The 140804-nt window shown below is 44.5% G+C and overlaps 2 protein-coding genes across 4 annotated transcripts; one reads left to right on the top strand and one right to left on the bottom strand.

Annotated features, from left to right (window-relative positions):
- Positions 1-38125: 38125 nt before the first annotated feature.
- On the bottom strand, positions 38126-102895 carry LOC133933742 (rho GTPase-activating protein 6-like). Of its 2 annotated transcripts, none has more exons than XM_062380939.1 (14): positions 102140-102895; positions 53473-53632; positions 50432-50503; positions 47658-47806; positions 47423-47551; positions 47137-47332; positions 46965-47020; positions 45190-45340; positions 44953-45101; positions 42772-42951; positions 41543-41634; positions 41200-41453; positions 41015-41098; positions 38126-40430 (listed from the first exon to the last, which is right to left on the bottom strand). In XM_062380939.1, the coding sequence occupies exons 1-14, from the start codon at positions 102620-102622 to the stop codon at positions 39937-39939; spliced, it is 2649 nt and encodes an 882-aa protein (XP_062236923.1). In that variant the 5' UTR covers positions 102623-102895; the 3' UTR covers positions 38126-39936. The 2 variants fall into 2 exon arrangements, with proteins under 2 accessions (XP_062236923.1, XP_062236924.1); XM_062380940.1 differs by lacking the exon at positions 102140-102895 and adding an exon at positions 75348-75688.
- Positions 102896-105890: 2995 nt separating this feature from the next.
- On the top strand, positions 105891-115441 carry LOC133933690 (male-specific lethal 3 homolog). 2 transcript variants are annotated; one of them, XM_062380868.1, is made up of 14 exons: positions 105891-106105; positions 107232-107314; positions 107469-107564; positions 107822-107916; positions 108001-108098; positions 108272-108400; positions 108491-108651; positions 108792-108950; positions 109060-109295; positions 110110-110199; positions 110665-110774; positions 111078-111177; positions 111293-111377; positions 113946-115441. In XM_062380868.1, the coding sequence occupies exons 1-14, from the start codon at positions 106007-106009 to the stop codon at positions 114043-114045; spliced, it is 1641 nt and encodes a 546-aa protein (XP_062236852.1). In that variant the 5' UTR covers positions 105891-106006; the 3' UTR covers positions 114046-115441. The 2 variants fall into 2 exon arrangements, with proteins under 2 accessions (XP_062236852.1, XP_062236853.1); XM_062380869.1 differs by having other exon boundaries at positions 105982-106249.
- The last annotated feature ends 25363 nt before the right edge of the window (positions 115442-140804 follow it).

Below are 140804 nucleotides of genomic sequence, written 5' to 3'. Positions count from 1 at the left end.
TTGCGGGGGCTGAGCGTTAGAGGCACAACACAAATGAGTAACGTCCACTGATGCGAGTGGGCACGCTGTAAAATCTCACATGGATTGTTCATTAAAATGCACAGTTCTACATGACTTATTTGATCAAGGCTACAACAACGTCATGTTGCGCTCCCCACTCTCAGGTTCTCCTTTGGAAGACTTTCAATGCAGGGAAGGATCCTTTTAGCTGCTAGAAAGATTCTGATTTGAAACAGAAGCTTGTTATGGGTTCACGTCATATCATCGCTATTGTCATAATTCATTTGCGGCTACTTCCAGCTCATAATTGTTAATAGTTAAAGGTTCAGTGTGTAAGATTCAGGTGAAAGGGATCTAATGGCAGAAATTGAATATAAAATCATGTTAGTGATGTGATCACCAAAACTGTATAAATTGTTGTTTTCTCTACCATAGAACGGCTCCTTTATATTTAAATACTTTATATTTAGAATAAGGAGCAGGTCCTCTCTACGGAGGCCACCATGTTTTTTTACAGTAGCCCACACTGGACAAACTAAAGACCTTTTGAGTTTTTATGACAACTGAAGGCTACCCCAGGTTCTCTTTTACTGTTTGGAAGGGAAGGATATTCAGCTGCAACATGCACCTTCACCACTAGATGTCACTTAGCCCTACACACTGAACCTTTAACTCAAAATTGACACTCAATAGTTTGAAAATGAAAACCGAACAACCATGATGTGTATGATGTTACAATGCCATTGTGCATTTGTGTACTTAAGTATGATATAACATGAAACCTGCCATTAAAGATACAGACGGGAACATTCAGGAAAAATATTCTTTTAGCCATATTTGTTTAAAACTGTCACTAGAGTCGAAATAAATAATTCTGTGGCTGCTAATGTGTTTGGGATAGTATAACAGGGCTTTGTCGCTGTGTGGAGGTCAGCAGAAGGTAGCGGAGGGTCTGGAAGTCGCATTCGTTTAATATCCCTCTAAATCCTTTTGAAAGCATCATTAACATGAACTAAAAAAATAAATAAAAGTTGAACGCAATTAACTCGTGAAAGATGAGAGAGACAATCCACCTCTTTCCACTTTGGCACCCGCGATACATCGTCGGTGGCCGCCAACCGTCTGCTGTCTCCCCCCCCCCCCCTCTCCTTCCACCTTAAAACTTCCATTTGTTTTGGCCACTACCCATAAAAACAACCCTCCCCCCTCCCCCCCCCCTTTTTTTTTGTTTAACGGCAGCCCACAAGCAAAGCAGCTTAAATTAATCTCCAAGATGCAAGTCAGTCATTCACCCTCCCGCTGGAGACACGCCGCTCTGCAGACACACAATCTTTGATCAACACGCCTGAATTCATCAGCCGATATCAGACATTACGGGAAACAACACCTTCCCGCCCGCTCTAGAGCCACAAATGGGAAATCTTATCCTCCCAAACCTTGAGTTAAATCTTAACAGTCCATGTGATGAGGACGCTTTGAAAGCCAGCTGCCATTGGTAGCTTGATTCCAAATAATCCCTAACATTTGCCCTCTGGGGGAGTGAGTCATGCAGTGTCGAAAAAGGATTCTTACTCGGCAACCCTGGACGGCAGGGCTGTGCAGTCAGGACTTTCTTTTGTTCTGCTTTATGCATCGATTGACAGTGTTGATAAATTCCAGAAAGCTTGAAATGCCAAGAACTGAGGGATTTATATTAAAGTGATTGTTAACTCCCACACGGTCACTAAAAATAAGCTTTTACAGTCGGGGCCCAAAAGATCTTTATGAGTATTCTGTGAAAAGTTTCAACACAAGTTTCAGCTTATGAGAAAACATGCTGCTTGTTTATTAGCGGGGATGGAACAGCGATGGCCTTTTTCATTAAACAGCTTGTGCCTTCAATATGTTTGTGTATAATATTTAGACATGTGTGTATTTGTGTGCTGGCCCTGAGTTTCCAGGAACTGGAGGGGGATCGTTTGAGGTGAAGTGGCTGCCGAAGAATGTTTTTCTGGAAAAGGACGACGAGGGAAGAGTTTCCATCTTGGGTCAGTTCTCAGCCACGAGCGAGACGGCTAACTTTTTAAATCCTCCCTACAGGTCCATCAGAAAGTTAAATATCATAAAGGCACACACACACACAGTTTGTAGTAAAAAGAAAATACACGTGCAATCAGAATGAATGACTTAGCAAGTAGCACAATCTGAAAGGAGACTGGAGGTCAAAGGTCGGTCCCTTTCTTTCAAAGTGATCATTTCAGAATCAGCCAGACCATTTTCAAAAATTGCTTGGTATTGCTAGAAGGATGGTTTTATTGGGGTTATGGTGCTATAGGTTGTGTATTGATGCCTTTTTCTATTTTAGTCTCAGTTATTAGACTTATTAGATTTTGAGTATACCTGTTTTTGTTTGGAGAGCTGTTGCTTCTGTTTGGTTCAGTTACATAGCTTCTAATGCCTGTCAGTGGTCAGAATGGTTTTCCATTCATATCTCAATTGTCAATCTAATACTGTCACGCAGCTCCAGCCAAGAGTAGGTTAGGTCGTGTGCAGCCCCAACCTATACTCAAACAGTAAGTACAGTTAAACTCTTATTGATTTTCCATAAGCTTCCAGCATTTTGCAGTCTGCTACTTAACATTTCAGGAGGATATTTAGGCAAAGAGCTAGTAATGTCAGCTCCACTTGAAACAGTATAACACAAGACATCCAGATCCTATATGTTCTCTTGCACATATACTTATATACCTCCAGGGTGCAGACTTAATATAATAATAACACTTAATCCAACCTAATCCTTATTGCTCGACTTTTACCATATCGCCTCGTGCACAAATAGCTGCTCTATTGTTGCTGCCTTACCACTTTGTAATGTTATCCCATTATCCTATTATCCTTTGAGCTGTCGGTGTCTACTTCTGTCTCACTCTTGTCTGTCCTATCGTTTAACCCGCACAAAAGAATCGGAAGGAAAAGTATGTAAATAATTTTGCTCTTTTTAAATGTGGGCAAATGTACAGTAACGCACGCGCTGCAGAGTCAGGATTAATAACACAATGAATAAACGTGCAACAAGAACCAGACAGCACAACTGCATGAGAATGCTGTGAACAATGGTTTAGCCGACCACAGTCTGACTGCAGCTTTTTTCCCAGGCGTCCTCTGCCACCATGCCGCAAAGTCGTGTGGCAGTTTTTCACCTTGAACTATATGTTCCCATCTTGCCCTGGGTGATATTCCGATGAGCTAATGACATTGTGCAAATACAGACAGACGATTATTGAGTTCAGAATGATAATGACTTCATTTTCCCAGGCAGAATGGACACATCGGATGTGTGATGTGACTCGCAGTTAGTAAAATCACAATGTATCTCGATTCCAGGCCAGAAGCTTCATTTCCCTTAGTGCTGTTATTACATTTAAAAACATTTTTGAGCATTTTTTTTCTAATCTTCATGGCTTTTTAAGAAACTCCCATTTATTTGAATTATGCAATTCATCCAGCTTTCGTGAGACCAAATCGCCATTTAAACTTTTTTTTTTTGCTGCCGCATTTCCTGTAGAATAAGGAAGACAGAAAGCAAGACTCCATTTACAACTCTCCCATGACCGCCCTGTAAATTTAGGAACGCCGGCCTCTACTTTTCACTTTAGAGAGGTCTTATTTTTAACAACCAAGAATGAGCGGAATGCGCTGAAGTCTGCCTCGGCTCTCATGGTGAGACCATTACGGGGATAAAGCACGACAGGGTTATGGCCGAGACCTTTCCCAGAGGGCACGGGCGCCGTGGGTAGCCGTGGGATTCGTACCACACGTGTGCACTTGAGACACGTGACCGCCACCACTTTGATATCTCGAGCGGCTCTCAGTCAACCTCCCAGGTGAAATAAACCCAAAAAGAACATGCTCTGTAGGCTGTCCAGCAAAGCACGGTCAGCATTCTCCCACCCACACATTAAGATATACACACATGAGCTTCATCAGCGTATTATCTCCCAGAGGCATCTTTATGACTGAGATATATAGCACCTTAAAACCGCCCCGGTCACTGATCACTGTCTTGGACAGTACATTAGATATGCATTCATATTGCATGACTCATGGGAGACTGGGAGATATCCTGCAGAGCCGTGCGTACATTTACTAAGTGCGATCAAGCCTCGCTGACCCCGGGAAGATTTGTGTTTGACCTTTTTTAAAGCACCTTCATGGCCAGACCCAAGAGTTTGCTTTCTTTCTTTTTGGGGAAATGTCAAACACATTTCCCCTCCGGCTGACCTCTGGCCTTCAAAAGCGACTTCACATGCGGGCTTTAAAGGTCTGCTTCCAATTAGCGCCGAGGAGATGTACAGCCGGTACCGGCCCGGGCGGAGACACGTCGGCTGCTTTGAAGCCCAGTTTGTCGGGATTAGGTATCGGTATCTCCGAGTGTGTCGTGCGAGTGTATTCCGCCGTGGTGTCTGTGAGTTATCTGTCTCCGTCAGGTGACCCCGGTGAGTGAGCTGATCTAATCAGGGAGAAACTAATACCCGGAGATGGCCTGAAAACAGATTTTTTTCTTTTTTTTTTGAGAGAGAGAGAGGATGAGAGGGAGGAAGACAGACGGACAGATTAAGAGATTTGGAGGAGGGAGGAGTCGGGAGCGGGGGAGATAAAGAAGTCTAAGTGATGAGCGTTAAAATGTGGCTGGACTCTTTCTGGTATCCAGAGTCGTCGTAAATCGAGAGAGAAAGAGAGAGAGAGAGAGAGAGAGAGAGAGAGAGGGGGGAAAAGTGAAGTAATCTGGATAGCTATAGATGCTACAGGAGTACTTTTTTCGTGTACTGATCAAGAGCGTGGTCTTTCATATCGAGAGCATTATAACTTAATAAAATGTTTTAATTCCCTAAAATCTTTGCTCTCCCGTTAAACTGTTGCCAAAAAACCATGTGCTTTATTTTGACCCCTCTCAGATTTTCCTGATCTCATATTGACGGCCTTTACTGTGGGCAGGTTCACTTTACCTCTTTCAGCGGCCGTGGGTTAAGTTCCTGCACTGTCCTTCATTGCTAAGCTTCCCCCTTTTCCCCTCCCCCGTTCACACTTGAAAACGTCCATGTCACCAAAGGTGAAACAGGAAAACAATATAAAAAAATAAAAAAAAGGATGGTTTTTCTAGCAGTGTTCTTACTTTCTTCAGATTGAATTTATAGCTTAGTTATGTGAACTCCGTTACAAAATAACACAATGGATGTTGACGTGCTTCTGTCATGTCTGAGTTCTCAACTTGGCCATTCCAGAAGCAAATGAAGAGAACATAGAATTGATATAAACTAAAAAACATGTCCCCACTTCCTCCCATTGCTCAATAAAGAAGCCATCTTGTGCTTTTAAAGTAACATGGAGCCACAGACTGCTCAGTGGTGAGTGTGGTGCTGAGGCACATAGGACGTTTGGGCAGCCACATTATAATCTGAGTGTCAACACAACACAACGGGAACAGAGTGGGTTTGTGGTTTACCAGGGGCTATTTGAGAGCCGGGGCAAAGGTCGTGATGGACAGCGTATGTAAAATCCATGCAAAGAGAAGAAGTAATGCTCTCTCACACCTTGTCGCTGCATGAAGGAGGCAGCCGAGGTCACAGCGAGTTCTGACAAACTCCAAATACCTGCAGTGGTGAGCGTCTTCACCCTGTCGCCTTCTTTCAAGCACGGCATCAAAGTGGATGTGACAAAAACACCATCATCCAAAACAATGACTGTGCCCCTGTTTGTCAGATTCCAGGATTTGCATGAAGATAAGTGCAACCAGTAGTGCATTAGTAAATTATGCATGCACACCCCCCCAAACAGACACACACACACACACACACACACACACACACACACACAAACGCATCTAGATCCATTGCCTGAATCTGACACATCCACCAGCAGCAACAGCTCAAGGTCATCCTCTGTCGCGCTGAAGACATTCTCAGCAACATTGTCCAGGCTAATGCAAATATGCCCCGTGCAAACTCACAAAATCCTCCAGCACCTACACACACACGCACACACACACGCACACATATACTCGCATGCACAACTAATCACACGAGTACAGTATACACGGGTGTCAGTCGGCATCATCATTTGCTGCCACCAGGCCCAGTGTGTCCCCAAACTGTCACACAGGGAGTCACCTCCCAGCGTCCACGCCTCAACCCCGAACCATCAGCAGCTGTCACAGCATGACCGCAACACAATCGCACTGTCATCACACCCGCAATCACACAGTCAGTCACAAACAGTCCAATCAGGGACAGTTATCAAGAGAGAGCTTTACTGAAATGAATCTGAAGAGAAGAGCCATTTATTTATTGACTTGTGTACTTTATTATTCCAACAACATGATCCCAAGCTGTTTCATGACAGCATTAAAATAGGTCTTTAGTTTCCTTTCTATGAGACGCATATGTTGTTCATAAGTTTATTTTCTTCAGAATAAGGTATTATGAAAACTCCCTTGGGGGGAAGGTGCCAAAAATAAAGCATTGCTGCTAAATTTTAAGTTTGCATTTCTTTCTTTTTTATCCTCGCCAGTGTCAAATATCATTATGAAGACCAACATGGGTTGTAGTAACTATAGCATACTAGACTCTAATAGGTCACAGAATGTCATGCACCACTTGGTAATTATCCCCTCGCTCTCTGGAGATTACTGTCACACAGTTGTTCTTTAAGCAAATATGCTACTCCAGGCGTCACTGCATTATCTATTAAAGTCCCCCCACAGAGAAGGAGCCGAGTGGATGTGCAGTGCTTCTGCTGTTGGGTGGAATAAGGGTTTGATGAGGCGTGAAAAAAATTCTCCTCACTCCTCTTCCTTTGAGCCCAGGGTGTGCGAGCAAATCCAATTTAAAATATATTCTGCGCTCGTGGACGAGAGGGAGGATCAGTACCTTGTCCTCATGTGAAGTGCGGCCATGAGACAGCGAAATGAGATCCCTAATTACGTCCAGTGTATAACCCTCCAGTTAGTGCCTCAACAGACAGCGCCTCCCGCCCCATTGTTGGCCGGTTGGAGGTCTGCAACGAGAGCTAAAATGGCCGAGGGCAAACGTCAGCCTCACGGTTCTAATATAGGTCAAATGTGAATAGATTTGATGGAGAGAATAAAAACTGATCATGTGAACAGGAAATAAGACCGAGAGCGACGTCCTGTTTCATTCCCTTCGTGACCTTTTCAGGATGGATGTCTCCGAACCCCCGCACCAGTCATTCAATCAGCCCAAACCTGAAGCTCCTCCAGCCGGCTGCACTTTGGGTCCAACTCTCTCATTGGCAGGGCCCCGGAGGAGGTAACGGGACATTGCGTGGGAGGATGTTTGAGGAGCAAGTCGTTATTTTAAAGTCGTACGCCGCTGCTTTAGATGAGCCGTCCCACTGTGAGACCAAAATTGACTTTTTCCCAGGTGTGCTGAATGACGGCGTGAAGCATGAATAAGTTATAAGTGAAAGTCAGGCTCTCTCCGACCCCCCCTGCTCCGGTCCCCGCGGTGTAGCGCACCTCGGTGTGTGCATGCGTGTGTGTGTGTGTGTGTGTGTGTGTGTGAGTGGTGGGTAATGTAATGCAATGCTTTATGGACTATAGTGCACCTGGCAGTGAGAAAATGTTCTGATTTATGGTCCTGCCATCAGCTGTGACAGCGAGTGCACACGCTTAATACACACACACACACACACACACACACACATACAGCAACACGCACACGCACACGCACACACACACATAAAGTAGGAGCATCTCACTTAGTTCAGAGTGAATATAAAAGTTTATGTATCTTCTATGGCCACAGAGAGAATGAGGGATGCAGATAAGGATGGAGTGCAGGTACACAGTCAGTGGAAACCGGGACATTAATCAAAGGTGATGCATTTTGAATGAAGGGGAGGGCGGGGGGCTCGGTACACTGTGGTGGCAGCAATGAATTATGAATGGAATAAACGATGGTCTCGGGTGGATCATTAGCGGTTTGAATTATTTACAAATTTTATCGGGCTCAGGTTTGATTTGAATAATCGTAAATCGTCAGGTTAAGTTTGTGTACGGCTGTTCAAGGTGCAAACCGTGATTCAAACTGTAAACATCAGGATTTGACTCACTTTTAAAAGTCCAGAGGAAACTTACCCGTAACTTTTACTCCTCAAGTTGTGTATGGTTGTGAATCTATTGGCCCACAAGGAGTACATATCTAAAGCGGACACTTTTAAAAATGGTTTCTTCTAAGCTTCTGAATGACGGAAGAAGGACATATAGCGGTTGTTATCATCATAATAATCAATATGTGTCTTTACAGTATACCAGTTATATTTTGAGGTGAAACGTATATGCACCTGGGATAATGTCCCTTTTGCTTATTTGTTGTACCGTGTAACATTAATTTATCATGCAAAGTGTAAAGCTTGGATGCACATGCCATGTCCTGCAGGTAGTTAAATACTTTGTATTTTAGAAGGAATGTCATGTTCCAATATCAAACCAACTGCTGAGGAGTCGCGCAACATTTTACAGAAATATATTTTACAGAAATATGAAGATGTTTTATCTTATTAGAACATGGTACTACACATATTTGGATTCGCAAGTTAGTCCAGGAGGTTGAGCGGGTCGTCCACGAAACAGACGTTCAGCAGTTTGATCTCCGTCTCCTCTAGTCTGGGTTCCGAACCCCAAATTATTCCCCGAAAGCTGTTCTGACCGTTTCAAAGGTGTGCGACAGAAAGAACAATGTGTATACGTGTTGTATGAATGTGTGTGTGAATGGGGGACTGCAAATTGTCCTTTGAAACATTTTGAGAGGTAAATAAGCGCCATATAAATAGAGTCCATTTACTACATAGATTCAAACATTTGTCTTTTTTATGTGTTTTTTATGTGAACAATACAACCACTATATTCCAAATTTTAAAAACTCCTGCCCGCTAGCATGGATTTGTCAATGAACAGAAGATTCCATCCATCCATTGTCTAGTTCCGCCCCCACCTGTGCTGGGTCATTGGAGGCCGGGGTTTATCCTGCTCAGACTGGATTTGAGGCATTATGCGCCCACAACAGGTCGCCATGACTGCCTATGTGCACATTTTGGGACAGTGGGATGGAACCAGCGCTCTGAAAAGAGATGATGCAGATCCAAGTCGAATATATGAAGTGGTACTCTGGAGCCTCTTTGCTTCAAAGCAACAGAGCTAACCGCTGATCCACACTGGATTCTTAACAGTTCATAAATGCCTCTTCCCAGTCCGTGGCGAATCCGGCTTCTTGAGAGAATCAGGTGCTTGCAAATGGAATAAAACGAGGGAGGAGGTTCAAGGGGCAGAACAAATGTCTAAGTCTCTTCTGATGCAGTATTTAGACAGACAGATGGGAAGAAAGGCAGATAGACGGACAACTATGCCGGCACACAGAGGTGCATCCCAGGGGACGGAGCTTCTTAACGCCAATGACATTTGCTTCCAACATGGTGACTTTCCCTCCCCACGTGTCTTCTCTCTCTATCGAGCTCGAGCTGTCCCCTCAGGCCGAGCCAACACCTCGTCTCTTGTCTTCTGAGATCAGGACGGATAAATACTGCCAGCCGCTGACACACGGGGCCACACACGCACACACACACACACACACACACACACACACACACACACACACACACACAGACACACACACAGTGACCTCAGAAGTTTAATCAATAAACCACCCACAGCACTCTTTCCAAAGTGTGGAGACATTGACTGTTTCTCTCCCCCTGGCTCTGTTTGTGCTTGCGTGTGTGTCTATGTGTGTGTGTTGTGTTACCGCTCTAAAAAACAAACAAAACAATCCATAAGAACCGTCAGGGTTATTGGAATGCACAGCTTTGTACGTCTCAGTACGTATTATCCGTTTGAGCCCATTCTCGGAGAAGAGTCGAGTATTTGCTTATTCCTTGGAAAGTACACCACCTCTTGTGTAAAAACTAATCAGTCACATTTTATTTCCCGTTTCCCACACCCATCTTTGAACTTGTAACATCTTTCATATCTGTATCTTGCACAGTTGACAGTTGACGGCGGCCCATGAGGTACAGAGGGTCGTCCATTAACCAGACGGTCGCTGGTTCGATGTCAGGATCTTGTCGGCGATTTAAAAATACTATTATTTTATTTCATTTTACTATTACTATTTGTGATGCTGTAGAAGTGACAAAATCTGCTCAGAGACATAGTAACACCTGGAAAAGTAATTGATGACTCACACACAAAGACTCACAAGGCGAAAAAAACAACACAACAACAAATAAACGATATTTCATTCCAGTTTTTATGGAACAATCCATTTGTGCTCGTCAACAACTCTTCTATCACAGTATATGACAAATTAACTATGAAGAAAAACATCAAGCTCGGTAATGTACAAAATGCCACAAGCTTTCATAACCTCGGCTGTAAATGCTTTTGCCGTCGTGACATACGTATTAATCAAATGTGCTGGTTTGGCCGACTCAGCTTCAGGTCTAAATCATCCTTTCAGATATATAGAAATGAACTTTCCCTCTTTCCCCTGCACAGCTTTCCAAGATCCGAATGAGTTCCCCAGACACATTCCTTCTGTGGTTTCTCTCTCAAGACGAACGTGAACCGAAAGTTTGAGTAAACATCCAACAGACAGTTCTCCTTTGTTCAAGCAACATGCAAATCCAGTCGTTTGGCACAGATCATCACTTCTGACTTTTGACGAATGTCCTCACCTTCCTATTGGCTGTTGTAGTAACAGGATTACATAGGACTATGTGTTCTGACTATAAAAGGCAAGGTGCCAAACACTGTTTGGACTTTTGGGGGATTTATCTGTGAGATGTGGCATCAAACATTTGCTGGCACTTCGTCAGATCAGCCCTTTTCTTTTCTCTGTTTGAACCCAACATGTTGGAGCAAAGCTGGGATCTGTGTTCTTATCCCGCAAAATACAGTTTCAACAGTGCAATGCTTTGAGGTGCTGCCTACTAATCACAACACAGCACCTGGAACAAACCTGCTCCCCGTAATTAGTTAGCATAGTTTCCTGGAAGGCTGATGGAAAAATCAGGATTGCACATTCACAGCCACCTTCGACAAACGGGACTTCCCACTCTGGGACCAGCATTGCTTTCCCACTTTATGAATTCCCCACAAGGACACAATGATTCAATCAATGTGCTCACAGGCCAGACATCGACTCCGAGCTTCAGTCAATCAAAGAGCTAATTAATGCAGGCAGCAGTGTGCAGTGTTCATCAATGTCATACAAACAAGCCCAAAGACTTTGTACCGTGTCAACTGTTAGCCTGTTGAGAATGATCCGGCTTCTGGGAGGGTTTAGTTTCCTGTTGATAATCACAGATCAGGGTTTCGTGATTCTAACCTCGACCAGAATGTCAGATCAGTGGCAGTTTTCCAGACTCCACTGACTGGAAGGGCAGCGGAGTTGCATGGCCAAGAAATTAGCATTTGCAAAGGAGGAGAGTTTTTCAAACTGAAATGTACAAGAGCCCCATTTGCACACATCTTTGACGATAATACGTTTCAATCTCTCGTTTCCAGTTTGGGCATAGAGAACTGATTATTCAAATAAGTGCGTTTGAGAAGACGAGTCGTAAGTTTACTCAGCGTGAAGGTTTGCTATCAGGATAAGGGATACAAACTCATCTTGAGTTCAACTGCTGCCTTAAAAACAAGAGTTAACATTACTTCAAAAGCCAATTGTTAGGAATGTAGTTGGTTCTCATTATTGTGAGAAGAAAAAAGCCAATTGACTCCCTTTCGATTACAGAAGGGGATAGCCTTCCGTTTTTTTGTTGGGGGGGGAGGGAAATTCCTGCATTAAAATAATGTATCATGACAGTTTGGATGATTTTAAATGGTCATTTATTATCACACTAGCATTTGATTATCACGGCAAACAGTTAAGCCGCTCTGGACTGTAAGTAAAGTACAAAAAAGTTCAAATAACGAAACCTGTAATTATTACTTGTTAACGAATATCATTCACGCCTTACTAAACCTAGTCACGCGAAAGTGAACGAGGTAAACAAATCCTTTCAGTTTCCTCTTCTGAGCAGGTCACGTGAAAAATGATCCAAAGACTCGCACCCTGCCGATGAACAAATCGTTCACCTCCCAACGTCTTTCGGATCAGTGATTCGTTCATCTGCCGGATACGAGTCTTTGGATCGTTTTTCACATGATCTGCATCAGCCTATGCAACAGTCCCGATTCGCGGCAAAGAGAAAATGAACGAATCTCTCTTTGAGAGGACTCGTTACTCCTGAGTCCTTGTAAGGATTTGTTCAAAATGAACGAATCGTTCACGAATGACACATGACTAATGTATAGATATAACATTGAAGCATCTGACACTCTCAAGGTGGCATCGTATCCACTGTGAGTCTGCGCACTTGAGGATCAATCTGAATTAATTCCTGTGGCTCTTCAGTCGAGATAATTGTCCCTCTGAGTTAGAGTTCTCACAGAGGTTTCCCTGTCTGGACAACATTCCCAGCACATTGAATCCCAGCAGGACACAAATACATGGTGTATTGAAAAAACGTCAGGGTCAAATGGGCAGCTGTGCCAGAAGCTGTGTGTTCCGCCGGAGACTGAACAGAAGGGGACACTCAACTATAGTTCACAGTCCATCGCATCACCGAGTGTCTCACCAGCTTTGCCATTATGCAGATAAACATTGGAGTGCCATGTTTGGTCACCCGAAGAACAAACCAGCTCATTCACACAGTCAAATACCCCCAGGGTGGCTGGAAGGGGGCCATTGCAAATAAAATACCTCTACCTCCATTTACACCCACACCCTCTTGTGTCCGAACTTACCCCCCCCCCCCCGCCCCCCGCCTTGTCTTCTCTCTCAATTCAAACTCATTTTCTTGAGCTGGGGTATAAACAAGGAGGTGGCGAGGAGCGAAGCCAGATTTCTGCTGTCGGGAGAGCTCCGATTTTTCAATGCCAAGCTCATGAGTCCTCTGCAGAGAGATGGGATTTTATAGAAAGTGTGTGGGTGTGTATGTGGGTGTGTATGTGTGAGTGCTGTGTGTGTGCTACTTGGCTATGCATGAAAAGGATTGGACACACTGGCAGCCGCTGATGCCAAGGCCTCCAAGCTTGAGATATTGCAAAGAGGGTGTTGAGACTGAAAATGATTCGAGCATAATGCAGAGACAGCAGTGGAGCGAGATTTTTGAACCACATTGAAATAATATTACGACGCACGAGTTAACAAATGTCCCTTTTCAGGATAGAAAGCAAAAGAGGAATGTTACCTTCAGAAACTTGAATATCTCCACTTTTAATTCACAAACTTTCAGCCTTTGCTTTCTCCACACGGGGATGCGGTGTAGTGTTGTGTATTTCCTCCGCACACGGCTTCACTTCATTTTAAGCTCAGCGCCAGTAACTCCAGGTATGCAGCTGTCACACCCTGACGCATTCACTGACACCTTCCTCTCCACATGTCAGTTGCTGATAAGGGAATCGAGTGTGTGGAATTCATAGCGGAGAACGGAGGGACCTGGGAAGTTAGAAATTGCAGTAATATCAACTTAAAGGCTTCCTATCGGGAGTGACTGATGAAACGTTTCATTCCAAATCAAGGAAAAGGTCAATGCACCAATGAGATTCCTAGAAAACCTAATCAACAGAAGATAAGCATCATTAAAAGGATCTTGGGCCTTAAGCAAAAAGTTAATAATCCCTTTACAAAGCCAGTGTTGCTGCTGTCGTTGGGAAAACTCCCTACTACTTTTAATAAACAGTCAGCTCAAAAGTCATTTCAGATTTGTACAAACTGAAAATTAGTTTATGAGTTCAGGGAGAACTCACATGCACTTACAGTTGTTTCATTTATTTTTGCACTTGTAAGCTGTGGAGTCATAGACATGTTTCCCACTGCTTAAGCAGGTAAATGCTTTTAACAACCTTATTCAATATTTACAGCTACGCTTGTGTATTGTGGCCTTTAATTAACCAAACACTTTGCGATGGCGTTATTAGTCGCCCAAGGAGTCTACGTTGACATATGCAGCCAATCACAAATATCACCAGCTAAAGATGAGAGGAGGTAAACACGTGTTCGGCGTAGATGTCCATGTTCCGCATTCAGCTTTGCAAAGTTGTGTATAATTGATAACTTGGTATATACACAAGTTGTATTATTCATCTGTTATGTCAGTACGGATTCTCTTCAGACATATTGCGTTGCAGTGGAGCATGGGAGGATGTTTAATGCCGGAACCTCACAGAATTCCATTTGACATTTGAAGCACTCATCATGTGACGTGGAGCTGATATATTGTGTGTGCATATTGGCCATATTTGCATTCATCAAAACCAAAGGTGTAATGGAGAGTCTGGTCTGGAGGCGCAAATTTAAGTATACCAAAAAAGGTTGCATTAGCAGGATGTTGATAGCGAATAGAAGAAGCTAGAGACGCATTTGGTTTGTATCTAAAGTGGCAAAATCAAGTGTATGCACATGTTTTGACTGAAACAGGAGATGAATCCTGAAAAAATTCATATTCACTTTACAAACCAGCTCATTATTCCACTGACTATCACAAGATTTAGCTCTGTGATATATCAGTTCAAATGTGGAACATTTCTTTTACATAATAATGACGAAAAGTCGAAATAAGCCATTTGTCCACTGGTTCGTGTGCATTTGGAGAACACAAATAAATCGGATTATATTTTGGTATAAATACACAAAGGCCTTCCGGGTACTTGCAGCGTACCGCTTACAAGCATGCAATAAAAAAATTAAAAAATAACAACACAGTGTTTAGGGTGAGGTATATTTCATACAGGTATAAAATGGTCAAGCACTTAGGACTGACAAAGCATCACTTAAATTGGTACAAATATAAAAGCCTTATAAATAATGGAATAGATACATTGAAAAGATTTCCATTAAAATATTTATAAATTTTTACTTAACATTGTTTTAACCACCAATGAGTTATAGTAAGAAGCCACTAAAGTCCCCAAATTAAAGCTTTTTTTGTCTTATCTAAACAACAATTATGCTTCTTGTGTTAACACATGAAAAATATTACTTCTGGGTTTTACTCCTGCTATTCGTGTCATGAATTTAGTGCCCCGAGGATCTTATTGACCTATAATCAAGCATTTGGACTTGCGAACCCCCGCAAATCCAACCTAAAGTCAACAAACAACACATGCAGAAACTCCAGTAGGACACACGTGCATGCAGCTCCCATGCTGGGACCACATGGAGCAATCAAGCCCCCAAAACAACCCCCCCAACTACAGCCGAGCCCAGCCCACTACAACCCCGCGATGTCTGACATCTCATTGTCCATGTGCTGTAAGAAGGGGGGGAAAAAAAAGCAAAAACCCACCGGCTCACAGGGAATGGTCCCAATGAAAGTGAATTAAACAACAAAGGAGGCACTTACATTCAAAGAGCATCACATGGTCCTCCGACAGAGGAGAAGAGGAGCGTGCAATGATTCCAGCGTGGATAAACAATAGTGAGTAACCTTGAAGAGTGGAGAGAGAGAGAGGGAGAGAGAGAGAGAGGGAGTTGGAGAGATGGAGAAGAAAGGTGAGAGAGTGAGAGAGAGAGAGAGAGAGAGAGAGAGAGAGGACGCAGATGCATCCACACACCCAGCTTACTAGCAAATCAAAACACTTAGGTTATTTTTCGTGCATCTCCTCCCCCTCCCCCTCCCCCTCCTCCTGTGCAGCCCCCCCCCCCCCCCACACCCACCCATGGTGCCTTCGGGTTCTACTTGTCATGTGTTCAGGCTCAGGCGAGCGTGAAGCTGACTGAGGAAGCCAGCACTCCGAGTGCTTTGTCCAGCGGTTGGGAAACGCATGCTTCCATTACGGGGAACATTGAGCTCCTTGGCCCCTCGTCCGTGCGTCTGATCCAGAGCAGATGGATGAAGAGGCAGAGGACGATATCCAGCCCCTTGGCTCATCCATCCCACCTTGGCTCATAAATCATACCTTCTTTTGGATATCATGCTGATATTAAAAAAAAAAGAAATTTGATTGTATCCAGTGGAAAATGCAGTGTCTGGCTTCCAACTGCATTTCTCAGCGGAGTCGGATAATCCCACAACTTCCTCTCAGTGCAGACACAAACTCACATTACCTCGATTCAATTAAATGGAAAGCTCTTGCTGTGCAGCCATTTGCTGATTACACAAGATACTGTGCCGCATATGTTTTTTCAAAGTCATTCTCCAAGAGCTGATGCAAACTGTTTCAGTTTTGAGTAATGTTTGCCCATTTTTTGTCTCCTCCCAGCTTCGAGTTGCTTTTAACTTTTAGTGGTTGTCACCCCAGGGAACAGAAGCACAGAGCAGCCGATATTTTTACATTCAAGCTCGTACTCCACAGTTTAAGTTTGAGCGCTCTGGGCTGAAACTTTTTAAAAGACTAACAGGGTATGTGTTTGATTTTTGAATAGCTGGCATTTAGACTGTATTCTTGTGCTGGAAAATACAACGTTGTTATTTTATGATATTAAATATTTTCTTGGTGGGAAGAGAAACCTACAATTAGCATGTAGACTTGTGCAACGCTGATTGCTTTTAATGCAACTTCTGCTTATGCTCCTGATCTAGTATTTTTACTTCTAACCACGATTAGTCTTTTCAATTTTTTATGATATACCACCTGTTTCTTAATTAAACTGGGTTTAATAATGATTCATTTATCTTTAAATACTCTCAGTGAATTAGTTTCATTTTCCAGACCTAGAGTCTAAGTACATGTTTTAAATATCTACAAATTGCAACACACAACAGATGGGAATCCCACTTGGTGGCATACATTGAACCAGGGTTGATGGGCAGTACATGTAGTGAGCTAGTAATCGTTGATATATTTAAGTTTTGGCAAACGGTGTCAACCATCAGACTTACCAACATTGATGTCCATCACCATGCCTCTAGCATGAGAAAGAACGATGGGAAGATGAGTTCATATAGAAGATGCTCTACAGCTTGCTGCGTCTTAATCGGGCGCATTTGGGATTCCTGACTTTGACCCAATCGTTGTTGTTAATGGTTTCGGTGTCACAGTGTCTGTTTGTGGTAATTATTAGGGATGGGGGGGGGGGAAATCGATTCAGTTATGAATCGCTATTCTTTTTATTCAACATATTTATGGTTTTATATGGGGGGGAGGAGTAACCTCACCCCAGAGCATGTTGACCAGCTCTTGTTTTTGCACAAGAATCTAAACATACCCAAGCACTAGCTTTGCATAGCCTACATGCAAACAGCAGTGCAGCATAGCCTACTTTATGTTTATTTCAAAGTCTATATTTTAAGAAATTTTCTAATTAATTTACTATTAATTGTTTAAAAGTAGCCTAAGTGGCATACATTTCTTAATCTGTCAGTTTGTGTGCAGTTGACTGGGACTGTACAATAATAGGGCACATTTTTATTTATATTCTCTATTGGCTGCCCGGCAGTCATTAAGTTAATGCTAATATTTGAAATAAAACTTGTAAAGCTCTAAGTGAATTTGACTATGTTGTATTTGAAGGTATGATTCAACTGTTTTCCATGGTACAGTATTAAAAGAAAAAATAACAAAAAGAAATCTCAACAAATCGTAATATCGAATCGCAATTCTTACAGAATCGCAATACATATCGTATCGCCACCTAAGTATCGTGATAGTATCGTATCGGGAGGTCCCTGCCCATTCCCGTCCCTAGTAATTATCCTAGCTCCTTTCTATAGTCTGTAACGTTTTAACCCCAGTAGTGTTGCTTCACAATAGTTGCACACCATGGCACCCACCAGTCCAGTCCACCTTAAGATCCTGTGTTGATCTTAATGTGATAACAACCATGGCTGAATGTCAAGCCACTGCAAATGTGTTAAATCATGCATCTAATCATAATGCTGAAATTACTAACTCCAAAAAATGAAAGGACTAGTGCCTAATCACTTCTTGTGACATGGTAATAGAACATTAATCGTTAGGAAAAGGTCTGCAGGCATGTTGGTGTGATTGACAGGTGTCTCACACTATCACCCTCAGCCAGGCGTTTGGATTATTTCTGTAACATTTCTCAGCAGTCGCACTTCCACACGTTCTGCCCTCCCCCGTATGTGTCTGATGCCCACAACTGCACTTCAGATTCACGCACACAATCCAGGTCGGTGGCATAAAATACAACACTAATGCAAGAAGGATAATGCTAGCATCATGGTTAGCATCATTTCACGGTCATTTTACAGCCAGCACAAAGATATCCGGAGAGGAATGCACAGGACTAAATCATACTGATTAACCCATTTGGGCGAATTCCCCTTCAAGCACTTTGTACCCCCCGCTGACCGGGGTTTGGATTTGAATGGCCTAAGCTTTTCAAACACATCTAACAACGTGATCAGGAGCTAAGTCGGGGCTCCACTGGGGAGCATCAGACCTGCTGATGAGGCCAGACATGCCCGATCATCTGCCTCACTGCGGGAGAAAACAGATTAAAGGGAATATTGGATATGCCGTGCTTTTGAGTGATGACTATTACTCCATAAAGATTACAGAAGATGTGGAGCTTAGTCTCCTGTCGGTATCTTCTCTCGCTTATGCCGACACACAAATAGGGAGATCATCTTGAGATGTGTTGGCCTGCCAGGGAAGTGGTATAATCTTACAAGCCACTCAGGACAAGGCTGTCCGTTTTTTGCACTTCAACTGAATGGTAACCTAAGGAAAGGTTCTCTTGCTGCACATTGCTTCGGTAAGGGGCTGCCGCTGTGTGCTAACAATGGTACAAGTCCGTGCGTGATCGTTGGTTGGGGGGGGGGGGGTAGACGGCCTCGCTCCCGTGACAGATTCAAAGACATTTCAAAGCGGCGGTGCTTATGTGTTTGTGCAGGTTGCAGCTGTTCCAATATCTCCCCAAAGGCTCAAAGATCAGAGCTAATATGTTCCACGCCAAACCTCTGGCACTTTTTAATGCTTTCATCCTTTCTCTGCTGCAGTGGAACATATCATGAAGGACCTGCTGGCTCTTAAATTACTTCAACAACGAGGCGAGTGGGACTTTGCAGTGTATTACCTGTTTTCCAGCTGGGGCATGCTGTTGCAGTTTTTAACGTTTGTTACAAATCCAGACCTAAGTAAAGTCAAAACTTATTTTAAGTCCATCAATTAATAGAAATCCCCACTGTATAAACCACTTGATTGCAAAATGCCTAGTAAGGTTAAGTAAAGGGTTATATTGTGAAGAGAAGGTGGTAAACAAATCTGGAGGTGTAAGATGCAAGGTGAAGAATTTGATTAAAGAGTGATACTTTTAATCACATCATTGCTTTCTGTACCATAGGGTCAGATCCATTCATGTACCTGTATCTGTAATATGTTCTACCTATGTATATGTGATTTATGGATGTATATCGGTTAAGTGTATAAGTGTATAAACTTCTGGATGACCTAAATTTCCCACGGGATTAATAAAGTATCCATCTATCTATCTATCTATCTACATCTGTATCCTCTATACTGAGTTCATGTCCTTTAGTCGATTACATCAGACAAATAATATATAGTGTGTATTTTATGGTCTGATTCCAATTTTTAGGCGTATATATGGAGCTGAATGAAACTTGTATTCTTTGCCTTGAGAGCAGGATTGAAGTTATTGCAAATCATCTAAGGACCAAGCTCAAATCTCATCAGATATTTCAGTACAAATGGAAATTAGAATTCCAAAAAGCGGAATTTGAATTTGCCAAAAGAGGAATGAAATCGGCTTTTTCTGATAAAATACCCAGCGATGAACTTTGACCACATTAATTGCCATGGGCCATAAATGTAAAACTTGAAAGGAGAATACAGTGAAACACGTGTGATCCTAAGTGACTTCTGGGTAGTGAAGTTCCACGGTTTATTACCTCGCTCCCCCGTAAAGCAGGGGGTCTGGTTTAAAACCACCAAAGTGCTTCGAAGGGGGATAATTAATGGGGTCAATATGTTCCAAAGTGGGATGTCGGCTTATTTCTGCAGTACGGTGCACGCAGCGCCCGGCTGTGTACTGTACACAGTTTGAAAGTGAAACAAACAGGTCAAGGCTGGTTTGAGTGTGCATCAGCAGCTTTTCCTCTGCTGCATCACCACAGGCAGGAGGTCGACTCTGCACCAGGGAGGGAATCACTGTATCCCATCCACCGTCTGTCGACCCATTTCACTGTACGACACTGGTACAGTATTGGGAGGGAATGCAGACAGTGCCCCACAGGTTACAGTTAACACCACAACACATGTCCCAGTTCCCTACTTCCTCTGCGGAGTGAAACTGGCTTTTCGGACATCATGGAAATCAATACGCCAATCTAGAATAGGTGCTAAAATGTAGATCACATTTTGGCAGCCTTGGCTTGTCATTACAAAATCTGGATTTTGAGGAAATTCTAATTATCATTGTTTATACTATTTTACAGCAGAAAGATAGAAATGTAACAATACTGTATTACATACGAGTAAACAGAAAATATGTTCCTCCCCCTTTCTTCAAAGAATGAAGAAAATAAATACCAGGCCTCTTATTGTCTCAAACATTAACAGTGAAAATATGCCAGGGATACAATATGAGTTATTACATACATGTTTCACATAATGTATCAGTTGAGCCAATCACAACAAATACAACAAGGCTGAAAGTCAGCGAAGCATCACGACCTGGGGGGGGGGGGGGGCTGCTGCAGCTCAACAACAAAGAGAGTCACACTGGAAATTGAATGTTTGCTAGTGCATTTTTCTGTAGAACAATAGATGGGTATTTTTAATGCAATAGTTGTAGGAAATTAGACTTGAACAACCCCTCCCCCCTCTTTTCCGTCATGGCTTCTCCCTGCAAGTCAAAGGAATCAGCCGGAGTCGCTCGAGGATGACGCAGAGCTAAGAAGTCATAATGTCCTCAGGGATTTGTCTTCGTACATGTATTGTTGTAGACAAATGAGTCAAATTCGAGGGTTTTAAATTGGCTCTGTTGCCTTTTGAAAGCGATGACACAATATTCTGCAACAAAACAACAGCCCAGATGTTTTCCAGAAGAACCTTTCGACACGTTTGACCTATGATTTAACTTCTCTACCTTAAACAAAAGGGGCAGCATCACAAAACAGTTGTCGAGCGGTGGGAAATACACAAGTGGTGAGGTTTAAAATAAACTCTCAGGTGAGCACGCCGGAGAACAGTGGCCTCTCCTGGTCGCTGAGCCTCACCTGGTGCAGGGAGGCCTGTTTGTTCGGATGCATAAAATCGGACATTCTAAACACAAAGTTATGCCTGAGGCTCATAACACACATGATTGTACAGCCCCGACACCACAAAATGGAAATAAATGACTCTTCTTTTATTATTGTGGTCGGTAATGGATGATTCATTTTGAACCTTGAAATGTAACTTGAAACAATTGGTATATTTGAATATGTTCCAACCTCCTGAACAACTTCTTTGAATCCTCTCTCCTCCATATTTGTTTACTAAAATGTCAAAATACAGGTCAAATTTTTCTTAGAGATGGATGCTCTCATTTGAGTTAGTTCAAGGTTTGTTTTTTAAGTTTGATTAGTTGTTTAATGCTGTAAGACGTGGTCATGATTGAGAGCTTAGACTGAGCCTCCTTCTCCTGGTGGCTTCCATGGACATTTTGCTTGATTTCTGAATAGTGGGAGGAAGTAGAGACGTGTTCTTCTTCTTTGGTTTGAACCTTAGTGGCTGCGCGGCATGAGTCTTCCAAGATGCCATCACAGAGCAGGCTGTGTGCACCGTTGGTCAAACGGGCACCGTGTCGTGTCTTGACCTCGCTTCAGTTTCCTTGCCTACACCACAGCAGGAGCCGGCATTTGCACGCCACCTCTCCATGCCCAGTCTTGCCTGGCTTTTTCAAACTTGCCATATTCCTCATTATGCCTCTGCCTCTCCGCGCACAGCCTTGATCACCTCCGGGCAGGGTCTCCGGGCTTTGGGACATATGTAGGGGGAAGGGCACGCATGTCATGACCGCTTACTCTCCCGCACAACTCCCTCGACCCGCTGTCCGCCTTTTAATTATACGATATGTGCCAGCAGTCGGCAGCGAGACTCAGCTGTGAGGAGCAAAAATGCGAGCTGACCTGGAAAAAAGAACTCCTATACTCCGAAGGGCCCGCAGGGTTTTAAGGGCACTGTGCAGGAGAGCGGCTGGCAGGGATTTAAAGTATCGGCGATATCGCTGCCATCGACGCCGGCTGCGTTTGCTCAACATCAGCTGCTGTTGCTGTTTTAAAAAGACTTTACTCTTTCATAATCCAGATATTATATCATGAGGGACTCGGGGGACACTTAAAGACCTTGGAGCATCCCCGTGGCTCTCGCGCTCATTAGAGGAGGGATTGAGCGTTCGCCGGCCTCTGTTTTTACATTCTTATTTCCTGCTGTTTTCTCCTCTGTGCGTGCGTGGTAATTTAATTAAGCCTGCTGACTTTCCTTAAAGGGCAACCGCTAGAACCAACACAATTAATAAAATGGGTGACTCTTCTGCTCTTTGGTCCCCTCTCCTCCTTTGAGTGGCCCAGCACAATCGCCCCACGGCCCCTGACTTGATTTCAATTTTTAAAAGTCAAATCTGGCCTCTCCCCTGTAATTATTCATCAACTTAGGTACAGAGTAAATAGCAAATTTGGACCAAAGAATACTTTTTTATGTGCTATCTCCTGTAATCGCCTGGCTCTGCCGCACAATTTGAAATGGCCTGGCTCAGCAACAAGTGCTGGTGCAAATGCTGGTGTGTCCGAAGCATGGTCCCCAGGAGGTCTCTCAAATGGGATGGCATTTACAAAATGATTGCAGTTCAAAGTGGGATGAGGTCAATAGGCAAAAATCACAACTTAGAGAAATGTCCTATCTTATACAAAGTTGTGGGGCACTTCTATATCATTCGATCTTTGGGTTTGGGTCAAACAGGCTCTTTTCCTTAAACTATACCATGTAAAATCATTAAATCAAACCCAGATCTGATCCAAATAACCAATCACAAGCTGTTGTCAGTCCCAAATGTGTAGTTTTGATTATTTTTCAAACAAATATGCAATTCATTTCTACGTTGTCCATCCCCTTCTTCATACTGGAATGAAATGTGAAGGCACATTTGGGATTAATCCGCGGCGCACAAGGAGAAAATCAAACTGTGACGTTCAAGGCCACACCTCACACTGGACACACATGACATTAGTAAAACTCTCTGCCGACGTGTCTCTCACATCCAAGGACATCATTCATATCATGAAAAGTTAAATTTAGAGCATGATCTGCAAAAAGGGTAAAAATAGATTTTTTCTTTTTTTGTGTGTGTGGGCTCAGAACTATAATCTGGTGTTTGGAAATCGGTGGAAATAACAGTCAAAGAGCTCAGAAGAAAAAAATCCTGCCGACAGTCAGACAGATAATTCTGCTGCTAGTTTATTCAGCATAATCCAGCCAGAAATCCATGCCTGTTTGGCACACACACACAAACACACACACACACACACACGCACACACACAACCCCACTGGGCTGAGTTTGCAAGGGTGGTTTGAGGATACATTGGTCATGCAGCCACAAGCTGAAGGTCAGCATCTAGAGGACTATTCCCCGCGGCGGTAAAGAGAGAGGTTTTAAGGTCAAACAGAAAACAAGAACCCACACAGAGCGGTGTAATGTGTGTGTGTGTGTGTGTGTGTGTGTGTGTGTGTGTATATGTAGTTTATGTACCTATAAGTGTCATCAGTTATTAGCAAAAAGTCAAATGATTTCATTTGTGGTCTTGCGGCTTTCCCAGCGCACTTCTGCCCCCGAGTTTTTCCAGCCGCCGCTCTTCTCTTCTGCGGATCTGTTGACACATGCGAGCCATGTCCGGGATCATCGGTCTCTCAACCTCATCCATTCCATCGCAAGTCATGAATTATGGAGCTCCTCACCTGCTCTTAGCACACAGTCCGACGCACAGCTTTGCAAACATGCAGCACACATGGGGCTCGTGTGTGTGTGTGTGTGTGTGCTCCTGTAGAGTACACATGTGTTTTGCTAATGTTGCAGTGCACGGGGAGGTCACTCGTGTAGACCTCATTTGCATTTCAATGAATTATTTACAAATGCAGCACTCATCAACCAGCCGTTAAGAGGTTAAATGAGTGTGCATATAGTTCTATATCTGTAAGATAACTTTCCTTCCTCGTACGTCATTCGTCTCCAGAAGCCCTGACATTTTCATTGAGAATTATTACATATATCCTTTAATTGTAATTGACAGCTCTTCTACATCTTCTGAATTCAGCTGCACTGAAAAGTCCAGACCATTTGCTCCCGTGGAGTAAAATAGCATTTCTATATTTGCTTTATCATCCTATATTCCCCATTGAGATCATGTTGAAAGCTTTTCAAATGAAAGGCCAAACCACAGCATCCACTTCCCCGCATGTATATTTCATGCTCTCTGATTCTTGCACTGTATTTCTACATCTGTGTAAGTCTGTTTTTTTTTTTCTTTCTCCTTCCTACCGAGCGCGTCCTCTGAACACAATGCAGCCTTTGGCTCTTTGGAAGCATTAAGGTCTGTCAGATGAATCGGAAAAGTCCCGCCCGGAGAGGGAATGAAATGCTCTCAAAAGCCACATGAAAACTTAAACACTTTTTTATTTCTATTTTTTTTTTTTTCATTTGGTGCTGGCGCCGAGCAAAACGGGTTCACTCAGTGCTGTGTTTGACTCGCTGTGTGATCGGGTGAGAAATGTCGACTGTCGACAAGGAGAGAAACCCCCCAGAGTGTGAACAGAGTAAAGAAAGTGTTTTTCTCCTTCTTTTCTTTTTGAGAGTGAATGGAGCGCCGTGTTGTTTTTTGTCTCGGGGAAGGTGTGAGAGCAGTAAACGTGCATGAATAAATCAAAGGCTGCTGCACACACAATTATTTGTTTGCTGTGAAAACACATTTAAAATATTGAGTTGCATAATTTTCTACCTAGAATTTCTGCGTAACTTGAAAAATCTAAATTAATGTTGGATATTGTCCTATCCCAGTTGACTAAGGTCACATTTTAGAGGTTGTTCATTTTCTTCAGCTCTGCACCTTTAACACACTTTTATTTTGGATGGATCTAAACTCCAAAGTCAAAAGGTCCAGACCAAACATGTGGGTGTGAAAGCCCCCGGATAAAATGCTGACATGTGCAGCTTTAAAGCTGGCTTGATGTTTTCTTTACCGACCCAGTTAACTGCTTCCACAGGAATATCTTTCTTTTCAGTCACAACATAAACTGAACATAAGAGCTGTACAATGACACTGCTTTAACTCCATATTCCCACCGTCAGCTCTAAAATCGCTGGATCCTAAAACCCTCTGGAACACCCTAAAAATATCTGTAAAACATGGCCGACGGGTCGTTCAAAGGGCAATGCATGCAAACCTGCCCTAAAATTAGCACCACTGCCAAGTTAGCAGAAAATCCTCCTGCGAGTGTTGATTTAATGAGGTTACATCTTGAGCTGGTGCCCAGGATAGGAAAACATCTAAACACTGTGCACTTTCTCCAGGCATGAAGATTTGCCTGTTATTGTATACAACACACACACACATACAAAATTCACAAGCACATGTTTGTGTTTGGACTTGCCACAGGACAAAGGCGAACAGACACGCAGCCTGTGGAAAGTTAATGCACGACCACAGGAAGAGGAAAACCATATTTTTGTAACACTAACTCAAAAAATATCATTGTCCTCTGCTCCTCTGAAGATGTTTCTAACACACTGTTGTGGAAATCAATATCTGGAAAATGAGATCTTTCCATAAAGCCTTTTTCTGAGCGATCAGATCCAATTTTTATGCTTGCAAAGACTTAATCCTATTTCTGGGACTGATCCTAATATGGGATCTTTGGTTTCTTTGGGGGAAAGACTCGAACACACACACACAAATTTAGTCATTTTTTCCACTGTATTTCCAGGAGCCTTTTGGCGTTTTAAGCTGTGTTTTTCTGGCAAGCCTAATGCCAAACCATCTTCATGTGCCCCAACTTTCCAGCAGTCATCCTCCGTCAGACGAAATCAAATTCTTAAACGTGAATATCACAAAGTTTCAGATGCAACTTTTTTGGCAAAAGTCATGTTTTCTTACTGTATCTCTCACTGCTCAGGAGTCCAAATGAGACATTTTGAAGATGTGACATGAAAGTGAACAGCGTTGCATCATCGGCAGAGGAGTGAAATGGAAAACATTATTTCTGTAATCCTGTTTAGCATCGGCACATTGGCTTTGCCAGTGTTGGCGTGCATATGTTCGTATTTAGCTCACAGCCGTGCTGGGCGAGCAGCCTCTCAGAGGCAATCTGTTAATTGCAAAATTGTTACAATGTATTCAGCACTGCCGCTTAATGATGGTCTGATGCTTTGAATCAGAGCTCAGCAAACTACGCTCTGTAGACTGTGTCTGCAAGAAGGACCGTTAAAGGGGAAAAGCTTGTTTTAATTCAATCAGAGGAGAGTTTCAGCATGTATAATTTTGAAACACAGATAAATAGGCCTTTGCATCAAAGTGCACACTCTGTGGGAGTCCACAAAGACAGTTACTCATTTATTTTGGTGCTTTTAAACAGATACAGAATGACACAGCAAACTGAGGTCTTGGGGGGAAAAAGCACATGGGGCTCAAATCGATGGCAGATGGGACTCGTGTTCAGTGGGTTTGCTCTCCAGAACTCCGGCTGTAATGATCCCTTTGGTTTTCCATCGGCGATCGACAGACTGAAGGTTTGAGTGATTGAAAGCTACAGCATCATGGGATCGTGGTCATGGTGAAAACAATAACACAGTGGCTCTCTGTTGGGGCAGTGGAACAGGGCTGGATGCTGATGCAGGCCTTGCTGACTCGGCGACCACAGATGTGGGCCGGCACACCCTGTTCAAACCACACACTGGTATTTCCACTCACTGAGGACATGAAGAGTTTTAGCTGCGATAAAAAAAGTAGGGGAGTATGATTCTAGTGAACACTGATCTTTCAAAGATGGCCTTAATGGGAGTAAATAATGAAGATGTGTTCTGGTGATTCTCTCAAGGTGTTACAAGCTAAAAGCAGCCGGGTGCCAAGAGATGTCAAACATCGCTGCTGCCCTGAGCAAATAGCTTTTCTCCAGCTGGACAACATATTTAAATCTTTCCTGTCATTCATAGTCCAAGGATCACCTGTGTAGCTGTAAACAGTGTCATCCTCCATCCGCCTTGAACACACCTCCTCATGGCTGTGTGGGTCTAAAATGCAGGTATGACTGATGTCAACACTTCGTCAGACTAACCCTTTCATCCAAAATGACAATAGTTAAGTCCTTTTGGAATTTTAATGGTGCTGCTGGTTTATTTTTTAATATCAAGACATTTATTCTGAGACATTTTCGGAGCTGTCAGTCTTTTCGAAGAACATTTTTGGGGTTCTCCTTTTGCTCAAAGGAGGATTTTACAGTCAAGGTGAAAAGCAGCTTGATTTCAGTTGCAAAGTTAGTTTCATTGACTCTACAGCAGAAGAGGTCGTAAATCCCTCCTCCGTGTTAGTGAATGGGACATGGACCAAACTTAGAGGTAAAAGAACCTATCAAATATTTAGCTTTTTAAAAAATGAATGTTCATGGACAAAGTTTTCCAGTCAATTTGGTGATTTGATGCTATACACATTATTAAATCATCATGATTGAGGACTGAAACTGACTTGTGATTGGTCATGCACATGTATCAGACTCTAGCTCCAAATGTGCAGGATGGCAGCCTTTGTGATAAAGATGAAGTGCAAGGGGTTTGACCAGATGGCGGCATCAGAGAAAAGTGCCTCACCCAACTCAGAGGGGTGGATTTTCTTTAGAGTTGCAAATTCAAGACATTTCTACTCAGACTTCACTCACCTTTGTTATTGTCAGATGTCTTATTGTGACAGGATTTCTATTTCGGGCTGCCATAACGTGCACGGCTGTGAAAGTTCCATTCCATCCAGTAAAGGGACAGATATCATCCCGATACGTGTGACATGCATGGCACTGCACCTAGGAGCAGTATATATATGTTATTTCAGCATGGACCAAACAGTTAGACCGACCGACTTGGCCATCTCTCTCACACCCCTAGCATGGCTAAAAATAACAAGGGATCATATAAGAGATCATATCCCAGAGGGGAAAACCCTGTAGGAAGTTAGACGTTCTATAACCGAAAAAAGCTCGACGGTAGAACACAAGCCTCCGCGGCTCACGAGCCCAACGTTTGAGTAATTCATGAGGGATCCTTTTCCTCTTCCCAGTGAAAAAGTGAACAGGGACGCTTGGAGAAAAAGGACAAATTAAAAGGAAAAGATGGAGAAAACACAGCTCAGTTATGAAACATTGATACACACCACTGCTTATGACACACGGGCTTCTCTGCACCCTCCTGTCACACTAATCTCCTGAAACCCAGCATATGTACGAATGAGTTGAATACATTCTCAACAACCCCAGCTTCTTTTTATTGCAGGCCTGTACATTTTTCGATGATTTCCTCAGGCTTCATAAACACCGGGCCGCGGCCGACTGTGGGACAATGAAAATGTCAGTAGGTTTCCCCCTCCAAAGAAAAGCAAAAGCCCCCCCCCCCCCAGTGAATACAGCAGTCATGAGCTGGAATGTTAAATGTTTTGTTGGCGCTTGATTTCTCTGATATGCCGGATACAGAGAGTGGGAGGAAGTTGGCAGAAGTGGATGAGGACGGTACTCAGAGAAGCAATAGAAGTCATACAGCGGAGATAAAGCCATGTGGTTATTTGATGGCTACAGCTTACTTGGCTTTTTGTTATAATTGTCTCTTTATGCTTGTTAGCATTATGAAAGAGAGGAAGAAGAGGAGAAGGAGAAGAACCTTTCCCTCATCAAACCCAACTGACTCCTATATGGGTCTGTAGGGAGCCGGAAGAGACGACTGGAGGAGGAGTGGGGAGGTGCAGAGCTGAGTAGTGCCCTGCTAAAAGAGGAGCAGAAGTGACAGCCAGGTTCTCATAGCCTATAATTATAGCTGTGCCATCACTTCTCCTCTCTTCACCTCCTGTTCTATCATCCCTCCTTTTTAACCCCCAACCCCCCCTCTCTTGCCCTGTCATCTGTCATTTCCATACCAGTCTTCCCTTCGCACTGCCCCGCTCCTCCAGGCGAGATCTGGGCCACTTGATGTTTGCACTCACGCACAGGAGCGACTCCTCCGTTAGCTCTCCCAGCAGGGCGAGTCCATCTTCAGGCGGGAGGCGCGCCACTGCTTTGTCACACACAACTGCTCTGGCAAGGCAGATATCTAAATAAATGCACGATGAGAGGGCAGCTAACTCAGGGATGGTCTGGGTGTTCAGTTCTGTAGTTTAAAAGGGCTACATTTTAGTACAAAAGTCATATTTCCTTATGTTTTCATTGCTTTATAATAATAATAATATACCACGGGCTGTATATAAAGATAGACCACACGTCCTCACTTCAGTAGCAATCTTGGTGTGGAGCCACAAAATCGGTGCGGCTCATTTCTGCAGGGAAAAATGTACACTTGGAAATACATCAGTGTTAAAGGAACTACCTACAATAAGTGTGTTTTGTATATGTCCCATCCCCTAACGTGGAGGAAAGGGGGTTTATAACCTACACCGCAGCCAGCCTTAAGGGGGCTTCAATTTTGGAACTCTATCATGTAGCCATGTAGACTGTTATATACAGTCAGATAAATACAAATAAAACTGTATTCTCTGTTGTCGTGTAATAATAAGTTACACTGAGCTCAAACCAATAAAGGAATCATTCTAATTACTGTAAAAGTGGTATTCCCTAGGTCAAGATGAACCTTCAGATTCAATATTCCAACCAAATGACTCAAATATTCACCCCATGTTGTGTAGAAGTGTGTTCTTGAATCCTGCCCTGCATCCAGTGCCCGCTAATGCGCAGCTTTTCTGCCAAGTCCTGAAAACCGGTCTTGAAATAACACACCTCTTTGACTTGGCTGCTTCTGGACCATTATATCCAGTCTGAAGCAGCAGTCTGGGTTTCCTCCTTAGAGTCCTCAAGTATGTGCAACGTGAGACCAAAACCAAACTGATCACACTTGAATAAAGTCCTGACGCTGTAATTTAAACGCGTTGGATACGTCCATGTAATGAATATGAAATATGGTGAGCAGAAACTGACTACACTTCATTTTTGTTTCTCAGTCACAGTTATTTCACCATATACTCACCTGAATTAGGTTTCTGTAAAAGTGTTCAACATTATAAAACACTATTAAATTAGTAGCTGTTCTGGAATTTTATTTCATGAACGCAGCATTGGCTCTATTAAGATATTTATCAACCGTTACCACTACCTTACAGGCTTTTGTGTCATGAAGCAATTCCCCCCTACCAGGCCAAGTTTAAATGCAGCACAGACCCGATAGAAGCTGAGCATTAAAGGGATAGTTCCCAGAAACAAAATGCACTCATTATCTACTCACTACTATGGCAATGGAGGGGTGGGTGAAGTGTTTGAGTCCACACAACACTTCTGGAGTATCAGGGGGTAAACAGGCTTTCAGACAAAGTGACCCCTTCTTCTGTCTGAAGAAGGGTTCCCATTTCCTTCAATTGCATTGGATTTGGCTGCAACACTGTTTACCCTCTGAGACTCCAAAAAAGTGTTAACCCTTCACCCACCCCTCCATTGGCATCATGGTGAGTAGATGAGTTTGATTTTCATTTTTGGGTGAACTGTCCTTTTAAGTATCCCTCGTGTTTCATCTGTAACATTTAACATAACAAACGTCTCAGTGCGTTATGTCTTGTTTTGAAGCGTCGAGCGAACAGAGGCTCATTGTGGCTAAAGTCCGAGTCACATGTTCTTGGGGGGGGGGGGGGTCCTCGGTTCTTCCAGAAATAGGAAATCGACGAAAGTCTCCGTTCACATCCTGGAAGTCGGGGCATCATCCGCACAACAACTTTTAAAGTGGTGAATCAATATTTCACAAAGTCTCCCGTGCTGCACCCTGAGCTGCAGAGGGCCCTCACCAAACAAAAGGATCCTGACCTGCATTATTCATCCCTCACTCATTCACTCCTCTCTGACTCTGAGCGCACAGGGGACTCAACTTTCCCAAAAACTTAACTTCTTTCAAAAGCCTTCCAAAACATCCCCCTCTCCATCCTCAAACCTCTGTGGTATTCGGAGTCACCCCGTGCCATCCCTAATAATGCAAACCTCATTGAATAATTCATCGTGGATTTACATCTCTCAGTCGCCAACCTTACCGGAAGCCCTCCAGTTTCACCGAGTGAGTAAACGTGAACTCACGGACGTCACACATGTGTCAAGCCGTTTTCAGACATGATATAAAGATTCTTGGGGGGCTCTCAACACCAAAAGCTTGTTTTCTTTCCATCTTCTACGAGTAAGTCTCTTCTTTTTCATCCTGAGATATTTGTATCTTGCGATCGCTTGCTCATCATCAACCTGATAAATTCGCACAATGACTGACTCTGACAATCGTGGGAGTTTTTACAAGAGGGCTGGCAGGAAAAAGTGCGGAAAAAAAGGTCTGGAGGAATTGACCCGGACACTTGCACTCCCCTCCGGATCATTTTATGAGAATATCTGTAGTTCAGTGTCTGAAAGTAGCTTATTGGTATCAGGAATGAGAAGAAACCATCCATCTGACATAACAGATAGAGATCTAAATTTAGAAGAACTCCAATCACCATTAAATCCAACTCCCAATAAGCGTAACTCTGTGATTACAAACCGGTTCAAACACTGGCAGCAGATTTCAAATGAACTTGACATTCACTGCTTCATGGCTTTTAGAAGGGTTCCCCTGTCTCCTCCTAACGTGTAATTAGGCTCACACATTGATGTGTGTGTGTGTGTGCAGGGGCTCTTAACAACGGAGACAAGGATCACTCAGCCTCAATCAGTGTATTATCTCTGCACCCAGCCGCCACTGAACCTGGCTGCTTTAATAGTCCCTGAATTCGACGTGGATCTGATTGCACATTGATTATGAGTGAACGAGGCCAGCGGAGGTCAATCACGACATTCAAAGTGACTTTAAAGAGCACGGAGAGAGTCGCCGAGAGGATTTTGTGACTGTGCCGATGTGGCAGGTAGAACTTTTCTATCCCTCAAGCCTGTCGATATAAACCTGATCTTACAGCTTGTAAAAGTGAGGCCCGGCCAGAGTTGCAGTCACTCACCTCTCCCTGTGAAGGTCTCAAACTCAAGTTGATGCACTCACACAGCATGAAATACACGTTCACACCTCCTGACTGCTGAAACAGTTCCCTAAATGTGTCACGTTTATCCATAGTGGAAATCCTACAGTCATGGAGTTTAAAATATATGTGAAAGCCGAACAATGAGATCATGAGTCAGGCCCAGCGTTATCTCGTGAGCTAACGCTGTTAGTTAGCGTTAGCTCGCGAACTAACCGGGCCGTGGAGCCCGGCTAGCTGTAGCTGGCGAGCTAATGCTAGCGTTAGCTTGCTGCTGCTACCCGTCAGACATTTAAGTGGCCGCATAAACAAGGGACCCCCGGGACACCTCTAAACGTTGACTCAACAGTGTGGAAGGATGCTGCTGCTGCGCCAGCTCAAGCTCCCACTGCTCCCATTGCGGGGCTGCGCTGGGGCTCTCGCAGCCCAGCTCACCGGGGTGAGGGGGGCGGTGCACTCAAAACAGGTCAATCTGAGGAGGGCTGTTTTAGACAGGGTAAAAAGGTGCTGTTTTAAATGATTCTTGTGGTATTTTGACCAAAATATGTTACATACATTTCATTAAGACCCCAAGGAACCATATCAACTGTGGTAAAATGGGCATAATATGTCCCCTTTAAAGAGAGATAGAAAGCCGGGAACATGAAGGAACCATGTAACGGGCAAAGTGAAACCAAGAAGAAGTCACAATATCAACATGCAAGCAATCCCTGCATCCTCCTTGACTTTAACCGAACAGATTTCCAGAGCCAGCAGGTTAAAGAGCGGTGACCTCCGCCGAGCTCTCTTTGGATGGGCCGTATCGAACAGAAGCCAAATGGTCACCTGTGATGACGGGCCAGAGTTTAACCAAAGACAGGCTCTTCTCCCTATCGCAGCTCCGCACACACCCTGGCTCTGAGGAGGATTCACCTGAAAACCACGCGTCCGCAGCTCATCCCTTAAAAGCACACTTGAGAGAATATCCAGAGTACCTTGTGAAGACTGTATAATCACAAAATAAGTGTGAAATTAAACCGTTTTTTTCCCCGACCCCGAAAAGACACATGCACACACCTCCCAGCATTTATTCAGTCACACTATAAATAGTATCACTGCAAGGAGTGTCACTTCTGCAAACATCAACGGACAGCCGCATAATTTTGCATCTGGCTGCCTTCGAGGGCCGTGGGAACTTTTAGCGACAGCACCCGTGATTAGCCCAAACAAACTGAACTGCAGTCCAGCTGACTGATTTAACAGCCCCTCAAGTGAACTGCCCCCATCTGCCATTTATAATTGAGGTGTTTTGTTCGGCCGCAGTAATTTATTCAGGTGAATTTCTGAAACGGCCAACAGAGATCTCTCGTTTCAGTCTCCCGCACACACATGCCTGCCGCGTGAGTCACTCGGATTTACAGGATGTGGGGTGAAATTACAAGGACAGCAGAGTCTCAGTATGATGTCCTTCACATCTGGCCTGACGCATTCCCTGCAGATGTTCTTACAGTCTGACCGCCGAGAAGTGCTGCAGTTTGCACTAGGTTCCAAATTCAAATCTATCTATAGTAATCTATTTATCTATCCATCTATCCATCTATCCATCTATCCATCTATCCATCTATCCATCTATCCATCTGTATATCCATCTATCCATCTGTCCATCCATATATCTATCCACCTATCTATCTATCCATCTATCTGTCTATCTATCTATCTATCTATCCATCTATCCATCTATCCATCTATCCATCTACCTATCTATCCATCTACCTATCTACCTATCTACCTATCTACCTATCTATCCATCTATCTATCTATCCATCCATCTATCCATCTACCTATCTACCTATCTACCTGCCTACCTACCTATCTATCCATCTATCATCTATCCATCTATCATCTATCCATCTATCATCTATCCATCTACCCATCTACCCATCCATCCATCCATGAACAACTTTTAAAATGCTTGTTGTGATCTATACATTTTCACGATCATAATAATCAAATATGTTATTTCTATTCTATGATTCACTCGTGCACACACTCTGACTCAATGGGCCTATAAAGCGGCGCAAGATTGTTGTACAGTCAGACGCAGATTCTAACCAGGATATTATTAGATGCATTTTGCTGTGTGACATGCACTGAACCTGCCATATTACGGCCACTGCACAGTGCGTCAGGGCCTTAATCTGATGTCAAGATGTGTCATTTAAATACAATTATTTTGGATTCATTCCAATAAATCTCTGTCCACAATCTGTCACCTTTTCACCTCGAGCCTTTAACCGTCCTTTCAGTTGAACGCAGCGCTATACTGACATGCAGCGTTTTTTTCTCATGCCGCCATTTGCTCAGCGAGCGAGGCGCTTGCTTGCCGGCTCAGAAAAAAATACAATGAAGCGTGAATCTAAATAACAAAGTGACTGCGGCGGTGTGTCTGTCAGGGTTCACTCACGGAACTGGGCCAATGGACAAGCCCACGACTTTCTATGAGTGTAAGCTGTTGAGAGCGGCTGCGTGTTGGTTTGTGTGTGAGAACATGTGTACAGCGTGCCTGTGTGTGTCTCCGCTCCTGGGGGCAGATCAGAGTATGACACGGTTGGTTGGACAGTGCCCTCCAGTCACTGTGCTGCACTCATGAATGAAGATGGGCCGGTGGGAAAACAGCATCATCTGGCTCCAAACAGTCGCCTTTCTACAGAGATCTGTGGTCAAACAACAGTAACACAATGCACGTTGTGTTAACCGTAGTTGCACTAGTTTGAAGACTGTGTTTTTATTTTTCAAGTTGTGAGAATCAAGTTATTTGGTTTTAGGAGAAACTGGCATTCAGAGGTTGTCATCTTTAAACCATAATTATGCTGTGAGATGAACCAGGAAAAGATAATTTTTTACATTTCGGGACAGTTAGTAAAAATTCCTCTGTCGTCCTTCACACAAACAAAGACGAGGAATGTGTGAAATCATTCTGTGAGTAAATTAGCGTCACCTGTCTGTGCAGATCTGAGAAATCAAATGGTTTTCACTCTTGGGCACTTGGCACCATTTGCTTTTTTCTGGTGAAACGCCCCAAACCAACATGTTGTAACTGGAATTTCCCTCAGAGCTTCTTCCTAGTTGTTCAAAAGCTTTATAACATCAATGAGTGACACTGCTGCTGTGGATGTTCTTTCATGATCACAGGTACAATGTGCTGCGAAGTAAAAAGTCTGAATTGAAAATGTCCTCAACAAATGAAGTTTTTACTTCTGTTTGAGTAACATTTGCTAAAAACTACAGATATTTCAAAAATGAACAAGCCTTTAAAACCTAAACTACTTTTATTACACTTGTAAAGTATTAAGAAGTTATTTTTTACAAATGTTTAGAGATAGAAAGCATTTCAATATACACAAATGAAAAATAAACATACATTATTGGTTTGGGTACTTGTTGCCATTGAAGGTGCATTTACACTGTTAGATACAGAAATACAGGATATGGATAAAACAGAGAAGTACCACCTTTACTCTGTAGGGGCAGTGTAGCCAATAAGAAAAGGGAGACGACGATAGGACCTGAGAAAGAAATGGCAACAATGTAAATTACATCAATCATCATTTTGACATGGGTGAAAAAAGACTGCGTCATCTACGTGTAGTGATGTATTCAATTCTTTTAAATGACCTCATAGACCAACGTGGCAGCTTTCACCTCTGCATCATCACAGAAACTCCTGGCTCCCTGCTGTCCTCTAGTGGATGTATTGCTTCACAACCATGCCAACGTTAAATATATAATATAGTCTAAGCAGTCTTATCATTCTTAGAACCAGATGGAAAAGCTCTCTAACCCTAACCCTAACCCTAACCCTTTTTCTAGTGGACTCAAGGTCTTTGATAAAAAAAATGTTCTCTATCACTAAAAGCATTTTGGTGTTTTATTATACATGTTAATCTGCGGGACAGTGCAGCTTTGGTGAAGAGATTTAAACTCTTAAGGTGAAATGCTATTGAAAATGGACTCATGTTTTAGTTTCTCTCATTATTCAACAATGATTCACAGATGGTTTCACTTTGAACCTTTTTCAGACATCTATGTCTTCGGGCCAGTTTTTTGGGCCTTAAGAAGCAACACATAAGAATGAACCGGCTGACTAATGAGGACCTTGTGGGGATGCATTCCTTTCAGGATGTGTGTTCGCGTGCATGTTTGTGCGGGGGTAAAAAAGTATTGTGCATGCACTGCTTCATTCGCTGTGCTCAGAGAACATGCACTCCCTCACATGGCCCCCTGAAATGTGCTTTAAAAGACTGTCATCCACAGTTTGTTTACTGCCATGCATGCATTCTTCACCTCCATCTGGGATTGGGGGGGCTGAACCCTTGCTCTGGCAATTACAAGTGTCTCTGTGTGGATGAGTTCATGCATACCTATTTGGGCCTGCGTATTTTCTGGCAAATTGTCCTTTAGCTGGGCCGACTGGATAATGTTAGTCTGGGCCAAGTCATTAGCCGCTGAAATAAAGCAGCTTTGTTTTGTTGTCATGGTCCACAAAATTTTATTTAGAATCAGGCTCCCGTCCAGACGCCGACAAAAAAGAGGAAAAGGAAAGAGAAGAGAGCGCCGGAGTACAGTAACTGAAACAAACTGCCTCTGTGCTCTACACTGATCCCAATTAACCAGAACCCCTTTTGGGCAGAACATGACATACGCATTTCAAACATGCCATGCAGAGGCCATTGGAAACAAGACGAAAAAGGTGAGAAATGCGACTTCCCAGAAGTCAGAACTCTAGTAAAAGGACAAAGTGACCTTAATTCTCATTGTTCCCTCCGGAGTCCATTATGAGGAATGAGAGGAAGCAAGTATTCACACTGTAAATGGTCTCTATTTCAATTATTACCTCATTTCCATTGTCAGACACACATTCTCAGGTTCTGTCCCCTCACACAGCGGGTGACCCCCCCGAACGCTAGTCCATTGCCTCCTCCAATATGCGTAATGGTCCGCCAGCAGGTAATTTCATTTCTCCGTAAGGTGATTTAAATAGCCGTCAGGTAGAGGTGACGACAATTCAAACCAAAATCATTAAATCTTTTTTATTTTCACCCTACTCTCCTGTTTCCAGACCATTAAATATCTATTCTAAAGGCTTTTCCATTTCTTTAGCTTAGACATGACTCTCTTTGTCATTTTTAACAGCAAATTTGACTCAGCATCTATTGCAGTTTTTTGTTTTTGCAGATATACAGTAAAGAAGAATCCCCCGACTTGAACAAACTATTCGAGGCTCTTGGCTGACACCTAGTGGCGTAGTGAGGGCTTTACCATACATACAACAATTGGTTTGTGCTACTTTTACAGCTTTTAATCTAATAACAACTTAAGAAGAGACTGCTCACTAAAACACAAGACTGTGTTTTTTTAAATACTTAAATCATTTAGCATTTTTCTTTTTAGGTGGCGCAATAGATAATCATCAAACTAATCGGAAACATATGCCTTCAAACCAATAAATAATAGGTGAAAGTAAACAAATGTTAATATAATGTAACGGTCATTGTAAGGATTGCATTAGATTTTGAAATGGTGTAGTTGTTTTTCGATCTTTAATTAAACCACCAATAATGAATTAGTAATGAATAGTTTGCCAATGTAATGCAAAACTATTATTAATATTGTAAATACAAAACACAACCACACACAGTAAAGAGGTCTTAACAAAGCTTGAACTATAGAAATTAATTAAAACAGTTGGAAAACTAATTTAAACTGTACTGGAATCAAACAAATGTATTACATCAGTTTATTTTTGTGTTAAATATATCCGGAGGCTCTCACCTGAAACCAGGTTTGAATCACTGACACCAACAGCAGGTGTAAACTTTACCATATTTAATTCCATAGTAGCATATTGATGAGGACACACAGTACAAAAGCAATTACCAGATATTCCATTACAACTTGGACCCAGTAAACCCCACCAAAAATATCAAAAAGAAAAAACATCATAACACTAAGTTTGGTGTCAGACATGGTCTGGTTTTGGGGAAAGACAGAGATAGGACCTTAAGGATTATTGGTTCTTTTTTATTTCTTTTTCCTTCTTGATATAAAAGCGTTATATTGTATTTATTTATAACAACACTCAACAGAAACAAGGTAATACAAATTCACAAAAGGAACCTGGAGGGATGCACGAGGGAAACGCGTAAGAGGGAGACTTATGGCACATTTATTTCCCTCAAGCAGATTTTTTTTTTTACATTTTCACAAAGGTGCTTATAATCACAAGCTTTGACTCTAAATCGAGTGCGGACGGACGCCGGGGGAAACGCTGAGCTGTGGGACGCACGCTGTCTCAAGTGGCAGGACAACAGATGGCGCCACCACCCCCTTCCACAATAATCTTTCCACTTGGTGTGACTCCTTTCTTCCACTGTCTCCTTGAGATGGAGAGAACGAATGCGGGAAAAAAACACAAGAGAAGGTGAAATTAAATACAGCGTCTCCAGGTTGAAGGCTGAAGTTGCTTCACGTGAAGCAAGTATGACATTAAAGCTTGAAAACATGTGAAATATTCGCCAGCAAATACCCACTGAACTGTGACCTCTGAGAGGATTTAGACCGATTGATGGGGCTGGATTTGGATATTTTGTTATAACCAGCCGGATAAGATATTTTTACGATTTTTAAGGATGTTATTCTGGTGACACGTCCACACCCAGTTGAAATATTCAGTCGAACATTAGAGGTATAACAAGACGGATCAGTCAGTGTCAGTCACATATTACTGTTGTGTCGTGTTTGAGCATCTTGAAATGAGTGTGTGCATTGTTCCTCCCGGGCAGCAGGTGGCAGAAGCACATAAGCAAACTTACAGCCGAGTGCTTTTATAATTAGGTCCTAGGCGGTTTGACACGAGTGAAGCATTTTTTACATTCAGTGTTAATTAAAGACAGAAACAGCAGTCTGAGTAAAACACCGACATTTAGACTGACTGTTAAAGGGCCCACTTACTTCAAGGTAGATTTACAAATTATATACTTTACATGACAATTTACACAGCTGTCGTACAAGTGTCCGTCGGCAGTTTGGATATACACGAACAATCTGCGACACGGGAAAACGTCAATCAACATTTGATCTCTTTAGACACTGATGTGGCTGAACTACAAACGTCTACATTTAGCAGCAATCGTCCATACGTCTTTGATCTTATTGTGAAAATCATGAAATCAGAAAACGTCTTTGATCTTATTGTGAAAATCATGAAATCAGAAAGCCCCTCCTATTGTTCTGAATCGAGATATGAAGACTGAACGTTGTCAGAGAAGCAGTTGTGGACGGACGGGACATTCTGAAAGGGGTGTGAAGAAGAAGTTGTTTTTTCGTTGAGGTATTTCTGATGGGCACGTTACAACGCTCCCATGTCGTTAGTCATTAGGGACGAAAGAGACACGTGGGCAACAGGGGCGACATTTCAACATCCACACGAGGCAGGAAATACAAGTGGCTCTCGGATGTACAAGTCTGTATAAGGCAGCAGCTGCACACGTAAACAACAACGCCGTGGCGCCAAGATGCAGGAGAAGCACAAGACGGTTCGTGGGAAGGACGGAACCCATGTGTGGAGGGATGAAGTGAGGGGGTGGGATGAGGCCACCGGCTGGCGACCCCACGGCCTGCGATCACACGAGCGTTTCGGGCAGTGTGTCGGCATTGTCTGAGGACAGCAGTTGCCAGATCTGCCAGCGGTCCCTCTGCCAGTCCTGCCACTCCGGGCTCTGTGGCACCATCTGGGCCTCGGCCGGCGACGCCGCGCTGCTCGGCGCCGCGATCGACCTCCCGTGCAGAAGGGGGGGGCGCCGAGCGGCTGCGAGCAGAGGCGAGCTCTGGGAACCAGTGGGGTTGATTCTGTGTCCACCCGCCCGCTGGAGGCCCGGCGTGCTGTTGAGGTGCGACGGCGCCGGGGGGCTGATGCTGAGCTGCAGGCGCGGTCGCCCCGTCTCGTTGTGAGGGCTGCTACACACCCTGGTGACCGGGGGGTGGGGTCGGCACTCCGTGACGCCGGGCGCCATCAGCGTCCGCTGTACCGAGGCCTGATGCCGGCCATCGCCATGGAGTCCGTCGAGACCTTCCTGGGAGCTGCGGGAGCTTCCCTCGGACATGTTGCCGTGGGAACCTCCAAAACAGAGCGATGGGAGAACTCATTAGAGACATTTGATGCTGCACATGAAGAAGAAGATACTCCAACAAAACTTGGAACTCATCTTCCAATGCTATATTTATTCAGAAATAAATAAGATCATCAGATTTCAATTCAATATATTCATTTCAAAATTAGCTCCATGTTTGGCAGAAGGCGTTTCTCTCACCAAAGTCAAATCTTGTCTTTTCTTTCCCTATCTTACCTTATCTTCTTTTTTTATATGTTCTTCTCTTTTCTTTTCTCATTTCATCTTATTTTACCTTAACTCATTTTGTCTTTTATTTTGATTTTCTTATCTTGTCTTTTCTTGATTTATTTTTTCTTTCCTTTCTCTTTTCTCCGGGGGAACTTGGCAGCAAGTAAGATATCTCATATAATGAATAAAAACCAGCAGCACTCTGGTTTCAGGTGAGCAGAAATGCAAACCACACAGTCCAAAGGCTTGGGTGCTTCATTTTGTATTCCTGCCTGATGCTCAATAACCAGCACCAGCTGCCAGACACACACTTCTCTGGCTCTTTACCCACCGGGCCCTGAGACAAGTGACACGTGTTTACCTGTGAACGTCTGGTCCTTGAGTGTTGGCTTCAGAGTGCTGTGCCACGTCCCCCAAATGTTAACATGCTCCTCCGATATAGTGTCTGGAGGAAGAAATTAGAGATCACACTCGAGTACAAACTGACTTATACATAAGACCCAGGAGAAAAGTCTGACCACGGGGGGAAATGTATGTCCCGAGTACCTTTGGTGGCCCAGGGGTCATGTGCTCCCGGCTCCTTGCTCCATCCAGCCACCTGCCCCACCACAGTGTACTGCTCCGGGACACGGAAGTGCTTGTCGCTGCCGGGGCTCCCCGGTTCTCCCCTCCGCTCGCTCAGGACCGGGGAGTTGTTGTCGTAAGGGGACACCTCCCCGCTGTACGCCTTGTTGGAGTCGCTGGAGGAGCGGCGCTCGCTCAGGGCGAAGGGCTCCTCCGACGGCAGCAGATCGGGGCTCCTGTTGGGGAGGAGAAATGCAGTTGGAAAGAGAGACACATAGTGAAGTGTGTGTGTGTGTGTGTGTGTGTGTGTGTGTGTGCAACTCACTGTGACGCTTTTCTTCTCAAAAGGTAGTCCACCACGTCTGGATCTGTCTCCAATAGGCTCATCAGTACCTCGTTTTGCAGATCTGGAGGCACCTATGATATAACAGAGAAGTTAATGAAGAACTAATTATACTATTAGTTTACGTAAAGTTTATGAAGGTCAATGAAACTTCACTTGCTCCATCTAGTGACAGAAGAATCCAGCTTGGACTAACATGGATCTCTTTGAGCCTTTATCCTTATTATCTCTTACCTGTCCCGTCTCTCTGATCTCGGGCTAATTAGCTGAAATGAATGCTTATCAAACATGAGGATTTACGCCGCCCAAACACATGAAAGAATGATTCTCATCCCAACCGCGCAAGTTGCCAGATCTTTAAACCAATTCAGACATAAGCAGGTTACGAAACAACTTTCAGATGTCATTCACAGAACCCGAGCCGCCTCGCAAATCTTTTTTTCACTCGCCCGAGACCGAGCAGCTCAGTCCCACTTCACTTACATGCGATTAATAGCTCTTCATTGGCTTACGGCAGAAATGTAAGCCTCGGTGGGGGGGTGGGGGTGGGGGGGTTGGGGGGGGACGGCGGTGGCAGAGTACAAAACATTACGGTTTAAGGTTTCGGAACCTGAAGTGACCTTAACGGGCCCCCCCCCCGTCTGCGCTGTTTTGAGAATCGCAAGAGCAGAGAAAGAACAAAAAGCAACTGATGGGGCGGTAGTCCATGCAAAAACCCTGACCTCTGCTGACCCCTCATGGAGGATTTCATGCCTGGATTTTTCTGCGTTTTATTTTGGACAAAACAAGCTCACGTATCTGGATGAAAGGTGTTTGACGTCACCGGCGGCTTACGGGAAAGATTTCAATTTCTTGTCAAGTCTTTATAAGATGCTTCACGCACGATTTTGACCCAAAACACTCCTTATCCACCTGTTATCTTTCACTCTTTGTTTCCTTTGTTCCTCATCTCTTTCTTCTGTTTGCCTCCGTCTCGTCTTTCTCTCCCGTCCGCTAAACCTGGGCCGAACTCTGTTTTTATTAACTGAGACGAAAACCATTGTGTGCTAACCCAGGCGGGATTGTCTTACTCTTAAGTCTCCGCAGGAATGCAAGAGGGAGAAGAGTGCAGGAGAAGGCGAGGCTGTGTGTACGCGTGTGTGTTTTCCTTGAGCGGTAGAAGAATGGAGGGATGAGGCGGGAGGCGGGAGGTGTGGAGCTGAATGACTGACCATGAAGAGGGTGTGGTAGCTGGCGATCATCCTCTGCAGCACGGCGATGACGGCCGTGCTCTCCTCCGCTCGGGCCGAGCTCTGGACGCTGAACTCCTTGTCCGAGCTCTTCTGCTTGTGGAGCAGGTTGGGGCCAAAGATGGTGGCCAGGTTCAGAGACGTCATCTTGTTGCCTGTGACCTGCCGTCGGAGAAACAAAAGAGTTTGGATTCAGGGACTAGTTACTTGCTGCTATATATTTGCAGGTTGGGATTCAGCTTCACAAAAGTACAGCCCTGTTGACGAGGACTTCAAAATGTATATCTGTGTTTAAGTGTTTTTTAAGCCAAAAGAATACATTTTCATAATAAAAGCATTTTTCATGCAAATAAAAGTGCACTTGATGTTGTTTCCCATTCAAAATAACCCCCAATAGAAAAGAAATATGGAAATTAGAGTGAACCACTCTTTGAATGAGTCTCAGGGAAAGGGTCCACACCCTCAGCAAAATATTCAAACCCTACCTATTGTTTGTGCTGAGTTTAAAAGCAGTTTGCATGTGATACATCCATTAGTCTCATGAAGAAGGTATTTATCAAAACTGTTTCAACTGGGAGACTGTTACTCGTGCGTCTTTTATACATTTACCCTTTTCACACAGTGTCTGTATTGTCGTGGAGGCGAGGAACTGTTTTCTCTCCAGTATCAGGAAAACACATTTTAAATCTCAAAGTGTTGCAGGACTGACCTCACTGCATTTTGCTGTGATTACAGTCTTAGGAGGCGCTTCATCGTGTCCCTCGTCTTTTCTCCCCCTTTCTTCCCACTCACATCTCCAACCTCCATCCAGTCTTGTTTTCTCACATCACCCCTCCACCGTCTGAATCTCTGTGTCCTGTTCTTGTCACTCTGAGCAATAGAGTGGCATCGTGGGATTTGTTAACTCTCCGATGTGTCGGAGTGTGTGACCGCTTCCCAGCTTTCCACCGAGGCTGCTTGATGATGCGCATCGTGTGACGCATTTGCAATCCGCAGCCCTTCACAGCTCGAACAACTCATTTTTTGGATGAATTATTATTTTTGTGCTTCTTTCCCACTTTCCTCCCTTTCCACTCCCAGTCCCAAAGGAAAGATGGGAGCAGCGAGGAGCCAAAAGTATTGATGTGTTGTTCCAGGCGGAGTGTGAAGCCCCGCAACTTCCTGTCACGATCTCAGCAACAGATACTGGAGCCGTGGAGTCGTGGAGGGGGGGAAATACACATGCGCACACACACACACACACACACACACACACACACACACACACACTCACATCGGTGTTTGAGGTCATTCATTCTCATGTGTATTCACACACAGAGAAAACTCAAAAACACTCTTCCATCTGCGCCCACACTCAATGCTTCTCTGTCACACATACAGTACACAATTGGAACAACGAACTCACAAACCCACGCACATAGGAAACACACAAACACATGCTCAGGGTTCCAGGGATCAGAACTAAAGAAGGCTAAAGGGCTTATTGGACTGGGAAGGACCAGATCATTTAAATCACGCTTTGGATGGAGATCTGGATCTTGCACATCTTCGGCCCGAGTCTCTGCAGAAAAGCATCGAGGGGTGGAGCCGAAACCAAACATAATATTTTGAAGTTACATAACGTGCCCTTGTACAAGCTTCCCCTGTTGCTTTTTGAAGCCAAAGAAACGTTTTTTTTCCAGTTTCCCCCGGAATTAAGATTCGCAATATTGTTCCCAGGGCTCGATGTTTACTTGTGCACTTCACAGCCAGTAGCAGTAGAAAAGCCAAATGTTGACTCCAGTCCTCCGGAGGGCAGATTAGGAGTAAATGCAGCCATTCACATCGTGACGGATGTGATAATCAACACCAGGCTGTTTGGTAATCTTACGTCAACGCCCGTGCTGTTTCAGGCCTGAAAGCCAGAGAGAAATGTATGCACGTACCAACCACACAAACTGATTCCTATCGCTTCTTTGGTCATTTCCTCCCAATGAGGTGGAAACAGAAGGCAAACTGAATTTTCGGAGAGTGCCCCAAAAAACTGTTAGCATGTGTTGCACACAGCTAGAAGCGGCATGATTTCCCCTCGTGTTTGTACTTCTCTAACTGCTTAATTGCTGGATTTGAAGAGGGACTTTTTTTTTAAAGCTTAATTTCATGTTGATAAACTTCGATGCTCACCTCCTGACTATCTTTGTCCTGCCGGTCGTGGGCGTGAGCCGCCACAGTCGACAGAAAGTCCATCAGGCGATGGAACGTGTCACTGTTGCATGCTGGGAGCAGGTAGACCAGTAGCTGAGCGACATGCTGCTGCTCATCTGGGTCCAACACTGCAACACAGATGAGGATGAGATGGAGGAGATAAAAGGAAGAGAGCATCGTGAACAGACAGAGAAAAAGACGGATGGTTAAGCTCACACGTGGTGTTGATAAAGGCCGTGTAGAGCTCCTTGGTGAGGAGAGGGTCGGGCATGTCCCTGAGGAACTCCTTCAGCAGAGCGGCCACATCGTGAACGCTGTGCTCCTCATCCAGCTGGACGTCGATACCACGGTCAAACTCCTCCCGCAGCTGAAGGAGAGCCAAACGCCAGAGAGAGAACAAAGGAGAAAGAGAGGAAGAAGAGGGATTTAGAAACATCCTAACACAACAATGGACACTCTATTGTCGAAGGCGCGCACACCCACACACACTCACTCCCTGCCGGCCCTCCAAGTGGCCTACTAAACTTTCAGGTTCAAACTCGTTTTACCAGTAAGGATCCTAATCTCTGTTATCTGACCTTTGGATGACTTCCAGGATTATACTAAGTCTATTGTCGGACATGATGACAGGTATACAGGAGTCAGCATATACCAGTTTTCATGCTGGCTGGCAAATGTAAACATTGGATTGTATTAAACTCAACCGGCAGAGAATTCTTGTGGCACATAATGTCCAGATTTGGAAATTTCGTTTAATGAGTTTATAATAAAGTAGAAGAATTATACACAGAGGTAAAGTCTAAGCACAGTGGCAACAGTATATTACAAACAGTACACTAGATAACAGTGGAAGGCAAAAGTTAATATTAAAGAAGCAGTTTGGTCTTTGGGAATTTGCCATCTGTTCAACGATCAGTTTAATAAAAAACAAAGAATAACCTTTCAAGAAGGCTGCGGCTTCTCAGCGAGTGACAGCTGGGTGGAAGCTCAAATGTGAAAAACTTGGGAAAAGTGTGTTACTACAAGACTCTCTGCATCAGGCTGTATAAACACTAAGATATCCAAACATCCCCCTGATTTTATCTCACAACAGTTTTTTGAACCGTGACACCAGCTGCGATTTCGGAAAACGAGTGCATCACTTTCTTTTTCTGGACATCTAGCAGAAGGTCAAACACAAGTTCTTCTGTCCGCTGGTGAATGAATAACCTCCCATCCCTCGATAAGGGTCTCTGGTCATCCATCTACACAAGGGGTTCTCAAACTTTTGCAAGCTGGGCCCCCCCCCCCAAAGCTGGTTAGGGGCTAGTTGGGGTTTACGAATCAGAAACTTGTCCATAGTTGTGTTTGTTTGCTGATACAGCGTGTGTGATGTTACAACACGGTGGATGATTGAAGATGTAAAGGTAGGTGTTACAGAGAAAAGGGCTAGCTGCAGTTGGAAGAAGTTAGCTAGCTAGAAGGCTAGCTCTTGGGGCTATGAGCTTTCTAAAAAACACTGCGGAGCTAATTATTCCTTAGATTAGGCTACAAATAGGCCTACTGCAAGTGCAGGACGGTATTACTAAGGAAGGAGTGAGTCTTTTAAAAAGACTGTTTATAAAGCTATGAATATCTGAATTATAGAGGAAATAAGAGCAATCGCACAAACTCAGCAGGGTGTTGTCTCAGTGAGGGTGAGCGCTGACCATGCCTGCAGTTACTTTTATACTCGGAAGCGTACGTGCAACTCGCGTTTAAATGATAACACTCCTCTTTTGATTGGTGGATCAGGAACAAAACAGTATTTGATTTGTTTGTGTCAGTCCCGCCCCTACCATTTCACCACTGAGGGAGCTTTCACTAACCAGTGACAGGTTGTCTGTCTTTTTTTGACTTTTTTTTTTGTCTGTGACATTGCGCAATCCGCGCTCCCCACTTTGAGAACCACCGATCTACACAAAATGGGCTTTGATGAGCATGCAAATTATGGAATATCCCAGAAAACTCACCTGTCGAACTCTTTTCTTGGAGCTGCCCACTCTAAAGATCCCCACCGTCTGCAAACCTGTGGAGAGACAGGGACACATCTATCTCTGGCAGCTGTCATTGGAGTAACAGATGGTGGCCAAAGGGCGGGATGCACCTATGTATGAGGGCTCTTGAGGTAAAGTAGCCGCTCACCATATTTCTCAATGTGCTGACAGCAGCTGTCGACCACCCGGGGCACCTGGCGGTAGATGGGATTAAGGCTCAGCCTCTTGTCCCGGTGCTTCTCCTTCTTACTCTGCATTTCTGCCGGCAGAGAGAGCTGCAGCGCTTCGAGCAGGCGAGACTGGTTGTCGTCCAGGTCGGTGATGGAGTCCACTGACATGGCTCCCTGGAAGACAATGTGTGCGTTTGACCGAATGGAAACACAAAAAAACCCGGTCTTTGCCGATTCAGCTCAACGTTATTATCCTTATCTCACCCTCCTGCGTGCTCGCGGTGCAACTTCGGGGGTGTTGGGTGACGTGGACTCATTGGCTGTCTCTGATGTAGAGCTCAGGGAGGAGTTACTGCTGGATAACTCCCTATTGGATGGCCGCTTGGTGGCAAACTGCAGGACAAATGATCCAACAGGTCATATTTGGCTTTTTGTGATAATTTCCCTTATACCTAAATCATGGAGACTTATCAGTGAAATAAAAGATAAATTGAAAGACCTGTAAAATGGACGAGACAAGGTCGGAGGAGTCCTTGTGCTCCTCGCGCTGTGGAGGGTCCTGGCGATAACCATCCTGACGCTGCCTGTGCGTTCTGTCATTGGCGATGACCTGAGAGAGCGGTATGCTGAAGGCCTGGGGTATGCTCTCTGTAAAACATTGGGAGAGAGTGAAATGAAGGAGGCAGGAAACAAGGGGATGAGAAAGTCAAATAAAACATTATTTGAACTAACCAACAAAAGCACAGATGTAGCTGCGAGAAGAGAACTAAAAGAAAATGAAAGCTCTGTGAGAAGCATCCAAAAATAACGACGGGACCTTGAAACAACAACATCAAACATATCTCGAGTCGGACCCTCTATTACTTCTGTTTGAGCTGCATTGTACATGTGATTAAGGCATCACAACACATGTTTACTGTGTCACTTTAAAACTCTTTTAGCGCTACTGCAGTGCCACAGCTGTTTTCCAAAATAAGACCACGGAGAGATGGAAGGAAAATAAATCTGGCTTTGACAAAACCACTAATTCTAGTGCCTTTTGACCGAAATAACCCAACTAGGAAAGCAAAGTCATGTTCTCCGCATAGGTCGTTTTTTAGAAACACAAATGCTAATAGCAGACAGTTTATGTAACAACGAGGTGAAGCAAAAACTCGAGACTTGTTCCTGGTGCAAATCTGACGCTGGGGAGAAATTGTGTCATACTGGGCCATCACAGGCTATATGTTCCGTTATCCGGAATCTCAAAGGTTGAGCCATCAGCAGGAGAAAAACAGTCCAGCTTCTGTGTGTGTGTGTGTGTGTGTGTGTGTGTGTGTGTGTGTGTGTGTGTGCGTGTGTATGTGTGTATGTGTGTGGAGGCAACTTGCAACACATGCAGAGAGAGAAAGCAAAATGCATTCCACAACCACAAGCGGAGAGCTGTGGTTCATGAGCAGCACGACCACTAACACTAGTGACACGACAAATTTGGTCTGCAGCCTCACAGCGTCCACAAGGCTTATGCAACCCTCGCACACACAAACACACACATGCACACAATCTGGATCGCATAATGCAGAGGGCCTACAACGTCATGCACCGCACATCTGCGCTGGACCACATTTATGGACCCATGTCAGATTGTCATAAATCATAAATTGCCTCTGCGTCTTTAGAACAATCTAGCTTTTCGGCGCTCTTCTTTTTTTCTTCTCTCACTTTTTTAATATTCTTGTCTTTGGGATGTGTTTATATGAGCTGGATGTGTCCTCAGTGTGAGTATCTCAGAGCCTCAGGACAGGTTAGAAATAAAATGTGCCCAGACGGGTGCGGTTTGCCTCACGAGACAGAGCAGCCAAAATGCCAACAAGAGCAATTTGTAAACCGTGGCTTTGACTGACAGCTCGATCGATGGTATCTGAGGTGCCGTCAGCCTCCCGGCTCACGTTACCACATCAAGGAAGGCAGCGTTTTCCCTCCTCTCTCCGTTTTGTCTCATGCCGAGAAAGAGCTCAGCCCGCCTCAAAGAGAAAGGCAGCGCTGGTATTCAGGGGTAAAATTTAACTTAGAATCCATTTTGGCAGTTTAGACATCATGGTGCGTCTGAGCCATCTGGGCTGCAGAGGGGTAGAGCCAGGTGTGTGGTGGAGGGGGAAACCCACCTCCACTCACTCTATATTCATCCTGACATACACTTTACATAACTTTTGCAAAGTACATGTCCTCAAATGTACTTTTTTCCATCAATATATTGAGCGTTGTCCCAGCTGTCACGAGCAATAAGTGGTTTTAAGTGGCCTAAGCAGGCTCATTACTTTCCGACCACACAGCTGTGACATAGCATCTTATTTTGATAGGGAAGTCAGAGCTCGACAGATGTTTCTCCCACTTGTTAAAGCAGTGAATTAAAGAAGGCCTCTGACATTATATCCTATTAAATTATATATAAATTAACATTATATAGTCCTACTTTAAAATTCATGTCTTATAAGATCTTTATTGCGACCACAAATTTGATATCAATTTATCTATTTTCTCTGTTTAGCTTACATTAGTTTAATTATTTATATCACCAGAACCAATACTTATATCATAAATAGTCTAAAAATAAAACAAATAAAAGCCAGATATCCTGAACTTAAGACATGTGACATTCACTGGCTTCTACATTTCCCATGGTGCACTCTCCTCCCAAGGGTGCAGCTGGTGTACGTGAACCTTCTACATTGTGGCAGCAGATGGCTACATAATCTAAGAGCAATACAAACTATAATAATTCTAGTTAGGCTAGTAAGTTTTTGTATTTCAATGGGATGGCAATGGAGGATACCAGCTATGCACAAATCTGAACTATTTTTAGCATGGCAAGCTATCAAAAAACGAGCGTGTGTGTGTTTTTTGTAAACACAACCTGGGATCTGCACCAGCACTATCGCAATTCTGACAAGAGAGGCTCATTTTATTTCATCTCCTGCCCCTCTTTCCATCTGAGCTCCTCTGACTAAGATCCTTCTCGCTTTGTGCCAAATATGCTTCCCTCAGTGCTGCTTCTCGGAGCCCAGTCCCCTTAGAAGGAGTCTATCCACTTAAACTAAATATAAACTCTCAAGGCCCCGTAAACAAAAAAGAGTGTTTTTATAACCTCGATGTTCACCTGCCCGGGGGGGCGGAGACCACGGCCCGCCCCGGGACTTGCTGGCAGGACGGCGAAATATTCACAACAAGGAGGAGAGACGCATAGGGAGAGAGGAATCTCTGTGAGGCAGCAACATGTCAGAGTGCTTACTGTACCTTTGTCCTTACTCTTCTCCTTCGCTAGCGAGTCCAACTTCCTCCTCAGAGACTTTTTCCTCTTCTGTCCATCTGTGGCCGGGAAAAACAACAAGGAAGTAAATCAGCTGAAACAAATGCTCCCCGTGGCCGCTTTATCTTATCTCGCTAATATCGCCCGCTCGTAACAAGCTTACATCAGGAATGCAGACATGAATTCATCACAGGATGAGGAAGCCGTCTACGAGGGAAAATCCATTTAACTTCAATGTCAGGCAGGGCCACCTCCGGTATATCATTTAGCAAAATACGATACATGGATATGCATTCTGTTTTTTGGTGAGGTTTACACTTAAAAAGTTCATCTCAGTTTCACCCTGATTAAATGAAGAAAAAATGTAAATACAGATATTAAGAGAAAGCAGAAACAAGCTGCTAAATGTTTAAACTCCCTCACAATGCACAGAGTTTATAGTGCAACGCTGTGATACTGATCTTTGTCTGGAAGGTTATTGCAGTCGTGTACTTTTCAAATTACAACTGCACGTATCTGATGGGCTACAATTGCCAGAAACAGGCATTGCACACAATCATATCAGTTCTATAGAGTGCTTTACCTCCAGGGTTTAAACTGGGGGTTTTCTGAAAGGAGGAAAAGCTACGCTGTCAGGTGTCAACATGATGAATGAGCCCTGAGCGGGCTGATTAATGATCAGGAAACTCTGGAATCTGTGTCACACGCAACTTTAAAGCCTCGGAATCCTCTTACTGGGGCCAGGATGTCAGGACGTGGCGACCTCAGCAACTTTGAATGCTAGGTCACTCAAGACGTCTGCGCTCTGGCGTCCACAGCGTTCTGGAGTCTTTGTCTTGACCTGCCGCCTTTAGCAACCTCAGTTTGAACCCCAGATGTTCCCTGTATCGAATGAACGACTCGTGGGCTCAGGACATTTTTATCCAACTCCCACATTGCGCTCGACGGCGGCGTTCGCCTCTGACGTGGTGGAGTCGGTTCAGTTACCACATGTGTCCGAGCATCTCCGACAAATCTGAACAAGTCGTTCTTTGACGATCAATTTATTGCCACCGCGGGGATACATGAGAAACTTGTCCTCTTTAGGGAGCTGCAGAAAGAGGAAAGTAAAGTGAAATGGACACGAAGTGAAATGTTAGGGCGTACGAGAGGGGGGGAAAAAATTGGAGGGAAATCTGTGAGGAGAGGGTGTGAGGTAGAAGGAGAGAGAAAGCAGATGTTGTGATGGAGAGCAAGAGCGGTGAGAGGGAGAGAAAGAGAAGAGGGAGAGAGAGAGAGAGATAGGAAATGGTTTGGATTTTTGACAGATGGCTCCCAAAGCCATACGGAAATCCCCCAAACCTCCCCAGTTCAACTTCCAACCATTTTTTTAAACCGCCTGATGAACCTTTTTTCTGCTGCTCAGTCCCGTCATAGCCCCTTCCCTCTTTCCTACTCCCTGTTGTATCCCACTTTAATCAGATTTTCGGTCTCGGTCGAATTCGAGAAACACTGCGGCTGCAAGAAGACGCATGCGCATTTACAATCCTACACACAAGATGAAAAATATCCCTCGTTAGCGCACGGCGGCCGTCAGGGGCTCTGGAATTCATAAGCAACACGGACAAGTACATATTAAATCATGGTGGGGAGAGGTTTAACCTTCAGCTGGAATGCAAGGCCCTGGATAATCCACTGGCTGCACTATGGCAGCCACTCCACGTCTATACAGTGCACTGAGAAAGTACCGCTCTCACTCTGCATAATGTGCATCTGTGTGAGCACCGGCTCCAAAAACAAGACAATCTTCTGAAATCAAACCACAGGGGTGTTGTTTCAGAGTTCATGGTATAATCGCGAGGATCAGCACAGCAACAGCGCAGTGACGAAGTCTGTTCAGACAAGCTGTCAGGCTGTAAACAAGCCGTTTAGCCACATTATCTAAACATGTGGCTCCCAGCCTGCAGGGCGAGAGGAGTAACATCTGAGGGGTCCTAAAACAATTAACCCGACAGGAGAGCCGAAAGCAATTCAAGGATTCTTATATGTTACTTCAAATGTGTACTTTTCTAATCATAGTCACTGGATGTTTTGTATGTATTATAGCTTATCTGACTTCTGGAAATGATTAAAATAACCACATCTGAGTGGGATGTGTACAGTTGGACATAAACCACATTCTCTAGCCCTTGCAGAACTTGGTCTGTGAGCAGGATGAGGCAAAAACGACAAAACAGATTTCCACAAAACATGGTGAAAAGATGGGATCTGCACGAATAAAGCATCATTACATAATGCACGGATGGTAATGATAAAAAAGTTGGCACATTTAGGGGAGCAATATCGTGGAGAGTGTTCAGTTTGGTGCAGCTTGACAGGATTTAAATGTAGTGTTGGTCTGAGTGGTGGTATGCGCTCCACTGAGAGGTATTCTACTTTGTCTATTTCTGTAGTTTCCGAACTATTAGTCACTTTTGCGTCTGGTTTATAAGATATTTAAAAAAAGCTGCTGTTTAGCCTTAAGATAGGACCCCAGGGGCCAAGCAGCCTGCTTTTAGAACATTAAGGACTTTTTCAAAGTGTGAGTGACTGCACTCAGCCCCAACTGCAGCGGAAAGGGAGTCGCATGTTGTTATGATCAAACAGGAAGCGCCCGGACCCAATGTGACGTATTGTTTACATATAAAGTCGTGTTCTCAAAACTTCCCCAAACATAGACCCTACATGACCCTCCTCAAATGACAGGAGGAGGTTCTCAGAGGCTTGAGCGTTGGCCTCACTTTAAAGGAACCCTCGAAAAGTATCTGCACAAGCTTACACCGCAAACCCGGGTTGAGTGGGAGGAGTGTTTGCGACACAGAACAGTTCCGGAGTCAGTGACAGACGCATTATGTCACAGTTAACAGCCACATAAACGTCAGGGTCTTAACAACCCTGATGCTATCTGAGCCGTGTCGAAGCAGTAAATTCCATCTGGAACTCACAACCAACAATTATGCAACACTGTTAAAACAGCGATATGCGTAAAACAAAAACTTAACGCACACACCTTTTGGCATGGTGATCTGACATCCCAGGTCGTAGTCCTGGTGCAGACGGGTGTACGCCACTTCCTGCAGCCTGGTCCTCTCCAGCTCCGACAGGCTCTGGATGGAAACCGGCATCAAGCGCACGCTCCGCCCCGACAGGCTGCTCCAGGTGAAATCACCCTGTCGTGGACAAGAGAGAACACAACGAGAAGGAGAAGAAGAAGAACATCAGACCAACAGTTTGGTATGGTTTCTTTTTGCTAGGCCTTCCACTGCGGGTTAACCCTTTGGAAATTGGTGTTAATGGACGATTTGAACGACAACATTCACATATTTTTACCTGTGAATAGTTGGTAGCCTACAACGACTTAGTTCCAAGTTTAGCAATCAACAAATTTCCCCTTTATAGATGCAAACAGTTACCGGTTACTATAAACACATGCTGCATATATTTAGATCTTTGCTGAGTCACTGTCACACAACAGTCTCAAACTTGAGCCTCACTTCCTCATTGAAATAATGTCTAACCTCCAAGTGAATGAAATGGTCCCACAAGGTCCCATTGAGTCAATGCCAAAGCTCCAATCTTTACATAGAAACAATCCAGATAAATTGCAGTGCAACCAGTGATTATATATGATTTTAAAACAATGGAAAATATGGAAAGTATAGAATACAAAATAAACAGACAGAGAAGGTATGTAGGAAAAAAGTCCTGACTGGGTCTGAGGAGCAAGTGAGGACAACTTCCAGAGCTGAGGTCGTCCACTGATGGATTTTCAATGTGCTCTCCGCTCACATAAACTTGCATAAAGAATGCATAGCATATGTGGAGGAGGAGTTGTGGTTAGTCCAGAGCCGGGGCATATAGAAAAACAGCCATCACGCTCCCATTACTCTGCGGCAGAAAGGTTTCTCTCTTCAGCTTTGACTTAATGTGCGAATGAACCGAAGTGAACGCTGATGAATCTGCTGGAAGCCCGGCGAGCGCTTTTGGCTTTGATGAACGCTTTTTTGAGTCATCTGAATCTCTGGTCATGCATTCCACCGTGTCTACCGAGCGGAGGGGTCAGGAAGAGGTAGAGGTTGAGAAAGACGCAGGGAAAAAAGAAAGAGAGGAGACGCAGCCCTAATTTATCTAATGCTTTATCCAGACGGAGGGCTCACGAGCGGACTCTAACGTGTGCCCCTTCAGAGATGTTTACGTCTCAGAGCCTCTAGAAAAACGGTTTTTCTCAGACTCTGCTTTTCATAACTAGACCTACCATACTCTGAGGTCATTCCTTCCCCCGTGTTATTTGACCCCACTCAGTGCACTGAAGCAACAGAGTCGTCATTCAGCCATGGGAGCAAAACCAGGTGGACACTGTCAGCCTGGAGAGAGCCACCTGAGTGCGTGTGCACGTGTGTATGAATGAGCCTCTCACGGTACGCGGCGAAAAACAAGTTGCATGTTGCGCCCTTCCATAGAGCTCTTTATTCAGGAGAGCTGTGTGTGTGTGTACGTGTGTGTGTGTGTGCACATGCATGTGTGTGCCATTCCTTATCGCTGGTGGAGGAAACCCTTTTACCTCCTGCTTGACCGCACACACAGCTCGAGGGGGCGCACACGCCTGCACATGCCTGCGCACGGCGAAAGAAAAGACAAACAGTTGGAGAAGCTAAATAAGAGGCCCCTCCTCGGTCGAGCTGGTTCTGCCCAGCAGGATTTCTGGAGGGGACGGGTGAGCTTCAGTTCTTGAGTGTCAACCTGTGAAACCGGTGGAATGCAGGCAGGAGAGTGAAGGGGGGGGCAGACTAAATCCTGGTATCACTGCTGGACACCAGTCAGATCTACAAACCCCGAGACATTCTATTGACTTCCCTGATCTTTGGTTATTCACTTTATTTGTCTTCATTACAGATAGAATCCTTCAACTGTTTAATTCAAAACAAAGTAATTTGTCGTGTTGGGACTAGTGGTTCTCCAGATTCAACCTTGCCTCTCTGGGTAAAAACTCTGGGCACTGTGGGTAAAGGGAAGATTCAAACCTTATGCAGAGTTGGTGGAACGTTAAGCCTCTCTCCCACATTAGCACTCAACTTAGTGTCACAAAAACACCGATCTATGATTCATCCTGGTCGTCAAGAGTCGTCAGCCACAGCCGGGCCTCAGCGGCAGACACAAACACTGATCTCTGTGGTGGTGTGGGACACACGTGGCCACATTCTTTAAGCAGACGTAAACGCAGAAAGCATCCTGGACCCTCTGCTCAGCTGACGTCCTGTGACCCACCACAAAACATGTGTTTACTCTCCTCGGCGGTCAGGCTCTGGCTCACGTGATGCAACTTGCCACGAGCCACCACATAATGATTTCTCTCTCTCTCTCTTTCTCCCTCTAAAAACCAATCGATGCACATGTGTATTGGCATATAGATAGGGGGGAGTGAGATGTTCCAGGATGCATTTTGATTCTGGGTGTGAGGGGCCGTCCACAAATCTCCCCGGGGACAGACGTTAAGAGCCGGGACTAACCCTCATCCCATCAGCAGCTAATTGTCTCACTCCCGAGATAATGTGTGTCACCAGCTATTAGACGCCTCTGTAAATGTTAATCGGCGGAGGTAGATGGTTTGATCATGACCAGCCTACTCTCAAAACTACCGGGTTAATGGGAGGCCAGGAACACTCGTCCCACAAATATCAAGCTACAGTGCGTCTCAGTCCTCAGCGTGACGTGAGCGCTCAGTGAGCCGTAACACTGTTTGAATAGCCGGTATGGAGACAGATCTACCGTGCAGCTACTGTCAAAATCCTTTAACTCCTCATGTTTAGTCTCCACAATGCGGCTGGTTGCTGAGCCTTTATATAACCGCCATCAATCCGTTTTTTCCCTCCTTGTATTTATCACTTCACACACATGATTAGGGATGGGGGGGAAATCGATTCAGTTACGATTTTTTTATTTTTATTATTATTTTTTTTTTTGTTTTTATTCTTTTTATTTTTTATATAGTATTGGTTTTATATGGGGGGGAATTTATAGGGGGGGAGGAGTATCCTCACCCCAGGGCATGTTGACCAGCTCTTGTTTTTGCACAAGAATCTAAACATACCCAAGCACTAGCTTTGCATAGCCTACATGCAAACAGCAGTGCAGCATAGCCTACTTTATGTTTATTTCAAAGTCTATATTTTAAGTAAACTTTTACTCATTCTATTTAATTTACCTTTTATTTATTGTTTAAAAGTTGCCTAAGTGGCATACATTTCTTAATCTGTCAGTTTGTGTGCCGTTGACAGGGACTATACAATAATAGGGGACATTTTTATTTATATTCTCTATTGGCTGCCCGGCAGTCATTAAGTTAATGTTAATATTTTGAAATAAAACTTGTAAAGCTCTAAGTGAATTTGACGGTTGTATTGTTGTTGTATTTGAAGGTATATTTCATCTGTTTTCCATGGTCCAGTATTTAAAAAAAAAAAGAAATCGCAAGAAATCGTAATATCGAATCGCAATACTTACAGAATCGCAATACATATCGTATCGCCACCTAAGTATGATGATGTTTGCTGGAATGGCTGCACCGATCTTATCAGGTTTAAATTTAACAAAGTGAGAAATCTGTGTAATTCACGCGCATCCTTTGCAAGGAAAGGAGGAATAGAATGCATGAAGGTGATTCAACTAAGTGAGACACTATCGTGGAACAAGGTGTTGTGTAAATCCTCTTCTGTGGAGCCTGGGTTTCAGTTCTCGTTGTGTTGCTGCTTTGTGTTCCTGTTGAACAGATGTTACCCCAGGAAAGATTAATGGCCCTGCTGACTGGACCGGCCCCATGCAGTTAGATGACGAATGCCATTCGAGCTTACTCCGCACTGCAGCATGCGGTTGCCGTGCTATTTCAGACAAGAGCGGCAAATGGCATGAGAGCTATGGGCAAGCAGAAGATGCCAGTTTCCGTGGCAACACATACACAGAAAAGGGAAAAAAACTGGTACAGGAAGGGAGAGAAATATTACTATGGTAACGCACCTGAAAGACACACACACACACACACAAAGGCAGTGGGACACTTGTTGGTGTGATGCACTGTGTAAATCAATCAGGCTGAACACCACTTGAGTTTTTTTTACGTCGGGCACCACACAGCCACCACTCAATACTGCATACGAGACAACAGTGTGATCATTACAGGCCCCTGACTGGAGCATCGACTAAAACCTTTTGGGTCCCCATCAGGCCGTTCGCGTGTGACCGCGCATTCTGTGTGTGTATAAATATAGCCGATGCAGAACCTGGGGGAAAGGAGACATAAATGCAAAATACATGCGCGCACACGTTGCCTTCAAGCGCCGTCGGAAAATATGCTTCCATAAATGGAGACAATGAGGCAAATCCTCTTTTCAGGAAAAGAAAAAATCCGTTAGAAAGCCTTTAATCCACTGGTTTGAGCAATGAACTGGGTGAAAATCTTGCAAGACTCAAATGAGTGTTGACCCAAAAGAAAGCGCACACGACCGAGGCCAAGGCTGAAGGCAGCCAATTGATTCTTTTCTTGGTTTAAAATCTTAAACCGTCCAATATTTCCCATTTATAACCCCTTTTTTAAGTATGTTTTATTTCCTTAACAAGATGTGTGCTTGGCCACAATCAATCCAGCAAGTAAAGTCTATTAATTTCCAGTATGACAGCATCAATGCAGGAATGAAAGGTTATGTAATCACAATTACAGATCTGCCAATGGGGGGAAAACATGCAGCCACTCAATGGAATCAATGCTCGCACACATCTACACACGCACACACACACACACACACACATCTGGTAATGACAAAACCAGGCTGCTCGGCTTTGTGTCTGTGATTTTCCAAGAAGAGATCACTTAAGGCGAACACAGACACTTACAGGACCAGTTCAAAAATTCTTCACGTCAATCCCGGGTGATGCATCTGGCTTTGAACGACCCTTAAGCAGAGTTCCTGTGCCACCGCACTACACCCCAGGAATGCACACACGTATTTTTCAACACTTTTGCAGATTGGGCGTCATGCATGCATGTAATAGATTGCTTGAGCTGACCTGGAACCTCCTCATGTTTCACATCTGCTTGTAATTACAGCCCCCCCGCCCCTTCGCTCGTCGCTGATGCGTGCATGTGCATGCTCGTACATATACCTGTCACACAATAACGGTTTTGTTAGGCTAGCTCCTCTACCTGTTTTCTGGGCTGTCCCGGATGCTGCCTGAGGAAAAGCAAACCGCCAAGATATGGCTCCTTATTATTCACGCACAGTTTACACAACCAACTGTGAAAGTTGCTTGTCTTTGGTTGTGAGATGGGAGGTAATGGTGGCTATCGACCTGCAGGACGGCCGGCTGTCACACATGGTGCATTGTGGGAAGAAAACCACCTATTGTGGCTGTAAATGCCATTTTCGTACCATCCATTCCAATGCAAAGGGCAGCTGCTAACGATTTGGACAGAGCTGGCTGTATTTAAAAGCAGCTACAACATAAATCATTGGCAGTAACTTAATCAGTGCAGAAGTGATTAGCGCAGTCAATGAATATCACATTAATCAACCTTCATAATTGCAGCTTTATTCATCTATAAAGTCAAATTGTTGCCTCCAGCTTCTCCAGTGTGAAGCTATGTCATTGTAGACTTTGTCATTTGTGTTTGACACAAGCCTCAGGAACAACATGTAAATAGTTGGAGCTTATTAACATCTCAGATAATAGAGCAAAACCTATTCTACAACTTATCGGAAAATTTGCACAAAAAGCATTTTGTCTGCTATACAGACAATGAGTCATGAGACATATTCATTTTCAATGAAATTTACATGACGTAAGCACATAGGTTTCAATTGGTCAGGCCAAGAGTAGGTGTGAGTATTTTTTTACTCTCTACCTCAGTTTTGTCCTTTCCAGTAGGACTTGCCCCAGTTTATTTTTTGTTATAGTGTAGTTGCGGTTAATTGTAAAGGGAACTAAAATGCAAAACTTCAACAGTCATCACATTTCTCCGATTGGAACTTCCGCCTCGTGCTCATCCGCCTCCGTCATCCAGTCAAGCCATAGGAAATATGGTCACATGCTCCCATTGTCTTCCTGAGTCATGGGTTAGGGCTAGGGTGTTTTTGCAGAATGGCATGATGTCAGAAGTTGACCTTTGATCTTTTTGGGCTGTTGATCCTATCGCATCAAAGTGTGTCAGAACTATCTCATCAATTCTTGTGTTGGAAGAGGTTGCAATGACCCCAATTCTTTTAAATGCTTCAGATTTGGAAGATTTCCTGGGGAAAAGGCGGAAAATCTGTTCTGTGAGGTCACAGCGACCTTTTCCAATCGACATCTGATCAGTTCACCCATGAGTCCAAGTGAGCATCTGTGCCAGAAAATGTAGAAATTGCACCATCAACATATTCTTGAACTACCGTGTTCATGAGAATGGTACGAAGGCTGCCACTCAAAATGTCCCTTTGGTTGAGTGTAGCTGCAGCTCCTTTCTAGAATGACATAATTCACTTTATGTGTGCTGTTGTGATACAGTTACATCTGCGGTTGCATTTTCAATAAGTGACTCATCTTCCCCTGCTGCATGTTATTGCTTCTAGTCAGTCTTTGCATTTAATGAGAACTCCCTGGCTCAGCCGCTTAGAGTGAGCATCTCGGAGTGTGCGCTCCAAATATTCCCCCGAATCATTGGCAGGCACATCTGAAGAGTCGGGCCAACTTCAAACACTTTTAAAGACAGATTAATATGAAGGGCCTGCGGCAATAATGAGGCCCGACCTTGTGAAACCTGCATAATGGTTACGTAAGCTGCGAAAAGGCAAAGAAAACCAGGTATTGTATCAACACACGGTTGATAGTAGAAGTTGTGTGTGTGTGTGGTGCTGGTTCAAAGCTTTGTGGATGGCAGAGTCCACAGATTATATCGAAAAATCTGTCAGGGGGGCTTCACCGCCAGCTTTGAAGATTGGATACATGACGTTATACTCCTGCTGCAACACTTTGTGCATACCATTACATTTAAACTGTGCGTGTATTAATGCTGGAATAGAAACTTGAGACATGTGATACCTGTACACACTCTCCCAACCTTTCCCCCATTATCTTGCCACTAGTTTTTGTCTCTTGGAGGTCGTCACAACTTTGCAACCGTATCGGTAACATTTAATTTCAACCTCGGTGGCCTTTTCTTGGATCTTTTCCTTCAAGCTGGACAAGAATATTTGAATTTCCTCTGAATAATTAGGCTCCTGCTTCATTTAACGACTCATACCTCTGCGAGGAGTGCCTTAAAGGGAACATATTATGAATATTCCACTTTGTAGTACTTCTCCATGTTAATGTGGGTATCTGGCATGTCTACCGTCTGGAAAAAACTCTGGAAAAAAACAACTCCCCCGATTTGTTGTTGTTCCTCTATGTCAGAAACGACACGCTAGAGTGCGTCGAATGGAATTACGACCGAAATAAACGTCATAGTCACACCATGCCCATGTAGGGAGTGCCTCGCGAGCTAACTGGGCCGGTGGAGCCCGGCTAGCGTTAGCTCTGCTACCCGTCAGACATTTAAGTTGCCGCATAAACAACGAAATGGTTGCAAGATTGTATCTTCGTCTCCAGTAGCCATATTTCTATACAGGTAATGGATAGCTAAAAATCTGGGTGCTTGTATCTCGTGAAGAAGGGATGAGGGGGAGAGGGGGGCGGGGCACTCAAAACAGGTCAGTCTGAGGAGGGCTGTTTTAGACAGGGTAAAAAGGTGCTGTTTAAATGATCCTTGTGGTATTTTGACCAAAATATGTTACAGACATTTCATTAAGACCCCAAGGAACCATATCAACTGTGGTAAAATGGGCGTAATATGTCCCCTTTAAATCACCCTGTTAATGAGAGTGCACTGGAGACAGGGAGTGACGCGTTTTCTATTCAACGGTAGCGATATGCACACTTTGGTGTTTTCAGCGCGCCCGTGTATCGAGGGATATCAGGGCGAGGTGGAGTGCAGCTGTGTGTAACGCGCTAGGAATTGGTCCTCACCCCTACTTTGCTTTGCAAATGTGGTTGAGTGGAGCCAAGAGCAAGGCTGTGAACACGGGTTTTTATTCCTCCATGCATCCTGCTTCATCGCCTTCACGCAAAAGTTGGGGATTTTTCTAAATCTCTCCTCTTTAAATCGCTAATATCTCTGCGTCACTATGCCGTGCTATCAACCCGAGTGTTTTTCACTCTAGAAGATTGTTTCCTTAACACACTTTGTCGCGCAAATACCTGCTGCATCCTCTGGAAAACACTTCCCAGCTCTACTCTGACGGAAAGCCCTGCAGACACTATTCAGCCCTGACAAAGCCGAGCCTTATCTGCATGTTTTTCAAGAATGATGTAAATAACTGTCTATAATCCATCCTTCCATCCATTATCTATGCCGCTTATCCTTTGAGGATCACAAGGGGAGCCGGAGCCCGAGTTACATATGATCATATAATATTAATAACAGTTATTGTTAATATCGATAATGGGTTGTTTTTTATCTCGAAAGAGCTGATATTGTGAGGCAAATATTCACATTGTTAGAATTTATGGGTTTTTTTTCTTCCTTTTATTATGCGAATTCATACTTTGCAGGAAAACAGCTTTTTAATTTCTTCTGCTAATTAAATGACGATATCTAATCAAATGACAAAATGCACATACATGAAGGAAAGAGCATGCACCTTATTTCAATATTGTTGTCTCTCCTACAACCTTGTCCATATCTTTTCATATCAGCCTGTTCTCCTCTGCTTATCTCTAATATTACACACACACACACACACAAACCGAGCCCTATCCAAGGAATGTGTGTAATCTTAATGTGTGTAACCTCGACTGTATACAGGACAGTAAATTCTCCTCCTTCCTCTCTGAGACAGGACAGAGCTATGGAAGTTGGTCAATCATTGCTTATCCTACGCAGAGAGTAGAGTGTGTTTTGTGTGTGTGTGTGTTTTTGTGCGTGTATTGTGATTCAGTGTGTGGATTATGTTGGTTTAAGCTTAAATAAATGGAGGAAATGTGTTGCTTGCGTCACTTGAACCGAGACAAAGAGAGACAGTGGTCTACAGATGATGGTGAGGACTGAGATGGTTTGAGGAAGCAGCATCCTGCATGCATGCATTGATCCATTGGCCAACATAATAATCAGATTCATTGTTATGGCTGAACTTTGTTATTTAACTGGTGGGAGCAGGATTTCCATCTCATGCCCTTGTGTCTATATTTACTGAATGACCGGGTCCATTTTCTTTTTTTGGCCAAAGCGTTCAATTCCAACTTCCTCATTCCCCGCTGACTCCTGATCGGTGCATCGCTAACCGTGCATATTTAGGATTTCTGTTAAATGTATTATCAATAATGCATTTTCTCTTTCTCCATATTACCAATGTGCTCACAGAGGATCAACAACAATGCATCTGAGTTAAAGACCCAACGGGGTATTAGCTAGCATGCAGTTATATAAACAATAAACCTGTGACTCCATTAGCTTATACTGAAGCTCAATGCATAGAATGAACAGTATAAAGTGTGTCTGTTTGGGTATGCGCGCAATTTATCTGTCGATCACTCCAAATGGTCGTGGCAGTAAGTGGCCCCATGAGAATTGCATTCCCATCGAACCCTTTGCGGCCTGAGCGCTCCACTATGTCAGCACCGTGAGAACGGGATCACACACACACACACACACACACACACACAGACACACACAATGACCACTCCCAGAGAAATAATGTGCCACTCCATCAATCCTGGAATGTTCTAAAAGGAAAGATAGATTCGGAGATTAAATCTGGCATCTGTGCCAAAAAAGCTGTGACGCGTCGGGACTGAGATGTAAAGCTGGGATTTGACTCGTGCTCTTTCTCCTCCTCTTGTTCTCCACAAACTGTGAGGAGCAGAGTTTCTGTTTCCTTTAACACATCGACACAATTAGAAAGTACACCAAAGTGTGACACAACAGCGATACCAGACAACTGTCACATTATTTCCTGATGCCCCGACAGACACATGATGGCGAGAGAATCCAAATAACCACTTCATCTGTATCCATATCATCAACAAATCCAAGAATTTCTCAATTCCAAGAAACTAGTGTCATTAATCTGTCATTTTTCTGTAACAGCTGCCGTCTTCGTAGCACCCCCCCCCCCCTCCCTTGTCAAGAGTCATTTTTCTCCACTTGCCGGATTTCACGACAAACCTGATTTCACGACAAACATGATTTCACACCGTCTGGACATAGACGGGCGGTTAGACTGCGTAAGTCGAATTTCCCCGCTGAGAGGGTCCATGCAAATATACTTTACATGGGGGGGGGGGGTGTCGGTATGTTTGGAGGAAGTGTGGCGGCGAGTGGGGTTGGAGATAAGTCTGACATCCGAGTGAGGCGCTTCAGAAGAACGCTCTTGTCCGACACTTCTCCAAACGTCTCCAAAAAACCCTTCCACCGAAACAGATCGGCATGTGAGTCCATTGACTTCACACCTCACTCTTTGTTTCTCGTGCTAAGCGAGCGCAAGATTAAAAGTTGATCCTATTAAGGGAGCTGTTAGTTTACTTTTTCACAGCGGTGGCAAGAACATGAGCTGAACATCCACAAAGGTACAGCACATTCCCCCGGGTTCTCCATTCCCTGTGCTTCCTCCACCACCGCACCCATTCAAAACAGTGGGATCAGAGCAAAGTCTCCATTAAGATGCTTTATTTTCCACATGGGTGCAAATCCGCCCCTTGGTTAATCCCGTGAGGTAGTTAAAGAGCAGGGATTACAACATGCTGGTCTCCCCCTCACAATCTGGATGATGTTGATGATGAAGAAGACAGAGCCGTGGACCCTCTGTGAGACACATGGCAGCAGGTTCTACACACAGCTTACAGGCGTTGTGTGCCCACATGTCACACATATGTTCAGAGGATTGCACGAGCGTGCTCCACGTGGATAAAGGGGAAAAAAACACGGATGTGCAGCGGAAGTCTTTGCAGCTGCTTGGAAATTGTGGAAAAAATTCTGTGTTTGTCGGGTTTTTCAGAATGTAGAGAGCGAAGTGTTCTCTCTCTTTTCAGTTTGAGGACATGAGCGCTCCACCACGTCGGTCCTTCAGAAACCCTGTCTCCTCTTTGTTTTTCATTTTGTGTTTTCGAGCACGCATGACAAAGTGACCGATGTGTCCCGCTTCAGTGTCAACACACAACTTAAAGGCCCCCTTTTCTTTTTTTATACCTGGGGGCTCTTCCTGCGGGGGGAGGTGGAGTCTGGGCTGACCTCCGATGGTGGAGCCATCCATGACTGGACTGGAATGTATGACTTGGGCTGAGACAGGGCCGATTTCTAGTTCCCCTGGGGGCTACTGGGGGTGGAACCAGTGGCGAGCATTTCCCTCTACGCTTGACTTTTACCACCGGGTCATCTCATTGTCTGCTGTGTTCATGTGTCCATGCACTAACTTGAAACTCCACGTTAAAATCAGAAAAAGAATTTGGGAATTTGGTAAAAGTATTGTAAATGCTTATAAGGAACTGTTCATATGCCACAACACGACCATTTATGTTTCCATGATTAATACAGGAGTTCTAAGTGGAGGGTGGATACCTGAGCCAAGCCAAGGGTCAGACAAAAGTTTTGAAATGATCGTCAGAGTCGGGTCGGGTTGGGTCACGTTGGCTGGGCTATCTACTTCATTTTTCTACTCTGCATGTGCCTGTAATTGTGGAAAACATCTGGTTCAGGTTGAGTTTCGGACTCGAAAAGGCAGAAAGCCTGTCAGGTTCGGGTCGCTCTCCAGCTCCGTCGGGTTCAGACAGAAAACTGCGGTTCTCAGTCTGTAGAAAATGTCACGCAATTTAACCAAAGCTCCTTGTCCTGAATTAAGTTTGACTTAAATATGAAATGGAAGTCCTTAAATAAAATGGAGAAAAAAAAGCAGTGTTGTATTTAATTCAAATAAAAACAAACGATGAATCCAAAGTTCATCGAGAAACAATGAACTCCACGTTTTAAAGCCACCGGCCCTTGTTTCAGTCCAGGAAGCTTTAGCCAAGTGGAACTTCCTGGAGGCCGGCGACACACCCCTGCCACTGCCCAGCGGGGCTTTGTTCTCTCCGGACAGTGGATGTGACAGTGCGTTTTGTGTGTATGCGCACGCCTTGTGCACGTGCAACACAGGTCATCGCCGGGTCAGCTGGTCTATTATTGATTTCCCAGCGGAAAGGGGAGCGAGCCCTGCCCCTGCCCGGGTGACCAAGCGCTCAGCTGACCGAAACGTGTGTGCATGTGAACGTGTGCCAGTAAAGTGTGAACAATAATGACGAGGTGCAGAAAGAAGCCTTTAAACAGATGCTGATAAGTGCTAATGGGCTGTTTAATGAACACGATAAACGACTTATCACCCCCCCCCCCCCACTGGTGCTATTCCCTGCGAGTCATCAAAACTCAACCGGAGTATGTGTCTCACCGGATCTGTTCAGTGCAGCGCTGATTGGTGCCGAGCGTCGGGGGGGAACCAGATCAACAAAAATGTGTACCACCATGTTTCAACACGTCCCAGTGCTGAAACACAATGACAACAAAAGCATCCAAATCTACTGCACAGTGTCTCGCTGAAACCCACTGAGAGGAAGGGGCTGCTGGGAAATCATTTAATAGGTGGGAAGATTTGATATATTACTTTTTAAGCAAACTCCTCATGTAAATTGCAAGCTTTGAACACTATCCACTTAGACACAAAACAAAACACAACCCAAGTGTCAGTAGAACAATTTTGACATGGCCCATATTAAACATAGGAATGTTTGTCAGCAGTTGTACATAAAAATGTTTAAAACCACAACCTTCTCTCAGGAGCAAATATCAATCGTTAAACTCCAAACTGACGAAAAGCCTCTATCTACTATTTGTGCAAATACAAAGCATTGTTGTCATCCTCTCCACCCCTCCAAAAGTCTGACTTCCCTTTAGGGGAATGAGATATGACATCCACCCTCCCCCATTTCTGTCACGTAGCAATCATTCCGACCAGTGTGTGAGTTATCACCTCTGTGGCTGACGCAACACGTTTCATTGTGTGTTGCCTTTCTGTAAACTAACTTTAATAAATAAGTGTGGATTTCCTCCACTGATTAAATTAAGAAAACTACTGATGTTCCTGGGCTTATGAAAACAGATTATTCAACAGTGGAGCTAAAAAGTGTGACTTTGGACACTGCCAGCTGCAGATGCCAACTCTCTCAACACAGGAAACTGAACTGCACTGTTTCCAACAGATACAGATGGTTCTGTTGAGCTGTCCTCTCTCCCACCTGTTTTTTTGGAAACAAATAGGGCCTAAAACAACCACTGCAGCAACTTAAATCAAACTTAAAACACACTTTAAACCAAATGAGAACAACCCTTCTTCTCACACGAGACATGGCTCGAGCAAAAAGGAGATGCAAACTTTTGCTGGCGCTGTCTTTTGTTTCCTCGTTGCCGCCTCACTTTGACCTTCCATCTGACGTCTGGGAGATTGAGAGGAGATTAAGGTGAAACCCAATCACCTTTCTCTACCTTTAGGAGCTTTGTCTGTTCTTTTCTTTTCCTCCTTCAGGAGGAGAAACAACGGCCGCTCTCACCCACATTTCAAGATAACATTTTATGATAAGCGAGTGATTACCAAATGATATATTCACCGATCGCAGCAGTGCAGAAGTGAGTCACTGCCAACGACGCTGGTTGATGGATGGAGTTACTCATCCACTCATCCATCACTCAGCCATCTATACACACAATAACACACACAGGGACCTTTCCTGTTTATGTGCTCTCATCATTTCACTTTAAACAAGTGCCCGCCGAGGTGATAACGCAACGGGAGGGTTTACCGGCGCCATTTTTCATGTGTTGTTTTAGTGTCTCTCAAAATGCAATGCAATGGATACTGGTCTTAAATATACCTGATTGGTGCAAATTTAATACAAATCTATCAATGTTAAAGAAAGTGAAAAGAAATCTAGCTTTGCCCCGAATTTGCACTAAACTTGTATGGGTCCTTTCTGAGCCTGTGTCCCGTAGTTTTTTGCGTAGTCCTGCTCACAAACAAACAAACAAACAAACAAACAGACAGGAGCGAAAGCGTGACTCCTTGGCGGAGATGGTGAACTCTTGTAAATGGTTATTGAAGGACTAACAGCAAAGAACCTGCATTAAATCCACATAAAGCTCTACATGGATGTAACGTATTTCCTCTTGCCACTCGTGCTGGTTTCTTTAAATACAAATTACTAAAGTCCCCATGAGAAAAGAGAGACAACAAAGAGAAACAGGGGGTTGGAGGAATATTAATAGCCTGTAATAGACTGGGAGGTAAATAGAGTGTGTACCACGATGGAATGGGCGCACGTGTGTGCGTGTGTGTGTGTGTGTGTTTCCTCGCACAGAAACATTCCACTAGGAGCAGCTTATCCACTTTTAGTCGAAAGGTCCCCTGAACTGCAGGGCCACAATTCTTACCAGTCGACACATGCACACACGTGCTGAGTTAAATGCATTGGGCTCGCCCATTACATCGGCTGCATGCCCAAACAGCGCATGGTATCTCCGACGTGCTACTCATGTAACCTAAATCTGTTATTCCTGGCATCGTCTGTGTTGTTCCTCGTCCGACTGGGAATATTCCCCTTCGTCAAGGGTCTGTCACCAGACTGGAAATTGAACTTCCGCCTTCTTGCCTGTCTCCGTCTGTCGGGGCCTTGATTCTATTGGTTCATCTGTTTCCATCCGTCCGTCTGTCTGAGTTGCATATGCTTCATTTAACAGTGGCGCATATGGTGAACGCAGCATTAGTGTCATACAGATTATTATATAGATTATTTTGTATGTATTATGCATAGAGCACAGTGACATAAATGCAGGTCCCTGTAACAGTAAGCATTGGGAAACATTATCTGTAAAAGTGAATAAGCCTGGCTCTGTGCCTGTCTATATTTTAACCTTCACCAGCTCGAAAAACAGATCTCCTGTTAACTATTTTTCCGTCTCTCTTGGATTTTTTCTGCTACTCGATACCTTGCCATCCACTGTGAGGTCATACAGTGGGTGGAACGGGATAGTGCACGAGCGCGCCCCCTCCGAAACAAAACAAAACAACACATGCACCTTGTTAGAGAGACGCAGTCGCAGACACACTGTGCCGCATGACCTCTGACCTACGGAGACACGCTGCCGAAGCAAAACAGATGACTCAACGCCTGATGCCACTGACACTTCCGACCTCCCAACCTTTTTTGTGAAACTTTCTCAGCTGCTCTAACCCCCCCCCGAGTATGTGGGTATAATTGTTTTGTTGTGGACAGCATTGCCGCAGCCTCAAGTCTACATTACTGATCTTCTTAGGAATGTTATGAGATGCAAATACACTGTTCTTCATTTAAAAAAGTAAGGCGTGCAAACTTTGGCTGGTTGAGAGAGCAACAGCTGTGTGTGAGAGGCGCGGAAAATGTAAGCAGGGGTTTCTCCACCGGACTGTTCCATTAGTCTAGCGTCTAATTCTGCTTTGGCCGTGACTCAGTTCACCAACGTGTGCTTCTTCGATGGCTCCTGCCTCGAAGCCAGAGGGAGAACAGGCTATGGATCTTTAGAATTGCCACACAACGCCTGCACTTCACACAGCAGCATGGTGATTAGCATCGCTCCCCCATGGCTGCTACACAAACAGCCAGGAAGCGTGTCTAACCTTTTCCTGAACCATTGACACCACGATGCAAGAAACTCCTTCTGGATGGAGTCATGAGGAAAACAGGGCAGGAGCTTCGGCTGTAAATCAAACTCGGCAAAACATCTAGAGCACATAGTTTCACTTAGGCCCAGAAAAGACTCTGTGCCTCTGGAAGCACGTCTCCCACGGCTAAAGCAGCGGAGAACTTCTTGCCAGAACTTTCTCCTCTGTGTTTCCTCTGCTTTGTCTCCCCCCAACCCCCCCTTCAGCCTCCGTCCGTCTCCATAAAAAGACAAGTCTCGAGGAGGGCGGGCTTTCTCTCTTTCGCTGTTGATAGTAAAAGTGCCTCTGCCTGACAGAGGTGACGGCTGTGGACGAGCGAAGAGGCAGTTGTTTCAACAGTGCGGTTTCCTTTTTCCTGCCACGCTAGAAGGCTGCTACACACGCAGCGCAAGATCAAGTGCCATGTGAATGAATGAGCAGGAGCATGTCGAGTGGGGCAACACGTGACCTACATTGTAAAAAGGTCAACGAGCTCGACATAAAAAGGAGCATTACTCTCAAAAAACGTTGAACCTTTCCACTTAAAATTGGACAGACGGGCGTTTTGTAGTGAAACCAAAGAGGAGATATTGGATCCATACAGTATCTGTCGCATTCCCAGCAGCAGCACTCCTGCGAACAAAATGTCCACTCCTGCTAAGTTCTCCCTCTGCTTAGGAAAACTTGTGATCCATGTAAATAAACTCGCTGTGCTGATGACTCAGGAGCCGTATGGGTGGTTGACGCCATCCACCGACACCCACCCACACACACACACAAACACAGTCAGACATGCATGAGCAGCAAGGATGGGCAGAGAGGACACAAACACGTCTAATGATTTAAAGGGGACATATTATGCCCATTTTACCACAGTTGATATGGTTCCTTGGGGTCTTAATGAAATGTCTGTAACATATTTTGGTCAAAATACCACAAGGATCATTTAAAACAGCACCTTTTTACCCTGTCTAAAACAGCCCTCCCTCAGATTGACCTATTTTGAGTGCCCCGCCCCCCTCACCCCCGGTGAGCCTGGCTGCGAGAGCCCAAGATCCCCAGCGCTGGCCCGCAGTGGGAGCTGTGGGAGCAGTGGGAGCTTGAGCTGGCTCAGCAGCAGCATCCTTCCACACTGTAGAGTCAACGTTTAGAGGTGTCCCGGGGGTATCTTGTTTATGCGGCCACTTAAATGTCTGACGGGTAGCAGCAGCGAGCTAACGCTAGCCGGGCTTCACCGTCCAAGGCCATGTAGCGAGACTCCCTATATGGGCATGGTGTGACTATGACGTTTGTTTCGGTCGTAATCCCATTCGACGAACTCTAGCGTATCGTTTCTGACATAGAGGAACCACAACAAATCGCGGGAGTTGTTTTTTTCCAGAGTTTTTGGCACGGTAGAAATGCAAGATACCCAAATTAACATCTAGAAGCACTACAAAGGTGGAATTTTCATAATATGTCCCCTTTAGCATTCATCCGTAAAAAATCTCTTTCAATTTGCCAGAAGACTGAAGGCGCTGCGGGCTCGATACAAGCTGTTTGTACTGGGAGTGGCAGGGGAGTAAAACAAACACACCTACTGCAACAGAACAAGGTCACACATCAGCAGCAGAAGGAGAGGACAGTGCGTTATAAAAAAGCTTGCTGTCAGAGTTATGCAGGTAGAGGAGGGAGAGCAGCAGGAGGAGGAGGAACAAGGAGACGTTGAACCTTTCTGAAAATAATTGACCACGGCAAAGTCAAATGTCAAGAGACCCAGAGTGGAGGAGACAAAAGCAGGGAATTCAGTGCTTGTCCAAACAAGTTGCTGCTCTCAGGGTTACACGGGTCCCTGCTTGGGCCGTAGGAAGGCAGGGCATTTTCTGTTTGGTCAGTGATGAGAGACGAGACTCGTGCAGACAAAGGGAGACAGAGTGGAAGATGAAACAATCCACAGTGGAGGAGGGTAATCAATCTTTTCGTCAAGGCTCTCTTTGTTTCGCTGTCGGCCACTTCCTTCCTCAGTGTCAAGGCACCTCTTTCAATCCAAGTGATTAAAAAAATCAATTCCATACTTCGAGAGACCCTTGAGCTCCTTGCACGCTCTGGAACGATGACTCATCCAAATAGAGCTGTCATTTGATTGGCAGCCGGCTAAGAGTTGAGGCAGCTGTCCAAAATGAGTAAACACAACACAGGGCTTCAGGACAAAGACAATCGTTATTTGTCAATCGGCGAAGAGCCTCAGCGCCGTCTGGCTCCGCTCCGCGATTAGATCACTCACATCAAATCTACAACTTCCTTGTTCCTTCACGTCTCTGTTGTCATTACGTGACATCCAGGCCAGCGTATACTCAGCGGCGCACATGACTTATGACCCAGCTCCTGTATTCAGAGAGTTAAAGCCATTGTTGTGTGTACCCAATACCCGGAGAAGGCCAGGAGATATAGAATATACGGAGCGATGAGACAAACAGGTTTAACAAACATCCTTGTTCAAAGAATCCTATGATTTTAGTGCGTGTTCGGATCCCTTGACAATCTCCTGACCTACATGTGCAGCCTCATCTAATGCGATGAGTCATAAGTTGTTAAATTAATTTGTTAGAGGCTCATCTGCTGGCGCTGAATTTAATGAACACACAGTTTAGGTGCACAGTTGATACAGAATATAATTATTCATTACTTTGGGTGGCTTGATTGCACTGTTAGTGTGTGAGTCACTATTCTGTACAGTTTTGCACAATCTTCTCTGACTTAGGCAAACAATTCGGCTCAAACACTTCTGTGTCTCTAGAGGCAGGAGATCAAGTTGGCAGTGGTGTTTTGTGGACGTGTTTTAAACAAGTCTCTCAGCGACTTCAAACGTGGATTTGAAGCCAACTCAGCCTGGTTTTTACTGTTGCTGATAAAACCATTAGGAATGATTTGTTCCTCTTGGCATTTGTACCGCACTCGCAGGTGGTGGATCTCCATCTTATTGACAAAAGGGTTTCCCGTGTATTGTTCGTGTAATCCTCGTATTACCATGTAAACCTGTAATCTGGGAAATACTGCAAAAACAAATTGCTTCCAAGACCAGAACTGAGGGATCACCCCAATCTGTTACATGGTATCACCGATGGTATTCCATGAGTGCAATGCCCTGACGCCACAACCAGAACACACCACACGTCACTTTAAGTGGAACAAATGTGCGCCGGCCTCGTAGCCATGAAGTGCTGTTACACATCTCTCCCACTTCATTCCTGTCTCTCTCAGTCCTCTCCAACCCTCCAGTCTGGTAACCTAGAATTTGAAATATGCATCTGCCCAGGCAGGAATGATGACAGCGTGCGTTTGTTTGTCATCGGCAGCTGAAGGGTGGCTCGTAGGGTCATAATCCACCATTAACACGCGTGCAATTTTAGTTGGAGCAGCTTCCTTGTCATATTTTAACTGCATTCTTGTACCAAGCTCAACGGAGCGCTTGGGGATTTATGAGATGGCAATGAGCAGCCTTGGCTGACCGTGCACAAGTATTTAAGTGTGACATGGCGTAAGGATATAAATTGTATTCCTGTACCTGCCGCTTTTTGTAATGAAGTGCTGGCGTCAGGTTCCCTGGGTAAAGATTTAACATGTTTACAATCAATAGATGCTGTCTGAATGAATTTCTTACCTTATAAAGCAAAGTCGGCCCACCGTCTGCTCAGACCCTTTTTTCCAATGCAAACCTTATTCACTTCAACAGCTTGGCAAAGTCGTAGCGTGGCGCTCCAGACTTACTTTGCTAGATTACTTCCCTCGGTTTTTTACTGCTCGCCCACCAAATATTGAGCATCAACATAAACTATGCAGATGTGTCCGTAAGCCTTTATTACACCTACATACCCACAGTGTGTCCTTGTGCACGGGCTGAGGAGGCACCGTCCCATGGTGACCTAGTAGTTCAGATTCAGGCAACTTGCCAGAGTAGATGCAAACTCTCCTTGATACTACAAATGTGGCTTTCTGATTGAAAGCTTTACTGCACTGCCATAACACCTGATTAACCATTAAACCGAAATGTTTAGTCAGTTTATCAGTTAGTTCAGTAAAAAAAAGTTTATTGGCAACTATTTGGACACTTTAAATCTTAAGTCATCAAATAACTAACTAAGTCTAGGAGCTACCTAAAGGTGTATTTAACCTTTTTAATTTGCCCCATACCCTATCCAATGACATGGGGGAGCTGGGAGTTATAATCTACTCTGCAGCCAGCCACTAGGAGGCGATCAAGATGTGTCAGCTTCACTTTTGGGGAGCTTTCGTGTTTTCCATCTTCAGTGGAATAACCATTGGCTGCAGCTCTAAACTGAGACATTTTCCAACAGATATTTCTCAGTCCCTGTCACAGAAGACATAGGAATGCATAATTTCCCTCAAAACGGTTGTCTATCTGCTGCTTAGCTGCCCCAGCCCAGATGCCGTTTTCTACAATTCATCCTGCAGGGCCCGAGCTATTCCTAAACCAAGTAGGATATATAATCCCTCTAGTGTACTCTAGGTTTACCCTGGGGCCTTCTCCCAACTGGACATAACTGGAATACCTCCACAGGGTGGCATCCAGCAGGAACCACAACCAATTAGATAACATTACCTCAGCTGGCTCTACTCTGTCTGTATGTCTGAGCTCTTTACCCTGACCCCAAGGCTGAGCTGTCCAGAGAGGGAAACTCATTTTGGAAAAACTGGTAAATCTAAAAGGTATTTTCATTGGTATTTTTTCTCATCTTTAAACAAGCTAAAAGCCATTTTGAAATGTGCTACAGTAATATCAGATTTCTCTATGTTTTGGCTCCGATATTGTTGAACGCTATAAGTTTCACCCTAAGGTCGAGTTAGACAAACCACTCAGAGGGCTACAAGTCTGAGTTTCTACCATGTACTGACTCACAAAAAGGGGCCAGAATTGGAATAACCACACACATAAGTAAGAATCTCTATACATCAAATTACATTTCTGTAGAAGGATGACATGCATGGCAGTGGAGAAGTATGTCAAGTACAATTTCAGTGCAGTGAAGCCTCATCACTGTGTACTGGGTGATTTTAAACTTACTACTGTGGCCCGTGTGGCATAAGGCTTTCATATCGCATAGCACCACCACAAAGCAGAAATCCAGACCACAGCATGCTGCCAGCCGAGCCAAAGAAAATTGTATTGTTTTCCAATCAGTGCTTGTAGGTTTATGAGTGCCACCAGCCACAGAGGCATTGCTCATAAAGAGGGAGCCAGTTCGCTGGAGCAGCCAGCAGAGGATTCCTCACCACAGGGGAGGAGAAGAGTGGGGAGAGATGGAGAGGGAGATAAAATAGGAGCATCTGTGCAAAATCTAAATCGTGTGTACTTCACAGACCAACCCGGTTCCCCCATTTGAATGAACCTGTTCTGCAAACAGCCTGTTGCTTCTCCGAACTCTGAAAGCTTTCTGAGAAAATGCCACATAATCATATGGAAGCATCAACATGCTGAGGCTTTCACATTGAATGTGCAGTTCTCATCATAGCCCTCACCTGTCCTCGTGGCCTTGACCCATATCTGTGTGTTTTGCCTCCATGTGGCCACCCAGCTTTGAGGTGTAGAGTGTCAAACACAACACCTGTGGCTCCGGGACTGAACGTCTTCATAAACAGAGACACTCTGTGGATCTCAAGTCTCCTCTTCCGGCCAGGAAACATGTGCAGTCTTGTGTGCCAGCGTGCATACATGTTCTATACACCACATGTCACATGTAAAACATGTAAAACGTTCCATCACAGGAAGTTGTTGCATGTTGAGGCCCCTTCGCCTGGCTCAGTTTCAAATTACTGTCTCAGAGCCCTTTGACCAATGCAGGAAAATAATCACATTAACAGTATGTGTGCACAGCATTTAGTGCATATCTGAAATACTTGCAGCACCATGTATTTCAAAGATGTTGTGATTGCATGTGGATACAATGATGGTCATTTTGCAATGGCACGTCTGAATGCAGAGGTTTTAATCCAAAGTAGTATGGAGGTCATATAAATAAGTCCCTCACACACTCACTGACACGGTGAGTCGTGCAAGCCCCCAACCATTATCAGAGCCCGTCCACGTCATTAGGATTAATTTATGGCCAATGCACGGAGTACTCACAAGATAGGTGTTCTGCCTGTCGAGGAACACGGAGTCTCCCATGGTCCACAGGAAGTATCCACATATAGTTAAACACAAATTAGATGCAGCAAATGATATCCTGTCAGAAAAGAAAAATAAGTCCAAAAAAGTGTGCGTCTGTGCGCGTCGGATCCGAGCGTAAAAAGTCTCCTTGCGTCCTCCTCCTCCTTTCACAATAAGACAAAAACAGAGTTTTAGTTCAGTTTTTTCTAGCAGGGAGAGTTTGAGCTTTGGAGCTGATGTCCGTGCACCCGTCACAAGCGCGCGTCAGACAACCCACCCGTGCCAAAGAGGACACCGTGGTGCGTAAATGTGCAACGGATCCATACTGCGCGCTCCTCGCACTCCGCTGAAGACAGATGCTGCGCAAAGCGAGTGGAGGCTGAGAGAACCCGTCAAGCTGGCGGCAAAATGGCAACACGCTTCCGGTGTGTATTTTCAAAATAAGATGATGTCCTGCAAGGGCAGGGTTGCATTGACACAGAATTGAAAGAAAGCAAATAGGAACCTGCCGTTACTGGAGGATCACGAGAGGAAACGAGGATTCATCCAAAGGAATTATGCTGCCTGTAATAAATTAAATAAGAAACATAAATATGTCTTTGACAGTCTGATTGACCCTTGGAAACACATTAACACTGTATATATTCATGTGCATTATAATAACCCGATTGCACTACATGTTTTACTTTATTAATGAAGTGAATTACTACTTAAAACCAATGAGACCTGACCTGTTTGTCCTATTCAGCACTATGAACCACTTCCTTCACTTTACACCCGCGCTTTCTTTAGCTGTGGGACGGTTCTTTATTTCCACTGCTTTTATTTTGAAGGCGGTGCCCTGTACTTCCTGTCTTGTTTTCTGTTTCATCTGGGCGATTGACACTGAACAAGCGGAGGCAAAGAAGGGGGCGGGTCCCTGTAGGAGGAGGAGGAGGAGGGGGAGCAGGACGAGAAGGAGGAGGAGAAGGAGGAGGAGGACTGGCAGTGGAAGAAGCTTATGATTATCAACAACAGGGCTACTCAAATGTCTTCATGTCACTGACCTAAATATAGGGAGGTTCTAGTTTTTATACATTTAATTGTGCAGAACTTTAATGCTTCCTGCAGCAGGTGAGACCGCGTGGAGAGTGACAAATTTGTGTTATTCTGGGGTAACTTTAAAGTGAGATATCCCTTTTATTTTGTTTGTTTGTTGTTTGTCACTCTCACTTGAAATTTCCAGAAATGCCACAAACTGTTTAAAAAAGACTTTTAAAGCTGACATCTTGCACATTTCAACTCGGAGTCTGTGCAGCAGGGATCAGGAGCTGGAGCCCAGGAGCAAAGTCACATGGGAGGAAAAATTTGTAGTTAATCGCACATCAGTGTATTACAAAATACCCAAAATGACACAATTCATATTAAAGAAAAATGTATTGGATTTTTCAGTTTAGCTCATGCCTCATCCGCTCTATGAAAACCCCCAGTAGTCAATCCTGTTTGTCTCAGCCTCCTGAAAGTCATGTTGAAGATATAAAGCTGTTTGCCGTGGGCCTATAATTACCGTAGCAAATAAATCACAGCAGCAGGAACCTATACAGGACAAACAGCAGAGTGCGATCGATTGCCTCACTTGTGAAAACCACTGGCAATTCTGATTCACGGGCTTTACCCTTTTTCAAATATGTGTCCATGAGTGGCCGTGAAAGGCCGCTCTACACAATGGAGGATCCTCACCAGGGGGAGGGCTTGTGTGGGTTTGTGTAATACAAGTATTGGGCAATCTGTGTCAAAAGACTTGGCTTGCATCTGACCACATAAAAACACACAAGTATGCAGAACAAATGGAGCACAACCCACTTTTTATCAAGGACACAGTGGCCGGAGAACATGAGCTGCAAACACACACATACACACACACACACACACACCGCCACACACACACACATGGCCACACGCACTCACACGGTGTGAGTTAATGAAAACCTGTTTGTTTTGCGCCGCATTAGTGGTTTTATGGAGAAAGACACAAACCAATAACACTTTCTCTCATTTCATAGGCAGCGCGTGTGTGTGAATGTGTGCGGGCGCATTAGTGAAAGATAGTGAACTCCACGCTGCTTATCAGATGCTGGAGTAACCATTTAGAGAATGCTGGAGCGTTGAGGGGACCACTCACTTTACTCTGAAATCTGGTGATGGCAGATAAACTGCTGAAGAAAGAGTCAGCCGCAGAAACCTCACGCTGTATTGTCCTGGGCTGTGTATCTCTCACAGTCATCATGAAACCCCCGAGAGGTTGTTTTGCATGTGATAGGAAACCTGTTCTTGCAGAGAATTGCTCTAGAGAGACTGGTTTCAGATCAGATCTTGTCAAGTATGAGCGGATTGAATGAGGCCGCAGCTGCAGGTGATGTGTTCAGGTTCTTCCACTGTGTGAGTCTATCCTGAGGTACATGAGTTCGGAATGGGGAGGAACCATGAACACAGGAGGAACGGGGGGAAGGCAGGGAGTCATTCTGGGTGACGCAAAACAAAAGATGAACACATTTGTTATGAGTCATAAACTTATGGGTGAAGATGATTCATAAATTAAGAAAAAAATGACTCACAATATTTCTTCAGGGTTAAACATCATGATTGATCCTGATAGTCATAAAAGATGGACTTGTTAAAGTGAGATACATTTTGATGCTGATGGTAAAGGAGCAGAAAGAGGTAAATACTGGTCTAAGCATTTTTCCCTGTTGTTGAAGTTCAGCGGTAAGGTTGGGAGCTGTGGTTTATGGTCCTGTAGGAGGAGCCCATTGTCTCCTAAAATGGTGTTTCACTGGTCCCACTGTGATCACAGCTCTCTCTCACACACACACACACACACACACACACACAAACACACACACACACAGTGCACAGAGCCTGTGGGAGAGGGAGGGAAGGCTGGAGGAGACGGTGTCCAAGACAAGGGAAGGGAGGAGAGGAGAGGAGAAAAAAAGGGCAGGCGATAACGTATGGATGTGCAGCTCTACATGCTTGTTGCATTTGGCAGGAGTTGGCTTCTCCTGCATATTAGAACATAATAAATTTGTCTGAAAAGAAAAGCATGACACTACACGTCCCCTCAACTTGGCCATCACTTCTCGTGTCCTCTCGAAACCGTGGAAGTGAGGCCGTGTATGGCGATATATCGATTTCAAAGCGCGCACTGGATTTTCCACTGTTGAATTTAAAAATGGCCTGTGTGTGTTAATAACTCAAGCATCAGCCATTGTGTGTCAATCTATAGAGGGTGCAGCTCGGAGGGCGCGCACAATACGTTTTTACAGTTTGTACAGCATTTTAAATCTTTTAAGTGGCCTCTAATGCACCTTATCTCAAATAAAAAATGTACTCGCTGCTTATATCACCCCCTACAAAATGCATGTCTTGAGATTTCTAAAAAATTATTTTACAGGGACCATGTGAGCAGGCCCATAATGCCGCTGCTATATGGTGAACATGTACTGCCAAATATTAATGTTTACGTCATTCATTGGTAGGTGCAATACCCTCCCTCTAAAGCCTCAAATGCCCGAGTTGTGAAATCACTCCGTCGAGTGGAAACTATTCTGTTAAAGTGCTTTGGGACGATCCAGTAAATGACACAGAGGAATCCTGTGAGGCCATCCGATGTGTTTAACAAACACTTTTTGTTTTGAAGGGACTAAAATCCAAGTATTTGCATGTGTTGCACCACAAACTCCCTCTCAGGGGGACGCCGGATGAAAAGCTGTGGGCAGAAGGTCAAGAATCCTACTTAATCCCAGCTCACAGACCAGCATGACAGTGCGCCAAATAGTGTGCCCCTGCAGGAATGCTCTGTATTATTTTGTTAGTGTTGTTATTTTCGCAAAAGTCTGATATAGCTTGTGGACCGATGCGTGCAGCAATGGCGCTGTTTGTATGAGTTTAGTTGTATTCCATTGTGAAGCTGCACCGCGGGTGCGGTTCTAAGCATGTCAGTTACAGTCAATTACAAAATCTTTTGCAACCTAACTGCTGCCACGATTATTTGCTCAACACACAGCTGTTTGCATGCCGGACCATTCCTCATGCCTGATCACACAAGTGTCAAATAAATACACTTGTTGCAATGAAATCAGCACAATAAGGGGATTCACTCAGATTAAGATTAATATGCATTTATTTGTCCCAAACACATGCACAGACATGCAAAGGCACACTCATGCAGGTAGGGTAATTTAACTTCTGCTTTGGACCCATCTGGTGCAGGACACACAGAGCAGTGAGCGACCATGTACGGCGCTCGGGGAGCAGATGTTGGGGGAGTAAGGTGCCTTGCTCAGGGGCACTGGACAGGGTAGGGAGACTCTTGGATTTTTGGACAGATCAATCGAGGTTCGTCTTTTTGTTGTCTCTCCGTGGAGTCGAACCAGAGACAAACCAGAGATCTTCTCTGCCCATAGTCCAAGTTTCTGCCACTAGTCCACCGCCTCTCTCACTCACAGGGTAAGTACCTCCTAGATTGCTAAGTGACTATGGCAGCTTGCTATAACCTAGATCTTTAGTTGTTTTTACCATCTTCCTGCTTAAAAGCATGTTTTTTACTTTGGAAAATAAGATTTACATCTGGTGGGGGGGGGCACAAAAACTGGGCACACATAAACGAATTTACAGCAGGAGCAGTACAAAGCAGCGCTGGGGGATGACCTCACAACTGGGGAATGTGTGTGTGAGTGTAAGAGAGAGAGACAGAGAGAGAAAGAGACAGTGCTTCTCCACCAATGTGGGCCCATTCCTTCACTCGGGAGGTAAATAAAAGTCACACACAAACAAACATGATTAACTGATGCCGCCTTGTCTCGGTCTCGCTCCAGAGGGTCCCGGCAGAAAAGCTGTTTTTTCGGAGAACTGAGACACACTCTCTCTCACACACACACAAACACACACACACACACACACACACACACACACACACACACACACACACACACACACACACAAAGTGATGACGGCGTGGGTCTGGATTCAATCTGGACGCCTCCATCAACAGGCCAACCCACTTGTCCTAAATCTGCCGAAATCTGCATACCCTGTCCGGAGGGCCAATGGACGTGGAGGCGAGAGGAGAGGGGGCAGGTGGGGATGCACGGGAAGAATTCTTGGGGCCAGTCCATTCCCATACCACCTCCTTTAGAGCAGACATAGAGCAACCGACAGAGCAGAACAGTGGAACAAATTCAGCCAAGACCTGCGTAATACATCAATGTAGAGAGGTGCGCTCTATAGTTGCATGGATTGCATATGGAATATTTGATTATGAGGGCGTTGTGATGATTGTACCGTGTAATTCATTGAACTCCATTCACGGAGGAAGCAATTAGGAAAAAGCCTTGATTGGAAAATGTATATTTGTAGTGAGTGGAAAGGAAATCCCGGTTGTGCCGATTCATCCGAGGTCTGCCACAAAATGGAAAGGATCTCTCCCTCGGCCGTGCCACACACAACACTTCAGGGAAATTGGTTGACTAGCGTTTGGGTAATCCTGCTCAACAACAAACAGACCAACAAACGTTAAACCACAGATCCAAACGCCGATCCTAACTGGCTGGCGTGAATGCATCATGTTCACGCAGACGTTTCATAGAAACAAATAAAGATTTAGTTTTGTTATTCCAAGCGATTGCGGCCACTAAATGTTCTCGATCGTGTGCCAGTTCAAGCGTTGCTCCATTAAAGCATCTGGTAAATAGCTACTAAATAAACGATTATATGAATAGCAGCCTCTAATGTATTGATTATGAGGGCAGCATTTCCAAGTGAGGGTTGGCGTTCCCTCTGGATTGCAGCAGCAGACGTAAATACTTTTCCATCTCACGTCTGACTCCAGTCACCGTGTCTGAAAAACACATTTTCTTCAGTGCGTCAGTGACAATAATCAGATTTCGAGCAGGTGATAACATTTCCTGTTCACAAGACAAATGGAATCCAGTACCAGTATGTGTTCCTCCGGGTTTCAGTGTGTGTGTGTGTGAGTGTGTGATGTCAGCATGCATACCTCACCGGGCCTGTGCGTTTTCATCACCTGACCTGCAGTGACATCATTTCCAACCGAGGAAGAAAAAGGAGTCGGCTCTTTCCACACTTCCCAGTATATGTTGACCTGGGTCTGGTCTGGTCTGTCCGTCTCTGATCTGACCTTCCGCCCTTCCACCCATCTATCCATCTCTCTGCCAGCTGGCTCTGTCAGCTTGTTTGCCTCACCGGTTGACAGGCAGCTTTTTCCCATGTGACTCCACCGGCACCGTCGGGTTGCCGTTTGCCATTGTGTCGGGTTCTTTGCGTTCGCCGTGTCAGGAGCGGGTCATGTTGTGGGTGTTTGTGTAAGTGCAATTGCCAACATGTTGTCGTTTGACTTGTGTTTTCCAAAAAGGGCCACCTAGTTCGGCTAAAATATTAAACCATGAAAAATTGACGACCGGTAAAGATGACAGATTCCAGGATTTGGGATTTGGGATCGTTATTATTGCTGAACCTTGAAAATGAAATTAAATGATTGAATACATAGACATATGAGGGAATTATTTATTTAATAATCCAACTTTTGTCTATAATGTATTCAAGTGACGAGTGAGACGTGGTCTTTATAGTTGTTGGTTTTGGAAATGGATGGAAAGACAGATGGCAGCACTCATGTGCACAACAACCTGTCGGGTCCTCAAGTGATCTTGTTGTCCGTGTTAAAAAAGGCTGTTTCACACACACCTTGTCTTTCACCTCCAGCTCCTCCAACACAATGCGCACACACAAACACACACACACACTCACACACAGTCCTCCACCGCCCACGCCACCTTAATGTTTTCTGCCACAGCAGTTGCCATGGTGTCTGAGCTTGCCAGCTGTGCCGGACAGCACAACAACAAGGACGTGTGTGTGTGTGTTTCTCTGATACTGTGTGTGTGCATGTGTTTGTATATCCACGTGTCAGCATTTAACGAGATATGCTGATGCGGTTTAATAGTCCATCGTAAACCCAGTAGTGTGCGATCACCCCTCAGGAACCATCATGTGTGTGTGTCTCACTCTGCTCTGAAATGTCGATCTGAGTCACGTCCTGCAGGATTGTTTTCTGGTGGCAGAAATAAAAAGAAGAAACGAAATAGCCTTCACTTGTTTCCATAGCACCGGAGCAAATGCGTGCGTATCATTATGGGAAGTGGGGAGAGTGACGTGAGAGCAACATGCTCACATGAGCTGAGATTTGGCCTAAAAGTCACACAAGTGTCTGGGGATCTTTCCTTAGAACGATCAAACTCCATATCTGATTAATGACGTGAGGCTTGACATGTTCAAAACGAAACAACAGCCCACAAATAATCTGATGTGGGGGATGAATTGAGTGCAAAATCAGTTGCGTATGTGTCCACATAACAAAGTGAAACATATTCTTTCTCTCTCCCGCAAACTCAAAAATATGGAGGCATTCCTCCGGATTCAGACAATTTGCTTAAATGGAAAGTGGCAGCACTTAAAACACCCGCTCCACGGCCGCTACAATACGTCAAGCTATCAACGCATTTGAAAAACAACAACACAAACCCCCTCTTTCCACTTTGTCTTCCTCCCTCTTCTCTCTGTAGCGAGAAAATCTCCAGAGACGCCCCGAGTGGAGGCTCTAGAACAGCTTCAATAATAGATTCAAAATGTCCACTGAGTGATGTGACCCCGAGCGTGTTGCCTCAACCTCCTGAAGAATAGCGTCTCTCTCTGCACGTTCGTCCAAACACTTTCTGACCATGTGTGTATTTGCACACAGGCTTTTGTGTGTAGGACTCTGCCATCATGGATGTCCCAGACATACATGACCAGTCTAGCATATTTCCAAGTCTCAGGCTCTGCTTTGTGTTTGGCTCTGAGACTGCGGTTCAACCAGTTTTATCTTTTGGTTTTAAATACTCCAAGTCTACGATGTTGACCAAGGCTGATTTACAGTTGGGAAAACGGGGGCAAATTGCTTCAGTGGGGCACAGCGCCCCCAAAAGGTCAACGTTCACTTTGTCAATTGGGTTATACCTTCACCAAGGAGGCTAAGTGGTACCCCTGTCCTTTTGTTGGTTGGTTGGTTTGTTTGTGTCTTGGTTGGTCGGTTGGTCGGTTGGTTGGATCAAGAACGTAACCCATTCCGGCGCATACCGATTGAGTCCTATTCTAGTTATTCATTTGATAACTGAAAACTTAAAACCCTTACGTCCATATAAACTAAGATAAATATCAAGATTAACACCTTCATGATTTAAGTTTGGAGGTTGGAATATTTAGGGTTTAGTTAAAGCCATTTCCCTGGTCACTTGGCAAATGACTCGGGATGAGAACTAGTCCAACACTTAACCATAGCTACTTCTGATAATTCAAAAAGATGCAGAAACAAGCATAAGATCTGAGGACGTCTCCCTGGAGTTTTATCTCTCTCTCTCTGTCCCACCATTCATTTGAACTCATCTCTCAGTCTTCTGTCTTCGGTCTTCACTTTTTGGAACAGTCCCTCCCACCCTTTGCCCTTTACTGCCATATTACCCCCATCTCATATGACAACTATTTGTAGAAGTGGGACATATAGCTTTGGAATATTAGAACAAGATGTTTAAAGGAATGCTGTAAATGTAATATAAATTATTTTGGAAAATCCACTGTATTTTTGATCAGCGTAATTCCTCACTATGCCATTTTTACTGGGATCAGGCCTCCTATGTTCTTCGAACCCGGTTGAACCCTTGAAGACATAGCAAAAAGAACACAAGTGACGGCGGTTGGACATCCCCTTCATCTGTGTTTATCAGCGTGTGCACGTATTTGCTTTCCCCAGATTTTTACAATATCCGTGTTTTACAATATGCAATGTTTGTGTGCCGGCCCACATTGGCCCGTGCAGCTACAGCACTGCAGGAACACTGTGTACAGTATGTGTGATTAGCTGTATGCACAGTCCGTGAATGCGGTAGTGTGCAATCTTCCCCGGGTCACCTGGCCCAAAGCATATCAAACCTTTATCAAAGTCAAACTGAGCAGCCTCAGTTCTCAGCTCTTGGTCTAAATGTTTAGTCTGCAGTATAAACACAGCGGCCTTCTAAGAAATGCTCTGTTCACCACTGGCAGTGATGCCTTTATCCGTCCACTGATAATACGGGTTCGAGACAAAACTGTTGATTCGCCTGCATACACAAGCAGTGCGGCTCTGAAGCTGTGCCACAGGTCGGAAGCTTTTCAAAGATGGGACTGTTAGTTCTATTTCTTTGAGAGAAGCCTCAAATCTGCTCATTGGAAAGAGCAAGGAGAGCGAGAGAGCGAGAGCAAGAGAGAGAGAGAGAGAGGAACATAAGAAATAAAAAGGATATATATATATGTTCTGCAATTCTATCACAGGTTTGACCATAATTTCATCCAGAAAGTTTTTGAAAGTCCTTCATGTAACTTGTTTAAAACCTTGTGGAGACAATTTACAGAAAACGGACACAAAGTAACATCGCTAGGAGACACAAGGGAAGACAGAGGGCTCCATGTGTCCTTATCTTCCATACACTTCCATTCTGTGGTTGATATAAAACAGCTCATGTGTGCTTCGGTGAAAAAAAACCATGAGGTTCTAATAATACTTTAAAGGGATTGAATGTGAATTTGCAGCAGCTCTAAAGCTCCGTGGGGGACAACTTTAAATAACGTGTGGCTGAGGGTAGCTGGACAGTCTTTTATAGATAACGTCAACCCCCACATACTTCCACATATATATGTTGTCGGAGTCGGGGCCAGTTCAAGACTTTAAATGTCATCGCACAGTGCAGTTACAACAGGATTCCAAATGTGTACGTCTTTGTAATTGTGTGTTAACTGCCAGCAACAGCAGTAGAGAAAAGGTTGGATTCAACTTTGACTTGCTGCCGGTCGGTCCCTGTTCTTTTTTTGTTCCGCTAGGCTGTATTGGCACAACAGAGTGAAGGATGTACTTCACGGTTGTGACTCAAAACAAAGTGCGGTGGCTGCTTCCATGCCTACCCGTGTCAGGCCACGGATGGCACTGAGGTGAACCCTCTGGTCCCTCGACAATAACGGCAATCTGGAATATGTGCGGCCTCCTCCTTTACCGAGCTGTTAATGCCCCCTCCCCTCAAAAGAGATAGAAAGACGCTGTTTCTTTGTAATATCTGGGTTTTCTGGGTCTTGCTGTGTGCCTTGGTATGCTCCACTTGTGAATTGTTCAGCTGTTTCAACAATGTGTCCTAACACAACCATTCCGAAAGAGCTTGTTCGTTTAAACATTTACTTTGTCTGATTTGGACTCGACCACTGAGACCATCTCAATCTGGGAAAAGCAGCATAAACCTCGAGACTTCTAAACACACGCACACGCTCATGCACAGAGTTGTGTCCCGGTGATTTACCTGAATCATAACTTGCTTAACCCCTAACCTTAACCTCACCTTAAAACCTGCTTTCACTCTGTTTCGAGGTTGTGAGGACCGACCCAGAATGTCTCGGTGGCTAACGTCGGTCCTCGCAAATGTACAAAGACCCAAACACACACACACAAACAGCAAAGGTTGTGTTCTAAGGAGGGTTTTAATTTCCCAGACAGCATTGTCATGTGGTTTAACATGAGCTTCACCAGGCAAACAACTCACTGCACTGTATATGTGTGTGTATGTGTGTGTGTGTGTGTATGTGTGTGTGTGTTTGGGTGGAGGCGTGGAAGGAGAAGAAGGGAGAAGAAAGACAGGAGGTGGGGGTTGACAGATCCATCCATCCATCTCTTTTTTCTCTCCCTGGAATGCAGCTGGAATCCAAGCGCGACTCCCCTGTTGGCTCCGCCCACACTCCCACCACCTCATTTCATGCTACACACACACACACACACACATGCACAGACACACGAGCTGTGTTTGAAATAGTGACTTCTTCTGTATTGTCTTTTTAACCATGAAATAAGTGTCTGCCTGTCCTAACCTGTCCAATTGATATGTAGCACACTCCTTTAGTTGTGTGTGTGTGTGTGTGTGTGCGTGTGTTTGTGTGTTTTGTAGAATAAATACTTCCATTCGTAGATGATAAAAATTCCGTTGAATATCAATTAAACGTTTTAAGTTGTAAGTTTACTCCACAGAGCCATCAGGGGAATGGAGCCGCGGTAGCGAGGTCGCGCCCGTGCCATGCTCGACCAATCGCGAGTCAGTCTCAGCTGTCAATCATGATGTTTCACCACTTGTTTGTAGCATCGAGTAACAAATTCAGATCAAACTCAGTGGGGAAATGAACACTTGAACAAACATCACTATCTAAAAAATGACAGAAAACATCTTCAAAAACCAAACCAAACAATTATTCGTCAAGTCAATTTTTAGTTTCGTCTAAGACCGCCCTCCAAGTTAGTGGAGGGGGCGTGGACGAAACTGGAAACTGCTTTATAGCGTATGATGCAGCCAGGCACCAGGTGACGATCAAGACACTACTCCCAATTTCTGCAATACGTTTTTAAATATTTATAATGAGTGGGGTTGCAAAGGGGCGGACAATTTTCGGTAAGTTTCCGGAAACTTTCCATGGGACTATTAAGCTCGGGACTTTTGGAAATTTTTAAAAACATTTTTTTGAGACATTTCACCCCAGCCAATGTAGAAGGAAAGGCTGTGTACATTTGCAAATACTTTGTAAAGACCTATGTTAAGAATGACACAAAGATGCAGAAGCATATAGTCAAGTGCCCAAAGTTTCCTCAGAGCTCAAATCAGCCTATGACAAAAACAAAATGTCTATATTTATGTCTGTATATGACAAGATAAGTACAGTTAGTATAAATTACCCACACCATTTCCAGTTTATTCCCGTTAATTACCGGATATTCCTAGATATTCCCGTTAATTCCCATGGAAAGTTTCCAGCTTTGAATATTCATGACACGTGTATAGATGTCGCCCATTTTGCACACAAATCACTGCAGGACTCTTTAACGTGGACGCTCCCTGTAAGTGCTTCTCTCATCCCCTCCTACACTACTCATAATGAGAAATAATGGCAGGTAAGGCACAAAGGATGTTCAACGAGGATGACGTCTCTCCCCTTTCAACAATCTTCATGGCTATTTTCAAATCTATTTATAATTTCAGTCAGTGTTTCATGCGTCTGATTTTTCTTTTTCCACTGCCGAGAACTTTCACCAACTGCGTCAGAGCCTTTGAACATATAAACCATCTCCTAATGCTTACGTTCGGGAGGGATGCGTTCTTTGTTCTCGCTCCTGCAGCCGAGGTCAGCGCCGTGTGTTTACATCACCCGGTTGTTGCCGCGGCAACAGACAGCCCCTCGCAGTCGGGGGAGAGAGGAGAGAAGTCGGCCGAGTTAAGAGTTTGAAATCGCAGCAAAGAAGAAATGGAAACAAAGCCAAACCGGAAATGGGGCCTGTGCGGCTCTCATTAGACTACAAAGGAGGAATCTGATCTGAACATGATCCACCTCTGGACTCATCGTCTTTGAAGAGTTCGGCACAGTGCAATTAGGAAATGCAGCTTTTCAGAGGCTAAAACAAAGGACAAACATCTGTCCTCATATCTTCTCATTCTATCACAACAGAGCAATAACGCAAAAATCATTCCTTATTCCTATAACTCCCGCTGCCCTGTGAAGGATCCAAATATTTGATCAACTAGTCACGTACCCTTTGATAAAACACTTTGAGAAGTAGAGAAATAAAAACTTGACCTCCTCGACGATAAATAGACCTCTGTTTGCAGACATTAGCAAAGTGGCACACACCCAGATAAGGTGAAACTCTTTATCACTGATATGGAATCATTAAGGGAAATGCGATGTTACAATCATAAGTGGCCCAACACAGAAACATTTAAACTCAAAGGTCTAACACATGTGACCCCCCAATAAATATATTATACCAAAATACATCATCCCAATGTTCAAATAATTGCTCTACCATCAAAATTAAAATGATGGTGCACCATCCCAGCTCATTGCAGTCTCAAAGAATGTAAGGGGGTTATCACAACTCCCCCCCCGCCCCCTGGCGATTACAGCACAATCCACAGAGAGGCAGGGAAACCAGTAAACTAAATTTGCATGGCCATTATTCAATATACTGGTATCGGTATGTGTTGACTGAAAGCTACACGAAATGACTGCACAAAAATAGCTATTTTAACTTGTCTAGAAATATTGTTCCAGTAATAAAGTTTGGCCAGGTTACTGACAAGATTATTTCGGCCACTTTGCAGTCTTTGCAATTTTATGATGCCCAAATATCAGTTTTTTTAAACTCTCAGATGTCTAACAGCCTCAGTCAGACTCCAGAAAACTCTTGAATGAACTGCTGCGTCTTTCTCTCGTGCACCAATCCCCCCCCCCCCCCCCCCCCCCCACAACATCCAGTAAACACACCGAAAGAACCAAATTCTATTTTGTGGTTGTGACCATTTTTCTGAAGCCCAATTTCTCCCCTGTCAACTGAGATAAAACTGGAAAGAATGTATCACTTCGTAAAACCACAAAGCGTGTAGACGTGCAGGTAAACATCCATATAATAAACCCACAATGCACATCTGCACATCTGCACACACACACACACACACACACACACACACACACACACACACACACACACGTTGTATGACTGTGGTTAGTCATTTCAGAACCTATTAAATCTCCATTAACACACAGCCTCCCTGCTAGCCACAGTTAATCCAATCCAGGTGTTTGTGTTTGTGTGTGTGTGTGTGTGTGTGTGTGTTTGCCTCATCCCTCTGCTGCTCCCTCATTCTTTCTCCCCCTCTCCTCTCTCTCTCCATCCTTCACTCTCTTTATATCCCCCCCAATTTAATAATAGTGCGGCTCAGACAAAAGTCCCCTTTTTCCCACGCTCCTCCAAGCAAACCTCCTCCAATTAGGTCAAATTAAGGCAAATTGCAGCTCGCAGCGGGAAACAAGACCAACACACCTCACGGTTAATCTTGTTAAATCCAGGCATCTCTCTCGTCACCTGCAGTCTGGAAAAGACAGTCGCAGGCCTCTCCTCGTTGCACTTTTCCACCATTCCCTAAGTGCGACTCGTATCCTTTGTGCTAATTGACCCCTGAGCGGCCACGTCCACCCGAGAGCTCTCTTTCCAGGAAAGACATACTTGACGCCAGGGGTTTAGAAAAGTGAAACCCTCTCCTGAGCCGGCATTGGGCTCAAATGCTTAAGTGGCGCACCAACCATCCATATAGAGCGGCTGTTTATTTAATCTAACGTGGAATAACAGAAAGTGTCATAATTACAGGATTGATCTTTTACTCCTAACTTTTCACTCACTCCAGGATCCCAAAAAGTAGAGCAACAACGCTGGGGTTCTGAGTCTTGTAGGGCACTACTGGATTTCAAAAAGCAATATCTCAAGCACACACACACACACACACACACACACACACACACACACCCACACAAAAAGAAAACACACTCAAAAACCCACATTAATGTTCTGGGAAGGTGCTCTGCAGGAGAGAATATGATCCCTGCTTGGAAGTGACGGCGTTCCCTGCAAAAGCAGTACAAACACACATTGTTATGTTTGTGAGAGTGTGTGTGTCCCTGTGTAGGTGTGTGTGCGTGTGTGTGTGTGTGTGTGTGTGTGTGTGTGTGTGTGTGTGGATATGTGGGTGTTGGTGACAGTATAAACAACTCCACTCTACTGGAGATCCCTTATGAGAATACTTTTAAAGTGTGTAATAATAACACTGTGTTCCCAGATTTACCAGAATTTATTGGTGAAATATATTTAACTGCAAGGAAGGAGAACTAATAATAGGGCAATCTATGGAATTCAATTGTGTGTGTGTGTCTGTGTGTGTAAGTGTGGGTGTGTGTGCGTTTTGCAGCGAGCAACAGGTCGAGTGAGTTTTATATGTTCAGTGCATTTTAAACATTTTTAGAATTTGGCCCCAGTGCTGAGAACAATGTTCTGACTGCAGCTGCTATCAGCTGTTGTAATGTTTTTCTAGATATTTGTGACGGCGAGAGGCTGAGGAGACAGATGTGCACAGCTGTGACTGGCCTCGACGCAGCCCACCCACATTTTACTGCGATACATCATTGTGTGTGTGTGAAGGTGTGTGTATTTGTGTGTGTGTGTGTATGCTCAGATACTGCAGTATTTATTGGAAGCTAACTGGTGCCCTCTGCTGGTGAAAAGAGCTCTTCACATTTAAAGCATTTTTCCCCCAAACTTGGCCTGCATTTCAGTAAAATGTCCACTAGGTGGGGTAAATAACTGCATTCTCTCAAAAGATTGTAATTGTAGATTTCAAATATAAATTAGAAATGGCCCATATCCTATATATATATACATACATATACACACTGTATATGTATATATATACATTAAGCTTTGAGCTTGTTTCATCTGACAAGAGCAAATGTTTTTCCTATATAATATATTATAATATAAATGTTGGTGGTTTTCTGTGTTTACATTGACAGATTACATTTATACACTACACACTTCAATACTCTGCACCTTTTTAAGATAATAATAATGCATCTGTCTTTATATAGCGGTTGAAACAATCCTCAAAGACACTTTACACGTTTGAGGAAAAAGAGCAAATATCTACAAAAAGTAAACACATCATCCCACAATAAAAGCAGTCACAAAGAAGTGTTTTTTAAGCTATGAGATAGAATTGTTTGAAAGCGATCGCCTTAAAAAGAAATGTCCACTAGATGTCAGTACCCCACTCTGATCCTGGTCCCAGGCCAACGTTCTCCTAATAAAGCCGTCCTAATCAGCTCGTGCTTCCGACTCACGAAGGCCCGTCTCCTCACCACAGGGATCGAGCTGTTGTTAATCAAACGCACCTCGCAGCTCGCGTGCACATGCATGCGTGTGCGGCCTGATCCTCGGCACGCTCACACCTGCAACCAATACTGCACCTCTCCCCGCTTCGCCGCTGGAACTTGAGTGTGCCGACCCATTCCTCCGCTGAGCTATTTCTCTATTTATAGCAGTGGAGCTAGGGCTGCCTTCTGAAAGGCCCGCTGTCTCATTCTGTTCTGCTTCCTAACGGTGTGACAGATTTGGGAGGAGGGTCGACGGGGGTGTAAGGGGGCTAAGGGTCCCCCCCCCCCCCGGTTTAAATCACTTTGCTTTTCAAGGCCTGTGGTCACATTTATAGGAATCCTTGGAAGGACAAGGGTTTGTTTTTCTTGACGCTGGAATGACGGGCACTCACCAAAGAGTCGTGTCTGCAAGTGTCGCTCAAGTATCTGCCTTTCCATGACCTCACTTCTAATCCTCACAACCTCCCTGACCTCTTGACCTTTCGGAAAAATTGTTTGTCGTTTTAATCTATGTGCAGCAGCATGGGTGTTTCTCCTTTGTGTTTCGGGCCGACGGGTATTAAAGGAATAAAAGCCATTGTTTGTGTTCAAATCGAAGCTGTGACGGACACACTCCCCTTGGACATTTCCATCTGAATTCACTCAGTGCTGGCCGATTGTTTGAGCCCAAGTTTAACTCCCAGCGGCAGATAGTGGGGATTCCTGCCAGAGGAGGGAACACAGGAGATAAGGCACAGGGAGGGAGATGGCTCACTCTGCTCTGAACCCAGTGTGTGTGAGAGAGAGAGAGAGAGAGAGAGAGAGAGAGATATTCGGACTAAGGTCTGACCGCTGTCTCTCATCATGTCTGTCCTTCTCCTCCCGTCTCTTACACAACATTATTTTTAGACATGCAATCAAAAGTTCTGATGAGTCAAGTTTAAATCGGAGCTTGCACACGTGGGACCCTACTGTTGATCAGAGCTGCAGCTTCATTCAACCGAAATTTGCCATTTTCAGAGCATTTGGTGACTCTGATGATTTGTCAGCTCATCAATAATGACACATTAATTGATCATATTGATTAACGGCAGGCATAATCAGGGGCCAGTAGCCTGTGAGTGCCATCAAGACTCTCAGTAATGATGTAGTGAGACGGGGGGAGCAATAGTGTGAAAACTACCAAAGTGCTGTACAAGAAAATAATAAAATAACTGTGCTGTGATGTGGATAAAACAACTTAAAATCACTCAACTAATTCATTACAATCAGACTTTTTGAGACAGAAACTAAATAATGCTGCATGACCAAGGGAGAGCTGTCATGTCCGACGACAGAGCTGCACGCTCTCCGTGTGTATTCCTTGAAACAAACTAAGGCTTTAATTCCAGCTTGATTCCTGTTTTCCTGAAAAGTCAAATCAAGCTGATGTGATCTCATGTTCTATTCCCACCGTTGCAGCATTTAGTCGAAGCTGGAGATTAGAAAGAGAGGGGTTTAAATGAGACGGAGAAGGATATGTGTAACAGTGGGGAGATGACAGGAGCGAAGAAAAATTAAACCAGGGGATGGGGTGAAGAGGAGAGAGGAGAGGAAGTCGGGGGGGTGGGGGGGGGGCACTCAGTGAGTAGCCACCCCTCTTTCAGTGGGAGCCCCGGGGTCTCGGCATGGAGCTCTGACCTGGAATTCCAAATAAATAATTTCCCTGAGCCTCCCCACTGAAAGACACCGGAGCAACACATACAAAAACACACACACACATAAAAGAAAGGGGACGCACCGGGCGAAACGCACAATTCCTCCGAGTGGCTTATTTAAACTAGCCCTCCACGTATTTGCGTGTATATTGGATGAGTCAGTGAGGTGAAACCGTACCCACACACTTACGTGCACAAAAGCACACACACTCACAGGTATTAATTCTCACAGCTTAGCCCTCAGAAGTAGCCTAAATCCTGCATGTGTGAACAGGAACGTTCAGTTAATCCTCCACTAAATACAGCATGGAACAGTTCTCCCCAGTAATTAATAAGCATGCAAAGGAAGCCGGGACGCCGAGGTCGAATTCTCTGGAGTATGTACGAGTGATTAATACACACAGAGAGAATGGAGAGAGGAAGAGGGACCCTGCTGCGTACACACCTCACAGCAGAAACAACCACAATGTCCCGATCTGAACTCAGATGTACCAACAATCATTATCGACTCTCCCTTATGCCAATGGAAGCGTGGGTGAAGCGTTCGAGTCCACAAAACACTGCTGGAGTAACAGGGGTAAGCAGTCAAATCCAAAACAATTGAAGCAACCGATAAAAGTTATAAAATGGCTCTATGCTGCTCGTGTGGTGTCAGACAAGTGTCCGCGAGCCCGACATTCAAGTACGACTCAAAACTGTGTCATCTACACTATGATTTGAATCTGTTTATTCAACATTAGTAGATGGATATACAGCATATTCAGGGGAATCTAGTATTAAATAATACCAATTTTATTATTAAAATTCCACTTTTGTAGTGCTTCTACATGTTAATTTGGGTATCTGGCATGTCTACCGTCCCAAAAACTCTGGAAAAAAAGAACTCCCGCGATTTGTTGTGGTTGCTCTATGTCAGAAACGATACGCTAGAGTGCGTCCAATGGAATTTCGACCGAAATAAACGTCATAGTCACACCATGCCCATGTAGGGAGTCTCGCTACATGGCCTTTGACGAGCGAGCTAACGCTAGCCGAGCTCCACGGCCCGGTTAACTCGCGAGTTAACACTCCCCGGCTAGGCGTTAGCTCACGAGCTAACCGGGCCGGTGGAGCCAGGCTAGTGTTAGCTCGCTGCTGCTACCCGTCAGACATTTAAGTGGCCGTATAAACAAGGGACCCCCGGGACACCTCAAAACGTTGACTCAACAGTGTAGAAGGATGCTGCGCCAGCTCATAGCTCCCACTGCTCCCACTGCGGGGCTGCGATGGGTTACAGACATTTCTTTAATATTTCTTCCTCATGTTGTAATAGTACAGTTTTTTTCCAAGATTAGACTGAGAGTGGGTGTTGCCAGATGTTGTGAAACGTTTTCCCTGATACTGAAACTTAAGGTTAAAGGTTCAGTGTGTAGAATTCAGTGGCATCCAGTTTACATCCTTTAAAAACACCGTGCACCACAGAACATGTGAGAGGATCTTGTATAATCTATCTCTGGCCCATGACGAATCTCATTTGCGAGGCCACTAATGGACACGGGGCGGTCACAGCACACAACAAACACACAGGGGGGCCTGGACAGTTTTTGCCTTCAAGACTCAAAGAGTGCTCAATCAGATCATCCGCCCACCCTCCGGATTCTCTCCCACACACTCGCGAAACAGAAAAGCGTAACTCAACACCGCCCGCCTTCCCACTGGAGCTTTAATCGGCAACAGACACAGAGATTCTGGCCGCGGAAATTAATGTTTACTTTTCAGCCGTCTCTATTTCAAGCCGCGCTCTTTTCCCCTCGCTGTTGAGAAAACATCCCAGAGGAGATGTGTGCGCGATTGCTCAACCAAAACACTGCCAAACAAAACCTGCTGTTTCATATGGTTCCTTTCAGCGGAGGATCACACAAAGTTGTCAGAAATTGGCCCCGCGTGGTATCGGGTTCCTGCTCGCCAATGAGAGGTGGCCTTGAATTCGTATTGTTGCAACACTCATTACACAGTGATTAGACGTCTTCTTCTCCCCGACACCAGTTACATCCCACTGGAAACAAATGTTGATGTCACATCCTCTTGGCCTCGACACTGCATTCCGTACAGTGAGCTCTGCAGTGTGGCTTTACACGTTGCTTTAGAGCGACACGGGGGTTTGATTTACATCACAAGACGTGGGGTTTTTTTTGGTTCCGTGAGAAATCAGCGCCTCCTGAAAATGCCAAATCGAATATTGTCATCTCTTTTACAGAACTTAAAGATGGGTCTCCACTTCCTCCCACTGTCTGGAAGTGAGGCCAGAACATAACCGCATACGACCCCCGCCATCTTTTACATTTGGAGCCACTGACTGCGCTGTCTCAAGGTCAGTCTCAGCTGTCAATCATGATGTGTCACTCAACACATCTTTTATACTCACTCAAACCATACTTAAGTACAAGTGTATGTGTACTGTAGTGTATCAGTTGTGATATTGTCTTTTCTGCTTGATCAACCCGAAAATAATTCCTTCGATTAGTCACATGGAAACTAATTAGGCTTGACCAATTGAAGTTAACATGTTATCTAAACACAATTGATAACTTGAAGCATTTTTTTGCATAACAACTAGGGTTGCAAAATTCCGGGAATTTTCGAAGATGGAAACTTTCCATGGGAATATTAGGGAATATATGGGAATTAACGGGAATAAACAGGAATAAACTGGAAATTTGTGGGTAATTTATACTAACTGTATTTACCTTGTCATATACACACATAATTATAAACATTTTGCTTTGTCATTGCTGATTTGAGCCCTGAGGAAACTTTGGACACTTGACTATATGCGTCTGCATCTTTGTGTCATTCTTAACATCTTTGCACAGTATTTACAAATGCACACAGCCTTTCCTTCTACATTGGCTGGGGTGAAATGTCTCCACACATGAGATTTTGCACATTCAATTGTTCTGTAGAATAAGATGAGAAAAAAGCTTGTAAAAAAACAATATTTTACAATTGATGGATAAATGAATAGAAGGAGGCTAGATGAACAGATGAACAATCCTCAATCAGCATGTTAATATATTTCCCCTGACTACCTGACTAGTCCTGCACACTACAGCAGGCCTCAGTAGCCCTGCTGTAGACCCCTTTGCAGCCCTAATCACAATACACAGGATTTGTTTTAAGATAGAAGACAAGATTGTCCTTTTTGACTAATAGACTGGAACTTTACCATATTACAGCAGCAAAAGAGGAATCGTGAATTATTCAGCTTCAACATTTGAATTTAAACATCTTCTAAAATGATGACAATAGTCCACAATTAGTTTTCATGAGAGAATAAACTCATTTGTGCATAAGAAATTAAGGAGAAACATATTTTGTTTCCTGCCAATCCAGTCCACATGGAGAGCAAGCCAACAATATGACATTAAAAGCTAATTGAAGATCATGTTAAATATGACGGTGTACTTCCATGACCTCCATTGAAAGCAGGCAACATTCTGCTCTGACAGCAGATTGTACATGTTAACAACCAGGCCCATTAAACTTAATAAGCTCAGTAATCAAACTAGCGCCCCTTTGCAGACCCGCGTACATAAATCCGGAGCTTCTCCCAGGGGAGCTCCTTGATCTGTTCCACAAGCGGCCATGTCTAGCAACGAGAAGGAACACGGTCTTATTTTCAACGACATCTGTGTTCGTTCTCACACGCGCAAAAAGTGGGGGAAAGAAAATCAGGCCGACGATGGGAGCTGACTCAGGAGCCCGTGTTTCAGGATGCTGTGGGATCGGACTACAACTTCAAGGCGACCGCGAATCAAATCAGAGAGGGCCGCCGCCGCGAGCCAATAAAATCAACCTGCGTTCCATCACGGCTCTGTGTTTTGACGGAGGCCCTCGCAACAGCGCGATGACATCCCCGACTCCTTGATTACGCCACACTGGCTCCACACGCTTGCTACGTGATCCGCTTTCACCAAAACAGAGATCGTGTCATGATTCGTGAGGCTTTGTGAGTCTTGGGCCGAAACCGGCCGAGCTGGTGTGTGAATTTTACTTTCGGCGGGTATTTGGGTGCGAGCATTCCAAAGATGACCGACCGTCAAGGTCTTGCTCCTCCGACACGCGCACGCCCCCTCACTTTGAGGGAGGAAATCAGGGAGGATAGGCCAACTGGATGGCAGTGAAGGGCCACGAGTTCAACGCAGGGAGGATATATTAAAACGGGAAATATTCACATATCACAGGGTTAACAGCCCATTAATTGATGTTTGTATCCCTGCTCTATTGTATCGCTTTTATTTGGGGTTTGTACGTTAAACCGATCTCACTTTTAGAGTCATCTCATTCCTGAGTGTTTGTGATTGATTAGCAGCGTAAGGAGAGAGACACATACCACCTATGTGTCTGTCATTATTCCCATTAAGGTTACATTAATCCTATTAGAACATTCCCCTTATATTCCTGTTTATGTGTTTTAATAGTCTGACTATGACTCATGTCAACATGACATCCTCCTTCTTGTTTACAAGAGAATCCAGGTCACGGGCCATCGAGCAGTTGGTAACTGCAGTATGTTGATGTCTCAAAATGCTGTGAAGACTAGGACGTTAAATAACAATTAAGACATACACATATGTGGATATAATGGAACTGAGGTCGTAATTCACCACATAAATTGGTATACATTTACCATATTATACTTAATAGCAGTATAACTATAAATAATGTACATAAATATATAAGTATATACATTGCAGCATCTTATTCAGACTATTGTCGGGATCAATATCAGTAAATATGTGTCCATATGAATGTCTCCAATGTCCTTAAATATGTCTGAAATGAAAACAAGACATGGAAAGACACCAAACGTCAATTTTGGGAATTGTGTTTGGCATTTTATAATTTAAAAACTCCACAATTATTATAAGAATCCAGAAAATAAGAAGGACACAACTTTTAGACAAAAAAAAACAGATATTGATACAGCTTGATGTCCTCGGGCAGACTTGGACTGCAAAGCCTCGATTGCCTCCATTCATCAGTCTGGACCTCAGAATTACCAGAAGGGTCCTGCACAAGAATCTCCCAGCGTGATCCAAAACATAACAAAAATAAAATACAAATCTTCTCAAACCGTGAAAAGATCCTAAATCTGTCGCCTTATTTCGATTAGAGGCTTTGCTGCAGTGTTTCACCCCGATGCTCAGACCGTGCAATGTATTGTCGCTGTAAACACTTCAACGTGGACCACTTATGGCGGGAACAACACATCTGTGGATTCCTGGTAGTGAGCACTGACATGAGTCAATGTTTTAGCTTGTTTGATTCACAGCGTAAATACCGGCAAACATGTGGGGGCACTTGGAATTCCTCTGAATCTGAACGCGTGATTTCTGATAAATCCTCGACAGGAGGGGTTAGAGCGTGAACAAGGGGACATGTGGAGGTGAGGCTTTTGCAAAATCGGAAAGAGAAAACAAAATGGCATCCGTCAAATGGCGTAGTGGACGTAACAATGAAGCATGCTCTGCAGCATGTGAATGGCGACGTTCTTCTAGCACCTCATGTAAACGTCATGTTCAATCATCCGTACTCCCACCCCCCCTTTAACATCCATAGAACTATCTGAGGCAGGAAGTAGGAAATTCCACACAGTAATCTTCCCAATGCCCACGAGTCATGACCACGGTTCTGCCACACGTTATGAATGGGAACCTGGGATTTGATGCGTGCAAAACATCTGCCATCATCCAAGCAGCGTCTCTCATCGTCCTGGAGGTCCAAGCATGCCCGAGGTCTGGATCCGCAGTTTTAACATTCTTTAGCATTCAGAGCTAACATATGACTCGCTAGATAATCCTCAATATCAGCCTATATACTTGTTTTCCTTTCCTTACTCTACTAAGCGTTGGTTTGTGGGTACATTTTCGAATTGCGGTTGCTGAATGCGTGCAGATTACAGTGTCAGCGGACGGAGCTCTGACCTCAAACAACCACTTCTATGAATCATCTGTTATCAATCATTTAGTAGCAATAGTTGCAGGGGTATTTTCTTAGTGGAGGAATGATTTCCCTCACTCTCTGAAGGACTGTGGGTCTAAGAATAGACGGCACAATGTCAACAGTCTGGCGCCCGATAAACAAGTAGCATTAAATGAGCCGACCGCTGTTTCCTCCCAGAGCCTTTGTGCTCGTGCATGTAAGTGTGAGCGATGGAGAGAAACTGCGCGTAGGTTCACGGCGTGTTCCAGACGCCAAAGTTACGAATTCCGTAATGTCAGCGTCCCTGTAAAGAAAAAAAAAAAGAAAAACTCGCTACTTCAAGAGTGTGTTGATACGATGACCAGCTCCGGGGGCCAACCGCTTCCCGAGAAGAAGCACCAGTCGCCGACCTCTCCTACTGTGATAACACGCAGGGCACGTTTCTGAGGATTCTCCCGCGTCATTGTCCGTCGAAACATCAACAACCTGGCCATGGAAAAAAGCTATTAAGCAATCACAGCCACTAAAGCTGTCCGGCGCTGCTTTTTGTGTAAACCGTTACATCTCCACTGTCTCAAGCCTCTCCCTCCCCCTCCGTCTCTCTCTTTCTCTCTCTCTCTCTCTCTCTCTCTCTCTCTCTCTCTCTGCCTCTCCGTCCACGTCTCCCTCCTTAAAAAGGCAAAGCACGAGACGCACTGGATGTGCACATGTAATATATTCAGATATCACTTCCATATAATGGAAAGATGTGGTTTGTTGCATCTTGGTTAAAAACTTTCAAATTGGCATCGTTATGACTATAAAGCATTGGGATCATGGGATTCCAGCCACGAACGAAACTTGGCTGGCGAAAAACAGTTGCACAACTTCCTCTGGTTCTCAAGGTGCTCAGAACCACAATGAGATAAAGCCTGAAACACAAACTGGAGGTGGGACATGAAAGATGTGGCTGTTTTACGAGGCAGGAATGTTGTAGTGAAAGACGCGATACCATTGGTGGAACTGTGGCAACTAATGTTTTCGGGTTTGAAACGAGACAAGGACGAAAAAGTCACAGCTACGACTTTGACCATTGCGGTATTAAACCCTTAAAATACCCCTTTAATCAATTTCTATTGAATTTCTAGAGATTTGACTAACATGGCATGGCAGGGAGAGAGCCATCATTTTTAATGTGAAAATGTATTTGAGACAATCACCATCACAAGATAATGAAGCTAAGACGACTTGAATAGTCAGACAACGTGCAAAATGGGGAAAATTGGAAACAGACTTAGAGAAGTGAAAACTGGGCGTGTTGCACAAAGCCTTGGAGCCAAAGGGGAATTATGAGGATTTTTAAAATGGGCAGAAATCTGTGTGAAAACACTGAAAGAGTGTGTTTACTTGTACACTTAATAACAAGGTCCATGGCTAGTAGACTTTTTCTAGAGTATCCGAGTGTCCACCCTGAGTCCAGCATGGCAAAACTCTCCTGTCCCTCAAAAAGAAAGAGAAGCTCCATGCTTTTTTTTGAACAGTGCCGGGACGTAATCAAATAGAGTTGTAATTGACGTGAGCCAATTCTTTTTTGGTCCCCCCCCCCTTGAACCTGCAGGACAAAGGTCCCGCGTTAAACAGACGCGTCTTTCTTATCTTTCTGGGAGAGTCTGACACCTCATGTGAGTAACCGCAAGAAACAAATCACTACAGCAACTGTGTATGTTCCATCTGTTGAAAATGATTGTAAACTTAAATTATTTCCATAACTTATGATTCATAAGTTTGAAAAAGGGGCATTGCATTCAAAAGTACATGTGCTACATTCAGTACATTTCCAACGTAAAGTCTCTTGTCGACGCTTCACATTGGAATTTCACCTCACACCCAGCAGTGTGTGAAACTCCCCGGCAGACCAGCAACACTTCTGGGCCGAGTATTTTTACAAACACTCCGAGGTGCAATAACTTCATGGTCCAGATTACACTAATGACTCCACACTGATGGCCCTCATGTTATCCTCACTGGGCTGTGGTGGAGAAGAAGGGGTGGGGGGTGGGGGACAATATGGAAAATAGAGTTACGGCGGTGGGAAACTCTGCTTGGAGAGGAAGAGAGGGTGGAAGAGACAGTGTGGAGGCATGTGTGATAAAGAGAGAGAGAGAGAGAGAGAGAGAGAGAGAGAGAGAGAGAGAGAGAGAGAAAGATAGGCGCACGCTGGAAAAGGGAAACAGAGAGAGGGACGTTGGAGCTGTTCCTCGTAATGGGGAAATGCTGGGAGAGCTGTTTGAGGGCCGCATGGATCTGACCCTGTGACCGCTCTTAGCCGTGAGAACCGAGTCCCGGGCCATGTGTCCTTAGGACCTCCGCATCGGCACACACCCGCCCTGCTGCACGTACACACACACACACACACACACACTCAGTGCTCCTACACATATCAGCTGAAGCAAAGAGAGGGAAAGAGCAAGTCCACAGAAGAAGCAGGGAAATTATCATACCTTTCCACTACTGCATGTGGACTTGTGCCAACTATGCAGCCTATAAAGCCCCCCCCCCCCCCCCCCCTTCCAAAAAGAAGTCGGCCAAGTATGTTTTGGTAAGGATTTAGTACGCTACCTCCAACTTATTCACACTCAATTTGAAGGCTATATGAAGACAAAAGCTCGAGCGGCCCAGCGGAGCTGACAGTCAAAGGGAAATCTGTGCACTTCATTGCGCCTTTTGTGGGAATTATTTAATCCTCAAAAGCACCACAAGGGATTTCTTGGCTTTCCCATAAGCCCCTCTGTGTAAGGTGTGACTCTCACAAGGCCTGAAAACACAGGAAGGACCACAGGTGGACGAGTGTGCCGGCGTGACACTGGATTCCTTCCAGGTTCAGATTCAGAGTCAGCTCAACACTCTTCTAAAGACATTCATCTGAAAGTCGATTTTGAGGTTCTGACTGGATACTCAGTGAACCTGAAAATGCACAGACACCTCTCTATGGGGCTGAGAGTCAGATGGGACTTCTGGCCTCCAGTGGATTTCCTTGCTCCGAGCCGAAATAAACAAATGTTTATTGCTTCTTCTAATTATTCCAGGAGCTGCCATAAGCTGTGCCTTAGTTTTAAATCAATGGATTCGGAGGAAACCACTCTCCTCTACTGTCTTACAGCAGTTACATCATAAAGGCATTATATCTGTAGACTATATGATGTGATGATGATGCACAGTGAGAATAGAGGGGGATGCATGGTTCTGAACATAAACTGGATATATTACAGACTCATTATTCCCCACTGGAAACTGTACCTCTGATTTCCACACCATGTAAGCGTGAGAGCTGGTCGGCTGCACCTTCCTCTGGAGCCACCTCCGCGGGGAGAACAGCGCGCCCGTGCTCCCGGACGGCGCGGCACAGGGTCCCCTCACCAGATACGGTAAATCCCCGGCGGTATTCCTTTTGGCCCGCTTCACCGTGTCATAGTCGAAGTGGAAGTTGGACGACGGGGAGACGTCCAGGGGGATGGAAGGGGAAGAGAGGGACGGGGTTATCGGCTCCTTCAGCGACGGAATCCTCGTGCGTAAAGTCGGTTTCACCGGAGACGCACCTGCGTCCTCAGGCGGCGCGCCGGAGAACGGTGCTCCGCTCGCGCCCTCGGTGCCGGTGTCACAGTGTCTTATAATCGCGGGGTCGAGGCTGCGGGTCTGGCGTAGCCTCCGTTTGGTCATGGCTTTGGAGGCAGGAGAGGAGCAGGAGAAGACGCTGTTGAGAAGTCCCTGAGCGCCAGACATGTCCCCTTGTGTTGGATCTCACATCGGCGCAGTTCTCTAAAGCCCCGACTACAAGACAGGGACCTGGTGTTGCCCCATCAGGAGGAACCATCAAGCACAAGCAGACGAGGAGCAGGGAAGTGATGGGGTGCGACGCATTTGGCTGCAGCCGCTGCGCAATGGAGAAGGAGCAGGACGAATCGTTTCCTCTGCTGTGTTCCCATGCGCGTTGCTCGTTGTCAAACTGGAGTGGAGTGAGAAGACAGGGTGAAAGCGTGCGCGCACGAGAGTGGGAGGGGGTTCAGTACACTTGAGATGAATGTTTGCACACTTTACATTTTCTTATGAATGCCAAATTATCATATTTTTCAGAACTTTTCGTTTTTGCAGATGTTGTTTTAGCATGGAGAGTGTATCTAAGAGCTCCATGGCTCCTTTCTTTTTTGTTGTTGTTGATCAAATGTGTGTTATTTCCAGATGACATAAAGGTGGGTGAACACTTCATCTCAGCGTCCAACATATATATGCATGATTTTATTCATTTTATTTGTTTCATGATGTCTTCGCCTCTTAAACTGGGGTCTTTCTATAATTAGTTTAATTTCTACAATTAGCTTCTCTAATTAAGAAGCTCCCCTTCATGTGGCAGATGAGGTAAGGGGCCTGGTGCAATAATCAGACATGCAGAAGGTCATACCACACAGACAGACGTGATTTAGCAAGGGATGAAAATAGGCGTATTAATCCTCTTCTCCCATTAATCTACCTCACTGTCTGGAAATAATAGGCCTATCAATAAAGCCTGCTGTGTGCTATTATTAGCCAAAGCGAGAAGTGAGCCATTAAGGATTCATAGCCAATTTCTCTTTCTTTATTCACCTGTGTGTGACAGACACTTGTTGACACAGAGGAGCTCCACTAAGAGTGTTAAGATAGCTGCGTGATGTGTGCATCTGTTTAGAGGAGGGAGTGTGGGAGACAGAGGGAGACAAATAGAGAGTGACAGAGAGAGAGAGAGAGAGAGAGCAGGAGCATGCTCGGACCCAGTGTGTGAAACTATGGGAAAAATGGAAAGAGACAGCAGGAGCCTGGAGAGGAGGGTGCCGGCGGGCTGATAAAGGAGCTTATGAAGCTGCGCCGCACGGCACAGTCACACACAGACACACAACACAGCATGACATGACACTGATAACAGCCGAGATAGATTTGACCCTTCTAAAAACAGTCTCCGGGCGGAGAAGAATGAGACACTGAGTGAAATCACACAAGCAAGGAAGTACTGAAAGAAAACAATGTGTATTGCACAGGTTTATTGAAAGAAGAAAGCACTTGAGGCCTTATTGAGCTCATAGCCTACTACTCCTACTTTGGGGAAAAAGCTAGAAACAACAGTAATTAAGAGGAAAAGTGCATCCCTGAGAAGATATTGACCAGATTTTAAGTATGGATCCCTGCAGCATCCTCTGCTTTCAGTCCCGTCATCATATGTTTAAGGCAATCCGGGGGCCTGGACTCTCTCGGGTCACTCATGTGCAGCCATGGAAAACATTCCACGTGAAACAGTGAGCATTCAACGAGACTGTCACAATATATCAGGGTCGGAGGGAAAGAGGAACAAATCAACCGCTGCTACACTTCAAGCCAGTCATGTTCGGCGTTCTATACACACTGTCCATATTTGGTATACAACAGGAGCGCAGCACTGCCTGAAACCACTTTCAGCGAAATGAGTGTAGATTGGGCCACAGCTGCAGAGACATGGTTTCCTGTGCTGGGGATCAGCGTGCATTTCATTGTCTGAGCCTGTAAGAGAGACAGAAATGAAGGAGAGGTCACAAGGTCAGAAACAAAAGAAATAAAATTACTGGTGTAAACAGTCAAGGCAGAGACGCTAGGTCTATTTTTAACCGGTATTTGCGGTGGAAGGATTCTTTTCATAAGTCTCCAAGCACTCATACACAGAATTTGAACCCCGGAGCGATGTCTGACTGTATGACCAGAAATCCCTGTCTGCTCATGTAAACAAACCCTCGTATAGTGCAGCCTTCAGTGTATTTTAAGAGCCCCCATGTTGTTCCAATAGAGCAAGATTAGGTTATTGAGACATGGGCTTTTACTGTATGGTGCCTCAAGGGAAAGGGTATTTCCAAATACCTTAAATACCCAAGCAACATGTTCAACCTGTCCGAGGTTTTGGACGTATGATTCCCAGGTAGCTTAATTCCTACAGGCAGGGATATCATCAGAGGAGATGCAGATGGATATTTGTAACAGGGCATTATAAATTACCCAGAGGTCATAAATCATGTTCATATCATGGATCCCATCACAGACATAAAGATAAAGCTGATATGAAATTGGACAAAATGGATTGTTAGGTGATGCAGATTGGCACAGAGCTTTAAATAAATAAAATGAGTTTGATGTTGATTGAAAATATTTTGCTGCTCACATGCTGACACCTGCTGGCCTGATTTATGAGTTGCACTGCTCCATGAAAGACAACTTCAATGGATGACAAATAGGACAAGATTATGTCATAATGTATTGATCGTCTGTAGAGGAAATCAGAATCGATGCAGCAGCACCGGTAGGAAGTGCCATAACAATCCAAATAAGAATACAAGAGAAATAGGATATAGAAAAAAAAAAGATATTTAAATATATGAGCTTGTTTTTTTTCAAAATTTGCAATATAAAGCTGGGGATAGAGGGGGCAAATACACAGTCCCTGGTGAGGACCAAAGGTGGCCGGTTGTTTTTGATTTCTGTGGAACAATCCCCCTGAGCATATCTGTCTGGCCCGCTTCTAATCCTCTTTTGAATCCCCTATAGATACAATTTTATATATCCTTCCTCTTATTTCTCATCTTGCGCTCTCTTTGAATCATTTTGTAATATTTTACTTTATCTTGTTTTTAATCTTTTCTCATCTGTAATGTGTTTTTTTGTTTCTGTGTCTGTGCTTTATCGCTGTGTGATCTTCAGATTGCTTTCAAATTGTCTCTTAGTGTTGCTCATTAACGCTGTCCCATTGTTGACCATTGTTTTTAACTTGTAAATCCCCTTGTAACTGTAACTTATAAAGTATATCGAATACCAACCAAACAGTTTTGAAAGGTGTTATAGGAATCAAGTTTATTATTATCTTATGTGTTATTATTATTATCTGTGCACAGACAAACGTGTTGCAAGACCCTGCAACACTGCAGCTAGAATTTACGTGGTGTCAGTGAAGGCGGCAGCATGTATCCCTGCACAGTGTGTTTCAGCGGGAGACTCCTCGTGGTGTGTTTGAGTGGCAGACTCCTCGTGGGAAGAAACAGTGTTCGGCGCTGAAGGGGTTACTGAGCGTGTCGCAGGGTCCCGATCGATGCCTCCTCTCCCTCTCGTCGCCATGAACAAATGAATTCGCGGGGAATCAAATATCGATTTCACAAAGGAGAGCGAGTCCTGTGCTTCGAACCAGACCCCACCAAAGCTAAAGTGTTGTACGACGCTAAGGTAACGTGCTAAGCTAGCTAGTTCAATGTAGCACAGACCAATGAACCGTAGAGGAAAACGCGGGGTTACTTCTGTTAAATGTGGGACATGCGAATCGACTCGTAGGCCTCGGAGAGATCCGTCTCTAGCCGATCAGGTTTCCGGGTACGTTTGATTTTGCACCTTTTTCCTCTTGTTGCAGTGACAAACAAACATGGTGGTGTGCAGCGCCTCATCCCAGAACTGTTATCAGTGCATGCAATCACTTCATTTCAGCTCATGTTAGCTTTAATACAACTGTAAAGGAACGTTAGCAGCAGCTGGGCAGCTTTAGAACAAAGCCGGTTCATGTCAACAAATAGTAAACAAACGCACCAACATGTCTGCCCTGCTAACTCGGCTAACATGCACTATTCTAACACTTCTCAATGCCGTTGAGCTAATTCTACACAGTTAGCATGGCATGCTATCTAATGAGAAGCATGCCTTGTTTTGTTTACGATGCACACCGGCTGTTAAGCTAGCTAATGCTAACAGAGGGGATCACTGGGAACGTCAACCAATTTTAGCTTAGCCTTTGCTAACTGAGGCTGGCTGACGTTGTTTTAGCAGCTTCAAGCCTTTAGCTGAAGAAATGACATTACACAGTTAAAGATCAATGTTGTCATTTCACTCATGGAGGTGACAAGCTAGCCATAACGGGGAAGAAACACATAGAAAACCTGCTATTGGGAGTTTAAGATATAGAAAGATAGACATTTTTGTTTGCGATGTAAACAGGATAAATTCAATATATACATTGCACACAAACACGGTTGCACGTGCAAATAGTTTGAGTATGCACAAGTACACAAACTACATTATTTTATTTTGGAGCCTGGTCTATTCTTACACAAGGAGTGAGTATTTGCTGTGCAATTAAAACTCTAATGATGATTGCGTTGTCATTTTTATTCTAAACATTTAAATATGTGTTGATGATAAACTACTGTGGGTTATTAAGTCACAACGTGATCAGATTCAAAACCTGAAAATCCTCATATTAAACACATGATTGAAATTGTAGTACTTGAGTTAGTGGCCATTTAACATTTGCGTTAAGGTAAAGTTTGTAATCACTGTCTTTACGGTTGTGTTTGCATTACAGGTCACTGATGTCTTGATAGGTACAGATGAACATGGAACAATAATCCCAAAGTATTACGTTCACTTCAACGGTTGGAACAGAAGGTGACCTTGGATAGTTTTTTTTTTTTTATGCCATTAATGTCACACTCATTATCATGTTTATCATTTTTTAAATGTCGTGTTCCTCAACCTGTGTAAACATGGGGCCTGTCAGTTCATGTGTTTCTTTTCTTTTCGAATGTTTGTGCCTGTGCAGCTGGGATCGTTGGGCTGCTGAGGACCATGTTCTAAGGGACACAGAGGAAAGCCGTAAATTGCAGCGTAGACTGGCTCGCAAAGCCCTCGGTCGCATGTAAGTTCATATGAGTAGTGACTTCAAAGTAAATGTGTGATGAATGTATACGAGGTGAGCTGGCCAACCCCAATTCCAATCAGAATCATTTCACGGCCCGTGCTTCATGAGGAGCCTTTGAAACAAGTTTTCCAAACTAATTTTGAAAGGGCAAATATTCCACCTGAAGTGGTAGTTTTGAAATTTTACCTTTCCATTCGTTTGATCAATCTATTGGCAAGCCATACAAACGAGTGTGTATTTTGTCTGTGCGGCAGGAAGAGAAAAGGATGGTCGAAGAGGCGTCGTCGTCAGTCCGGCACTAAATCCTCTCTGAAGACTCTCCCTAAGGAGGACGACAGCGATGACGCATGTGAGAAGTCTCCGTCTTTGTCTTTTTGCTCCCAGTGTCCCTCAGCAGTCAAATTAACGCGTCTGCATTTTTTCCGGTCTGCAGGTTTGATTTCGTCTTCGGAGAGCAGTGACGGCGACGATTCGGACCCTGAATCTTCAAATAGTGGGGACAGCACTTTCTCTGAGGATATCAACAAAATGGTAAAGTCCATCGGCTTAATGTCAATGGCTGAATTTAATGACCAACAGGAAAAAATCGCTTAATTCCCTTAAACTGCATTTCACTCTTGAATGGAAAAGTCAAATCGGACTTTCCCCCCCTCATGGCTATTCAGAAATGTGCATCTAAAGGTTTATATCTTGCTTGTTTTCAGAGAGAGGAACCAGACATTAATGTCAAAAGGGAATGTGAGGAGAAGATTGTCCATATCGACATCAGCATCCCGGATGTTCTGAAGAAGAAACTGGAGGATGACTGCTTCTACATCAACAAGAGGAAAAAGGTTCGAGCGGCACACTCGCCCCTCGGTGGTTTGCATTTCACTGAAAAAGATTTTGAGTTTGTCTGATGGGGCCGTGCTTTCCTCTCCTAGCTGGTGATGGTACCCTGTCAGATGAATGTGGTGCATATCCTGGAGTCGTACGTGAAACACTTTGCCATCAACAAGGCGTTCATGGCCAATGAGCGGTTCCGGCGGCAGCAGACCACCACCACACAGAGCAGCAGTCCACAGGCAATCCCTCCAGAGAAGAGGTGAGACTATGTCAAATAATGCAATGGAAATAGATTGGCGTACTCAAATACATGTTGTTCCAGGCAATAATTGAATCACAGTTCCATTTTTTTAGGATAATGAATATTAACAAATCATGTATTTCAACTTCCGGATTTAGCGAGGAGCTGTGTAAGGAGATGGTGGACGGCCTCAGGATCACGTTTGACTTCACCTTACCCATGATCCTCCTCTATCCCTGTGAACAAGCCCAGTTCAAAAAGGTCAGCTCGTCCAGGCTCTTTCTGGCCATGAATGAAAGCTCCCCATGCTCCAGCAAGTAAGTGTGCCTCCATAAACCAAGTCACATGTGCCGAAGTGGACGCCGCTGCTTGGTTGTGATGCACCACATTTGCCCGTTGTGTCTTTTTTTTTTTTGTCCCCTGAAGCACCCAGCGGGACCGCAGCCCGAGCCCGCTGGGACACAACCCCCTGACGCCTCAGTCCACGGACAGCCAGCCGGCACTGAGCGACATCTCGGCCACCACACCCACGGCCCCGGCACCCACCCCGAAGCGCCGGCGTCACCCTGACATGGACTGTATCTCATTCCAGTCCCAGTCGCTCAGACGCTCCACCAGGAACACGTCTGGAGGCGACCGACCAGCCGAGGGAAGCAGCGGAGGTAATCCACTTGTTATGTCACTAAGTGAGGCGCCAGGTTTACTGCGCATGTGTTATTTTAATTAGGGCTGTCCAAGTTAACGCGTTAATCTATGAGATTATTGTACCCGAGATTAATGCGCTAAAATTTGTTTTTATACTCTGAAAACAGAGCTCTGTGTGTAGTTTTGTTCTTAAAAAAAAATCCAATTAAACAACAGTGTCTAAAATACACGCCGTCTGAAGTGGTTACTTGTTCATTTATAAGATTTAGTCTTTAGAAGAAAAACTAACTTTTAATCGCGATTGATTTAGTTCAATGAATTTCATAATGTGAGATTAATTAGTTAATTTTTTTCAATCTATTGACAGCCCTAATTTTAACGTATCATCTCACAGTGGTAATAGAAAAATATTTGATGTATGGGATAACTGACGATAAATAACAGAATTAACCTGATACAGATTTACACATGCGAATATTGTCGTGTCGTAGCTGCTTTATTTTGATGAACATTGAAGGTGATCAGGTTTCCAGGCACATGGCACATACGTGTTCAGATTCTGCACCACTATCTTGTATGATCAGATGGCTACCACATTTACCAACACCCCTCTGAAACTGTTTCGTAAACTTGTGGCGCTGTGGTTTTTACGAGACGCACCAACAGCAGTCGCTCATCACTGTGATGATATCTGCGGAGCCGTGACACTATTGTCATAAATCGCTTACTTTACATTGAGACCATGCACCTATACATTTAAATATGTATGTTTTTGCGTTGTAATACTGTTTAATCCTGTGAGCTCTAATTGTAACCTATGTGATGATCCAGGTGGAGGCAGTGCAACAGCGTCCCCGCAGCTCAAACAGCGTTTGATCGACACCTCGGCCCAACCCAAGTTCTTCCTCAATCTCGACAGGAGTAAGTGACACTTACTACACAACAACATATTGTGACACTATTCTAACGAGCATTTAACATGATCTCATCTAATATTTTAAGCTGACAAGTTCAACTTATGGTTTTTTATGCCAATAGTGTTTGCCAAAATGACTATTTGGTTTTATTTTGTGTTCAAAACCTTTAGTATATGAGAAATGAGTGACTATTCTTAGTAAGTAACATGTGACAAGTCAAAATGTTTACATTGGCCTTGTCCTCATTATCAAAATGAATGTATTTCATGAAAAATCATATTTTTCACTCGGATTTGTTCTATTGTAAGAGCCAGTTTTGCCCACTAGATGGAGTCCTACTTCTTTCCTTATAACTGTACTCGCCCAAGCATGGATTTGATCTGTCACTAGTTTGTCTCATTAACCCTACTCTCTCAGCGATCGGCTTCATAGCAGCAAACTGTGTTTTTTTTTTCTCATCTCAACCTAGAAACCCCAGTGCACAGTGGCTCTTCCTCCCCGCTGCCCTTGACGCCGAGCAAAGAGCGGAGCGGCCCATTCTACGGCACGGAGAGCCGGAGAAACAACGAGCTTAACGAGGTGACGCAACTGTGTGTGATGAGCAATAACCTGGAAGGGAAACACAGTCTTGCTCAAACACTCTAGGAGAGGAAAGACAAATGGCCGGCATCATTGCAGGCAGAGAATTCATGCATGTATGAATTTTAAATGTCAGACCCAGTCCCATGAGTCGGACATAATGCTGTGTCACGTTTCCATTTTTATCCTGAGAAACATCTAGTGCATTAATCATAACTTTCAACTGCAGTGTGTATCTTTTGACGTTTATATTAAGCAGTGTTTAAGAGATTAAATCTTCTTTTCTTCTGCTCTCGCCACCAGGTCCTAAGCTGGAAGCTGACTCCCGATAACTACCCTCTGAACGACCAACCTCCCCCACCCTCCTACCTGTACGGATCACAGCACCTCTTGCGGCTCTTTGGTTGGTGTCTCCGATCGTTTTCGCTCTCGCTGGTTCACTTTTTGCAACCATCTCCCTTTGTGCATCCTCCTCACGCTCTACCCCCCCCCTCCCTGTTCAATGTGTTTTCTTCCAGTGAAGCTTCCCGAGATCCTGGGAAAGATGCAGATCCCCGAGAGGAATCTCCGAGCCCTGGTCAAACATTTGGAACTGTTCCTCAGGTAACTGCTCAGCGTCATGAAACACATAAGTAGTTTTTACCCTTATCCCTAAGAGGTCAGTCTTAGACGTAAGTGCTTTAAAGAACAAGAGAGGGACAGATAAGGGCTATTCAATCTCTAAAGATGCGGGGAACAGAATTAAATTGTGATCTACAAAATGTCAAGTAATTTAATTCATTCCGCATATTTTTTATGTATATTAAATTGTCAACAAGAAATTCAGATGGTCCAGTAAGGAGATACGATCCAGAGACTGAGTATTGAACATCCTTTCTTAGCCTTCACTGCTCTAACCTTCTCAAGCAAAAAAAGACTGACGGCAACCTTTGACTCACTCAGGCCTAAACGATTCGTTTCTTCACTACATGCATAATACTGGCATATTAATATAACCTCTCCCCCTCCTTGAAAAATGAATTGTGCCGTCAGGTGGACCGCAACTCTTGGGAAATCCTGGACAATTTCCGTGGAGGATAAATCATTAAAAAGACGGAGTGGCGAAATGGATTAATGGGACACGGAATATGAGCTTAAATGCACCTCGCTAATAATCAACTCGGTTCATTACCTAAGGTGTGACCTAGCTAAGCAGTAAAGCTCGAGAGTAAGTGCCAGGCTTGAGCTGCGAGAAGTCCCGAGGAGAGCAGCAGCCGAGTGAAAATAATAGATTATAGGAGATGAGGGCCAGCAATCAAATTCCAAAAATGAAAAGGAAATGATCAATGCACCAAAATAAGCCCAGAGACACCGAAATAGAAAGGCAAGAAAGAGAAAGTAGATGAGAACATGGGGCCCGGAGGGGAGGGCGGGATGGAGTGAGAAAGAACATGTGTTTGAGGGCGGGAGATGAGTGGGCGTTACACAAGCACGGGAGTCTAATCTTTAAATCCTCCCTAGTGATCTTCAGTTCAGCCGGTCCCAAACCTGGGGATTTAGGCCCTCGCGTTCTCTAATCAAACACTCGCAGTACTGCCCTCCGCCACCTGGCAGTGCTGTGGAGCAACTCCATACACAAAAAACCTGCAAATCTTCCACTACTTAAATGAAAGTGTCCATCGATAAATAGATAAGTCAGAGCTCGGTACCCGGTGCCACAAGAAGCTAGAGGTGTGCGATATGAAAAGATTCACCTTTGCCAGAGGGAAACTTATTATCTTCAGCAGCATTAGCAGCTGGTCTTGGCTCAGCCTCTCCTACAGTGTCATGGGCAGAGGGTCCTTTAATTCACTGGACCGCGAATCACTGGCGCAACTCTTTTCATGGAGTGTCATTCTGCAGAATAATGGTGGATTCAGTGCATAGCTTTTTGCAGTTTGAGACTTGCATAGCTCTGTGACCCACTATAAGACTGGATGGCCTGGGCTCAGTCTAGGAAACTCTCCCATGTTTCCCAGTTACCTAGTTAATATGTTCACCGTGTTGGGGACTCTACAGGACACACACTAAAACACTGCTGTCTTTTGGGAGAGCCTTCATGCTTTCTTTTTTTTTTTTTAACTCTGAATTCAGCCTCGTGGCAGATTGTGCCGACTGGGCAAAAACTGATTGATATCGTGGAGACTAAAGTGCAATGCATTCTGGGATTTTGGCCACAGTTGATCTCTCACTCTCCCTTTCCCTGCAAGAATGATCATGATTAAGTGAGGGTGTGTGCGCGTGCACATGTGCTGATTTACAATGTGTACGGCTAAAGCAGCTTGCCCTGTGTTATTACTGGTCCAACAGCAAGGAAGAAGATTAGCACGAGCTGGACTTTCTGGCACCAAAAAGCCAAATAGATCATTTTATTGATCAATAAATATATATTGAAACCTGTGTAGTTTTTGTAAAGAATAGCTTCTCAGCGTTTTATTTTTTTCAGTGTCGGTCACAGTAAATATACCTTATTTCTTTATTACCGCTCCAGGGGGTATTCACGTATTCCCTTTCATTGTCCCCTCAGATTTGTCTCGTTTGTTATTCGCTTGTCAAAGTGTTCTTAAGTTCTCCTCTGATGAGGATAATTTGTTTGCATTGAGATTAGGAAGGCCGGTGGAGCTAAGATGAGATGGCAAGATTTAGAGGATTTGGCCGAGTAGCGGATACTAAGAAGATTCCGGATTAGTTTTCCCCCGCTACTGATTAGATGGGAGGAGGGTGGAGCGGTGGGGGATTTTTTTTCCACTCTTTCCCCTTGCTGACTTCTGACTTCTGGTCCGTCGCTCTCATGTTCTCAGTCTCTGTGTGCCATAGCGATTGGTCCTCTGCTTGGTGGTATATGGATGAGGGGGGCTTTGTCCCTGACATATATCCCCACAGGCAGAGGGCAAAGGGTCTGGGATTTATGTGGAATGAGCCAGGGATATCTAGGAAAACCAGCAGTTGAAGCGAACCGGAACCCGACTTCTGAGACGCCCACCTGCCGTAGCTTTTCTTTTTTTTTGTTGCTTCATGTAAGCAACAAAATCATCACGTCGATGCTGTCTGTCGTCTGACAAACGGCCTCATGTTGAATATTTGATGTGAACAAAACAGTGCTGAACACTGGATCTCCTTCTGTTTCCTCCACCCACCCACCCTCTCTCTCAGGTTTCTGGCAGAGTTCCATGAGGATTTTTTCCCCGAGTCTGCATATGTGTCGGCTTCCGAGGCCCACTACAGCATGAAACAGCCGCGGCCCGTTTACTGAAGGAGGCATTAGCCGTTGGGTTTTCCTTTCCTTTGCTGTCTTTCCTCTCCCCGCCCCTCTAGCCGGTCAACATGTACCTGCCTGCGCTCGCGTACAGAGGGATCACGGCAGCTTTCTCCGGAGCTGAGTTGCTTTGCACTTCCCTGCTTCCCCTTTTCTTCTCCTCTGGCACTAACATTAGTTTTCCCTCCAGTTGCCGTGCGGAACGCCTTGCTTCTACCATGCCTCTAACCCTCGTCCGTTCCTCATTCCTGGTAATGCTGTGCATGTGAAGCCATCCCCGCGCAGCTTCGATTCAAAGCACTGCTCCGTTGGCTGGTTTAATTCTTCGTAGACCGCTCCTACTGAGCCCCTCTTTCCAAACCCATCCTCCTTTTTGTTACCTGGCTTACAGCGCTCTCCAGACCATGGACGCTTTTCTGTTTCTTGCATATTCCCGGCTGGCAATAACAATACCGTTTTGAATCTCTGATGTGGAAACGGACACAACCGGCACAACTTGGCGAAGCCCTTTTTGTCTCTGCCTTGACTTTTCCTCTTCATACCCAAAGTATTGGAATATTGTGGTTCCTTTGTATGTGGGAGGGAAATTAAAAAAACCCTAGTCCTTGCTATGAACTGCCTCTGGATTCTCTTTGGGGTATTTTCTGCTGTTCTGGAAGCTTGGCGCCTCTTTATGTAGTGACTTCCTGCAAGTGCTTCTCATGCAGCGCCGCCAGTGATCCTCCCCCTGGAAACGATTACTCCACTGTTACAGTGGGACCTGCTCTTCCTTTCCTGGAGATGCTCCGCCACTTTCGCTGGGCAAATCTAATTTACTGACCCCTCCAGATTTCCTCTGCAGTGCTTCGATTTTCCTGCTGGTTGCTTTGTCGTCCTTCTATGAATTTCTGATGAATGTCTTCGAGCTTTTAATTTGTCCATGTTGATCCTGTCCCTCCCAATCTAGCTCCCTTTTGATTGGAAGAACAGCAACAGTGAAAGTATCACATATCTATTAATAAAGACATATCTTGTCCTGAAGCTTATTTTAATACACAGTTAAAGACATAGGCTGTTTGTTTTTTCCAGTTAACTTAAGATATGAGATAAACCCATATCAAAATGAAATTCCATTCTTTGACTGATGCTGTTTGCTAAACATTTCATAGGAAATAGTTAGATACGCTCTGGATCCTCCCCCCCATGATGTTGTAAACATGTAAATATACAAAAACAGCTGTTAGGTCAGTATGTTATTTATTTTTCCGCTCACACAATTGAATGTTTAATACAGTGTTTTATGTTTTCAGGGTTTCCACTTGACTTTTTCATTTTTGTCTCTGTAATGTCCGGCCCGTCTTTATCGTCTCCACATGTCGAGATGATACTTGAATAAAGATTTTGTAAAAACTTGTCTGGTTGCATATATTCATAAATGTATCCGCGCACTGTTCTGTTCAATTCCAATGTGCGTCTCATTCCTTTTCCTTGCCTCCCTACTTCTCACCCCCAAGAGGAATGACCAGCGTGAAGCCGGCGCTCTACGCAAAGTTAAGCGTACACAGAATTTCATCAGCCACCCCGACCTTCAAAGTCGCGGGACTATAGCTGATTAAAACCTCAACCCCCCCCCGATGTGTTGTTGCAGCCTGACATTTTGAATCTACTGTCCTTGTCAGCGGGGCTCCTCTGGTTGATTTTTCAACTAGCTTAAAGCCATTCGTATCTAATCTGGTGGCTCTCGTTTGTACAAAAACTTGACACAACATTGAATCAGAGGTAATAAAAAAAACTGCCAGAATCTAAGTCAAAGTGACAGGACAGATTTATCACCGATGGGGTCTGACAGCCACTGTTTCCGTGGCGAGCATTAGTGAATTTGACATTTTGATCCAATCACATGTGTCTGCTTGTCTGGGAAGCGAGTCCTTCATGCTTAATCTAAGCAGAGGGGGGGGGGGATGTCTTTGGTCCAGATGGAATTTGTGATCCAGATCAGGTACTTTGAGAGACACGGTCGCCAAAGTTAAACAAGCTACCACAGCTAAATCTAAAATATTGTCACGCCTCCATCGGTTGATCGGAGGTCGTACGGCTTTGGCGTGTATGTCATGGAATCCTAACCAAACCAAGTCATCTGTGATGGTTAAGGTTTGATAGGTTTAGGTCAACCTTAACCATCACAGATCGGTTACTCCCGGTCGCTCGTATCACACCGATTTTTGTCTGATCACAAATTACCTCTTTAGCGAAAGTTCGTATAGGGGATATTTAGCCTCAATTTCTGTTCTGCCAAACTTCCCTTCTACCTCTGAAGAAACAATTTCATCATGTCCCAAAAAATGGTTCTCAATATGTTGTTTTGCAACCAAAATTTACAAAATGTATCAACAAGGCCCGGGACCCCCACCTGACTGACTTTTATTCCACCCCCACACCTCAAGGATGTGTTAAATTAACACATTATATTATACTGCATTACAATGCATTTTGCAATCTGACAAAGTTCACATTTTTGCATCTTGCATTTCACTTTTTACTTCACTTTTTATATATTTTAGCTATTATATATTTGATTTAGATATGTTAATGTCTAAATAACTGTTACTTTGTATAAATATTAGAAAAAGGGAGTAAATAAGAAGTAAATAGTGAGTAAATATAAATTGTTTATTTTTATTTATTGCGTTTTATGTTTCTATGTTCATTGTAAGCACCAATAACCAGAGCAAATTCCTTGTAGGTGTAAACCTACTTGGCAATAAATACTTTATGATTCTGATGATTTGATATATGTGGTTTATTTGGGAAAGATAGAAACCTAAATACGCGTGTTTCTATTCCATAGTGTCCCTCAGTCCACTCTACCTCTCTACTGTATCCGTACTCTCTGCAGAACTATGCTCTCAGTCTATTGCCAGTGTACCTCATGGGAGCTTGTCCAACCCGGCCTCCCCATCAGGATCCTAATGGGTTTTAGTGGTGAACCGTAATTTTGTTAGGACTGGGTCAGACTTCTTGTAATGAACCGCTTATCCGCGCAACCTAAGACGGCTCTCTCTTTCCTGCTGCTATCATGTAGCCACAGAAGCCACCGGTTCAAGCCTCGACGCGCATCTCAAATCGATTCCCCACCCCACGCCGTCTCTATCCACTTACCACATGATTCAATTGTTGGGAGGGGGGGGGGAATGGGCAGTAATGAGATGTGAGCTATCACTTCATAAGTGATGCCGCCCGCATCTTTTCTCCCTTATTCGGCGCCAGTCTTAGCATCCTACTCGCTCCATGTCTCATTTTCTTTAGCTCCTGATTGGTCGTCTTTTCATCCATATCGCCATCTCTTCTCCTCTGATTGGTTTGATGACTTCCCATACCTCTCCTCACTCTTCAGTACCTCACTGAGACACAGGAGAAAAGAGTGAGACGCTTTTAGCCAGTTCCCTACTCATCATCCAAAGCAGCTGTTTCTCTCTTCCACCTCATCTTCATCCTCTTGTTCTTTTTTTTTTTTAACCTCCATCATCCTGTCTGCTCATTGTCCTCCTTGCACCATGGACCTGGGGGACGGATGGCGGGAGGAGAAGGTGGACATCAGCCTCTCGGCCTCCTCTGATTCTTCTTGGTCGTCATTTGACCTCAGCACTGACCTCACATCAGTCAGCTCGGAACAAATCCTGACTCCGGTGATAGCTTGCTGCAAACGAATGGAGGACCATCTCCAAAAATGGTCTTCTTTGATCAGGGTATCCGCTGAAGTGAGAACCAGGAAGGTTGTGTGGTTGGAGACATCTTTTCTCGGAAGTGATGAGTGAGTACATGATGTCTACAGCTAAATCATTCATCAGGGACCAGGTGAAAATAAGGGATGGAAACACATGGATGTGCAAGAAAAGTGACTTTAAATAAAGTCCTAAATATTCCTAATATTGTCCTAAACATGATGTTGTTTGCACATGTTGCATAGGACGTATGAATGGGACATTAATGCACGCTTATCTGCTCTTATCTGAGTTTCATTAGTTTTGGTTGTTGCTTCCCATCCTGGTTGAGAATTTAACAAGTAACACTAATCTGGCTCGAAAGGACCGGAGAGAAGGAGATAAAAGATCTGGACCAGTAGCACACTTAGACTTTGCTTCCAGCCCACAGTGGCGATGATTATCAGTTTAATCTGGTTCTTAAACATGAGAGTTTCTGTAATGGGAGTCGGACTCCCTGCAGTAGAAGTGTGGGAGCAGATAAAACAACCTGGGCGTTGGAGTCGATGGAAACCATAAATCACCTCTCCCCCTCGAATTCTTCAGAGGATCTCAGGCAAACCATTTCTGTCCTCTTCTCCTCCGTGTTTCTTTCTTTCGCTCCACTCTCCGTCATTCCACCGTGCCCCGATATGTAATTACCTGACACAAGTCTGGACACACTCAACCGGCTGGTAACTCTTTTGTCTCATGGAGGGTTGCTCTAACTTTACTTGAGAGCATGGGTGGCTGGTGGCTCAGGAGGTTGCTGGTTTGATCCCTGGGTTGTCTGGTATGCTTTGCTGAAGCGCCTTTGGGCAAGACACTGAAACCTAAATTGCTTCTTACCCAAGTGTGAATATTGTCCATTTTCAAAGCATTTTAGTTTTTTGTCAGTAGCTGCATTTACGTCTTTTTATTTGAATGGTTGAATAAATTTACTTTTTCGTATTAATAATTTTGACAACCAGGTGTGTGAATAAGGACTTTTTGACAATAACACAATTAGTTATTTGACTGAGGGCATGCATTAGTGTGTATAGTACACAAATACAATGTGCAAGTTAACGTCCTTGTGTTCAGAGTCTAAAGAGGTTGCAGTGGTCAGTGCGCTTAAACCCTATTGGCCAGCACATTCAGGGAAGCTTAGTAATGATTGAAGAGATCATACCAAACACACAGAGAGAGAGAGAGAGAGAGAGAGAGAGACAGAGAGAGAGAGAGAGAGAGAGAGAGAGAGAGGGAGGAAAGGAGAAAAAAAAGCAGATAAAGAGATTGGGTGCTGCTGAATCACCTGACCCCCGTAGCCCCTCTTTAGGACCTTCTGCCCCACACCCCCCCTCCACTTTCTCTCTCTTCTCATTTCGTTTCTTTCTGCTATCACAACTACAAACTTTCTTTTTTTTTCATCCATCACCTCCACCCTCCCCCCACTGACCCTAAAGTAATTGTGCTGCAGTTGTGGTTATAGTTTTTTTGTTGTTGTTGCTGTCATTAAAGCCCGCCCCCTCTGCTGGTGGCAGCCTGAGGATTAGGATGCACTCGGGGGCATAGAGACGCAGCAGGATGGCAAACTGAGTCATGAGGTAAGATCAGGTATTTAATCTCATCCTCTGTGTCCATATGATGTAATGATGAGATTCATGATTGTAGTGAGCGTACAGTTATCCATGCAGGAGGGGGTTAAGGTGCAGGGGATTTTTTTTTTTTGTCCATGTGGAGTGAATACACGCATATTCACCTTTTTTCCCCGATTTATTTATCCTTCATTTTTCACTTATGGCACAAAGGGTCGCAGTTTGTGTCCATGTCTCGCTGCACTTCCTGTCCCGTTTCATGCGCCCAGACTCTGTAAGTAGTTTTGGTCTCCTGGAGAATTTTGGAGCGGGTTGTTTCTATCTCTCCCGGCAAGCATAGCCTGAGGCCTTTCCATGGTTGGGTGGAGACTGCATTCTCCACTTCTGGCCAGCTCTTGTTGGTTTGACAGAGAATTTGAGAGGATTTTAAGTCTGGCTTTACTTCGAGGCTGTGCTCGGCAGTCGGCTGCCGAAGGTCACATCTATGCACAGCTTGTCTGCCAGCCCCGATCGGCCCGGATGAACTCATGTCACTCAGTGATGTTTCATTTGAGGCATGACCTGTTCGACCTTGTTTTCCATACAGTAATGTTTTGCACTGTACCAAACGGCAGATGCCAAATCAGCGCTGTACTGAAGGTGAGAGGTCAACACAAAAACAAACTCCAAATGAGTATTTGGTTGTGTCACTTCATAGTGGCATATTTGCATATTATAACTGTGTATGTACCTTGATTCGATACCAAAAGGTTTCTTAGTCAACCAGAGTGATGCTCAGAAGAGTGCTTTACTTTGCCAAGGCCCAACGGTCCCCTTAAATTCAGTCGAGCTGCACCAAACTGCACACACTTATATATCAGCCCCCTAAAAATGTCTGGATTATTCCCTTAGCAATCAGTGGAAATAAAAATAAAAAAGGGTTATGTTTCAATGTTATGAAATTGAAAATAATCCACACCATTGAACCGTTTCACACCTACATTTAACAGGTTATTTTTGGGTCAGTGTCTCATCTGTCTACCAGGTTTCGAGGTCACACGTTTGTGGTTGTTCTATAATCCTGCCGAGAAACGAACCCACCAACTTATCATGTGCTCACGTGTCACTTTTAAACGTTGATATCTCCAGCGCCTCAGAGCGGAGTGAGACGGTCTCAGGATTAAGATACATTTACTTCCCAAACACATGCAGGAAAAGAAGGAAATTTAATCTCTGCTTTTGACCCACCTGGTGCAGGGGACACAGAGCAGTGAGCAGCCATGTACGGCGCCCGGGGAGCAGATGTTGGGGGAGTAAGATGCCTTGCTCAGGGGCACTAGAGAGGGTAGGGAGAATCCTCTTGGATTTTTGGACAGATCAATCCAGGTTCGTCTTTTTGTTGTTTCTCCGTGGAGTCGAACCGGAGACGAACCAGAGACCTTCTCTGCCCATAGTCAAAGTTTCTGCCACTAGACCACCACCTCTCCCCACTAGTCCACAGAGTGAGGTCCGAAAGGAAGAGAGGCCGAGCCTTTGGAGACCCTGATTACCTGATTAGTGTTCTGCAGAGGTCCTGCTGGACATTTGGCTCCATTTGAAATTGGTTTACACCATCACTTCAGTTCAACCCTAACCTGATTACACGGTGATAACAGTGTGGCTCTCATGATCCATTCCCACCAGATTATTTTGTTATGACATTATATGGGAGGCTGCGACGGATTGGAATCACATTTAGTTCACGTTGGATTTTTAAAAGCAGGAAGTGTTTAAACCGGATGCAGTCCAGACCTAATGTGGAAATGATGAGGGAGAGTAGATCAGCATGTCCTTAGAGCACAGTGCGGGGGTTTCTTAAGTGTCTGCTACTTTGCATTATTGTCCAAAAAGAGAGTCAAGACTTGGACATTTTGCCATTTTAAAGCAACACTATGTATGTTTTACTCGAGAAGAGCGGACTCAGCAGCCATGTGGTGATTAATTCTGTTGGGCTCCGTGTCTGCGCGATTAAGTTGTTGTCGTGTAGAGAAATAACACAAGTCTATCAATCTGTCAACGGTGGGTATTGCTCACGATCTCGGGCTTCCTGAACCAGAACCGTGGCTGGCGAATTCCTTAAAAGTCTCCTCACTGAATGTCGGGCATTTGTGATGACATCTATGTCTTTCTAAATTACTTTACAACTTGAATCTATACTTTAGCATATCTATTGAAGATGCTGGGCCTGATTCTTGCAATTTAAGCTAAGACTATCAGTCGGTTACACGCTTCTCACAGTAGAACGTCCCCGCTCACCAAAGCTACACAGAGCGAGAACAACAGACGTACAGGGTGGGGAAACTCATTTGTGAAAACGCTGGTACCTGAAATAACTAGTTTTGTCTCGCTTTTGTTTTTCTTTGAGCAATAATCAGACATGGAGAAAAAGTGCTGAGCTCACAGTCTTTACTGCACAGGGGGGGGAAGCAACTGCTTTTCTGACCCGGTCAGCCGGTCGCTGGGTCAGTTTAGTCATTGTCTTATGTAAATGATGGGAGAGGAAGCAATCAGACGAGTTAATGATGAATTTCTATCCTCTATTTGAATGAAACAGTAAAGACCTTTGGCTCGCCTGCAGTGAACCGGCTGCTGCATCAAATTCACCAGATGAGACTCTCTCTCATTTGTGAATGGTGCAGATAATGAGAATTGATGAAGGGGTTATTGCTTTTGTTCTGAATCAGGGTGACATTATTTATCAATTTACAATCTATGTTCACCTTTAAAGGGGACATATTATGCCCATTTTACCACAGTTGATATGGTTCCTTGGGGTCTTAATGAAATGTCTAAAACAGCCCTCCTCAGATTGGCATGTTTTGAGTGCCCCGCCCCCCTCACCCCCAGTGAGCCTGGCTGCGAGAGCCCCGCAGTGGGAACAGTGGGAGCTTGAGCTGGCGCAGCAGCAGCATCCTTCCACACTGTTGAGTCAACGTTTAGAGGTGTCCCGGGGGTCCCTTGTTTATACAGCCACTTAAATGTCTGACGGGTAGCAGCAGGGAGCTAACGCTAGCCGGGCTCCACCGGCCCGGTTAGCTCGCGAGCTAACGCTAGCCGGGGACCCAGGTTCCCCTAGCTCCCTAGGGGCTCCCAGGCTAGCGTTAGCTCGCAAGCTAACCGGGCCGTTGGAGCCTGGCTAGCGTTAGCTCGAGACTCCCTACATGGGCATGGTGTGACTATGATGTTTATTTCGGTCGTAATCCCATTCAACACACTCTAGCGTATCGTTTCTGACATAGAGGAACCACAACAAATCGCGGGAGTTGTTGTTCTCCAGAGTTTTTGGGACGGTAGACATGCCAGATACCCAAATTAACGTGTAGAAGCACTACAAAAGTTGAATTTTCACAATATGTCCCCTTTAAGTGAAGTCAATTGCTGTGTATTTCGATTTCACGATGTGCCTCCTCCTTCCCCTACCGCTCCATTCCTCTGTTACTGCTCTCCTATGATCTGATTTCAACCACCATTTCTCTGTCCTTGTGTCCCAAAGAGAAATAGATTATCATTGTAAACGGACAGGGGTCGACCACAGAGCCTCCAGATGGACACAAACAAATTCTAGTCATTTTGCCAAGAGTCCTTTCCAGCCCACAAAACACAGACATACCTGTATGTGCATTGAGGATCTTGTTGTCGCTCCTCAATCCCACACATGCGCACCTTCGCCACCTCTACTCTCCCTTTAATCCTTAACCTTGAGCTAAAGCATGTATTTATTTGCAGGGAAATATGTATGTGACTTGTACTTTTAAATATAAGATTAATCCGCGAAAAACACATGACTTAAAAGTGAGTTGGATCAGGGAAGAAATAGAAATTATTTCCTTTTTTCAGATGGATTTAGAATAAAAATGCCAAAAATGCTACTTGGCACAAAACAGACATAAAACACAGCATCATGAGAAATTTCGGTCTGACCTCGATGTTTCATTTTGCCATCCTGTGTGTAAAATTAGACTCACATCCCTGTAGTGGTGGCTATACATAGTCTTGGCCAAGTGGCAGTGGCAGGTGGCATCTCAGGGGTAGCAAATCGAACCGGACTCCACTGAACTGGAATAGCACATATACCACTTACCGGCCTCTCATGTCCTCCAAAATATACTTAACCTGCTTGATTTCCTATTTATCAGTATAAAACAATTTTACGGTGCATTGAAACCGATGTTGCGACGTAGAGAAACCAAACTCAGCCGTCACTATGAGTGATGTATTTACCCCCGTGCTGCCATAACCACTAAATCTAACAGACAGGCAGCCCTGCTTAACAGCTAGATGTTGTAAAGTTGATTATTTGAGACTGTAGGTGCTCGTCAAAGTGGTTCTTGCTGCCACAGGCGTTTCACTGAATTAGCCCCGCGATCAAAATAAACGGGATCCGGCTTCGTAACCCCCCCCCCCGTCCTTTTTTAATCATACTCAACCTCGCGAATGTGTTAAAGTCTGCACATGCTGCTACCTCGGAATCGTACTCGTCCACATGTGGAATCAGTACATGATGCTGTGCGAATAAATAACACTGGTACGGGACATCTCTACTGAGTCAGCAAGGACGAGGGCACCGTTATGTTACTTCTTTATTGTCCTTACATTATCGTTGTGGTAATCTCTCGCTGCCTCTATGCCCACAGGCACAGTTGACCTCTGTCTGGAGAGAATCGCTTTACAATCATTGATCCGCTTCCCCCCCCCCACACACACATAAATACAAGCACGAGATGTGTTTTTATATGACACACACATATCTTTGCTCCGTTGTGTCAGCGATCTTTGTGTCCCCGATGTGCACATAGTACCTTAAGCACAGCTGCTGGAGTGTACGCTTAGTGGCGGCTCTAAAGTTGGCACACATCTGTTCATGCATTGATCCACCCTCTGCATGTGGAAGTTGTGTGTGTGTGTGTGTGTGTGTGTGTGTGTGTGTGTGTGTGTGTGTGTGTGTGCGTGTGTGTGTGTGCGGGACCTACAGTATATCACACATCTCGTCATCTCTCTGATGAAGCCGGGTGGGGGGGAGGCTTTTCACAGCGTTGCGCCCTGCGATCTCTCACCGCATGACACTCTGTGCGTGCGTGTGTGTGTGTGTGTGTGTCTGCCAGCGTCCGACCATGTGTGTGTGTGAATGGAGTTTATCCCCGCTGGCCCAGATGCCCCGGCTAAATCCATCACCAGCGGTGCTGCACAGCGGTGCTAAGCTGGAACATTTGGCGCCAAGCTAGGAATGAAAAAAAAAAAAAAAATCAGGAACACACTCAGGCATACACATATGCACACACCCACACAAACACACACACACACACACAGAAAATTGAATTTTGGGACTTTTTTTTTTTTTTTAAAGAGATTCATAGGAAGTGGATTTTTTTTTCCAGTGGAGGAGTTGGATTCAGGGAGCGGGACAGGGGCTCTTTTTCCGAAGCGCTGAGCCTGTTGGTGGCGAGTGGGGCCGGGGCATCCACCCTCCACCCGTTCATTCCTTCATCCGTCCGGCTGACAGGATGGAGCCGTGCGAGGACGATGATGAACTGGGGATGGAAACCGCTTTCCAGTAAGTTTCTGGGCGTCCCATGATCTGCCTGTTGTTTACCGCCTGTGGCTGTTGCCTCCAACACACGCTGGGGCCATTGTTTCTGATCTAATTTAATTTCTGTGAGTTGAAGATGCATTTTCAGCAACCGTACTTAGTCATTGTCAAAGCTCTTTACAGAGAACTTTGCTGATGAAGCTCCTTGGGAGGTCTGTGTACAGGTTGCTGGTGTTTGTGTTCAGATTCATTATGAGTGATGCTTTGGATCTCATGCTGTCTTCACTAATTGCTGTCTTCGTTCTTTAATCCGGTATCAAGTATATTTTTGACAAAGTGCAAGTTTTGAAATCTGCTTTGCATCTGATTAAGGCAATTTGAGTGTTCTCCAGAACTAAACTTTGTGATCTTTACAAATCAGTGGTGGACGCATTTTCATCATTTGTGCAAGTCGAGGTAGCAATAACAATAACAGTAGTAAAAGTAAAGTCAAAGTGCTGCATTTTATTTTTTCACATCATTGGATTGTTATTACTGATGTATAATATAAAAGCAGTACTCTGATGATACAGTGGGTCAATGTGCAGCTAATTTGTCTGTTTCTTTTGCCGTTGCCTAGTGTAATCAATAACAACTGATCATACGCTATATGTGGGTCACTAGTAACTACAGCTGTGTAATTAATGTAGTGCGGTAAAATAAACACAGCATTTCCAATTTTACAAATATATGTTTCTCTAATTGGCATTGAATCTTTTATTCTTCAGTTAAATACTGATAATTGTACTGTAGTGCACAATACACCTGAGTTTCTCCTTTAGCGCTTGTCTGTCTCTGGTACGTTTCCCATCTATGTTTACAAGATGCACATTAGTGGCTCAACTGGGCCACTTTGCATCCTCATTCAGTTCTAATTGAAAGATAACAGGCACATATGGTGAGTCATCTCTGCAATTGTGGTTAATCTAAATTAAGTAATTGTTGATTGAGGTCTTGATTAGAACAAATTGTACCTGATTGAATCAGTGGCTGCCGTTGTTGCCGGTTAACCCCCGAGGCCTCCGATCATCTCTTATTTCATCGTGTCTTGATTATCGCCCCAGCTGGTCCCGGCGAGCTGGTGGATGTAATTCTCCCCCCCCCCCCCCCACCCCCCCTGGCTCGCTGCAGGCTTTAGGGGAGCCATATTGCAATCTTTGCTCGGCGAGTTGACGGCACGTGAGCCGCCCGTTACATAAGGCTGAGGTGGCTTCAAGCAGCGGAGGAACCCAAGACCTTGTAATTACTGAACACACTTAGAGATTACATCACGGATTGGAGGGGTTTAGCTCGCTGGCTGCTGGGAAGTGTGTGTGTGTGTGTGTGTGTGTCTGTTGGGGCGTACGCTTCTAAAATGTTTATTATTTCACTTATAAATTTGTGTGCGTATGGCTTCTTCCTGCATTGTGCATATATAAGATCCAGGCTGTATACTGTATAGCTTATACGTGTGTAAGTTGGCCTCACTTACCACTGAGTGACTGAGGCTCAGGAGGGGATTTAATTGTTTTAATATCATCCCGGCAACGGCCACATAATCATTTGGAGTTATAATCCACATATAAACCCCCGCGCACATTTTTATCACGGCTAAACCAATTTATTTCCGACACTTCACTGGATTTGGCATAAGAAGTACCTCAAAGGAGGGTTTTGCAGTAGCTGGGCTGATATAAAAAAAATAAACTCCATAGATGAGTATCAATATAATGAGTCAGTTATTGCCACGTGTTGAGATTGTGTGAGGAGATAAGTCTGAATGGTCTTACCGTATGAGTGAAGTTCAAAAGGTCAATACAAAAGAAAAACGAGTGGCTTAAAAGTGACAAATGGTTTCAAAGTGCTCAAATCAAATACAGTTGAAATCTCTTAATAATGGATGAGGGGGTTTAAAAGCTGCGTCAAATAATCATTAAGACGCAACTATGACCAAACACTGACTTCTCTATTGTGGAGTTAAATCACAACCAGGCTAATTGAAATGGACTCATTTGACTCAATGACAATATTTCGAGTGACAGCAGTATTCCGATATTAACCCAATTATTAAGACGCTGCCATGTAAACAGCATGATTATCCTACCCTGAATAAGGTCTTATTATAGTATTAAGCTATAATCAACTTAAAACATGTGAAGAATTACGACCTTATTGTGTAGACGTGTAAATCACAATTTGAACATCCTACTGGAGAACCTCTGATTTATATGATAGACAACTGGGCTCAATTTACTAAAAGTGGGAGTCAACTCAATGCAACCCATATGTTGTAATCTTATTTTTGGCTGACCTGACAAGTTAACGAGGGAGGTTTTGTTTTGAGGGAGCGGAATAATTCATGAATACTCGACAAAACCAGAACGACTTCTGTGTCTTTGGGTTCTTTACTCCAGCAGTCGGCAGTAAAAGAGTAAAAAAAAAAAGAAAGAGAAGAAGGGATCTTGCTCCTCTCTCAGTTTATTCCCCCTGCACACACACACACACGTAAATCCCTGCAGTCAGCGGCGCACTGTGGAATTGAGGAAGTGCCAGATCGCAGCATCATTGTGGAGGATTACAGCAGCGAGGTGATGGGTCATTGGCCAGGAAACATGTGGCCCAGAAAGCAGACAAATGAAATTTGATTCAGGGTCAGTCTCCGATCTGCGGACAGACAGAGACAAACAGACAGACAGACAGGCACCCGCTGATTTTCTCTCGATCTTTCCACCTGCTGTTCTCGCTTTTTTAAACCAGCGATATTCCAAATATTTGAATGTTGACTGAGCAGCTGCTGGAAGAGTGAGACAAGTAAAAATCAAGTGAACCTGCTGTGCTCCCCCCCCCTCCCCCCCCTTTCCTGTTGCACTGTGGGAGGCTTAGCAAAAAGCTGTGGCTGTGCCCCAGACTGCCGGAAATGTGAGAAACAGGGAATTATAAAAACAACAGTTTCACTTTCTTCTGCTCTTATGTATGCACTTCCAATAAGCACACTCAAAACACAATTTTACGCAGTTTCACACTCGTCGGTCGTGTGCATACAAATGAATTAGATCCTGGTCTAATCTGTATTCTTGTGTAACTTTTCATATTGAGATCGGAGCCCAAATTGAAGTGGTCTTTAGACACTGCAGCTATTTTTCTTAGAGCCTTGTTAGGGCCCAAATCTGATTATAGGAACACCTTCACGGCTGCCTTGTTTACTTTAGACTCCTCGGTTCAGTCAAAAGCAAAATAACAGGCATGAAAGGTGCCTTTGTCCGAAAGCAAGGACGAACATGTAGCTTAGTTTCCTGCGTCTAGACTTTCAGGTATGAAATGTTCCTGAGTCACTCTCAAAAAGAGCTAACAATGCTCCTGCTTCGGTCATGCTCCTCTGTGCCCTGCTGCACTGCGGGATGTCCAGACTTGGACCGGCTCAGGTCAGGCCGAACGAGGCCTTGAGGCCAAAATCAATCATATGCCGATTGGTTGGCTGGCAGCTTCTCAAAATATCATCCATCTCCTGTTCCTCCTCTCCATTTTCTTTGTCTGCCTGTTGGATGGAGAGTCATGTACATTCCTGGTGCCTGCAGAAAGCAATCACGATAAAAACACAGTGTAAAACTAACCTCCTCTGCTCCTCCAATTCATATCTCCAAAGAAATATTTGAACAACAATGTACACAACAGAGAGGTTTTGAATTTCCAAATATATTCAGTTTTATTTATTGCCGTTTTCCAAAGAAGTACACAACACGATGGAGAATCAGACCCCCAGCATTTGTAAACGTATAGAAAATTGCCTATGATATTCCAAATTTAAAATAGTCAGACTGGATATATACCTTAAAATGCATGTATGGAAATCATAAGACTTGATGATAAGGTCATGTGAAATACACACTTTATCACCCGGTGTGATGCAGTACTTTCCAGCAATGACCTTACTTATCTTTTCCCTCAGCTCTTCTTACAACTGCAATACTTTTCCTTCTGCTTCTCTCCAGCATTACCAGTTCATATGTTCCTGTTGTGTTGTTTCCTTTTCATTCTGTCTCCACATTGTTCCGAGGCACTAATGATGCCTCGAGCCGTGATCTCTGGGATGGTGATGGAACAAGCTATGTTCACCCCTTTTATGATTGTGACTCAATCTGTATTGTTGGAGGATTTGGGGACGTGTTGGTTTTGTGACTTGCTCAGTTGCGTGTCCTTTCCTGTCGTTAGTAAACCATGTTGTCGTGGCTGTCACAAAAGTGAATGCAATGTCGCGGGATGCTGAGGGTGCACTGACGTGCTTGTTCGTTTCCTGGACGGCACCAGTGAAAAAGCTGACCCCAGCAATGACCAGTTAGGTAGAGCCCATCAATACCACATTGCCACCTGAGCGTGTGTGTGGCAGGTATTGACAGGACATCAGTGTGTGTGTGTGTGTGTGTGTGTGTGTGTGTTTATTCAGTCCCCAATGGAAGCAGAGGTTGATAATCTCCCCTGGAATGCCACTTATCACATAAACATGATATGCAATTTCTGAGTTATTGTATGAGTGTGTGTGTGTGTGTGTGCACGTGTGGATCAGATGAGTGGGGATTTGTCGTGTCCAAATCTGTTGGAGATCTTTCATAAATGTCCGTGGAGCTAATGTGTGGAGCTGCAATCCCTTAATGACTAAACGCGCCGGTTAAAGAACGTTCAGCCGTGATGTCACGTGTCACATGGCAATAACAGATGCACAACATCTGGATTAACAAGTTTTCTGTCGCCCATAATACTTTTATGTCAGGTGTTGTCGTTTGACGCTTCAACCCTTTCGTGCCAAATTGAGTCCAAAGTTCATTTTGTTATTATTCTCACGAGGAGCTTTATTTCAGGAACACACTGAAGAAAGAGAAATCTTATTTCACGCTGCATTTCATTTAGCATTCAGACGTGCACACACATTCGGCGCCAGTGAGCCAGCAGCAGGAGCACACATTATTTCTGGCCTTTCACAACGAGGTGTCAGACTCCGTGTTTGTGAGCCGACACACAGAGTCTGACAATAACCCTTCTCGACAAATTCAATTTTAACTAATCGGTGAATTAGTCAGATAAATGTGTTCGTCCACTCTCTCTCTCTTTGTGCTTTCTATATCCAATGAGATTTTCAAATCCATTCATCTAGAACAAAAAAACTTTATACGTTTCTCTAGATGTTTGTTTTTATTTACGATCAAGTAAGAAAAATCCCGTGAACGTATGAATGTATCGTGGCCACGCACACTGGTTAGAAGCTACCATGAGTCACAGCTTCATACTGTATGTCTGTAAATCCCAGTTTGTATGCCTGAACCAGACTGTTAAAGGTAGGATGTATATGAGCGGTTGAGCTCGGTGGAAAAAACTCTCAGGAGGACTTGGAGATGAAGGTGTAAGATGGGAATTTTTATTGTCCCATATATAAGGCCGACAGGGCAGAATTAACAAGGTAAATATAGAATAAAACAAAAGAGCGAAAAAAACAAAAACTTGGAAGGAAGGAAGAAAATAAATTGGCACGTGGGCCCAACCAAATAATTACAATAACAATATACTTCTAAGAAAACGCTTCTCGGGAGAGCTCTTAGACTTACGTCTTTCCATCAGCAGCCCCCCTACAGAATGAACAGACAGGCTTAAATGGGAGCAAACCCCGCCCCCACAATTGGAACAAACCAACATAGTATCATACGCAGGGGTGTCACAGGTAAGGCAATCCCCGAAGCTTTAACAGCTTAAACCACCAAATCCTTATGGCTGGAAAAATACTCGGCAACATATTTACAAAACAATTGCTCCATGAAGGCATAGCCAACTAATAATATAACAGCATAAACAACATAAATTACCCCGCGGGTTCACTTCGGCTAACCTGGAAGTGGAGTGCCTATTTACTTCCGCATCACGGGCCGCTCGCTTTCCACATAAAAAAACAAAGACGCGACGCTGAACCACGGTAAGACCAACGCTGTGTAATATGGAATTAATGTGAGATTTTAAACTAAATAAACGGAACATTTATAACGCAAGACATTGTATGGCGTGGTGATTTTAACATAAAACCGACGGGTACAAAGGTATTTAAACTGTAGCGGTGTAATGGTTGAAGGAAGCTTTTGCACTATGCACGGAAGTGTGGATGAAAAATGGATGGGTTAACAAACATAAACACGGGATACGGACCTGGACAACAGACATGCAACACACACAGTTAATATTTGTAATGATTACACGTGTAAACGGGGCAGTGTATTACTGCCGTGATGGTCGCCGTGCTCCCCGTCACACAGACTAATACAAACTTTTTCACTTCATTCTGTAAATATACGCTACGCTGCACATTATAAATAGTCTTGTGTTGTGCAGAACCTTAAGTCGCTGTAGGAGACAAACAATCTATTCCGATAAGAATGGAATTTCTGGTTTAGAAAAACAGATTTTATTTTTACATTGTTACAAACCGATGCAAATAACGTCTGCTCAGCGAAACTCAACAATAACATCGGTCCACAAGAACCTGTGGAGTCGTGACCATCATTCCCCCAATATGCCTTTAGCATTATTGTGAAAGAGATATCCCAGGAACACCTTGAGAGGAAATTCTTTAAGTCTGGCACCAACCTGCAGTCGGTTCTCTGCATTAGCTGCTGAAACTACTCACAGGCATCATGTCCCTGTCTGAGTAACATGCTTAAAGACATAGTACTGACTTATACACACCACATTACCATTTATTAACATCCAACAATGTGCATTAAGGATGGAGAGTCAAGTGGGGAGATGTTGCTGTGAGGCAGCCACAGGATATGATGATTTTACCTGCCAAACCAATGCTATTTATATCTATCCATATTCTAATCACAGTTATGTTTTCAACAGCTATATACAGTTGGTTATCACCGTGCGTGTCTGATGCTGGGGCACCACGCCGTCTGCCAGTTGCTGATGGCCTTATGGAGAGCGGCCATCTTTTTGTACCCCCGGTCCAAACGCACTTCAGCGAGCGAAGCGGCGTTAAAAGTGCAACACAAACAATCCCACACTGCGCCACCGCTCTCAGAGTCGGTTCCAGGACAGAAAAGGAAACAAACGTGTTATTTATTGTTTCCACTCTTGCCCAGAAACGCTTCCGACATCATTGGGACTCTCGCCGCCGGGAGCACTGCCCAGGCAAACTCTGGGACCGTTGCCCGAGCAAGAACCCCTCGGGCCACTTTGTCGCCGCACATTGTCAAGCCGTCGCCCCCGTCATCACACCGCTAGAGTCGGCATTCACCGAGCACTCGTTTTGGACAATTTAACTGTGTTCACTCGTTGGAAAATGAATGAAATCGGTTGTTGAAGTTGCCTTTTTTTGGTCCTTTGTTTATTCCCTGCTGCAGATATTTATCGTGAAGGAAATATGACGTTATAATAATGATTTCCTTGATTGCAAATGAGGCAATTTCTTATTGAGACTGTGTGATATTTATGTGCTACAAGTTGGTATATAAATGTGTACTTGTTTGTGTGTGTGTGTGTGTGTGTGTGTGTGTGTGTGTGTGTGTGTGTGACTTGATCTACCAAATACTGTCGCCTCAAGTGATGTGGCCAAAAACATCGTTCCTCGACATTCAAGCTTGGTAAAGGAAGGGGGCGGGGGGGGGGTTGCTTGTGTGCGTAATTAAATGTCACGCCAGGCTCGGAGAACAGCGGATAGCATTTGATCAATTTGTGCAGCCGACATACTGGGTCTCCATCTTTGCATTCTAATGTGTTTGCACACCACGCCTGGTAGGAAAATGGAAAGGCATGCGAGGAGGGGGTTTATGCATTACTCCAGAGGAAGCTGCTGATGCCTGCCTGTGTGAAAGAGACCCCCCCATCAACGAGCATAAGGGTCGTTTGCTCATACGCCGCGTGGTGACAAATCGCTCCCGTCTTTTCCCGTCCCTCCTTATCTCCTTAAGTGTCTGCAAGGACCTCTGTTATTGAAGAGGGACGTTTAGCGATCTGACAGCCCGAGGAAAGCGTGAGAAGCGGAGAGGCGCAAACAAGGTGGACCCGGAGCCAAATGCTTTATTTGTGTAAACGCACATGGAGCAGTCAGTGGGTTGAATTCATCAGAAATAGCAGGGCTGCTGCCAGGTACAGTATATCCAGCTACGCCAGGTAGATTAAAAAACTCAGCTGCTCCGGGAGATATTAGATATTAGAACTCGTAATATATTAAAGCGGGGCTGTCACAGACGTGTTGGAAAGTTTTAGTGGAAACTATCTCGAGGAAGTTCCAGGTCTTGGAAGTTTAGAATGCTTGTTGTTCAAGGAGACATATTAAGGGATTTTGTTTTTTATCATGCGTTTAAAAAAAAAAATTCTGCAGAGTTTAAAAGTCTGCAGTAAAGGGAGCCCCCCCCCCCCCCCCCCCCCCCCCAAAAAAAAAGCAGCTGGCTGAAACCTTCAAATCTCTTGAAAAACCCCTCAGCGGCCGATACTTTTGCAGTAATACTACATTCCCATACGAATCCATCAGAATATCAGCATTCAACATTTATCAAAGGGCCACATTTATATAAAAAATGTGGCCCTTTCATCATTATATTACTTTAATCTAATGTAACATTGAAATATGCTGCAAGAATATGAGTCTGTTCAAAAGAAAAATCTTTATCTTGTGGGGTTTGGCACTCATGTTAGTGGATCTGTGTTTGCAGACCTTGTCGTCTCCTTGTTGATGATTTAGTGAAACCCCCCTTTACATTGAAGGGCTCCTTGAATGCAATAACACCGGTGTACTGTCTCGTAAGCAGATCTCCAAAGCAAAGCCCCGCTTGATCTGGATCACCATTGCATTGTATAAATCTCACTCGTCTCTTCTCTAACCCCTTTCGTCATCCCTTTCGGTCATTCCGTCCTTCAGTCCCCCCCCTCTCCTCCGATCCATCATCAACTCCCACGACAGACCCCTCGTCTTACAACGCCTCACTTTCCAGCACCCATCTCTTCGCTCATCCGTTTATCCTCAGTGTCCTTTCTCTCTCTCCCCTCTCGCACCTTCATCAACCCCCCCCCCCTTTTGTCTAAGCACTCAGGTTCATACTCCTCTTTCTCACACCCCTCCCCTCTGTCACTTTAGGGATGTCTGGCCTATCAGATTAGGCCTGCGTCACATGGAAAAGAGAGAATGAGAGATTGCTGTTTGGATTAGAGGGCGGGGGGGGGGTGGGAATGAAATTCTATGATCTCATTGTTGAGACAAGTCACATAAAGTCGCTGGTCCATGCGAGTGTGTGTGTGCATGTTTGTGTGCATGTGATGGCTGGTGTTTGCTTTATCCCATGATAAGACAGGGATGGCACAGGAACAAGACTAACACATGACTTTATGCATATCCTGCTCCATCAAACATTTGTAACGGTCTTCAATTTTTGTTTAAACTTGCATTTCCCCCCCCCAGCCTTTTATCAAATCTGCATTTTCACCTAAGTCCTTGTGACGCTTGGTGGAAGCGTTCAATTTAGCTCTGGATCCAGGAATCTAAACATTGTGAGATGGGGGTTACGGTTTTCCATCATTTTCTAGGGAATAATTCATGGATCCTGATTTGAAGAAAACAAAAGTCACATCATCCACTCTTGCATTCTCCCTTTACCATCAAAATGTAATCTGCAAAGCCAATGGGAGGCCAATCACCATGTTTTGTCGCAGACAGGGTTAGGCTGTGTATAGAAACACCAGCATGCCGAGGTCGAAGGTTTAAATCATGCTATTTGGATGAAGAAATATATTAAAGGTTTGATTGTTTCATTATCAGCTGATTCCAATATAGAAAAGGTCTCAACGGAATATTTTGACTGTGCACATTTATTGTTCTTGAAGAAAGCCTCTTGTGAAAACCACACAAGAGGAATCTGGTCCTTTGATGGTTATTTGGTTGGACATGCTCTTTTAAAGAAGGCAAGAGAGATGTATAGATTCAGACACACACAAATACACACACGCACACACAGAGAGAGAGACAGACAGGTTAATGATTAACTCCACATGTGTGTCCAACCATCACAGACCACAAGGTGCTGAATGCCAATGCGGTGTGTAATAATGCAGCGCACATGCAGTTGTCGCTCACACACACACACACACACACACACACACACACACACACAGACACACACACAGTAGCATATGAATGGTGACCTTGGGCTGTATTGTTATTCATTAGTGGACAGATGCCGGCCCGACTTCCTTCCCTCCTCTTATCTCTGCGGGACACAAACCAGCCGCGAGGTGCCGGTGGCGTTCCTATCTGTCCTCACTGTATTACGCGTCACTGTTTTAAATGAGCAGAAGAGCGCAGGGATCAGACAGCCGCCTGCAGAGATAGAACAGAGGTCCCCCAGTCCTGTCATTCAGGTGCTTAACGCTTTCATGGACCATAAAGGTTGTTATCACGTAGGACAACGCACATTTTTACAGATTAGACGGAGTAAGTAACCTCTTGAAGGGGACATATTATGCCCATTTTACCACAGTTGATATGGTTCCTTGGGGTCTTAATGAAATGTCTGTAACATATTTTGGTCAAAATACCAGAAGGATCATTTAAAACAGCACCTTTTTACCCTGTCTAAAACAGCCCTCCTCAGATTTGACCTGTTTTGAGTGCCCCGCCCCCCTCACCCCATGCTAGCGTTAGCTCGCGAGCTGACCGGACCGGTGGAGCCCGGCTAGCGTTAGCTCGCTCGTCCAAGGCCATGTAGCGAGACTCCCTACATACAATTATTTGTAGTTTTTTGGTGCCAAGTTTCATTCACAAAGACCTCACAACAACTTTGTCAACAACATCATCTGAAGAACATCGTACTGTGACGGAAACAAAACATGTTTGACCTGAAGTTAGACACTAGAAAAGTATGCTACATGTTGCATTCCATTTTTTGTCGTTGACCACGGTCGTCACTGCAACGTGTCCATCTGAGGTATCGTCTGTCTCCTGGTGGGTGCTGCCAAATAGCACATTTCCCCTTCTGCCTGTGAATGTGATGAGCTGCTGTCACACTGATTCATCTGTTGACGGGAAAAATCACGTTGACGATGATTTCATCTTTGGGCTTTTCGGCGGAGATTAAATCCTTTCACGTTGAGTTGCGAGCAGTTTTTTTGACTCTCGCGTCTCAAGCGATCATATTCATGACTTTTCACAATTAGTAAACGTGTCTTGTCATGTGACTTCCTGGGAGCCAAGAAGACGTCTTAAAAGCCTGAATGGATTTTTAGAAAGAAAAACTTTGAGAAGTTTCTTTTGCTTGCGTGTTGCTGTATTATTAAGGGTTTATGTTTCATATCGCTGGTTGGAGTCCCTCCGAGATGGCCCACTCAGCTTTAAGTTGAGTGGTAAAGTCACTGGAGGTGGAATCGCTGAAGTGCGGTCGTAAATCACAGGCTTAGAAGCAAAAGGTCCTGTGTGTCCTTCACGCACACCCCACTCAAAAAGTTAAGAATGCAGGCTTGTTTAATAAACCATCTTTTTCCCTTTTTCTTGCATATTTATTATGCACTTCTGCCTCCGACTGTGAGTTCCGGTGAACTGAATCACTCCCCTTTTTCTACTTTTAATGGGGGATGACACACATAGTCAAATCAGAATCATTTTTACTGGCTCCAAAAGGTCAGCTGTAAGAAATAAAGTGGCCCGCAGCCTGGAGATAAGGCTCCACAGACCATAACATAGATCATACACGAACGTCTAATGTGTTAGCCCAAAAGCCTCATGGGTAATCAGCACATGTCCCGACTTGCATCCTTTTATGAAATGAGTACTAATAATAAAATGGGAATTTGTGGACCTTGGCAGAAGTCCTCTCCCTCTCTCCTCTCCACCTCCTCATCATCCCTCCCTCTCAGCCCGGATGCCACTTGGCGCCGCTCCACTCTCACAGCTCCCCGCTCCCCTTTATTATCGTGTCAATTTGAAATTAGGCGACTACTTCCCCAATCACTTCATCCAATCTCTTTAAGCCTAAAGGCACCGCTCCTCCATCACCGCCTTCCGGTCCGGCACCATCACGGCTCTCACACCCACATTTCATTTACAATTAATTGTCATGTTTGGAGGCTTTATTTTCCTTCTGCTTTTTGTCTCCGTACTTTTAAAATAAGATAATCATAAGCGTGTGTTGTGTTTTTTTATTTACAGGAACTCTTGCATTGTCAGGAACATACAGTATTGCGTTTGCACAAGATGACACAGCAAACAGCCGGTCTGTTATTGAAGATGTTGCAGGCAGCATTTTGTGCATTTCTGCCGCCCCCGAGGAAACCATTGTGCTCCTCTGTCAGAGTGTGTCACATCAAATATGTCGATGGGAAACTCCATTTGAAGTCCAAGCACATCTCTTCGGGTTCTATTGGTTTGTCTCTCCCGCTGCGCTGACTTAAAGATGTCCAGCAATCTGACACGGCACATTTATTCACCCCATTGTCTCATAGCTGCCATCGGGATTGATTCCTGAAAACTACCATTCAAAAAGCTCCCCCCCCCCACACTAGTGATGCACAACACAAGATATCCCAAAATAGCATCTATGATAAATAGTGACAGGAAATTGAATGTGCTAACAGATAAAAGGGCTCCATTCATTTGTCTCTTTCTCGACCTGAGATGGGTTTGAGATCAGACCAGTATGAAATTAGGACAGGGCAACACAAGCTCTTTATACCATCCACCCACAAAAATACGTTTGATGTGTGTGGATGCACGTTCTTTCCCTTGTGTGTGTGTGTGTGTGTGTGTGCGTGTCTAACCTAAGCAAGGATGAGGGTCATCAAAGAGTCTTTGAATCAAAGCTGACATTTTGCCAGGCGACATTCAAAATGAAATGTGTGCCTGGAAACATTCAGAACTAAGCAAATGGTACATACTAGAACGAGAATGCATACTTCTGCAATGGAAAATTGGTGAAAATGTCAAAATCATGTAAAGTTAAGGTGAAAAGAAAATCTCATTAGCCATATCTTTAGCAAAATCCAATGGGTTCCTTCTTGGCCCATCCTCCCACAAAGTTGCGGGGAAATCCATTCTGGGGTTTTGGCGTAATCATTAAATTGGGCCTCACACTTCGAGCTTGTTAGCATAGCATTAAGCCCAAGAGCCAGTAGCATAGCGATATCCGGTCATGATGATAGGGAACCTCAAAATTATTTGCTTGCACAGTTGATTGAAAGAAATCGATCTAAATACGCTGATTGGTAAGAATACAAAGTAATTGGCAAATGTAACCATGACCATAATGGTAACCCAAGAAACCTCATAGGAATTTAGGAGGAGTAGAGTATGACTCCTTGAACGGTCTGGAAGCCTCCCAGCACTTTACTGCTCGAGGGGTGACAGGGCGAGCATCCCACTGGGTGCGGTGGAGGAGGGAGAGAGCGGTGGCAGGGGACCCACTACTGACACACAGTTGACTGATCACCTCTGTGAAACCACCGCCATCTTGAGACAGTGGGAGTAAGGGGACGAAACACTCTGATAACAGATGGCCTTGGCTGAGGATGACAGTGGTGGCTTGACACTTGATGCTGTGACAACATTCTACCGACAGGTTACTGTGTAAATATTTAAGATGGAGTCCAGTCTCAGCAATATTCTTCAAAAACTTTTTTCATTGGACCTTTTAATATGATCAAGTATCTCCCTTATTAAAGGATTCCTTTTCCATTTTCCATTTCACGTGCCATTTGACATCATCTCTCCCCGTCTGCTGTAAATCACAAATTTTAAGAAAAATGGCAGAATTCAATCTTGTGGGTTTTTTTTCATAGTTTTTCACGCCCACTTGGGTTGAGCAGGATTACATCCAGCGCTAAATGTTCGTTCCGCCGTTTTGCACCGAGTGAAAGCTTATCATCGCCACTGAGATTCATTTTGTCCTTGGCCCTTTGTGCCGCAGGGCCAGAAGAAGCACCATCTTGCTAAGGCTGAGCCATCTGGGCACACACACACACACGACTCTGACTTGTTGTCGGAGTTTGACAACACGCTCCAAACGGGGAGGAATGTTCTTTTCCCCACAAGTCGAGAACACAAACAATTAATTATCAGCACTTTTTATTCTTCCATTCACGAGAGTAGTTCCACGTAGGTCACGTTTTCAGCCTTTCAAGGAAAATGATGCAAGTCAATGCAAATGTTCCCGTCTGGATGAGTAAAGAGGAAGCCATCTGTGGTCCACTGGACTAATGCATGCTTGAGTCATGCTCATGCTGCCACGTCCAAGCTCGCTTAGCAAAACCAAACAAGTGGAGGGGACAGAACCCCCCCCCCCCCCCCCCACTGAGACGGGGTCTTGCTCCCGTCAGCGTCCAGTTGTGCAGAGTCAGCATTCCTCCGGCCATCCCACCCCGCCTCGCCCCCCCTCCTCTGTGTCCCTCGGTTGCCTCCTCTTTACAGCCCGAGCACTTTAACTCCCCCTTTATTTCCCTCCTCCATCTGTCATTTTCACCCCCCCGCCTTGCAACCATCCTCGTTCTTCATCCTCCCTCCGTCCTCTCCCCTGCCCCGCAAAGAGTCTTGCAGCCCTGATGAACAGAGGGCAAAGCCGGCGCCAGAAAGCATCCGTCATCAGCTCGCGCTGTCCCCCCCCCCACTCCCTATCCGATCCCACTTCCATTCTCTCTTCCTCCCCTCCCTCCTCTCTTCTCCCCTCCTCACCGCGGTGAGGATTCTCCGCACTTCTCCACGCGCGGAGATGGAGAGCGCACACACCGGGGGTCTCATTGCAGCCTAACTAAGCCGGGTGGGGAGCCGTAGAAAAGGGGCTGGCTGGTCCCAGAGACTGCAGAGAGGTGGGGGCGGGGGGGTGACCCTCACTCTCTCCCTGTGTGTCGCCACTTTGGGGAACGTAACATTGTGGGAAGACGGGGAACTGGGCGGTCTGCGAACTGGATGGGGGGCGTGCGACAATGTTGGTCCTCGCTGCTGTTTAAGTTCATTTTGTCAGGTTGACTCCTGATATGGATCCGGGGTGACACCGGAGGTGTGAGATCTCAGTGTGAAGGGACTCGGATTTGGATTAGTATGCAGATGGGGAGGACTTGAGCTTTGGGACGTAACGCTCTGCAGTCGGACCGCATGGACATGTTTGGTTTCTCCAAGATGTCAAAGCTGTCTGGGTGAGTGTATGTATTGAAATTTGCACCTATCAAAGTCATTATTTCACCTTCACATAACAAATTCAACAAGTAAATGTATGTTTGTATGCAAGCTAGTTCATTTTCACCAGTTCTTGGCATTGTTGAGTTGTTTTTGCAGCGTTTGTAAGACCTGTCATGCTCAAGTTTGTGAATGGAATCGAAATTGAATGCAACCTTCGCTGACTTTACCCACAGTTGTTAATCTCACCCAGAAAGTTTGATGCCTTTGTTGACAAGGCCAGAAAACATGCAACCTGCCTCAATATCCGAGGCATTACCGGACAGCTGGGTGTAAAGCGCTCTTATCGATTTGTTCTATTTGTGTGTGTGTGCGAGCCTGATTTGTGTTTTCCTTGCAATATCTGTTGCGTTGGAGTTACCCGCAAAAAAATCGCTACGGCGGGGATCGATGAAAGATATGGATGCAAGACAGCAACAAGAAAGGCTCTGTGGGAAAGTGAATGTGGGAAAGTGGAAGGAGGAAGAGAATCAGAGAGTCCACTGAGCAGCCCAGATGATGCGGGGGGGGGGGGGGGGGGGGGGGATTAAGACAGCGATAAAGAAACGAGAGGATGGACAATGGTTACTGAATAGGATGGGAACGCAGAGTGAGCTATCGGAGTGCATGGATGCGAAGGAGGAGTAGCAGGAGGACTGCTAAGTACTTACAGAGACAGATTGTGCTTAAGATGTGTTCCTGAATAGAAACCTAGCCACAACAATCAC

The sequence above is a fragment of the Platichthys flesus genome, chromosome 22 (genome assembly GCF_949316205.1).
Source record: "Platichthys flesus chromosome 22, fPlaFle2.1, whole genome shotgun sequence".
NCBI lineage: Eukaryota > Metazoa > Chordata > Actinopteri > Pleuronectiformes > Pleuronectidae > Platichthys > Platichthys flesus.
The sequence above is the reverse complement of the archived record's forward strand: the minus strand, read 5'-3'. Positions and strand labels throughout refer to the sequence as shown.

What these genes read in the sequence shown, in the direction of transcription:
- LOC133933742 (XM_062380939.1), bottom strand. Translation starts at nt 102,622, where the DNA reads ATGTCTGGCGCTCAGGGACTTCTCAACAGCGTCTTCTCCTGCTCCTCT. An exon ending in ACATGGTGTGGAAATCAGAG is followed by an intron (nt 53,633 to 102,139) that starts GTACAGTTTCCA and finishes TGTCCACGACAG; the next exon opens with GGTGATTTCACCTGGAGCAG. An exon ending in CCAAGAAAAGAGTTCGACAG is followed by an intron (nt 45,341 to 46,964) that starts GTGAGTTTTCTG and finishes GCTCTCCTTCAG; the next exon opens with CTGCGGGAGGAGTTTGACCG.
- LOC133933690 (XM_062380868.1), top strand. Translation starts at nt 106,007, where the DNA reads ATGAATTCGCGGGGAATCAAATATCGATTTCACAAAGGAGAGCGAGTC. An exon ending in ACATCAACAAGAGGAAAAAG is followed by an intron (nt 108,401 to 108,490) that starts GTTCGAGCGGCA and finishes TTCCTCTCCTAG; the next exon opens with CTGGTGATGGTACCCTGTCA. An exon ending in CATTTGGAACTGTTCCTCAG is followed by an intron (nt 111,378 to 113,945) that starts GTAACTGCTCAG and finishes CCTCTCTCTCAG; the next exon opens with GTTTCTGGCAGAGTTCCATG.